Here is a 137904-nt window from a genome sequence, read left to right on the forward strand (position 1 = left end):
GCTCCACCTTACAATATTATCTATCTTACGTAAAGTATTATTTAAACAGTACCTTTCTTTATATTTATAGTTTATATTTTCTTAAATGTAGATATTCCTTTTATCATCCATATCTTTGCAATATACACTAAGCAAATCTGCGTTTTACAGCAGACTCGTATTTTGGAGGCAAACACCGAAAACCGGAAGTCTTCGAATCTCTAATGTTGCCAGCCAGCAAGACGCTAATCACAACATTCTATGGCCTATGGCTTGCCCACAGCCGAATGCTCCAGCTAGAAGCCTGACCTCAATTCAGACTCCTCCCATGTGTCTTCATGCCTCTTTTTTCATTGGCTGCGAGCTTGGGGTTTCCGTGGAAAAGGTTACGATTTACCTCAAAAGTATCTCATTGGTCGACAACACCATCAGTCTCTTTATATAAAATAGCCGGCCCCCTCACGTGGAATATCATGTTGTTTCGTGCAGGGGGATGAGAACCCTCAGCGTTTCTTCTGCTTAGAGAAAACCCAACATGTCCAAACAATCATTGGCAGTTGGTAAAGTTACATACAATTACATTTTAAAAATATTTTTCTGATATCCACAAATTATCGTTCTAAGCTGAAGTTACACACAGGAAACATCTAGTCTATATTTATAGATGTATTTAATTCCATTTTAAGTCACATTATACATGCTATATTATACAGAAAATGAATTATGTTTCATAATTCTAAGATATGTTTGATTGAGAAGTTCAAATCCTGGTCAAGTGTTCATCATTCCATCTCAATATTACAATATTATATTAGCTATGGATGACTTAGCCTAAAATGTCCACACTTTTAGGTTCAACTTTGTTAGGAATATGCACTATCAAGATGGGAGATGTCCCTAACCGCTCACAAGTAATGCGCTGTCAATAACCCCGGTTTCCTAAATCAGGTAACACGGTTTGACACAGGGTATGCACTCTGTGCAGGGCATACGATATTTTTTCAAAAAGTGCTGGATACATTTGGCAAATATCTCACAGACTGGAATGGGCAAGGCAGCAGCAGCATGACCCAGGCTGTAATGCAGCACACACAGCTCAAGAGGATTGGTGGGAAGCACTGTTAAAGTCATGATGGCATATGACATGGATTATAAACTGCACTGAAGTGTTCATTACACACTTGATGAAAAAACTGTTTTTCTTTTACTAATATTCAATTATGACTCAATCACAAAACTCAGAGGAACAGGTCACACTCGTCATAAAAAATAACATATACCTCGTGAAACAATGATGTAAGTTCAAGAGGATATTGTTTTAGTAACTAGCTACACAATAAGCTGGAGCAGCAACAGCTAGTATTGTGTGCATCTGATCAGGGGAGAAAGGAACAAGGGAAGAGATAGCAATCAAGTTGTCCCACGGTGGAAAGGTAAACTAATGTGTTGGTTGTTATTTATGTCTTGACTGCATCAAACAGAAAAAATATTTAAGCTGGGTAGATAATGCAAGGCCAATGGAGAAGATAACTTTAACTTTTGTTCATCTTCCCTTCCAAATCGACTAAATTGCAGTTATTCAATAACAATTAAATTTTTTAATATGGAAGTGTGTGGATGGAACTGTTGGATTTCACCTCTTTCCTTTTGCTGCATGAGGCTAAATACGTACAATGTCTCTCTCTGCTGGTCATTATTTAAAGTCATAAGCCAGCCATACATAAATGGGGAACTAAGGCCTATGGTGGAGACAAAATACATATATATTATAGTGTTAATGCAGTATTACCTATCAATTTTTTAAAATAAATGTCATGGTATCTTTTAATGGTCACAACTTGAGCTCATTGTGGTAACTGTCAGTTGGTTCCGGCAGGGATAGAAGTGTTTAATTTCTTTTACAGCTCAGAACCTGTCAAGCGTTGCATATATTTTTCTACAAGAATAATCATATAATTAAATAGATTGCATAGAGTATGGTTACTATTAATTTAGTAGCCTTTCATCTAAGTAGGCCTGGTAAAGAGATATTTCCTTACCAGTTTGTCTTATATTTTAAATATGTCAACAGTCAGACGAGTAAAATAATTAATTGCAATTATTAATTAATTGTACTTCAAAATAAAAGTGATAGTTCATCCTAGATTTATATGAAGTTGAAGTAACACTTACCTTGAGCTGTTCTTGAAGGCCCATGGAGTCATATTCACAACAAGCCATTATTCAACTCTGTCTCAAAGTGGAATTTACATTATAAGCATTGTCCAAATTCATGAAATGAAACTGTGCATCCCAAGCAACCCATCCTAACCCTAACCCATCCCAAGGTCAATGTTGTAAATCTAAACTGGTGATATTTATTATCCAAGTTAGCTGGCTTGGCTGAATGACGGGCTAGCCAGCTAACGTTTTAAAACCAATTGGCATAATTGAAAACATGTTTACATTTCTCAAAATAAAATAATTAGTACCCAGTCTAATATCAAAACTACACAAACCCAACTATATTGGACTGTGTAGACAATGGTCATAATTGTCTACATTTTTTGTAGGGACATTTATATTTAGCCTCCATCCATGAACCCACCAGTGTTGACTGCCAGTGTATTACATGGGTTTAATTATTATACAGCCTTTTGTGTCAACGTAGTGAATTATTGTGCAATATCAGCATACAGATGTGGGTATATTTTGTTGAACAGACGTGATTTATAGATGCATGCTGTTGTCGAAAGCATTTCTTAGTTATTCAGTCTGCATCTGCCGAATATGAAAAATAGATTTGAAATGCCTTGTATGCAAACGTGTGCACACTCCAAAACTTTGTGAAAACACATTTTCTCAGGATTAAAGAGAATTATCATTATCAACCTAGCACACCATGGGAATAAAATGTGTTTACATTATAAAAAATCTAACAGGGATGTTCAAAGACGAGACACAGAGAAAAGGGACAGGAAGGTATAGCATACTTTCCCATGAATCATAAACAGTCTCTTGTAATACACAGTTAGGTCAGGAAATATTTGGACACTGACACAATTTTCATAATTTTGGCTCTGAACGGCACCACAATGGATTTGAAATGAAACAGAGATAAAATTTAAGTGCAGATTTTCAGCGTTAATTCAATAGGTTGAACAAAAAGAATGCATGAAATGTTTAGGAATTGCAACCATTTTCACACACAGTCCCCAAATTTCAGGGGCTCAAATGTAGTTGGACAAATAAAATGTTCATTTTTAATACTTTGTCAAGAATCCTTTGGGTTACAGTACCTTCTTTGTGATGCTTTGCCAGGCCTTTACTGCAGCTGTCTTCAGTTGTGGGTCTTTCTACCTTAAAATTTGTCTTCAGCAAGTGAAATCCATGCTGGACCGGGATGAGATCAAGTGATTGACTCAGCCATTGCAGAATATTCCACATCTTTGCCTTAAGAAACACCTGGGTTGCTTTCGCAGTATATATTGGGTCATTGTCCATCTGTAAAGTAAAGCACTGTCCAATCAATTTCGTTGAATTTGTCTGAATCTGAGCAGACAGTATATCCCTATAGACTTCAGAATTCATCTGGCTGCTTCTGTCTTCTATCACATCATCCATAAACACTAGTGACCCAGTGCCATTGGAAGCCCATGCCATCACACTGCCACCACCGTGTTTTACAGATGTTGCGGTATGCTTCGGATCATTCACGTTCCAAGACTTCTCCAGCCTTCTCCAATTTTTCCTCCCATCATTCTGGTACAGGTTGATCTTAGTTTCTTCAGTCCAAAGAATGCTGTTCAAGAACTGGGCTGGATTTTTTAGATGTTTAGATTTTGGCAAAGTCTAATCTGGCCTTTCTATTCTTGAGATTTATGAATGGTTTGCACCATGTTGTGTTCTTCACTTGGCTGGATGTTGTGAAGGGGTTTTTCTTCACCATAGAAAGGATCCTATGATCATCCACCACTGTGGTTTTCCATGGACATCCACGCCTTTTTGTCTTGCAGAGCTCACCAGTCTGTTTTTTTTTCTCAGAATGTACCAAACTGTTGATTTGGCCACTCCTAATGTTCCTGCTATCTCTCTGATGGATCTTTTTTATCTGCTGCCTAAAGATGGCATGTTTCACTTGCATTCAGTGCTCCTTTGACCGCATGTTGTGGGTTCACAGCAACAGCTTCGAAATGCAAATGCCACACCTGGAATCCACTCCAGACCTTTTATCTGCTTAATTGATGAAGAAATAAAGAAGGAATAGTCCACACCTGTCCACGAAACAACCTTTGAGTCAATTGTCCTATTACTTTTGGTCCCCTGAAAAAGAAGTTGCTACATATTATAGCGCTGTAATTCCTAAACCCTTCCTTCAATTTGGATGTGAATACCCTCAAATTAAAGCTGGCTGAGAGACTACACTTTAAGCCCACAGTCATTATTTAACTGTAACTTGAATACATTTTTATGAACAGCCAAAATAACTAAACTTGTTTCAGTGTCCAGTTAATTTATTATTTATTATTTTCACCCTTTCTGTTATATAGATTTTGAGGCTCAATGTTCAGGAAGTACTTTCCAAGGAGATGCATTTGTGTCTCTTAATTATATTGTTTTTTATGTATTCATACTGCTGGCTTTACATACATTATTGCAACTATAAAGAATGTCCTTATTAATCTGTATTTATAGCTGAAGTTGACTTATTCTTAACTAATTGTCATTCTATTATTGCAATTATTTTATCCGATGTCAGTATTAATGGGGACTGTTAATAGTCACCATGGGTTTCTTGATTGGTTTTGCTACCATACACTCACCTAAAGGATTATTAGGAACACCATACTAATATTGGGTTTGACCCCCTTTCGCCTTCAGAACTGCCTTAATTCTACGTGGCACTGATTCAACAAGGTGCTGAAAGCATTCTTTAGAAATGTTGGCCCATATTGATAGGATAGCATCTGGCAGTTGATGGAGATTTGTGGGATGCACATCCAGGGCACGAAGCTCCCGTTCCACCACATCCCAAAGATGCTCTATTGGGTTGAGATCTGGTGACAGTGGGGGCCATTTCAGTATAGTGAACTCATTGTCATGTTCAAGAAACCAATTTGAAATGATTCGAGCTTTGTGACATGATGCATTATCCTGCTGGAAGTAGCCATCAGAGGATGGGTACATGGTGGTCATAAAAAGATGGACATGGTCAGAAACAATGCTCAGGTAGGTCATGGCATTTAAACAATGCCCAATTGGCACTAAGGGGCCTAAAGTGTGCCAAGAAAACATCCCCCACACCATTACACCACCACCACCAGCCTGCACAGTGGTAACAAGGCATGATGGATCTCATTCTGTTTACGCCAAATTCTGACTCTACCATTTGAATGTCTCAACAGAAATCAAGACTCATCAGACCAGGCAACATTCTTCCAGACTTCAACTGTCCAATTTTGGTGAGCTCGTGCAAATTGTAGCCTCTTTTTCCTATTTGTAGTGGAAATGAGTGGTACCCGGTGGGGTCTTGTGCTGTCGTAGCCCATCCACCTCAAGGTTGTGCGTGTTGTGGCTTCACAAATGCTTTGCTGCAAACCTCGGTTGTAACGAGTGGTTATTTCAATCAAAGTTGCTCTTCTATCAGCTTGAATCAGTCGGCCCATTCTCCTTTGACCTCTAGCATCAACAAGGCATTTTTGCCCACAGGACTGCCGCATACTGGATGTTTTTCCCTTTTCACACCATTCTTTGTAAACCCTAGAAATGGTTGTGCGTGAAAATCCCAGTAACTGAGCAGATTGTGAAATACTCAGACCGGCCCGTCTGGCACCAACAACCATGCCACGCTCAAAATTGCTTAAATCACCTTTCTTTCCCATTCTGACATTCAGTTTGGAGTTCAGGAGATTGTCTTGACCAGGACCACACCCCTAAATGCATTGAAGCAACTGCCATGTAATTGGTTGATTAGATAATTGCATTAATGGGAAATTGAACAGGTGTTCCTAATAATCCTTTAGGTGAGTGTATATACACCTTGTGTTTCACTTCCTAATTCCCGATTCCCAAATTGTTGCACTTAAAGAAAAGTGATGCCTTGTGGGATTCCACTTTACTCATGGTGGCTGCCTCACTGCACGTTCACTGGAAGAAGCCACTGGAGAGGTCTAATTAGCCCTACGACCTTGATCATTTTCACTCACACAGGTTTAGGACACTGATGCAAATGCAGAGCAGAGGGAAGAGGAATGAGTGGTCCATTTGGCATGCTCCCTAACTGAACAGAAACATTTTGCCTTGTGAAATGTCTCGCTCTGGAAGGTCCCACTTGGAAGTGTCCCAGATGAAAACAGGTACGGGCGTGTGAGTGTGCTGTCGCAGTTCCTCTACAGCAGGCATGGGCAACTAGCGCCCCCACCCAACTTTGTGCAGCCCTCAGATGAATTTAGAAAACACAAAAAAAAGTATATATATATATAAATATCATGTTTGACCTTTAAATTGGTGTAAAGTTATGCTGGAAACAAAACATGAAATACTTTTTTTTTGTGCATGTTTACATATTAAAAAGTAATTTCAGGGACTCAGAAAGATGTTGTGGTCTTTCTAAGTGTAGCTGTGAGTGTGCTGATGTTTGAGCCATAAAACACTTGATGGCTCAAGTCTTTGTACAAGCCAAAATATCAAAGTGAAAACAGCCAAAAAAACCTACAGCAATCAAAGGGTTAACACGTTTAAAAACATGTGAGCGAACGCGCTGAATCCCGGGAGAGGTGAGCAGAGCGGGAAAATAGCACATTGATCAATATTTTAAGATATACATTTGTTAATAATTACATACAATATTTGTGTGTTCCAAGTTAATTTTCGGACCGTTGATGACCAATACATACATTCTGTGACCCCCACCACATCCAATTTGCCCATCCCTGCTCTACAGTCACTAATGTCGCATGAAATCTGCAAATAATGAAAAATCCAGTTATAAACTATCACAGGGAAATGCCATCTCTAGATGGAGTCCAGATAGCTGTTGAACATGCACTGGCAGCCAATAGTTTAGACTAATGCACAGATTTAGCTGTTTCAGGAAAATGTTGGTACATTTATTCACCAAAGCGGCATTCAACTGATCAAAGTAAAGTCAGGACATTACTGATTTAAAGCACCATTGCTATTTGAAAATGATCTTTGATCAAATCTAGTTTAATTCTAATTATCTGCTCAAATCTAGATAGGCCCCATTTCCAGCAGCCATATCTCAACTCCAACACCTTAACCTTGAGTCATCATGCTAAATCGCTAATTTGGTACTAAAAAATCCCTTTGCATTATATCCAACACAGCTGAAAGCCATTTGGAAGTGTAACATTGTGCTTGTTTTTGAGTTGTCAAAGTATGCAACAGACGCATGTCATAAGGTCAATATTAGGTCAAAAATAGCAAAAAAGAAACAGGTTTCTGTAGAAACTCGTCGATTGTTGTTATGGGGAATGAAGGCTAAACAATGGTTGAAATTGGCAAAGAAACTGAAGTTTACATAAAGGTGTACTCTACAGTCTTAAAAGACTAAGACAACTAGCTCTAACAGGGACAGAAAGAGATGTGGAAGTACATCGGTCTCAAGTACATTAAGTGTTTCTGGGACCAGCTAGACTGTAAGGTGCATGAGAATTGCCTGACAAGGCAGTCACATCTATGGCAAGTGCGACAGGAAGCGTGGGGTGAAATGACAACGGAGTACCTGGACAAATTGACACCTAGAATGCCAAGGATCTGCATTGCTGCATGTGGAGGATTGTTTTGATGAGAACTCTTTGAAGTAGCTTAAGTTATATAGTTAACATTCTTAAAAAAAATTCTAAGTATAATAGTACTTTTCACATTATTTATGTCCTGACTATACATTGTGATCAGTTGAATGCCACTTTGGTGAATAAAAGTACTAATTTCTGTCCATAATAGAGAGATCTGTACATTATTCCTAACTTTTGGCCACCAGTGTATGTGACCCACGACCAAGTCTTAACAGGCACACTTGCATGCACACATAAAACAAACAAATACAACAGGAAGCTGTAGTTCAATGGAAAATAACTTTAATAAAACTCCTATGAAAACAAAAAAAAACTGTAAAACAATAAAAGCCTGTACATTTGACAATATTCAGTGTGTAAAAGACATGAGAAGGCTAGCAGTGAGAAATACAGCAGCATCACACTTAACCCACAGTGACAACCATTATAGGTCCAGCAATAGGGCCCAAGGGTTCATTTATTTAATATTATATATATATATATATATATATATATATATATATATATATATATAGACTTTACGGATATTGCACAAAATCAAAAACCTCATGACAAAACCAGGAAGTAGTATTAAATCGCAACATTTCCCCCTCTGCTGCCAAACCCCTCCCACAGATCCTAAACCCTGCCCACTTCTGCAGATATATACAGTATATATAAAAAAAAGATTTAAAAGAGCGGCACATTTTTCACACAAACATTCAATTTCTGAACAGATTAATACAAAACCTAGTAAAATAAACCTTAAAATGAAATGTTGGTCCTAAAAAGGCATTTTAGCTACATGCTGCAGTTATCTCCCAGCAAGTTGTTTCAGTGTAGCTACTATCATGTGGCCCAATAGGTTTGATGCTTTGAAAGACCATGTTTGGTATACATAGGCAAGTCCATGTATAGGGCTGCCTTCAAAAGCTTGTTGGAAATAAGAACTGGAAAGTGATCGATCCAACTTCAATAGTGTTCAAATGCTTTTGAAGTTGGAAACATTCTTCAACCAATAAAATGTGAACTATCATGATTAACTTACATTGCCAATAATAAAGATCTGACTTGCTCAATATTGGCAATTGTCTGACTTGTGTAATTATGCATGTTGGTAAGGTTGTAATTATCAAAAATTTATTGTTTTCATCTAGTGGCTGAAAAGAAACAAGATCATTGGTGAAACCTCACTAGTCAAACGCAGGTAACAACATTTCCAGTTTCCAACTTGTAATTCCATCATTCCAGTGAAATTTCCAACTGGGAACTTAGAACCTAAATGCGGCATGAGACAGAAACTCTGTTATAGTAATACTAAATCCTGGGGAAGGGTTGTGATCACCTTTTGTGTTTGCATTTTGTCTAACAACAACAAAAAATATGAAGTTGGGAACACAATGTTTACAGAAATGTTGACTCCTAAGTAGAAACATAAAAAAAAAACGTTTTAGAATAATTTTGAGCCCCCTCTCTCCCTCTTTTTTTAGAAATGGTTCCAGTGTTTGATGGTCCAATTCACAGCTGTTCTCAAAGGCTTAGTCTGCAAAGCTGAATCGGACAACCGTTTGGTCCAACTAAGACCACTCCCCCTCCAGACGCGTGTTGCCCAAAGGTAAACCATAGAATGGACAGGGGAATAATCTGGCATTAGTTAACTTGGCCAAAAGTTTTCCTCCAAGTAAAAACAAAAAAACAAATAACATCAATGACAAAAATATTGGATTTCAGCAGGATTGAGTCTATTTATTGGAGACACATGCTCGAAAACTCACAACACTGGGACAAAGAGTCCTTTACCCCAGGCTGCTGAGCACCGTTTTCCCAAAGTCCCAGTTAAGGTTACAATGAGGGAAGTAGCTAGCTAGCTACTAGGAGGGAAGTGTCAATGATTAAAGTTGGGAAGCCGTCACATGCACTTAAGGTTCAGCTGTTTAGGCATCGGTAGGAGTCGCCTAGATAATTCTACCACCCAGCCATTCAGTTTCTCAAAACCTTGGGCAATGGCTCAGGGCTTATCCCTTAAACACATTGGAAGTCCTCTCACACTGTCTCTCTTCAGCAGTAAAGTAGTCTGGCACATAAACATCTCAGATAAAATCTTAGTGGCAATAAAATAAAAAAGGACAATATTTTCTTTAGACAAATACAATCTTCCCACGGTTGTGAGGCACGCTTTCAAGATAAACTGGAGGCTTTACAACCCCCTGAGATCCAATAAGACGCATTTCCTCTGTCCATGTGCATGTTTTGGCGTCATTCTAAGACATTGGGGTGAGACATCTTGTCCTTTTTCTATACACCCACTCTTTACAAATTCTACTGTCTGCTGTGGGCAATGGAGTGGGTGTGTCCAACCCAGACCCCTCCCTTCAAGTCCAACACAAGGCAGATCAGAAGTCCTGATGATAGGTGGGTAATTGCCCCCGTTCCCTTCCCCATTGATTCAGTCCAGTCCTGGTTTCAAGGGGAAAGTCCATTCTCAAACAGTGGGGATGTAAAAACCATTCCTTGGGGCTGAGCTCATACTCCCACTGAGCATGTGCAAAACTTGCAACCATATTGCCCACAAATCCAAAGATTTGTCAGATAACCAGGAAGAGTCAGCTAGACTGTCTGGAGGCACACAGCAGCTTTAAGAGCCCAAAGGCAAAGCGAGGGGGGAATGCAAGCCTGTAAGAGCATGTTGGGTGTGTGTGTGTTTGTGACGGTACTCCAGCTTCCCTTCTGAGACCCCTGGCCCAGTTCTGGCCGGTCTTCACCCCTTAGCAACACCTTGGCTCCCCTCTTTCACCGTAGTCCCATCCCTGTACAGGCAGAATCAGAACCGCTCGACCCTTGGCCATTAACTCTTAACCATCCAGTTCCAGGGCGCGGCATCTGTCTGCTCTAGGAGCGGTTGTCTTTGACCACATTGTGGGCCATCCAGTTGACTTTGGTGGTCCAGCTCTCTCGTAGTGCCTCATCAAACTTCTGCCGGAACTGTTTCAGTGCCTCGTCGTCGGTCTTCCCCAGGGCCAGAGAGTCCTAAGGGGGCAAAGGCAAGGGACTGAACAAACACTCTTGTCACCGGAAAACGTTTTCATACGTGGCTTTGTAAGCCATGTGTTTCTGTGGGACTAGAGTAAACTATTGCCTAAGGGAGATGACTAACAACATACTGTGTGTGTGTGTGTGTGTTTACACATGGTCTTTGGGTCTTACCTTTAGGTACTGTATATCCTTCACTGAGGTGAGTTCAGGCAGTCCAGCAGTCAGCATAAGGGCAAACAGGGTGATGAAAAGGTTCCCGTTTCGCCTCAGAATCAGGTAGGCCTGCTCACAGTAATTACGGAAACTAGGGAGGACACATTCAGCAGAATTAAGTAACGACTCCTCAGGTTTACATTACGACATCTATGCAGCAGCTGGTTTTCCAAGCCCACGGCGGGAATGGGACGCTCACCTTCCAAACTTCTCAGTGTTGCCCGTTTTCCCCTGCTGGATGACGTGGATGAAGTCGTGGGTCAAAATGAAGGGAACACGCTCTCTCTTGATGCCAAACTTGGACTTGAAGTTCCCCAAGATATGCCCGAAGTCTATGTGAAAGAGCTGAGACACAAACATGCTGTAAGAACTTTAGCCGGTACTGCATCCTGCACTCCATTTGTGAAACCTAATTTGTGATGTCCTTCTATCCGGAAACACTGGCGGAAGACGCACCTGTCCGGTGCTGCGGACCATGATGTTGTCACTGTGGCGGTCACCTATACCCAGGACGTAGGTGGCCACGCAGTAGCCCGCACAGGACAGGGTGAACTCCTCGATCGCCTTCTCCAGAGCGTCGCTACACGCCGACCAGACGGAAATTTAAAAAACGGTCTTTGGTTTTTTACGTCAACAACTCATGGAAGCTGTCGCCTTTATTGTTGCATCTCCATGAAACACACGGAACTAAAAAGGGGTCAACATCCAGGAGATTTGGACAAACCGAAAAAAGCTATTGGCCAAAAACAGGTCAGCTGTTGTCTTACCCAGAGTTCTTCTCTTTGAGCCAGTTGAGTAGGGCATCCTTGTTGAAGGCTGCGGCTGCCGCTACATTGCTGCTGGTGAGCTGGATGTTGGCGATGGTATCCGCCGACGACACCACCTCAATCAGCCCTGAGCGGTCCCCCGTCGCTAGGCAGCCGTAAGGCACGATTCTGCACAGACAGATTGCGTGAGAACACATTTCTCCTTCAGTTAAACACCACTGAGATACTTCCGACGACAGTCTCCTTAATCTAAGTCCACCAGAGGGCACCACAGCGGCTAGGATGGTTTCAGCGTTACATGCAGACCAGAAACCTATTAGTTTGTGTGCGAACCAGAAACACAAAGTGCAAAGCTAGCAACACCCAGTGACAGTCTATGTCTGACACCACCTGAACGTACGAATCATTCCACTCTAAACATGAATCAAACGCCACATCAGTCGTGCCGTCATCATCCTCACCGCTCCTTCCCCCTGTAACCCAAGGCATGAACCTCAGCTCAACTGTCAAAACAACCCTCCCCGCACAGCTCCAGATGGGTCAGGCACAGACATGTCCGTGTGTGTTTCATTAGGAGGAGAAGCTGGGGAGTGTGTGCGGTTTTGGCGGTATGGATGTGGGGGGGTTCAAGAGGTTAGAGGTCAGGCTGGCAGGGGGTGATTTAGGGTCCCTCCCTCCTCTACATCACACAACACAGCTTCCCCTTCCCTACAGTGAGCAGGAACAAACAAGCTTGACTGACACAGAGTCCATCTGAAGGGACACGCACGCACGCATGCACGCACGACCCCCCCCCCCCCCACATACCTAAGATCCAGATTGGCCTCTTTCCATAAAAGGTCCATCAAACGCAAGATCTGCAGCGTCAACATGTCTTGTCTCAGGTCTGTTGAGAGAGAATGTAGAGGAACACGGAAAGTTTTTCATTAATAACTGGATAAAACACATCCCTCCATCTACCCCCACCCACCCAACTTTCTCTCTCCCTCACTCACCATCTCCATTCTTGAAGATGATTCCCAGGGTGTCCCCTCCCAGCAGCTTGTTATTGTAGACAATCCACAGAGGTTTCATCTTAGAGTCCATGTACCGGCACTTCTCCACACTGGGAGGTGGCGAGGGGGGGTAGAGAGGGAGCAGGAAGTCAAACGGAAAGAGACAGAAATGGGGGGGGGTTCATGTCAGAGAAATACTAAGATTTAAAAAAAATAAATAAACCGAAGTCATCCATATGAACTTCGACGTTCAGCTCAGGTCACACTGTCCTCCCTCTGACCTGCTCCTTTGACCTACTTGATTCCAGAGAGCAGGACGCTGGGGTTGAGGGGGGAGTGCAGGTCGGAGAGGGTCTCCGTGTAGCCACTCTGCCTCAGACATGTCATCATGGCCTCTTTCGTGAGCATGGCCTCCTTGGTCTTACTGCGGACGTTCTTTATGGTACCCAGTTTAATCAGCTCATTCACCGACTTCAGCTTGCTCAGAGCCTCCACCTAGAGCCGTGAACAGGATGTCATTGCAGTGTGGAAGCATCAGTGCAATGTAATAATACAATGATATCAGACGCATTTGCGATAGAAATAACGTAAGTGAGTGGCCTCCTAAATAAGACAGGGATGCTGTGTATGACAGAATGGCAGCATGGGCTTCCTGAAACAACCCACTGAGTGGTCGCTTTAATGCCATAACAGGACGTTGAGGGGGAGGGACATTGGTGGACAGGAAGCGTGAGGAAGCAGCCAATGGTGCTGCTGTCAGGGCTAATACAGTAGAGGTCAGAGGTCGGGAGTTAGAGGTCAGGCCGCTCTGTTGGCTTCCCTATAAATAATCCTGCTCTGAACAGTCAGAGGAAACTAAAGCATGAAAGGGAGTGACAGAATGTAGTGATTAGTTTGGGGTTAAAGGTTGTAGCTAGGGCACGTGTGTGTGTGTGTGTCATACCTGCTTCTTTAGGACCTCAATGTGAGGAATGCTGCCGCGACAGTAGGCCTCCAAGATGAGAGAGAACTGGACAGAGACAGCTGGCATATGCATCTCAGACCTGTAGGGGGCAGCACGGTCACTTGTAAAAGTCAAACCTAGCATTGGTTATCGTAGCCATCCCCTGATTTCTCACGTACACAGCATGCACGCGCGCACATGTACACGCACACTCAAAATCCCTCTCTCTTACCGGAGATGCCAGAAGAGGAAATGTCCTATGTTGCGATTGCCCTGGCCTCTGTCCAGTAGGAAGCGTGTGAGGGCACAGTCGTAGTAGGGTTCGTAGCGCAACACCTGGACCAGCTGGAGTAGGTACTGAGACAACTCCTCGTCACTACAAATGGGAGCGGAAGACCGTAAATTGGCACGTGGTTGTACTACTAGATACAGGAGCTCTACTAGTGAATGGTGTGTACACAATGTGTGTGTGTTACGTGCGTATTGTGTGTGACCTACCTCATATCTTTCAGGCAGCCCACGGCATACTCTCTGACGTACTGGTCTGGATAGTTAAAGTCCAGCAGCTCCAGAGCATCTCGAGGACTCAGCTTGGGCCAGATCTGTAGCAAGGCCTGGAGCTAGAAGACAGACAGACTGTTTTATAGCTACTACAGGAACACAGCAGCCTCTGGACGAGGAAAAGAGAGCGCCGTGAGAAGAGCTCAACTTAAAATCAGACTATTGAGGCATGTTTCAGCCTGGATAGAACATAATCGTTTGTCGCCCTTGAGAATGAATGTATAATTTTTTTAATGCAATCTCTGCAGAATGCAGCTACCTGGGCCATATCCTCGTGTTTGCTCCACTTGACAGAGAGAAGCAATTTGGGCAGGGACTGGGGGAAGTTCTCCATGCAGTCGTAACGTAGTGTCCAGATGAGGTCCTTCTCATTCTCGCACAGCTGGGACAGCGGGTCCCTCTCCATGATCTCCTTCAGCTCAATGTGGAACTTCTTACCTCCTCGGCCCTGAACACAGGAAGGGGGGGGGGGGCAGTGGCGGATAGTCAACACCAGGTGGCAGCGCAGGGCAAGAAAAACTTCCAATTTCCAGAATAGCGGGAAGCAGTGTGGAATGTAGAAGTTGCCATGAGGCACCAACCTAAGCTCAGTACACTTCATGCAACCAACCCCCCCTTCCATTACAAATAGACCTATAGTCCCCAGGAGCATGGAGCTGGAGACAGCAGAGGACATGTCTTGGCAAGCCCACTATATCACATGGTGTTGCATTACTATCTGTGTGCCCTGTCCCACAGGGTCTTGTCACTGTGTGTGCGCGCTTGTGTGTGTGTAAAAGCAGGCCTGATCAGTGGCTCAGATTTCCCAGGGAGATATTACGACAGTACACCCCCCCTGCCAACACTACCAAGGATTTGGATCCAAGACTGACTGGGTTACCCTGGAAACCAGTCTCAGCGATACCCTCCCACTGACGCACTTGGTACGGGCCCTTTATCTCCCCGAAATACTTGCAACATGCCTGGAGTCTCTCTCTCTCAGAGAAACTTGCAACATTTGTCTGGTGTCTGCCATTGCTCAGAAGCCAAGGGAGTGCTGTGTGTAATGGAAGGAGCGCATAGCGCTAAGGAGGTGTGTGTGTGTGTGTACATCTATGTGTGTGTATTTCAGTGGTTGGAACTCACGACAGTACCATGGGCGAGCAGTCGCTTGACCTGGCGATCTCTGCAGCTTTCTCCAAAATCTGCAGGAGTGGAAGGAACACACACACACACACATTGATTTACTTCATAATTACACGCACGTTTGAATATGAGTCAGCGTGCGCGTGTCAGCGTTCCCTCACCTTGTCGAAGGGGGGGAACACAATGGGGTGAGCGATGTAGTCGGGGAATTGGATGTGGAGGGCTGTAGCGTTCTCTGTGTACGGGTTGGTCTGGATGGTTCCTATGGGGTTCAGCATCTCTTCAAGTTCATCTGGGCAACACACGGGAGAAACATGCATGCATTTACATGCCACTGAACTAATTTGTATACGTGGGCACATTTCTGGGGAATCTGGTGGGAAGCGTGTTGTCAGGTTTCCTGTGAATTTACACTGATGTATGTCCATCAAGATATTTAATTTGACACGTGGGAGTTTCACTCATTCCAACACGTCTTGGACGCAGATACAAAAAAAATAAATGCTATCAGATGACTCAGTGGAGACAAGCGAGGCTGAATGCTCTAAGGACCTGGGAGGAGGGTTAGCGCTCGTCCCTCCTTTAAACCCCAACTGTAATCCCCTACCCTTACCTAAGCCCTTTTAAAATGTAAACCCCAATTAAATATATTGCTTCGTGTCTTGTTTAAATGATTATGCAAAGTGTTTGTCCCGATGCGTTGGCTCACCAGGGAAGGAAGACCAGCTGTGCAGGGTGATATCTCCAGTCTTCAGCTGTCCTTTATAGTCAAACACCATGGTGTTCACCCAGGCAATGGGGTAGTGCTGAGGGCAGCCAGGCGAGAGAACAGACAAAGATTAAAACGTGTACACGCGCCGCTGAGCGACTGAATCACGCCAGGGACGTGCGTGCTCTCCGTACCACTTTGCCGGCCTTGCGGATGGTCTGGTACTTGTTGATGTGGGAGTTGTTGGTGGACTTCCGCTTCTTGACCTTGTCCATGATGGCGTAGACGGCAAAGCAGAGGCGGGCCATGCGGGGCAGGTCGCTCACCTGGATGTCGAACTCCAGCATGCGGTTCCACACATGCTCCGAGCGTCCGCTGCTCTCGCTGCTTACCGCCGGCTTGCACAGCAGCTCGGTGCCATGGAACAAGCCCGCCCGGACCTGGACCTGGACACGGACAAGCAGGGTTCGGTTTAACCAAAACGGGAAAGCACTGACGGCTGACAAAACGCTCAACAACCTTCGGGATGTAACGGTGGCGCGGTTCAAACACTTGCGTAAATATTTCCGGCCGCTCCTATCGAGACCTGACGTCAGTGTTTACCTTGGCCGTCTCCTCTGCGTTCACCTTGCTGCCTTTGATCAGGAAGATCTTGAACGGGAGGGGCACTTCCCAGACACAGGTGTTGACCTGCTGGGAAGAGAGGAGGGAAAAGAGACATTCAAGAGCAAAGTATAGCAACATTACGTACTGTAAGAAACAGAACATGCACAAGGTTAGGCAAGTCAGACTAGTCGTCGAGCAGTGTAGATTTAATATGGTCAGCAGTTAGCAGGAAGAACCCTCTCCATCACATGATCGCCCTACAGCAACAACCCACAAACATGACTAACCGGCACACTTCCTGCTGCACACCCCACGTCTCAGTGTGTAAACGAAAGAATGTGTCCGTGTGTCTTGTGTATTCAAATGAGACCATGTTCCTGAATGTACAGTGTTCAACTGCACAGCCGTTTGTCTGAGATTTGGGATGAGCAGACGCTCTTCCCCGGAGCAACTTGTGCATGCGACTGAGGAATACGAATGAGTGTCTGTGAGAATAACGTCACACGTTTCCTGTAGGCTCCGCTACAACAGTCTGTCCTCTGGACAACCTATCCTGATTAGAGGGCTGGATCTCTGGGTCTTGAGGCATACACCTACAGCAAAGTCTCACTTCTCCTTCGGTCAACAGTCCCACTGACTAAAGACATAACTTTCAGACCGCTGTCTCTGTCTCAAATGTTCCACTCCGACCTCTTCTGCTTCAGTGCAGATCTTGTTGATGTTGACATTTAGTGGTGTTAGATTGACAGGTGTGTAATTTGCTCTCTGATGTCATCCGTCACAGTGGGACACAGTCGTCATGGTATCGGGCAGTTAAACCCTAACTAACGACCATCAATTAAACTGAATCTGACCTTTAGAACCAGACTATACATCACAGACTGATGTCATAGCGGACTGCTTAGAGTGGCTTGTAATGTCTGGCAATAATAAAGCATGTACACACACAGACACACACACACACACACACACACACACACACACACAGACACACACACACACACACACACACACACACACACACACAGACACACAGACACACACAGACAGACAGACACACACAGACAGACAGACACACACAGACAGACAGACAGACACACACAGACACACACAGAGACAGACAGACACACACAGACAGACACACACAGACAGACACACACAGACAGACACACACAGACAGACACACACAGACAGACAGACACACAGACAGACACACAGACAGACACACAGACAGACACACAGACAGACAGACACACAGACACACAGACACACAGACACACAGACAGACAGACACACAGACACACAGACACACAGACACACAGACAGACAGACAGACAGACAGACAGACACACAGACAGACAGACAGACACACAGACAGACAGACACACACACAGACAGACACACACACACAGACACACACACACACAGACACACACACACAGACACACACACACAGACACACACACACAGACACACACACACAGACACACACACACAGACACAAACTGACCGAGGGACCTCTTCTCTTGGGGGGCAGGGGTAAAGGAGGGTTGGAGCTCTTGCGGTTGACCACAGCTCCGATGGCTGAGATCTCCTTCTCAAACATGTCTTTGACAGAGCTGATCTGGACCAGAGTCAAGTGTGGACACTCTTTAGACTGGAGACATGCCTTGATATGCTGGGGACAGAAAAGGGTTGAATACAAAACACATTGTTGAATGACAGGCGCACACACCAGACATCACACCTGTCTCTGAGGATAGGGCAGAAGAATGGACAGGGTCAAACACATCCAGTTGAACGTTCTTTGTGAGAACTCAACAAAGAATTCCCATTAAAATATTTTTTCTAAAGCCAAACCAAACCCTAAATTGGTACTTTAACCCATATTTATAGCCAAAAATAGCATTTTTTCCCCCACTGGGACTGACAAAATTTTGCCTAAATGTACATTTCATATTGTTTTACTATCCTTGTGGGGATATTTGGCTCTGAAATGTACAGCAAACAAAAACAGACACACACCAACCCACACCCACACCCCCACCCACACACAAATGTACAGACAGTTCATGGTTCTAAACAGTTTTCAGAGAACAAGAGCAAATGTGGCCCATTTCAGCATGGCATCATTGTAGCAGATACTGGTTTCACAAACAGGTTCAATGACAAAAAACACACCTAAAGGGTGTACCTCAAGAGGTTCAATGACAAAAAACACACCTGAAGGGTGTACCTCAAGAGGTTCAATGACAAAAAACACACCTGAAGGGTGTACCTCAAAAGAGGTTCAATTACAAAAAAACACACCTGAAGGGTGTACCTCAAAAGAGGTTCAATTACAAAAAAACACACCTGAAGGATGTACCTCAAAAGTGGTTCAATGACTTGGACTAAAAAAAACTAATAACACTTTTCTGACTTAAAGATACAAATATGGATGTGCTTTTCAGTTGTGCAACCAATTTCAAGCTCATCATTACTTCGTAACATTTGGCCAAATGGCCAAGTAGACGGCATTGTAACCGAGACCCACCCATAAGCAACAGTGGTGTACTTCAGGAAGGCCGTGTTATTCAGGCGTTATGTTTCAGGATCACTGATTTACAGGAACACGAGCAGACATTCCTCAAACCTACACTAACCTTGGAACACCACTACGGAATCAACCGCAACGGTCCGGGAGAGGTTACCAATTATGACATTAATCATTAAGGAGGGTTCAAAAAACAAGGACGTTATCAGAGTGGGTTCTCCAGCTGGTTATGAGGTAAAACAGTCCACTAGGGGTAACAGCGAGAACTACTGGAGTTAAACCCACAGGTGGCTGGGCAAGGGGCGTCACGGTTGGGGACATGTGCGTCAATCCCATTGCTTGACAAACTAGTTACACCTTTGTTTAGTTTTTTACCAGTTGGTATGACTACTTCTCCTCAACCCTAACTAATTGTAAAGAACACCTGTCCCTTATCTAATGAGTTCAACCACCTAGGTTGCCATGTCATCCACCTACAGGTGAATATCAGCTGACAATGTCACCCATAGAAGTTAATCTTCCCCTCTGTTTCTAAACTGAATTTGTGACACACACGCACACACACACACACACACACACACAGGAAGGTCATGTTATTGATGAAGCGTAATGGAGACGCCCATAAGGTGATGGTCTCTGCACCACTGAGTCTGATTTACAGATAAACACAAGGAGACATTCCTCAACCATATTCCGACCTTGGAAGGCCAGACGGGAGCCGTAACGGTCTAGGGTAGGTCACCACTTCCGATGTTAATCATTACGAAAGTGTTGGGGTGGGACAAGGACATTTTTAGCGGAAAGTCGAGGCCGGGTTTTCCACACTCCTGTTATGGATCTGAGGTTCTGAGTTAAGGGGTCACCTTGTACTGGATGAGGGGGTGGTCTCCACAGAGGAACTCCAGCTTGTCGCTAACCCTAAGAATGTACTGTTGGGCCTGACGTCCCTCCTCTTCAGGGCCATGTGTGGTCAGCCATTTTCTTAACGCCTGTTCCATTAGTTCACTGGGAGTAGTGCTGGGGCATACCTTCAGACTGGCTGTGTCCTGGGAGGGAACGACAGAACATTAGAATTGCTAACATAGAGTGATGGAAAGAGGGAGCTCCTCATAACACACACAAACACACAGCAAGCCACCCTGGTCTACAGGGCAGAGCATTTCAGCCCACACGCAGTGCCATGACAACCACCTGCTACACATCACCATGGTGACACAGTCCAGAGTGGTCAAGTTCCAAACGTAACAACAAAAATGTATCCTTCAAGCAATATCATACTTTCATTACAGCTAAGACATTATTTACTTCCCTTTGTGTTCCTAAGTTACATGTGGCCTTAATGCCACTGCCCGCCGGGGGGGGGGGGGGGGGGGTTGGGGGGGGGGTTGGGGGGGGGGTACACACATAGATGGTTGGACTTTTAGGGCAGATACAGTCATGTGAAAATGATTATAATCCCAGGATGTAATTTCCACACTGTTGACAGATAAATGTAATCAAATTTAACAAATTACACTGAAAGATTATACTTTGCAAGCATTTATTAATATAAAAAAAAAAATACAGACAATTTATGGTGTGGGAAAAAAGTACACTGCTGGCTTCAACAGCTAGTGTTGCCCCCTTTGGCTGAAATAACTTCATGTTGCCATTTCTTTTAATTGTCTATCAGTCTCTTACATTGTCTGGGAGCGTACTTCGAAAAGATTGAGATCTGGATATTGATTTGGCCATTCCATAATCCTCTATTCCTCCCCTTTGAGCCATTCTGTTGTAGTTTTGCTTGTGTGTTTGGGATCACTGTCCCAAACACACAAGCAACATTCATTACAACTTCATCTTTTTGACAGATGGCATCATCCTCTTCTCAAGAATTCTCTGGTACAAATTCATGGTTGGTTCAACGATGGCCAACATGCAAAACAGCCCCAAACCATTATACCACCGCCTCCATGCTTTCCAGTTGGTATAAGTTCTGTTCACAAAAGATAGTGTTTTATTTTCACTGCATAACATCTGGAATTATGGCCAAACAAATCCACCTTAAACTAATCTGCCCATAGCACAGTGTTCCCGTTATTTTGGTCTAAACAAAGGCGTTCTCTGGGAAACGTCAAATCATGCATTGATATTTAGTTTTGAGAGCAGAGGCTTCTTCCAAGTTTGCGCAGCCTCTGTTGGACATCTGACTCATGCATGTCAACACTGATTGTGGAAAGAGAGGCCTGTAGTTCCCTGGATGTTACCCAGGGGTTTTTAGAGCCTTCTATGATCATCTTTTGGTCGGCTCATGGGCTGAATTAGGTGGGGCAACCTGTCCTATGCAAATTGCCAGGGGTCTGGCATTTTCTCTTCATATGGATGATCTGTCAGAGTGAAATTATTACTTCAAATTGCTTGGAAATGGCATCAATGTTTCATCTGTGGGCCCAAGAGAAATCTTTTTATCTTGACATGATGTGTTACTACCCACTGATATGTTTATAACCAAACCTTAGGACATTTTATTTTTATTGCATAAATGGTTTCAAAGTAAAACATTTTCTGTGTGAAGTATTAAATACGGTCATCTTTATCAATGAACACAAATGGAATTTAGCTCATATATCCATGCGGGGGGAAAAGCCATTCCAGATGGGGTGTACTTACTTGTTCACGTGACTGTAGCATGCAGTCAGCTAGCATGGGTTTCATGCGTGTCTTCTGAGAGGTCAATCTGAGCTGATCTGTTGACATGCCACAGTCTGTCTAACAACGTGCACAAATGTTTTTCAGAAAGAGCGTATTGTGCAAAGATTGATCATAAGATTACAGTATGCCTGCGTGTGTTTCGGCGTGTGAAAGGGAGAGAGGGACAGAGACTGAACGATACAGTCTCCTCGGATGTCCTCTTTTTCCATGTTTTTAATCAGTGGAGATGCTCATTTGGCAGGCGTGTGTGTCATGGGCTTCTGTGTCTCAGCGGATGGAAAAGTGATGGATGGTGGTGACCCATTTCGTTTAGTCAGTCTCCCAGAGAGTCAGGCTCAGTCACGTGACCTATAAACCAACAGCCGACTGACACATGACCAGGCCCTATTAGGTCTTAGTCTACTGCGGAGACGAGTGAAAGGGAGAACGTCTGGGTGAGCCAGAGTTTACTAGTGTAGCCTTCTGGAACAGTCTGCTGGAACAGTCTGTATATGATGAAACCTGCCTGACCACACTGGAGTTGGTCTGACCGCTACGGCCCTATCCACCCTATGGTTGAGTACAAGTTGCTGTCTGCGTGCTTGCGCGTGTGTAGGTGTATGAGGTTTACCATCTCACCCACATTTCTTTTTATGTACCATTTCAATTTTAACTTTAATTTCAACTTGCTTAGTAACGAAAAAACAAACGTCTGCCATACCAACAAAGCCTTTCAAATTTAGCACGAGAGCCGAAGGGAGCAAGGGAAAGAATGAGAGGAAGAAACAGAAAGCAAAAGAGAATTCATAACGGATTTAATAATGGGCATATCCAGTAACCTGGGACTGGTCGAAGTGTATGGTGACTTTGAGGCTCGTCTCGGCCTGCTTGTCGTTGACGCCATCCGTTCCGGCGGCGGCTCCCACCACTGGCTCCAGCTGCGGGCAGAAGCAGGCCTGCAGCCACTCACTCCAGTTCATCAGCTGTACCCGCTGCATCTTCTCCTCGCTGATGCGGAACATCTTACTGCGGAAGTCCTTCACCTCCTGGTCTGGCAGAGCGTCCAGCTCGTGGAGACCTGCAAGCAATGAGCATTCATAATGCCTTATAAGGACTGGGAATCTTCATAAACAATAGGATTCCTTAACAACTTGATAGAGACAGTTTCCTTTGGCAATGCCTTTAGCTAACACATTCCCTGCCAATAGAGCCAACTGAATTGAAAATGGAACTGACAGATGGAGAGATGTAGATGTACACACACACACACGTACATCATCGACATCACTTTCCGGCCCTTTTTTATTCCCTTCCAATTTCTTGACTTGACATTTGCGATTAGATTCACGCCATGGCAGCAACTCCCAGCCAGCGTCACGGTGTCCTCCAATGTCCCTCCCGCCAAGCTGCTCCGCTCTAATAACTCTGCTCCCTCAAGCAGGACTTTACTTGCCAAAACCTCAGCACCTGAAGCCACCATCCACAGCCGAGCTTCCTGGCGCCCGACTCAACACAGGTAGTTGCAAGAATGAAACGAGACGTCGCAACCCTGTACGACACCCCTCAATACTGAAAGATACTTAAAAAACGACCGGAAATAAAGCGCGTAAAAAAACTCTGGGTTTAAGGTGTTACAAAAATCCAACTTTTAATAGATAGGTGTGTATATCACATGAGCATCGCATTGCGGTTTAACTTCACATTTGATTCATCGTTTCCATTTAACGCCATATGTTTTACATGTGATATGTTAATTCCAACATAATGCCTAATAAGCAGTTGGGGACCCAGAAATGCTCTGCAGGAGTGGGTTTAACCCCCCCCCCCCTTACAAAGGGATTAGCAACCATCAATGTTTAATCCACCATCACTGTGACACCTGGAGCAGCAACAGGTGGTGATTCATGTTCATGAGGGATTACAGGACGACCATCCCATCTCGATAGGGTCAAACAGTAACCGGTCACTTGTGCTGGATTAAATAAAAACATGTTGCTTGTGTATGAATGCATGATGAGACTCAGTTCAACAGAGCTCAGTATTCCAGGGAAAACGCTTTGGCTAATGAAACCTACATGTTGACATTTAAAACCATTAAACATTCATATGATCTCAGGGGATTCCTTTGGTCTGCATTAGTGATGGTGTGTGTGTGTGTGTGTCTTTGAAACTGTCTGAGTGGCTGGCCAAAGCTCCCTTTGTGTGTGTGTGTGTGTGTGTGTGTCTGTGACCCTAGCCGGTGCCTTGTGGGCTCATTTTGAGCACCGCTAACTGACAAAAGCCTTTTAAAGACCACATCTGACAAAAGTGGAGTCAAAAGGGATAATATCAATACGAGATTAGTCTCCTTCGATTAGCATCACCGACGGGCTTCCACTGTGAACAGCCCTGCTTGGCCAGCTGCCTAGAGGATCTTCATAGACCCCCACTGAGTCCATCCTTAAACACACCCAGGCAACATGAGGCTGTGTGTGTGTGTGTGTGTGGCACCAAATGCATACGGACGCATGCATACTTAGGTTTGGGTGTGTATTAAATATCAACTGACTGACAGTTCCATCCAGGGGCTGGCTATTTAGTGGTGGTTTGTCCTGTCTCCTCCACTCACCACTGGGTCTTATCAGTACCACATATGATACCGACTGACGGATGAGGTCACGGACGTCAGAAGCCAGTCTGTTGTAACCGATTGTTTTTCGTCCGACTTTAGCCAATACTGGGTTTTGGCTGACCGGGTTTAAGACGTCGGGTGGTAGGCCTCAGATCTGACAAAGGTAAAGCAGATCTATACTGTGCAAACATCAGTGTGAGACGGCTGTGCGTGTGTGTGTGCGCGTGCGAGTGAGCCAGCGCTCGTCACCTTTCCCGATGAGCACGCCGATCTTGGAGTCGAGCAGGCGTTCGGCGCGGCCACAGTTGCGTGTGACCAGTTTGAGCATGGGCCAGAAGGGCCGGACATCACAGAGCCGCCGCGTCTCGTCCTCCAGCTCTTCGTGGACCGCTGCCTGATTCACGCACTCGAACATGTGGCCTTCCATCTCCCCCAGGGAGGGGAACAGGGGATATGTCTGGGCCTGCTTCCATAGGAGCTGTGTGGGGGAGGGGGGGGACAGTTATTGTAGACACCGCCGCAAAACAACTTGACTACCCAAAAAAGAAGTGGCCGCACAGAACAACAACACAGCGCTACTTCACGTAAACAAAAGCAACGACAAGTCCAACTCGCCAAAGTCATGACTCGCGTCTGTATAATCCACATATTAAAGTAAACAGCAATTTGAAGCCAACCGAATGAATAAAATGTTAAAAAATGGCAGAAAAACAACATCATATGATGTTGTGCGATTACAGGGGAACCAACGTGATGACACAGGTCCTAAAAAGACCAATCAGGACGTGAATCACACTCAGGACGTGAATCATGGCCAGTGGCGCAGTCAGAGTGGGTTAGTGTGTGAGTATGCTTGAGGCTAAAGGGGTCTACATAAATACAAACGGGCACAGAGTGGGAGTCATGCCATCTATCCTCCCTTCAGACAAACAACTTGTGCCTACAGAATCAGTCACTGCCTTGTGTCATGAGCAACTGACTAACCATTACATCAGATCATGTCCCCTCAACACATGCCCCCAATCAAAAAGTGCCAAAATAAAGAGCATACATATTTAGAGTCCCAAAAGCGTCTGTAGATGCATTTTAACTCAACATCTACTAACCCTAACCTTAGCATTCATCCTAACCTTAACCCTTACCCTAAAGCTTCTGCAAGCAGGGTGTTTTGTAAAAGCACTTTGTGACTACTGCTGATGTAAAAATGGCTTTATAAATACATTTGATGGATTGAAATTTGACTCTAAACCTAACCTTAGCAAGACGTTGCTTATCAATTGATTGTTTGTTGATCGTAATGCCATCTATAAATACAATCTATTTCTCACAATAATATATAACCCAAAGATTTCCCAATTTGGCATTCATTTTTTGTGGAATTATATACTGGATTCCTAATTTCCTATATCTACATTTGCATGGATGAATGCTGTTACGAAACTTATCAGTTGGCATTTTTCATTGTACGCATGACATCTTATTGGTGTCAAATTTCACCACTGCGCCAAAGATGTCACATTGTGACACAGATGTCACAAATTATTCTTCAGAATGCCACTCCCTCTTTGTAGCCTGCATATTAAAATAACCAGATAATAGTCTCAACATCCCATTTCCAAGAGGTGGCTTTTGAATATTTTTTTGTACATTTATGTTGGACTGCAAGATCTGAAACAAATGTATGAGAATAAAACCCTATGGTTCCAGAGCTGTTGGCTAGTAAAGGGGGAAATACCATCTCATATTTGTTTTATATTAAAGTGAAAGATGACGTATTCTAATGAAGGTGGAGGGGTGATGACCAACATTGTTAGCCACTGACAGGCCTTCCATCTGGATACTACTCATGTAACTAGCTTTAATTCAGGTAATAAAATCTATGAGCTGCAGCAACCACTTTTTGGTGTCTTTAGTTCACTGGATGATAGGATCTGCAGTCTCCCGTTCCATGCAAATGATCATTCTCTATGGTCTCTGTTCTACTCATAGAGAACAGGATACTCTGGTGAACTTAATAAAGCCAGATCAAAGCTCAATCATGTCTGCCAGATCACATAATGATCAAAGTACCCTACAGGCCTCACAGAAACGAATAAAACGGCACAGTTCAAAGTTACTGACAAAATGACCACATTCAAAAACAGCCTGAAAGAAGGTTCTAGAGGTGAAACATTCTTTGCGACAGCAGTCAGCATAGCATCTTGATTTCAACAGTTTCAATAAACGGGAATACAAATTTAAAATAGTAATAATAATGCACATGGAAAAGCTTTTTGTTGGGATATCCCAGTCCCCCAGAGACAATTAGTGGGGGTCATAACAAGGGGATCAATACTTCCTGATGACTGATCAATCCTTCCTGGCGTCATAATGGTCAAGGGCCTCACTCAACACAGAACACCCCACTGTTACCTTGTCAAGTCTGGGCTAAGGACTCGCAGTGTTTCGGTTAACGGCTTTAACCACTAGTGTAAAGGCTGCTATTTCCATCTCCCTGAATGAGGTGTTTCCTTTCCGAAGTGTCCCACAGGGTTGTTTAGAATGACGCATAGCAAAGACGTTTGAAACCAGAACGCGTTCAACCGCAGCGCAGATGTGTTCACCGTGGTCCGCACATGCACAGGAGGATACAACCTCACCGCGTTCGGCTTTGCCACCGAGGCTGTTTTCATGTCTTCAAGGCTTCCTCCACGTCTCCCTCTTTCCCAGGGAATCCCAGTTCCACTAAACAAGGAGTCAAGCTCCTCCCCGACGCACAAAAACAGGAATACGGACTGCGCTTAAGGCGTGGATTCTAAGACTCAACCAAGACAGATTATAAGTAATGGAGCTGGTTATTTCTGTATGCCAGACGGTTGAAAAACGCAGAGAGGCAAACAAACAGTTCTGCGAATCCCATTTGTTTGGCAACTCTTCATTACGTGCGGGACCACTGGAGCCAGGGGTGATTCAGGGAAATGGCAAAACACTACGCACCGCGTTGGGCACACTAAAAGAACAACTCCCGGCGCTTTTCAACAAAGCCTGTCTAAGGAAACTAAACGCTGTTTCATTTCATATCCGACTCCGCTCGGTGTGCGCATGCGCTTTGCGGAATCTATGAAGGCTGGAGTCCTGCACAGGCCTGACATTTAAGCCAGGGCTTTCCTCATGCCAGCAACGTTCAGGCCCTAGCCTCTGGCCTGATTCCGCCTGTCAAGACCCAGCCCCGCCTCAACCTAAAATCAAAAAGAACTTTCTCTGTCGGCCGCTAATCTGTCGGTGCCCTGCTCTGTCGCACTTCATCGGCTCCGTGGCTCTGCCCGTGTGTGAGTATCCATAGCAACGGCTCCGCTTGACTGTTCAGCGCTGGGGAGATGAGCGAGGTACACAGAGCCATTAGGTAGCTACTTCTTGTCTCTTTCAACTCTGACATAATTCCCGGGAAAATTAATGATCTTCTCTCTTACCAACTTGGAAAATGTTGTGGCCGTATACAAAAATACGACTGACAAATTCCTCGTTATCCACGGTCACGTCAGGGTCGGGAAGTTCTACAAGGCAGGAGAGCCAACAGCCCTTGGTCATAATTATCAACAGAGACATTTACACAAAGTTCAAAGCTAAAATCAGTAAAACATTAATAGTGACTCAAACGTGACACATTCCAAGGCAGTGACGACGACAGCCCGTCCTCACCTTTAACCAGCAGTTGGGTCAGGTGTGATGTCATAGGTTAAGTGACGGCTGCGGGTCTGGGACAAACATCGCCAGCCACAGGCTCTGTCATAACAGTCAGAGAGCATCGGTTTGCTGGCGACATGACATGCCTGCTGCCTGCTGGTTATTGTTCTTCTGATGGGTTGCTTTGATCCTTTACAATGGCTCAGAGACCGGTTTCTGCATAGGCTGTTCGGCCTTTTAAATGCACCAATTAGAATGCTGCCTGAAACTAGAACGCTAGCCCTCTCCTGTTAGGTGTAATGAAGAATCCAGCGACAAAACCCTTCATGTGTCATAGAATCACTATTAGAACATTTAATAAACACCCACCACAGAATCCACGGACACCTCCACACACCCACACGCATTTCCACAAACACACAGGCGAAGCCGCTTGCTTCCTCCTACCAGTTTGATGTGTTGTATGGTAGCCTCTCTGGGAACATCCATCTGAATGTAGATGCCGGTGGGCAGCAGGAAGTCCACAGAGACCAGGTTGTCTCCAGACACCTGGGAGTGGGCCGCCCACATGTCCATGAGGTCCGTCATGGCGGGAGGCATCGCAGGGACCGACGCCCAGCTCAACCATAAGGACCTGGAGGGAGATAACAAGAGTGGTCAGGAGACAAACCGAACACTGAACCCAGTTCACAAGTCTATGGTAACACAACCCTATTGTCCTACTGACATCAAACTGTAGTCTCTGAAAGTTTGACTGGGGCCTGACTGCGCAGATTGTCATTCCCCCTCTTGACCCCCAGGGGGAACACTGTGTAATACAGGCAGACTGGACACGTTTTGGATGAGCGCCAGACCGAGGAGGAATGCCCACTAAGCAAACAGAGGAACAAAAGGTCACCAATCCCTCCCCTCACTCTGACAGCCTGCTCCGATTACCTACCTACCCACCCCCCCCTGGACTTGAGGTCGTTGCCAAGGTAATTATCAAGTAACCAGGGAGCGGAGGTAAATTTAGCTGCTGTTGCTCAAATACTCTGATGAGCGTGACATAAAGGTAGGTTTGCGTGGGACTGGACAGGTTCGTTTAAGCCAACAACAACACCCCCCACCCAACTCAACTCATTCCTTAAGAGCAAGTGTTAAAGTGCTCCAGCAGCCCACTGTACAATCTCCTTCTTGGCACAATATCATCAGACCATTAACATCAGCAGCCCCTTCACTCTAATGGTTTTCTTCCCCTAAGTGCTTGGGTCAATTTTGACTCGGTAGTACAGCGCCACGGCCCATTTGAAACCACTATCCCGTCCACTTAATGTTATCAGCTATGTAGATGCACCTGCTATTTGACTGTCTGTCAACCTTTTCAACTACAAGTGGGCCTTGAAGGGACGGTAATTGTCAAAGACAAGGGTAAGTAAACACACAAACACAAAGTTTAAAACCTAGTGAAACGGCCAACCTGGTAGCAGCACACACACAGGTAGCATTTGAAAATGCTCAAAGTCACCAGTTGGGAGACCATAAAGTAGCCATTTCCCTAAAGCTGCAGGGGCGCCTGCTTCGGTGAAGCGACGACACCAACCCGGTGGTGGAATTAAGCACAATGGCAAATGAGCAGCTGAATGCCTTTCCCAGAAAACGACATTGGGAGCCAGAAGTTGACATAAGAGAGGATCCCAGTTCCACAGAGGAGACATCAACTCTAAGCACCCTTCTCCAGGGGAGCAGGGTTACCAGGTGCATGAGGAAAGACAGTCAGAGGTCTGATGCTGGGTCTGGTTTCACATAGACAGAGAGAAAGGGGGGTGGGTGCTGAACAGCACTGGCTGGATGCCCTTCATACTTCAACTATTTGCACATTGTTACAGCACTGGTACATAGCTGTTTCCCATGAGACGAGAGAGCGAGAGAACGAGAGAGAGAGAATAGATAAAAATGAAGCAGGGAAAAACGATAGAGGAAAAGTGAGAGAGAGAACCACAGAGAGACAGAGAGAGAAGGCTTGAGGGAGACTGCTAGTGTTCCACATAAGTACAACCTCAAGTCCTAACATACCCTCAATAAAATAATAAGTAGGTGATGACGGGCCATCCCCTGGGACAGAGGGTTAATGAGTGTGTGAGCGACATAGGATATGGATGTAATGTCCCGGGTACATCCTGGTCCATGTCAGTGACCAGCAGAATACTAAACATTCATGTAACTGGACAGTGTGGACAGAAAGACAGTAGTCATGGGAACACCCCATTGTTCTACTGAAAAGGTCTCAAAAAGCATTCATTCCTAATGCATTATGATCAGGTCAATTAACAAGTAAATCCTTGTGTTCCATCTAAACTGTCGCAGAGTGTCACTCGAGCCTACAGTCCGCAGTTTGTTTGGGGGTGTGTGTGTGTGTGTGTGCGCGTGTGCACGCATCTATGCAGCGATGAGGAGGTCAGTGACTAAAGATCCTGTGACACTTAAAAATACTTTTCACAAAGAGGACCTATACCCACCCCATTTCTAAATATAGACATAGTTGGAGTTCTCCCACTCCCATACAATACACACACTGTACTAGGACAGCCCGAATCAGCGTTTCCACCAGCTCACTAGCTGAGGAGGAGGGGCTTCGGGGGGATAAAAAGAAAAAAAAAACGGCCCTGACGGTGCCACAGTGTGTCCCCGCCCCCCAAACTAGTTCACTAACCTTTATAGACCTGAAAGAACTTGATATGTGAAGGCCCAGTGAAACCTCAGCCTATAGGCCTCTGGTAGGGCACGTTCTGGCAGGTGGGAGTGAATGGAGTGTGCATGGCCGGCAGGAAGTCTTATGATGACTCAGCAATTATTCAGCACAAGTGGTTATACTACCTGAATCACAGCAAGCCTGGTTCCATGGACCAAAAAGGTGTGAAAAAAGTGTTAAGAGTGCACGTGTTCACACACACACACACGAAAAAAAGAAAAGGTCTTGGAACCGCTACTGCTCAAACCAAACCATAGAATCAGTAGGCACACCTAGTGGTGGACAGTGAGTGACCATGAGCTTGACACAGGATATGGCAACAGCAGGATATGCAGGCGCTAAATATCCTTTACTCCACTATACATAAACAGCCCTGTTCTGGTCTGCACAGTCCATTAGCAACACACTGGACACAGAGAGGTAGTAAACGGGATGTGGTGGAGATAAAGTGGAAGGCTTTGTTTGCGCGCGCGCACACGCACGCACGCACACTTTTCCATCTGTTCTGTGTGTTCTTCCTATCTGGTTTTTGCCCATTACGAGGGAAAGTGGTCCAGATATGACAGAGTAGCACTAAGCTGTAAACCCCCTGAGCAGGAGATTAAATTTAGCGCTTTCTACAAACCTCTCCTCCTGTCCCTCGTCCCCCTTTGTCCATCGCTCTCAACCCTGTGCCCCTTATGCGACCAGAAAGAATTGTGGTAACCCAAAATGCACACAGTAACCCAAAATGCAACAATCGTCAAATCATAAATCACCTGTAGGGACATCATACATGCTTATACAGGCCTCCAAACAAACACCATAATGTATTCATTGTGATATAATAAAAGCCAGGGTGGTGTAAATGTCAACAGCTTCCGTTAATGCTGGGCAAGTCTCCCTCAGAGGGCATAGCTGCTCAATCTGGATGACAGCAGCTAATGGTAGAGGAGGCTGCGGATGACAGCGGCTAATGGTAGAGGAGGCTGCAGACGGTCTGAACGTTGTAGAAATGGTACTGTGGAGATGTACGTTTGTAGAGGGTGGATTTGGGACAGCACATCACACTGTACAAACTACACACACTCACACAGTAGCAGTGTTAATGAGGCTTCGGCCCAAGACGTTATGGGAGCGCTGTCAATTCCCGGGTACTAAACATTCCCCTGGTGTTCATCTCAGACTCTTCGAAATTGTCCTGAGACCACTGAGAGCACAGATGTGTCTAATGACAGCAGTCTGCATCACTAGAGCAGAGAGTTCGCTAATGAACTGCTAAGAGAAAGACATGCGCTAACAGACGCGGAAAAACAGTCGCCACACAGTCACACACCGAAACAGCAACGCAGAACTTGGGTGTAGGCGAAGACCTCACTCCTGCCAAACATTATGAAGTGAGTCAGAGTAATGGACTGAAATAAAGCACTGAGCGAGACAGTGTCATGCGCCCACAAATGACATATACAGCTAGAGATTGATGGATAGAGATGGAGTGAGAGCTATAAAGTATCGTGAGAGATGGAGATATATACAGCGAGCGAAGAATTGAGAAACCTGAGCAAGATGACAAGAGGCGTGAAATGTGCCTGTATTGATTCGCTGGACTGCAGTAAAAGACGAGCTACCCAGGAGGCTTCACCTTTTCACTGCTGTCATTCTAAGGAGCGATCCCACGCAGAATCCCTCTGATAAACAGAAGGCTATTTTAACACCGCCGCTGACAAACGTATGCACGTAAACACATCGTTCTACAGCACAGTATTACTGACCTCAACATGGGAAGGTGGAACGTGTAAATCCTGACACAGGGAAGTTCTGACATAAGTCACCTAGGATTGGCAAGACTCAACACAAAAAGAATGGCATTAAGACAAGCTACTCCTCCATTAGCTGCAATCATAGGTGCTTTAAGGGGCCAACGTTCTGGTAATTCGATATTTCCCCAGTCCCGTTTTCACTGACGCAGCTTTACATGCAGGGCTGGACTGATGACCAGAAAATGTGAAGCATGCAAATCCAAATGAAAAAAAAAACAAAGCATTATGGGTACCACTCCGTATCAACATCATGGAACATTCATACGGTTTCCAACATACAGAAAGGGAGCGGGAGCATATGTGGTGTGGGATAGACAGCCGCTGAGTCAGATGTGCCCGTGTGATGTTCCTGGATTCTGAATCACTTCACAGTGACAAGAGAAACGCACACCCACAAATACTGATACACTCCCACACAGGCATGGCTAGGAAAGGTCACAATAACAGCCAGCTCCGCTAACAAGAAGCTCTCCATTACAGTGTGTAAGACTTTGCCCCTCCCTCAGGGAGAAAGATAGACAGAGGGAGGGGGAGAGGGAGGGGGAGAGAGAGGGATAGATACAGAGGGGGAGAGAGAGAAAGAGAGGAAGTGAGAGGGAGAAAGAGGAGGGAGAGAAGGCAGAGAGAGGAAGTGAAAAGGGAGAAAGAAGAGAGATGGAGAATAATGGCTTTTAAATGCATTGTTCTCATTTCCACTGTCTGTTGAAATACAAGCAAATGTTCTTCGTGCCATTAAATCCCTTTAATTGAAAAGACATATAGAGAGAGACAGGAAAATGTGGAAAACACAGGAGGAGTGTAAACTATCAGAAGAACAAACAATATTATTTCAGGTTTAAATTGCACCAAACACAGGCAGCCAAGAGCAAAGGGGGATGAGGAGATCCGCTGGTTACGGATAGTCGAAGACGAGAGAGAAGATACAGTTAAAGGGATAGTGCCATCGTTGGGGTGGGGGGTGGCCAGAGAGAGATGGGATGCAGAGATACAATGTTTGCCTGTGGTGGGTGGGCTGGTCTGGGCTGGCTCTTTACAATAGTCCTCTGTCCCTAGTCAGCTCAACTGTCTGCCTGTGTGTGTGTGTGTGTCTTTCATAGGGTCAGTGAGGGCAGGCCAGTGTCCCACACAAACAGTGGCCTTGTGTCACCCCTGCCCCCAACGTTTGCGCCACCCCCCCCCCAACACACACACGTTTGGGGTCACTTGTATTCCATGAATATATATGAAATTAGTTTGAATAGGAAATATAGCAAAATTAATAGGAAAGTAATTGATAAGGTTACACATTATGATATCAGAAAAGATTTCACTCCATGCTTCCTGAAGCACCTCCGACAAGTTGGATTGGCACTTCTTACATACCACACCGTGAAGCAGCTTTCCACAACAGTGACTGTGCTGGCCACTCCATTATAGACAGTATACCAGCGGACTAATTCTTCTCTAAATAGTTCTTACATAGTTTGGATCCGTGCTTTTGGTCATGGTCCTGTTGTAGGAGGAAATTTATTCCAATCAAGTGCCATCCACATGGTATGGCATGGGGTTGCAAAATAGAGTAAGAGCCTTCCTTCATCAAAATTCCTTTAACCCTAATCTCCCACTTCACCACTACAAAAGCCCCAGACCATCACATTACCTCCACCATGCTTGACAGATGCTGTCAAGCACTCTGCATTTTTCATTTGACCTGCATCTGACCAATGTTCTTCTTTGTGATCAGAACACATTAAACTTTGTTATGGACAGATTTGTCTGTCCGTAACACTTCTTTCCAATAAAATGTGTTGTATGGTAGCCTAGAGAGGCAAAAGAAGAGACACTGAACAGGGGGACATCCTCTAGTGGGACATGTGCGTACAGCCCAGCACTGTGCAGTTCGATTGGAATTTCAACAGAAAACACCAGAATTAGCAGGTCTGCCATTGGCACCCCGTTCTCTTCACAGATGAGAGCAGACATACACTGAGCATGTGACAGACATGAAAGAATGTGAAGACGCCATGGTGAATGTTATGCTGCCTGCAAATTCATCCATCATGACCGGTTTGGCGGTGGGTCAGTGATGGTCTGGGGAGGCCTTTCCTTGAAAGCCTTGCCTGGCCTCATGTGGCCAGAGTGTGTAGGCAGTTTCTGGATGGCATTGACGTTCCCCAGACTTGAATCCAATTGAGAATCTCTGGGATGTTATGTATCGGTGTGTCCGACGCGGCCAAGTAGCACCACAGACTGTACAGGAGCTTACTGATGCCCTGATCCAGGTCTGGGAGAAGATCCCCCAGGAAACCATTTGCCGTCTCATCAGGAGCATGCCCAGACGTTGTTGGGAGTGGGGACCGTACGAATTACACAACGTACTCATTTGGGAAATATTTTTTGCTACATTGGTTACCCCGTTCATTTCCATTTTAGCTCAGAGAGAGAATGCAGGAACAATATATATAATAATACGAAAGAAAATGTCTCCATGAACCATGCTAGATAATCTCTAAATAGGCCCCAGGTTCCAAAAGTTAACTTTTTGTTTAACCCCCAATGCAACAGACTACTCGATACTGTACATGGAATTCATATTCCCTCATGGGTTCGTAGCTAGTGATTCTTATTAGGAGTCTGGAAGGCAATTCATGAACAGTTTTAGAGAAAGGTTAATTGAGAGTGAGTACTTCAGTTATTATTAGAGAATGATGTTAAGACAGTACAGTATTGTCAAATAATGCAAACAAAATAAAGACAAGCAAGAGAGACTGGTGTACAGGGAGGATGTTTTACCATTTCACGCATCAAGCCTTTTTTGTCGTTGATGCCGGCATCTCTGCTCGCAAACACCCCCCCCCCCCCCACTGTTGGGAAAACAAAGTAGGGGAAACGCTGCAGAGAGTAAGAGACAGATATATAGATCTAGATCCATTGTGTGCAGTCTGTTTAGACATGGAGCCGTCTGACAAACACCACTGCCTGCTTCCAAAAAATAGTCAGACTGGGGACACCAACCACAGAAACACCTTCAGAGACTCAGACATAACCACAGGGGTCAGACCGACTGCAGAACACACCAACACACTCGGGTTCCCAGACAGGTGGCTGAGCGGCGCACTGGTATGAGGTCTCTTTAGGATAACTCACTTCTATATTTTCTTCTAATGGAAAACACCTCTAGTTCCTCTAACAGACCTGCCCACTACATTCTCAGGTGAAGAGAGACGGAGATGTCGGAGTAAACTCTTGCTTTATCACAGTCAATGATCATTATTCAAAGCACATGTGTACATGCAAAGGTGCACGTACACACACACACACACACACACACACACACACACACACACACACACACACACACACACACACCAAGGAAAAACCACACACGCAAAGTAGTCATGCCCTATCAGATTCTACGAATCAGGGCTTGTAGAAAGTGAGAGAGAAAAAAGAAATTGGAGACACCACATTCCCATCTTTCTTTTCTTTCCTTCTTACAGAAACAGTTTCTTCCTCGAAGTGGAGCCACATCTTCTGAGTATTTGCTTCTTGTGGTTTTAAGCCACGCCCCAAAACCTGACTGTCAAATTAGCATCAAGAAGACCCAACGGCAGGAAGTGGTTGCAATGGCCCTTCCTGTTTCACTGTGGCCACAGTTGCTTATTCATGGCAGAACGTCAAGGGTTAAAACAGGTTCAGCTTAGTTCTCTCTGACACAACCATTTAACAAAAGCAAGTGTTGAGGAAGTATGCCTCTATGCGAATATGTGGAAACTATGACGACCGAAGAAGAATTATATGAGTGACGGAGCAATGAGGAGTCCAAGGCAGCATGGGAGGGTTTAAAGTTAGTGTGTCAATATTGGGCTGGACAACTAGTTTCAGCAGTGAGACATTTTCATTCAGAGTGGATTTTGAAGGACAAGCACATATTAATAATGGAAAACTTAAAGATATATATATATATATATATATATATATATATATATATATATATATATATATTTTTTTTTTAATAAAGATTACATTTGAAATTATACAAGATCACAATTTGGTGACCATTTTGGGTCCAGAGGCCATCTGTTGACTACCCATGATCTAAAGACATCATGTCAATCATATTCACTAACTTGATCGGGTCGGTGAGAGATACGATGTGTGCCTAACTGTCCAAAAATGTGCTGTGCTATTTATATATAGTAGGGATGTGCATGACAAATATTTTCACTATCGATAATTCCTCAACTTTTGTCATTGAACAGTTGACCCCACCCACTAAATTAACTAAATGAAAAATGTATGTAAATTGTAATATGTTATGCAATAAATTCAAAGTTTTATTTTAAAATATGGTTAACAATCTCAATACCGTTTTAGCATAAACAATTAGGTTAGATATACTGTTACTTGGGAGATATTCAGATTCAGAAATGCCATAACAGCAGCAAATAACCTAATGCATAGGCCTGTTAAGTCATTAGTATTTTATACTTTATTTCTAATTGTTACAAGCTTTTCCATTAATTACAATTGCAAATTAATTATTTCGAATACCAGGCAAACTCAACCAGCATGGCTACCACAACATTCTGCAGTGATATGCCCTCCCATCTGATTTGTGCTTAGTACCCCTGGTAGAGACCACTGCACCTTTTTCTTTCCTTTCCAAAAAAGTTAAAAAGGGTGCAGAGGTCTCTTAATGTTTTCTGGAGCTGTATAAGTACCAGGGATACTTAGCACAAATCAGATGGGAGGGCATATCACTGCAGAATGTTGTGGTAGCCATGCTGGTTGAGTTTGCCTGGTATTCGAAATAATTGAGCAAACAGTGTGACAGTCAAAGCACACCCACACCATCACACCTCCTCCGCCATGCTTCAAGGTGGGAACCAGACATGCAGAGATCATCCGTTCAACAGATAAGACATGGTGGTGGGAACCAAAAATCAAAAATTTCGACTCGTCAGACATAAGGACAGATTTACACTGGTCTAATGTCCATTTCTCATATATTTCTATGCCAAAACTAATCTCATGTTCTCATTGGCGTCATTCAGTAGTGGTTTCTTGGTAGCGTCGACCATGAAGGCCTGATTCACACAGCCTCCTCTGAACAGCTGATCGGAGGAATCTGAGGTACAGCAAACGGACGATTTCTGAGCCTGGCAACTTATCCTCGGCAGCAGAGGAAACTCCGGGTCTCCCTTTCCTGTAGTGGTCCACATGAGCGACAGTCATCATAAGGCTTGATGGTTTTTGCAGAATCTTCCAAAGTTCTTATAATTTTACAGAATGATTGACCTTCAGGTCTTAAAATAAGGATTGACTGTTTTGTCTTTGCATATTTAAGCTGTTCATGACATAGAATGGACTACCACAGAGCAGACAATGATGGCGTTCTGTAAACCCATCCTCCCTTGTCACCACCAGTATACCTAGGCTTAAGTATTAAGGAAAGACATTTCACAAATTCAATTTTAATTGAAATGCATTCCAGTTGACTACCTCAACAAGCTGGTTGGGGGAACGCAAAGAGTATGCAAAGCTGTCACCAAGACAAAGTGTGGCAAGGGTCTACAATATTACATTTATTTTGATCTGTTAAACCCTTTTTGGTTGCTACATGATACCTTGTCTTATTTCATAGTTTTGATATCACACTTACACACAAACACATACATAGGTAGACAAACGCACAGGTTAGGCAGGAACAGGGAAGTTGAGGTATCCTGTTTCAAAGCAAGATTGTGATCAATAATGAAGTATTGTCATGTCACAGTCAAAGCACAAGGCTAGGAGTTTTTCCAGACCTGTTGGTCATTCCAATGTGTACGAAAGGAACTCCCAAACTGTCTCAATTCCTTATGATAACGCTCAGAGTGAAACAGTAGAGTAAGAGAAAACAAGCAACAAACATAAAAACAACACCAAGCTGTCTTGAATGTAATATGAAGTTACACCACACACTGAGTGTCCCAGACATCCAGACAACAGACACACACCAGAGTCTCTCCACAGGAGACCATTGCTAGATACACGGTTCTTTCCATGCTAGTAAGCAATACGTCAGTGCCCTTCTGTAAAATAGAAATACTTTTTTTTTTTTATTCAGCTGTTATTTAAACAGACAAGAACATTTAGTCTGTCTCATGTCCAGCAATTAGATAACAATATTCAATGGAGTACAATAAGATATCAGTGGTACATTTCCATAGTATCACAATACACAGTGTAGGATAGTATCTGCTCTTTGAATTTGGCACGTTTTTTTTAATCATTTGAATTTTTTACCAGCCTGGCGTACAGTAGGAAAAACATTATGAATGGGTTGTGGCAGGCATGAGCGTATGTTGTCTTTCGTTTTTTTGGAACTCAGTCAACCTACTATTAGGGGTAAGAATAGAACAATACCATTGTTGAAAAGTGGTTATACATTAGCAGGTTTAAGTCAGTCCCTTGATTAGTCAACAGTTAGGAAACCGGTAGGACAACAACCCAGAATAAAAAACGTTTGCAGGTGACCAAAAATGTGTGATCAAATATTAATGAATTCACTTCACACAAGAAAATGTGTAGAAAGCGAAAAGGTCTGTATACTTTCCGAAAACACCATATACAAAAGGCAGGAGTGGCCCAGGTTACTGAACACACTGTTAGTGTTAATACCACCAAAAGAGTATTTGGAATGGGCACGAGGGCAGGGTTTCCTAGGATTGTATACAACTGGGTTCAGGGTGGCACGCCATTTCAAATCACCCAACGGCATCACAATAAAAATAACCTCAAAACACAAAGATATAACTATTCGTGAGAGAAAACTCAATTTCTGGGAACGGCAACAGCAATTCCACTTTAGCGCTCAGATGGTCAAGATGTTTCTACCAGTCTAAGGGAGTCCATTTATTTTATGTCTAGGTGGTGTGATCACTTCTTGATTATTGATCCAGCTTCACTCACTGTAATATCCACTTCAGTGTTATTTTATACCCTATTTGGTCAGAATTTTTCTTCAGATTCACAGCTTGAGCATTACTTTTGCAATTATGTTTTTATTTTCCTTACAAATATCCTCCAAAATAATACCAACAACTAATAGTTTACACTAACTGATTTTAAGTGTCAGGGTTTGAAAAAATAAATGCCAAAGTACCTGTAATTCAATATAATGACAGAACTGGTCAGGGGGCTGAATACTTGCATGGCACAGTATATGGAGGAAAGGTAGCAGCAGTATGTGATGAGTCTAAAAGTGTGTGTGGTCCAGAGTGTGGACATGAAGTCAGAACAAGAGTTACCACAAAAATAAAACTGCGTGTATAGACCCGACGAGGTAATAACCTGGCAGTCACTTTTAACAGACTTGATTTAATACACTGGTACCTATCGCAGTGCCTGCCATGCAGAGTGTGAAACTTTTATAATGTGAACGAGGGCCCAGCTAAAAAACATTTGGGACCCCCTGGATAAGAGAACATTCTACATAGTGGGTGGCAGGAGTCTTGACTATTTAAGGGACCTTCCTCTGGGGTCACCTGGGTGGACCTGGTGATGACCAGTGGTGATTAGAACCCATCTGAAGTACCAAGCAGCTCAAGATGATTTATATGGCAAGGCTGTAGTCTGAGGATCTGAGGTCCAATGTCAGATCTCTTTATCCATCTGAAGGGTGAAGAGGCACCCATTAGTGTGCACACAGGAACCTGAAGCTCATCGAAAACAACAGATGCCTTCATGCATGGTTCAATGTTACTTGCCTTGAAGCGAGCATAGTCCTTATGTAGGCTTGCGTTGCTGGGTGGTTACCGTTTTGTGATTATTATTATTTTTTTTAAGTTGGTGATGGTTTGCGAGCCTTGCCACATCCAATCAGCAGATGTATCTTTTTTTATTTATTTGGTTTGTTCGATTAGCTTTTTGGAAACTGACAGTTTGACTGCCTGTCAGAGGTCATAATGGGATTTATTGTGTGTGCATTTGTGTCCTGCTCCTTGAAAGCACCAACCCAGGCCATCAGTGCAGTGCTGTTGTTGCAAGTAATCCAAGACTTCAGGTTCTGGTATGATCCTGGTCTGGTCCTGTGGGCACCATATCGTTGCCACCTTTATGGTATGGATGACTGTTGCCGGACAAATCCCCAAACATTATCCGGCCAGAATCAGTCCAGTAGCTTAGCAACCACTACGATGTCTGATCACATACGGACCATGTCGCTGCTACCTTCTGTTTGACTTCTCTTTTATGCAGGAAGCAAATGAGTGGAGTTACAGTCTGATTTGCAACTAAGGGGGGGGGGGGGGGGGGCAAGGGAAATCAACCTTCCTTCTGCTCTTGGGTGACAGCCAAGAGAGGTGGGAAGAGCAACGAGATCAAAATGACAGGCTGAACCAGAGGTAATTGGATCAAGGTGTTTTTCCACATTATTCTGAGTGGAAACAGAAAAGGAGATTGCTGCCAGAGACAGACAGAGGGAGCACAGGTGCATGAAAGCCTTTATATTGACAGCTACTATTGATTGATAACAGGCCAGGAGGTTGCCATGCCGACAGATGTACAGTACCTGTCTATAATAGACTAAATACATGTCCAAGAAAATAGAAATGCTGACTTTTTCAGCTCCATATAAAATGCTTCTCTCTCACACACACCTACCTACACCTCTGACTAAGTTTGTTAGTCTTTTTCAACACTGAAAACAACTTTGCTGTGTACACAAACATCTGAATGTACACTGTACACAAGGACAGCCATTAGCACACCACATAACCAGGATGAGACATCTATACCCCCATTGTCGGACACTCGGTCAACAGGCTCATGTTCGTACAGCAGAGCCTGCGTGTGTAACTCTTCCATCCATACATCCATCCAGGACTGGCGGATTGACAAAACAAACACAGGAACACACCCGGTGTGTCCCCGGCAAAACACAACAACGGTCGGGGGAACAGCAGTGGCACACAACCTAAAGCAGTGACGTAGGCCAACACCAATGGGTCACACAACAAAGCAAAGCCCCCTTACTGGTTGTGTCTAGGCTCCGCAGCTTTTACCCAGTGGCTTTCCAAATTATGCTGACTGACTTCCAACATGCCCCACCTGTCAGGACACTTACCCTCCCAGATACCAGAGGACTTAGTGCACCACACACCGACACCACACACCGCACACCGACACCACACACCGACACCACACACCGACACCACACACCACACACCGACACCACACACCGACACCACACACCGACACCACACACCACACACCGACACCACACACCACACACCGACACCACACACCGACACCACACACCGACACCACACACCGACACCACACACACCGTTCATAATTTTGTGTCGTTCCTTTAACCAAAAAATAGGTGTTGAAATCACCTAACTTGCTAAACATTTTGTCCAGGATCAATTGGTGCTGTCCATAAAGACACAAACACAAGCAGGTCTTACTTGCTGTCTCTCTTGGAGGATCTTTATTTCCTGTGTCTCTGCTTCATGCTGCGAGTGTCTGGGGAGGTGGAGGAACACTGCATCTGGGGGCAGAGATGGAACAAAATCAGTCCATGCGCGGGTGTATATCTTTATGCGTTTGTGAGCGAGCAAGCGCTGGAGATCAGGTACAGAGAGTCAAGAGGACAGTCGGAGGACCGAGGTGTGCGAGGCACTTGTGTGTGGGACCATACAGCCAAGTTGCTTTCCACACAATGGCTCCTCCTTCCTCCCCATTAAAGATAAGATAGCGGATATTGCAAGAACTACTACTCAGATACACGCCTCTACAGCTCTCTCCCTCCCTCCCTCCCTCCCTCCCTCCCTCCCCAGCCTCTCAGAGTGGGTTGAACTTCATATATATATACCAACATAACTTAGCAGCCAGATTTTTCCACCGAGGACACAGCGCACTCATAGTAAGAGAGGCCGGCATACCAGAATATTACCCTGATGATGTTGTCACAGAAGCCTTTATCGCATCTCCGTCACTTCAAGGGCCTACAGACACTCAATGATGCCAGGGCAAACGTAACCTCTTCAGGATGGTAAATAAACATGATACCAGAGCTTACACAGACGCAGTCCCACTCCAAACATACACACTGAACAGAGACACGTAGAACACACTCAAGGAGGGTTACTGACTTCCTGCATTTTCCCCAAAGGCAACAATTGCCAATCTCGTTAAGGAGGGCGTGACCATATATGCAGCTGGCGATATGTTTTGCAATGCGTGCGGCTGCTGTTTACTATGACATGTTGACACTGAACGGACAACATCAGACACCTGCAGGCATCCACCTAACAACAGAGAAGGCACGCACACTCTGGAGTTTCTCCGGAATAGGTCATGTAAATGAACAGCTAAACAGGTCGCATTAACACACACACACACACACACACACACAAACACACACACACAAACACACACACACAAATTCAAGTGCCAGACTCGTGATTATTCCAGGAACTGTGCGGCTGTCGCAGTACTGATAGGATCTCGGAGTCTGGATAGTCAATGTTTAACTGACTGGATGGATTCATAGGAAGCTGTGCCTATCAAAACTCAAGAGTATCACATGACTCAACACATCTGTGAGCTGTCGGCATTGGCGTCGGCCTTGGCCTGTACGTCCCGGTCGACATATACTGTTCTTCATAGTCTGTCCCGCTAACCAACACTCCAAACCCATAGCAACACAGACTGCAGGGTCAGTTATCGATCCAATGTGAAACAGGACACCGCTCCATGTGAAAAGACCTCCATCAGAACCGAACCCCAGCCGCGTCTCCCTAAGCCACCTGGAACCCCAGTAAAAGAGGCCTTGTTTTTCAAAGCGTGTTGTGCAGGCTAACATAACACTGGGCTCTTCACCGAATCAATGGCGCACTAGCCGGCGGGCTCGTGGCGCTAGCCGAACAATGCTTGCGAGACGTGGCGGATGACGCAGGCCTGGGCGCTGCGTGGTGGCTCAGAGCGCCGATGCTTACGCAGACAGGGAGCCTTGGAGCAGACGCTCATATCATGTCGGGAACGGCAAACTCCTCCCTGTCTGGGGAACACAGCGCTTATCTCTGGGACACGATCTGGAGACCCATCGGCCAAAGGGGCGGGCCCACACCGGACGCCTGGCTCTGTGGCTCGCCCCCCCTCCTCCCGCTACCTTTCCCATGGCACACACCCTTTCCTCTCCCCCACCGCCTCTCTGTGGAATGCAAGGAATGTTGATTCTGGGGAGTACATTTAGTCACCCCCACCCAACCCAAATTAGCCCCCTTATCCATAAACTCCCTGCTACTGCCCCCTCATGACACAGCCCACACTGCCCGTCTGTGTACTGGAACCACCGCCCTCATAAAAAAGTGTACCCCCTTCTGAGAGGGGGGTGGGGGGGGGGCATTCTATTCATAGAATTACATAGTCAAAACTTCATCCCCTGGGGGGGGGGGGGCTATCTTCATCTAGACACTGTAGCATTGTATTGAACCTGCCTTACCCTCAGCAAAAGACAAGGCCTGACCAAAAAGCACAGAGTAAATACAAAGCATGAGTGTCTCCTAGTCCTTCCAATCAAGAGGGAGTCAGAGTCCCTCTTCTATTACTCTAGCTAAGCTCATTTGTCCAAACGCCAGGCGACTGCACATCTAGCCACGTCCCCGTTGAGCCATCAGTCCAAGGTCGGGCATCATCTGTGTCAAGAGATCTGGCCCTGCTGGTTTTACTCTTCACATTCCCTCAGCCACTGCACAGTGAGGGCTTTAGACACAAACAAACAGATCTCAGCGAGAGAGTTCACACACCAACACAGAGTAACACAGAAACGCACGAATACGACCCAGCGTCATCACGGAGAGGTCGCAAACAAAAGGACCTCTGTCTGTCCATCACAAACACAATACATCCAATAATAGGAGACTTCCACACCCACACACAAAACAACCCAGTCGTCCTCAAATGACCCACCCAAGTCAAGACGGTTGCCAAGAGAAGTGCGATGTGGAGGGGCTAACTAGGTTTTTGTGTGAGTGCCTGTATACCAGTGTGCGTTTTGCGTATTTGAACACTTCCCTGTTGCGTGAAACAACCAATGGCTTTGACCAGTTCTCTCTACCAATTTTTAGGGCCTACTGTAATGTATCTGTGCATGCGTGTGTGTGGGTGGGGGGGGATAGGCACCTGGATGCTGTAAATCAGTTACCTTCTGCCTGCCTGACTGAACAAAGGTCTGTACCAGCCACTATATGGCTCTCACACACACAGCAATGACAGAGGGTGATTGGAGGTAGTAGAGTACAAGAAATATCCATCTACTCAGATCACCATTTTACACACACACACACACACGTTTAACCAGAAGCGATGAAGGCCCGTGGGAACAATTTTTTCAAACTCTGCCTACCCTCGCCGCAATTACACAATAATACTTAGTGACCAAAATATCTAATAGACATTTCCCGCAACAACTTCCCAAAGTGTCTTGGGCACCAAAGCACCAACATTGCAACAGTTGTTAATTCACAAAAATCTGTTCACCGTGACAAAATAAATGTTAAATAATGACACTAGCAGGCTAACTAGTAAGCTATCTTAAAAAACAAGGGGTGCATTATAGTTGGTTAGTTTAAATGTAGTTTCCTACAGTGTTCAGACTCAGGGTGCTTACTATTATTGGGAGGTAGTCAGCATGTTTCATTATAACCCCCTGCTCCAGTTAATGTCCGTGCACACAGCCCTATGTGAACTTGTTGGCTACATTTAAAGTAGTGCATACTGTAACTACGTAAACGTATGTAATCGTAGCAGCATCCAGGCTTTAGGTAGCATAGTTGTCATGGTGAGGAGAGGAAGTGTGGCTTCCTTTCTGGTTACAGAGTCTAGACCTCCAGGCTACTCCCTACACTTTCTTTACCTCAGTTCAGCCCTTGTCTACTTTCTGTCCATCAATTACATTTTCTCACCATCAAACACTTTAATGTGAGGTGAAAAACGATTGGGTTTGTTTTTAAATCTTTAAGGCTACTATAAAGAAGCTGCCAACATATTTAGAGTACTAAATCACATTATGTATCATTTAGAACACATTGCAGGTGGACCCATTATTTCATAGTAGATTTTTATTTCAACTTGCTCCACTCCAGCTCTTAGGTTGTGTATTACAACGTATGCGGTTTTGCCCAGGGCGCGCACACAAAAAATAAATATCTGCTTGTGATCTCCGGTTAAATAACAGAACATTATAGGCTAATTCTAATGTCTTTGGTTCTATTGACCGGTCTCATTTTTTTCCCATTACAATAGCTCCCCTTCCATCCTCTACTCCTGCATAGCTGAGACTCCCCAGTCACTCTTTCACCTTGTTTAGCGCTCCTCCTCCCTGTCTCAATGCTCCCCTCTCTGCTCTGCGAATTCCTTGGCAGGTCGCAGCTTGTTGGGCAGGAAAGGAGAGCGCGGTGAGGCTGCGGTTCTCTCCGGCTAGTACAGTCACCATACACACAGTGGCACATGTCTGCATGTCCAGTCTAATCGGAGGAATAGAGGACGTGGGTGTGTATCTGAAGTACAGACCTGTATGTTAACACATCTGAAGGTGCCTTGTATGCTAGTGGTTTGTGCACATGCCAAGGTAGTCGGCACGGGGCATACAACTGTTTGACGCCCCCCACCCACCCACAAAACCAAAGGACCACATCTGCTCCAACCACCCCTCCACCTTTCCCACCATCACATTTCAGAGAGGATATTGCACAAGCCATCAACGGCTGAGAGGGGTGATTACATTTCACTGTGACAGCAGGAAGTGTTTGTGTGTGTGTGTGTGTGTGTGTGTGTGTGTGTGTGGTGGGGGGGGGGGGGTTGAGCACAGTTGAAGAGGGAGGTGGGTGGTTGGCAGCAGAAATAAGAAAATGCAGGTGTTTCTTTCATTCAAACAGCGGCACTGACTACTGTCCAAACACACCTGGCCACCACTAGCAGGTGGGTAGTGTAGAGCTGGGCCAAATGCTGCCTGTTGTTTTGATGCCACAACAATAGACCGATAACTTTAACCTTCATGGGCACCACCGGTTTGACTGTTGTAGCCAATAAGTGTCCCATTGTCAATGAGGCACTGAACTTATATGCATTTTCAAACATCACATATCACTAGTATTGGCAAACGCAAACATATTTATCAGAAATGAAATGGCACAGGATAAGTGGTTGGGGTTGATAATTTCTCTTTACATCTGAAGGTGTAACAATAGGAACCAGCCCTCCCAGCTACCAGATGTTCTCTTGTTCACCAATAGAAGGTCAAACTTCTTTTAATATCACTGGCTTTTTCATATGACCAAGATCCATTAAAATGTTTACTCCGTCGCTGAGTTTCCTGGGCGTGGCCTGGAGTAAATATCAGGTTGTGTAAAGCGCTACATTGTCATGGAGACTGAGGACCGGACAATGACGTCAGCAGTGTTATCAGTGTTCCCCCCCCACTACCTTGGAGGCAGCTTGAGAACAGCCCCACCCTAATCGGGGCAGCCTAGTACGATGCCTGATAATAAAATAAAAAATAAATCCTCGGTTGCGCACAGAGTTAACACATTAATTCAAAAATAATACATTCTTTAAGAGATTTTTATTTATTTGATTACTATTATTTGTTTTAGTGAGCAGCTGCAGCGAATGGCAAATATGAATGGGATAATGGTCTCAAATTGGACAACCGGCATTCCACATGTCAACTTAATCATGTTTCATGTTTAATTGGAGCAGTAATCATGTATGATTCATGGTGAAAAGTTGTCTGTTTTTGCACAACAGATAACAGTGCAATCACTTCCACACATAGACACACTAAATATCTACTACCAACACAAGAAAAAGACACTGTCATTCTGGACAATTTCTTCCGAGAAGTGCATTAACGTTATGAATGATAATTCATTCTGCAATCATGGCCAGACACCCAGACAAACTCTCGACACACACACAGTGTGTGTGTATGCGTGTCTCCGGCACGGCTATTGTGGCGTACACTTTAGCCCATGCAAGACTGCCACATACCCATACGTGTGGTTTCTACGGTTGATAAGTGTGTATGTAAGTCAAGTGTGCATATTAAGTGTATATGCAAACCAATGGTCCTCCCAGAGGCACTGGGAGCTTTCTCTCACATGACTGAGAGAATTGCTTCATTCATGGCTCCAGTCACTGCCAGCTCTACCCCAGACCCCGTGTGTTAGTGCTCCAGGGGGCTGTGTGTGTTTGTGTGATAATTGGCTCTCATAGCCACAGATACACTGTAGTAGACACAAACACCCACCCACTCACTCACTCACTCTCTCTGTTTGTGCCCCTGCCGGTCCCCTGACCTGTGACATCATGCCTCCCTTGTCTTGCTGGCCAGCCCCACTTGAATTACTGTCACATGGTGCTGGTTCCAGTCCCTCATTCTCACACACATCCACAGTTGTTATTTAGGGGGAGAAATAGAGCCATAGGGACTGTAATAAAGAGGAACTGAGAAGCTTTACTGAGTTTCAACAAGTGTTGTTTTCTTCAGCAGCTAATTTTATCTAATACAGGTTTCGTAATGTTTAGGTTGTTACAAGCATACTGATAGAAGCAGGACAAGTGACATACTGGCAACTTCGAGAACAAAAATAGATACATTTGAGTTGTCCCTGCTGAAATTGGAGACGGTCTGTACACATTCATGAGCGCCACATAACATCCCATTCTTCACTGAATGCTGGCCATTATCAACAACACCTCATTAACTATTTAGACCCTCATTAAATATTCAATGAAAGTATTAAAATAATAACAAATTGTATTAAATTAAGTATATCAAAGAACTTGACAGCTAAGGGATCACATTTGAAGACAACCATGCCCTTTGTTTTGGCAGTGACTTCACCGTCTCGAAATTACATAACGCACCTCTCTTTCCATTGTCTTAACTTGGATGGGGAGGAAAGAGTGAAACCCAACATTAGTTTGTGTGGACCAAAAATGGCCACAATCGGAGTCATATAGTGAAGATCACTGTGTGTTCACATCAACTACTAATACAGTGAAGTAGTAAGACCTGACCTGATTCCTAAATAGAATACGATTGCTCGAGAGAAATAATGAATACCAAACATGCTTCAACTTGTACTAGTTTTAGGGTTTAGGAAATATTAGTGAAACCGGATCTAAAATGATGCCACTAAATTCACAAATGGGGACAGGTAGGCCTACACAGTGACATCACAGTTAGGCAATAACGGTCAACGTCTAAAACCACTGGACATTAAAAACATAGCGTTATGTTGCGGGTTGTGGACATATGTGTTTCGTCACCAACAATGGTTAGACTACTCCGAGATGGCCTATCCAAATGTAGCCTACAAGACGACATGTGCAGGGTTGACAAAAAACGCAGAGATTAAACGTGAACCTGCCTTCTGTCTCATATACTAAAATCATCCATTAATTAATGTTAGGTAAAAGGCGGACAGGCTACGACGATGTTTACTGACAGGCAGTATCCGCAGTAGGCTACTGGCAAAATGCACTATACCCACCGCTAACTGCAAAACATATTCTACCAATTATGTTGTGGACTTGTCCGTTTATTATTAAACATAGCCTAACGTTTGAATCTAACATATACAACTACCGCGAGGGAAACGTTAATGAGACGTGACCGGACAACATTTCAGTACGACTTCAGCGTCGGCAGCCGCGGCGGGACTACCTTCAGTTTGAGAACACGAACACAGAAAAATATATTCACATAACTAATAGGCCGCGAAGAACACCAATGAGAGCAAGTGGCTTACCCAAAACATGTAGCCTACTTATTATGTCATACGTAGCCTAAAGTAAACGGTGTTAGTGTAGGCAATGATGAGACCGAAGCGACAGGAGAACTATTTGGCCTAGGATTATTCTAGACCAGGAGGGGTAACAACCGAATTAATAGCAAGTCACCGAACTAACATTACGACACCGAACATTGCCTACCCGACCCTGTACGATCATAAACCATTCAACTAGTAGCCGAATTTTGGGATCCAAGCGTATCCCATAACTACAATCAGAGCGAGTATCTTTGGCATAGCCTATCAATCTTGAAACGCGTTAAGAAACGTTGGCCATTGCTTGAAAAAAAGAAACACGTCAAAAGTTAAAAAATACCACTTAAATTAACCATCTTAGGGCTGTAATGTGTAAATTGTCGCTTCAAGCCCACCCGGTCTACGGACGCGCATATTATCATGATCATTTGATAGCTGGAATTGTTCTTGGGTCTTACCTTGATTTACTCCTGTTGTTTGGAACAGGAAAGTGTCGACCATACAAATGTTGTAATAGTTGTTTTGTTCTCTAGGTTGAATCCACGAGACAGATTAGCAAAAACAAGCATTTACGTGGCAAGGAGAGCAGTGAAAGCCCGCTGTCTTCTCCCCGCAAGACAATGCGGCGCAGGTGGGCAGATCGATGTTGGCTTCCTGTTTTTCCGAAGGTAAACCACGCACAACTCAGCTGCTGTTGTTTTTTTTCTTCATCTATCCCTCCCGTTTCCTCTCACGGCTCCTTCAGTAGCCTACTGTTCATGCATCGTCCAGTGGCCAGCCGGCTTCGCTTCCCCTATCTTCATACCCCAACATGAAATGAAGTTAGTGGTCGAGATTTCACCCGGAAACACAAAGTTCTGAAACCTTTTCTGCGTATTAAGTGGTAAATAAAATAAACGCGAGTGGAATTTGGCAATTGAAAAATTCTGAAGTTGCCGAAGTCATGTCGATTATCCCGGGTACATTCTTTTAAATATTAGCTTTCTGTACTAGCCTGTATCGGGTTGTAGTGGTGACTTAAAAATACATTTCTGCTACACAACGCCTTATTCTGTGTAGCGTAAATGGGAATGCAGATGTGTTATTGCGCAAGTCTTATTTAAATACTGAAAAGCTTGAACAGCGCTTCAGCCCCTTCGTGCGCATGATTCATCATCATTTTGACCGAATACGTAAAATTAAGTAGCCTAATAACGAACGAAACAGTTTTATTAATTTAACATTAATGACTGCAACATGCAACCCAAAGCGGTTGTCTCATCGTAGATTTAAAGTTCAACAAGTTAACCACACTGACTTTTCGTAAAACACTAAAACGAAGGAAATATAGTTATTTTTGGTGTTTCAGGCATAAGGCTGAGTCCAATGACGACTCAAGAAGAGAACTTTGTCGCCTCCTGGTGATGTAAGGACATTAGGCCAGATGTGTAGGCTGTTCCTCCAAAGGGAACTTAATTTGTGAAAACTAAAATGATTGGACATTTAATGAATTTTCTAAAACTGTATGTAATACATTTAAAAATATTCCGCACTGTATTTACAATGCATTCAAAAATGTATAACATAATATATTTTAAACACACCTCAACATTTATTTTTAATACATTGCAAATACCTTGAATAATGTATCCACTAATATGTTTGTATTTATATATTTGATTAATGCACTGTCAAATGTTTTTGGAAAGCTTAGGCAAAAATATTCTAGCATAAATGTAGATGTTTATTTATTACTCAATGTATGGAAAATACAAAATCATATTTTTGTAAAATATCATTATATCCATGTTTTTGTTACAAAAAATGTAGGTACTTTTTATTTATTTACATGATATATCATCAAATTGCAATTAGGCCAAAGTGCAAGATACTTGATAATATATTAAACAGATACTTTTCATGCATAATTATGTATGTAAGGGGCTGGGGACGGAAAAGGCACCGATTCGGTGGAATGGCCCACTTGGTTTAGGCGTACTGGAATGGCCCACTTGGTTTAGGCGTACTGGAATGGCCCACTTGGTTTAGGCGTACTGGAATGGCCCACTTGGTTTAGGCATAATGGAATGGCCCACTTGGTTTAGGCGTACTGTATTATACTTTCTTGATATTTCACCCCAACCGTTTGATTGTAACCGATTAGGCCAACAATGTCAGATTTGTGTTAACTATGGTAAAGTTCGATGAAGGTTAATTTAGCCTTTTCCTTCAAACTGATCAGGCTACATTACTGTACATTGTGCTGACACTGATACATCTGTAGTTCGCAAAAAAAAAGAAAAGAGATGCTTGTGGCCTACAAATGGCCATTCCCATGAGTATAGAAACTGATTAATAGAGGGCGCTATTAAAGTTGGCCTCAGGTCAAGCCACCTGTGCATGATCTTCTTGATAAATCCATGTTTAAGCAAAACGTGGCCCTCTGGGACACTGGAGCACTTGAACAAATGCTAAGAAAAGAAAAATAAGCAAAAGGAGCAGATTTTTTTACATCAAGTTCCTCTCATTTCCCTTTTTTTAAACGGACTCTCCGCGCGCATGGAATCTCTGATAAGAGCAGAGCGGCGCTCCCGCATCAGTTTGGGATATGGAAACAAGGGTGAGTGCCACAGTTTAACAACCTTATTAGCGAAAGGCGTTAAAACTTAGTATTTTTTAAGTTGATTTTGGTTTAATAATAAGTATATAATTATAAGTATATAATTATGCTAACGTGAGAGCTGAGTGGTTAATACTTTTGTGAGTGTTCTATTTTGTATTATTTTGGGCAGTTGAGTCAGCCTCTGAGAGAAGCTATTTTGTATCGGTTAGTGAAGCTCTGATAAAAAGTAGTAAATTTGCGGTGGTTAGTGTGACATATGTATCCTTTTATTTTGTAGCTCTCAGGTTATGGTTCCATTACTGTTATGTTCAATTTCATGTTTTTAGGAAAGTTTAAAATATAGACCTTATCGTTGCTAAATGTGAAAAAAAAAACTTTATTTTGAACAAGCTGTTGGTGGAGTCTCGTGCCAGTGGCAGGAGTTTCTTTTGAAGTTAAAGACCGGGGGCTGAATATTTTTCAGATAAGGGTTTAGTGCACAGCAAATTGTGTCTTTCTTTTATAGTTATGAATGTTACATTGTTTAAATGAAAGCACGGGTATTAGTTATAGCCAAGAGTAATGCTGATGATATCTAACCTAATTGTTTATTGAGTTAGTTTAATGCTGTAAATAGCCCAGTGGGAATTGATTTTCTGTTACCATGGATGAATATGTGTGTTTGTTATATAGAATTTACAGCAGGTAACAATGTTAATGTATTTCCATATATTTAAGTATGTGATCCAGTGTGGATTGTTTTGTTTTTCTAATACAAGACAAGTCAAGAATATTTTGAAATTATTAAGTGACTTGACTGATTTGCAATAAAAACAGCTCTGTCATTTACAATTTTTTTAAATTTTTCCTTTCTGACTTTTTACACAGAAAAATGGAATTCCACTCTGGGACAATGTCCAATAAGTAAGACATATCCTGTGCCTTTGATGATGATGTAGTGGACTGTTGCATATATTGAAGCTCTTTTGCTGATTAAAATCAACAAAGTCTTTCCATTTGTTTACACAGTTTTCTGTTTTTGGTTCTTAGCGTGACTGACTTGTCTAAATGGACTGTCAAAGATGTCATACATTGGCTTGAGATTAATGGATTGGAGGATCACCGATCAACATTCCAAGGTTTTTAGAAGAAATCATGGAAACTTCATTTAACTGTCCTAAGTGCAACAAAAACTTTTTTCGCTGAAAAAACAAATTAGCCACATTGGGCTGTATCACCAAAATGAGCCACATTTATTAACATGTGGTTTAAATGGATGTATGAAATCCTGCCTTTGCTTTGCCTCATATTGAACCCATATATATAGAAGGCACAGAGACTTAGTGTTAGGTGCCAATCCATCTGACTCTGAATGCTTCATGGATTGTACTGAAGAGGATGGTACAGCTGATCCTGCCGGACATGTTGTTCATGAGCTGCCTAAACACAATGTTGTACAATCTTTGATCCACAAAACCGAGGACCTTGTCAGTGGCCTAACATGTAATCTCTGCCTTTTCATTCTTAAAGTTAGAGAGAGGCACTGTGTTCCTGCTGTTGTGCATACAAGCATAGCAGAGGACCTCTGGACAATTTTTGACTCCTTTTTGTCTCACGATAGTGAAGCAGTAAAGTTTCACCTCCAGAAGAACAACATCAGGGTTGATGATGAAGATGATGATTTGAATGAATTTTTAAACCAAACAAAGGTTTTTGAGGAATGTATTAGAACCATAAATACTGAGTGGACACAATATTGCTGTCATGAACTTGGGATGGTGAAGCCAACTGAGATACATTTAAAAAGTGAAGATCAAACTAGCAGGGCCACATTTCAATGCATCCCGCTTCTTAACATTTTACAGAGAGTTGCTAAAAATGAAGGTGTCCTGGGCAGTGTTAAACAGAGATGTTGACCCTAGCAATGATGATGTACTTCGAGACTTCACTGATGGTGATATCTTCAAGAGTAACCCTTTGCTTTGTCAAAAAACATGCTACAACTTAAATTTTACGTGGATGAGTTTGAGGTGGTAAAAATCCCCTGGGGTCAAAGAAGGGAAAACACAAACTGACAGCAGTGTATTTCAAAATTGGAAACTGGGATAGCAAGTTTTTATCAGAGCTACAAAACACATACCTCTCTATTCTTGTTCAACACAAGTCCATTCAAACAGGGTTTACTGATTATGATGAGGTTTTTCAACCTCTACTGTCTGATGTTGAGATTCTGGAAACACAGGGAGTGTCTTTGAAGTGTGGTTGAGAGGAAAGGATCTTTCATGGTACCATAGCTACTGTCTCAGCAGACAACTTGTCAGCACATGCAGTTGCTAGACTGACTAAAACATTCAGCTCAGGAAGAATCTGTCATTTCTGTAACACCGCCAGGCAGCACATTTCCAAGAAATTCACTGAAGATGAATTAATTATGCAAAACTCTGTGAATTATAGCTACAAATTAGAGGCAGCGGAAGCAAATCCAGAGAATGCTGTCATTTGTGGAATTAGGAATGCATGCTGCTTCTCAAAGTTGAAGTTTGTGTTTCTCCAATTCTTTATTTGTTTCCACCAGATCTAAACCATGATTGAAGGCATTATCCCAGCCATTCTCATTTTAGTGTTAAAACAGCTGGTGAAGGAGAAACAAATCAAATTGGCCCATCTCAACTACGAGCTCCAACATTTCCATTATTGAGTGAATGACAGAGCCTCAAAACCCCCACCCATACCTGAGCATGCATAGAGACCCAGTGGACGTTTTCCAGGCACTGCGACAGAGAAGTGGAACCTCTTTAGGTTACTGCCACCAGATTCATGGATGTGGTGCATGGGATGTTTATCTATTTCTGAGAGAGATTGGTGATCATCATGGCCCCCACTGTGAGAAAATGCTGGTTACCATACTAGGAGGAGAGGATCACAGTTTTCCTTGTCCTTGTTGAAGAGGTATTTCCAGAGAAACATACTCCTAAATTGTACTTCTTGATGCACTACCCGAGACTTTTGATGGCATATGGACCACTGATCCTTGTCTCTTGCTTATGGTTTGAGGCCAAGCATCAATATTTCAAAACTACAGGTGCTGGTCATATAATTAGAATATCATCAAAAAGTGGATTTATTTCAGTAATTCCATTCAGAAAGTGAAACTTGTATAATGTATACATTCATTCCACACAGACTGATATATTTCAAGTGTTTTTTCTTTTAATTAAGTTATGTTCTCTGATGAAAGTAAATTTTGCATTTCCTTTGGAAATCAAGGTCCCAGAGTCTGGAGGAAGAGAGGAGAGGCACATAATCCACTTTGCTTGAAGTCCAGTGTAAAGTTTCCACAGTCAGTGATGGTTTGGGTGCCATGTCATCTGCTGGTGTTGGTCCACTGTGTTTTCTGTGGTCCAAGGTCAACGCAGCCATCTACCAGGAAGTTTTAGAGCACTTCATGCTTCCTGCTGCTGACCAACTTTATGGAGATGTAGATTTCATTTTCCGACAGGACCTGGCACCAGCACACAGTGCCAAAGCTACCAGTACCTGGTTTAAGGACCATGGTATCCCTGTCCTTAATTGGCCAGAAAACACGCCTGACCTTAACCCTATAGAAAATATATGGGGTATTGTGAAGAGGAAGATGAGATACGCCAGACCCAACAATGCAGAAGAGCTGAAGGCCACTATCAGAGCAACCTGGGCTCTCATAACACCTGAGCAGTGCCACAGACTGATCGACTCCATGCCACGCCACATTGCTGCAGTAATTCAGGCAAAAAGAGTTCTGTACATGCTCATCATTTTCAATGATCATACTTTTCAGTTGGCCAACATTTCTAAAAATCCTTTTTTGTATTGGTCTTAAAGGAACCGTATGTAAGAAATCTATTTCAATTAATCATTAAATGGCCCTGATGTGTCACTAGACATTAAGAAATCATGTTCATTTCAAATAATTATATCAATGACAACAGTATTCTGGCCAGGATATTGTCATTTAAAAGTGAGAGTTGCAGCCCTCAACTGATGTTGATGTTGTCATGTTGTGTTTTGGCCTGATGCTCCACCCTCCACCTATCTACCTATCACGAAGTCAGTAGTGTTTCAGGATCCGGGTTGCCAGCTCTGCTCTAACCTACCCTAACTCTAGTCGGATAAATAATGTCCAACGTTACGAAATCTAAAAGGCCTTGTTATAATTCCGAAATACGTTGTGACAAAGTCCGAAATAAAACAAGAATTTGTATAGGAGATGCCTTTGAGAGATGGAGACGGCTGAAAATGGAGAAGAATTTGAAGACAGACGCCAACGTTGCTAATTTTCTCCTGGACAGGTAAGATTCATCTATGTTTGACTAACTTGTACTTGATGTCAATGGACATTTCATATATTCATGACAGTCGAACAAAGTTATGCATGTTCGTGCAAAGTAACGTTACGTTAGCTCATATGGACGTATGCTAACATTAGCAATGCATTATCAGAGCCCGTTTCTCTGTCCTTATGCTGAAACGCTGAGGAAAACAACATTAGCCCGCCCATTATGGCAATTTGAAACGTAATTGAGACAGAAGCCTAACTCAAAATAAACATTCTCTACCTTTTAGGCTATGCACTATGTTAGTGTTGGTTTGGAAGCACTAGGCGCAATTCCAAGGTAAAATAACTTTTTCTAATGTCCATAACACTAATGAAAAGCACAGTGTAGCCTATGACGTTAAAAAAAGTTGGCCCACCTGGAACGTTTTGTAGCCTACTTTTCATGCAAGTTCTACAGCCAAAAATAGTAGAATGTCATGTAATCTTTCACATCACATATTTTAGCGTTATGGACGTGTGCTGCGGGGTAAGTAAAATAATACAGCTGGCCGCTTTCACTTCTAGCGTCAGCTAAATGAATAGCTGTATCTTTGATATCAGTTACACATAGTGACATAGGCTTGTGCTTGTACTTACGTTAATGACAGATACCTAACGTTACAAGTTAGACTAACAGCTACTGTTCTAACAATGTACTGTCACATACGAGCATACATCTTTACGATTATATTTGACTAATGACAATTATTAAATTAGTAAATACTTCGCAAAATATCTCTTTCTGTTAATTAAGCATAAACATAATTAACAGAAAAAAAACGTACTGCGTACGACTCGCCGTCACTTGCCATTGGAAGCTCGTAGAAGCAGCCTACGTTTCTGCCCAATCCTGCAGCTTGTCTGGCAACCTCGAGTCAGGGGGGAGGGGGAGGGGATACACCGCTCTACAGTATTTTTAAAGTGATTGCAGTACCAGTTTTGGCCACAATCCTACATACGGTTCCTTTAAGTACGGCCCCTTCTAACCAGGACCTTCAGCATGCGCTGGGACGGTTTGCAGCCGAGTGTGAAGCGGTGGGGATGAAAATCAGTACCTCCAAATCCGAGGCCATGGTCCTCAGTCGGAAAAGGGTGGCTTGCCCGCTTCAGGTTGGTGGAGAGTGCCTGCCTCAAGTGGAGGAGTTTAAGTATCTAGGGGTCTTGTTCACGAGTGAGGGAAGGATGGAACGGGAGATTGACAGACGGATCGGTGCAGCTTCTGCAGTAATGCAGTCGATGTATCGGTCTGTCGTGGTGAAGAAAGAGCTGAGCCGCAAGGCGAAGCTCTCGATTTACCAGTCAATCTACGTTCCTACTCTCACCTATGGTCATGAGCTTTGGGTCATGACCGAAAGGACAAGATCCCGGATACAGGCGGCCGAAATGAGCTTTCTCCGCAGGGTGGCCGGGCGATCCCTTAGAGATAGGGTGAGAAGCTCGGTCACCCGGGAGGAGCTCAGAGTAGAGCCCCTGCTCCTCCACATCGAGAGGGGTCAGCTGAGGTGGCTTGGGCATCTTTTTCGGATGCCTCCGGAACGCCTTCCTGGGAGGAGACCCCGGGGAAGACCTAGGACTCGCTGGAGGGACTATGTCTCCCGGCTGGCCTGGGAACGCCTCGGTGTCCCCCCGGAAGAGCTAGAGGAAGTGTCTGGGGAGAGGGAAGTCTGGGCATCCCTGCTTAGACTGCTGCCCCCGCGACCCGGCCCCGGATAAGCGGAAGAAGATGGTATGGTATGGTATGGTATGGTTCCTTTAAGTAATATTCTAATTTTCTGAGATACTGAATTCAGTTATAATCATCAAAAATAAAATAAAAAACACTTGAAATATATCAGTCTGTGGGGAATGAATGTATATATTACACAAGTTTCACTTTTTGAATGGAATTACTGAAATAAATAAACTTTTTGATGATATTCTAATTATATGACCAGCACCTGTATAGCACGGGCGAGCCGCAACTTTAAGAATATTGCCAAAACACTTGCCAGGAGACATCAGATGCAACAGTGTTGGGAACAGGCAAACAGTAGCTGCTTAGGGAAAAAGTTCATGCTTGCTGCTGATACCGAGATGTACCCATACATGCCCTTCCAGGGTCCCTCACCCGAGCTCTGCAGTGTAAACTTGGGGAAAATGTAACACTTGGCCATGTCATTAAAACCAAGTCCATTACTGTGGATAATGTGGCATACAAGATGGGCAGCTGTCTTGTTATTGAAACTGCACATGCAGATGATATTCCAGTGTTTATGAAGATCTACCACATTTTTTTAGTCTTGGGCAGCTGGTATCTATGTGGAACAATCTTAAGACCCTCCACTTTTAACGGCCATCTACACTGCTACATGGTTGAGGAAGACACACACTGGATAGTTGTGTTGCCTGGTGAAGAACAAGCTTTCAATGGTCTGGATAGTTACTTCAATTCAGATGGCAGACTCACTGTTTCTCTTCGACACTGCATATAAAGGTTATTCAAATGATTAATTATTATGTTAATGTTACCGGCGTTTACAAACAGAACCCATTAAGCCTAAATGCAGAAATCATAAAGTAAGCCTATTGCATGTTTTAAGGTATTGCTTTCTGTCATTTGCAGAGCACCTAATCAATGGTGAGACACTCCTTTCCCTGAGTGAGAAGATGATTGATAAATTATACCCCATCATCAAGACACAAGTAAAATTCACCAAATTACTTGCTAATTTAAAAGGAAAAGATCTCCCTAAATTCACTGGAAGGTGAATGTTTTATTACAATTATAATGGCATATTTTACTCAAATATAATGTTAATTCCACAGAAACTTGGTGCATTTAGTTGTGAAGTTAGATGAATCATTCATAATGTTTCAGCTCTCCTCCTCAGGAAGCAACTCCATCAGCATGGCCTAATTCCTTTCAGCTACCTGAGTTTCCAACTGTCCTGAAACGCAAACTCATGGAGGAGAGTTTGAACTTTCATAACCCTGCCTAAAGATCATTTCCCAGATCATTCAAGTCCTGTTTGACACAATTTGTATGTACACATGGTAAGTTTAGCCTGAGGCAATGTTTTTGTAATGACGCTGGGTTTCTTTTGCATTCATTCAGTCATGGGGTGCCACCATGGCAAAATCATTAGCACTACAGCTGAAAAAAATGGAGAACTAAACAAAACTGCATATTTAAGGTCAGTGTATATCAAAAGCATGTGCAAGCCCTGGACACACATTGATTCCAACGTTGATCATGATCAAGTATCCAAATAAGAACAGTTTTGCTAAACATTTACAAAGCAACACTGTGAAATTATTTAATCAGTCCTTTAAATGATAAGCTCTGTGTTTCTTTTCAAAGGTACCCAACTAGTAGGCAGTACCATGATGTTTGTGCTACTCTTGTATCTAAACGTCCTTTATTCCGGGATCGCACAGGACAAGGATATGTAAGTAAATTATTAAAGGTCCAGTGTATAGGATCTGCAAGACCGAAGCATTTTGCTTTGAATTTCCTTTTATTCTCCTTGTCCTACCTTTCATGGTTGGGAATGCTTAAAAATAAGTTTAAAAAGGAGCGAAACCCACTTGTCAATCCTGAGGTAGAGTATCACAGAGAAAAGCATGGCAAAAGGAGGCTGTCAGTGTCTTCAGCAGAATGGAGGCACAACAACCAGCTAAGAAAGCCATTGTGAGTGTTGATTATTCCACAAGCAAGTCAGTGGCTTATTCTCTTCACAAGTGGAAATTTAAATAATGAATATACTGTGATGAAATTAAATGCATAGTTTGCTTTGCCTGATTTTCACAAGCAGTAGCTCACAGGATGACATTGTTATGATGTCCATCCTAACCCTTTACAGTTTAGTTCATCTGATTTTTTTTCTCAACCACAGATGTCTGCTGGCGAGGAAGCTGTAATTCAAGGCCACACCTTTGCAACCTCTACTATCAAGGTAGTAACCACCATAAAGCCTGCTGCACACTACAAGCTTCTTACAAGAGGTGTGTTCGAGAATCGCATACTGGACGCTATATACTGCATAATGCAAACATATATACTGTTTGCATTATGTACTACATAATCTATTGTCTATTCATAAATAGAAAATAGGCCGGCAGGAAAAATATTTAAATGTTTTAACTAATAGTATTAATCGGTCAAAATTCTTATTGATGGTGAAACGGTTCATTATTAACGTCCCTGGTTCTAATTTAATGATCACATTTTTTCTGTCTGACTAGACATCTGCTGGCAAGGATGGAGATGCTCTTGGCCATGATGCTACAGTGGGGAGAACAAGTATTTAATACACTGCAGGTTTTCCCACTTACAAAGCATGTAGAAGTCTGCAATTTTTATCATATGTACTCTTCAACTGTGAGTGACGGAATCTAAAGCAAAAATCCAGAAAATCACCCTTCAGGTTTCGGGGCTGTCGCTGGGCAATACGGACTTTCAGCTCCCTCCAAAGATTTTCTATTGGGTTCAGGTCTGGAGACTGGCTAGGCCACTCCAGGACCATGAGATGCTTCTTACAGAGTCCCTCATTAGTTGCCCTGGCTGTGTGTTTCATGCACTGGCTTGAGCAGGGTGACCTTGCGTGCGCTGCAGGACTTTAAACCATTATGGCGTAGTGTGTTACTAATTGTTATCTTTGAGACTGTGGTCCCAGCTCTCTTCAGGTCATTGACCAGGTCCTGTCGTGTAGTTCTGGGCTGATCCCTCACCTTCCTCATCATCATTGATGCCCCACGAGGTGAGATCTTGCATGGAGCCCCAGACCGAGGGAGACTGACCGTCATCTTGAACTTCTTCCATTTTCTAATAATCGCGCCAACAGTTGTTGCCTTCTCACCAAGCTGCTTGCCTATTGTCCTGTAGCCCATCCCAGCCTTGTGCAGGTCTACAATTTTATCCCTGATGTCATTACATAGCTCTCTGGTCTTAGCCATTGTGGAGAGGTTGGAGTCTGTTTGATTGAATGTGTGGACTGGTGTCTTTTATACAGGTAACGAGTTCAAACAGGTGCAGTGAACAGGAGGACTTCTTAAAGAAAAACTAACAGGTCTGTGAGAGACTGAATTCTTACAGGTTGGTAGGTGATCAAATACTTATATCATGCAATAAAATGCAAATTAATTACTTAAAAATCATACAATGTGATCTTTTGGATTTTTGTCTCTCACAGTTGAAGTGTACCTATGATAAAAATTACAGACCTCTACATGCTTTGTAAGTAGGAAAACCTGCAAAATCGGCAGGTTATCAAATAGTTGTTCTCCCCACTGTATCTCCTTCAACTCCAGTGTAAGTTTTCAAATTATGTATAATCAAATTAAACAAATCCTACCATCATCATCTCATCATCATCATCTTCCGCTTATCTGGGGCCGGGTCGCGGGGGCAGCAGTCTAAGCAGAGATGCCCAGACATCCCTCTCCCTAGACACTTCCTCCAGCTCTTCCGGGGGGTGTGAGCTGAGACACACAACGGTATTTAGAACTTTATTTGATGTTCTTCAAATACATTATGCCATAATTGCTATAAAAACTGATCAAGTTGTGTTTTTCCTTTTAGGGGACACCGTCTGTGCTGCAATACTCTTGATCTCTTACCTGTTCCATGAAAATCCAGACAGGCTCTATGTAATTGACAAGGTATGAGCATCACCAGCCATTCATAGGTAGGGCTCTTATATGCCTGTCGTGTTTTGTTTGTTTTAATGGAAATCTGGAGTGTATTACTCCTTTGGTGTGGTTCATATTAGGTGAGTACAGAAATGCATTGGTCCCATCATGCCTAGTGGATTTTGTGGGATTTTCTTTTGCTTAAAAGTCTTGCAAATAAATTATTTCTCATAGTATAAGAGAAGTATTGCATATAATTGGGTGAATAATATAATTTATGTTCAGATAACTTTCCAGTCAGATGCACTGACTAATTATTTTATTCAGTTCAATAAAACAGAGAGTGCTTGAAAACCACAATGTAAATGTAATGTATTCATGTAAGATACTGTATTTGTAGTGTGCTTTTCATTGATGACAAAGGCTCCTACCCCTGTGGTGCTGGTGAGTGGGAACCCCTTCAGTGCTGAATGTGAAATTTGTCTTCACATAGTTGGAAAGGACATTGCGAAGGTCAAGGACATCTCAATGGGAGTTGATGCCCTACTGGGGATCTATTTAATCTTTGGAGTTAAATACTCAGAGAATGTAAAGAAGATTCAAATGTTTATGCAGTGCATGGTTGGTATCAAGTAAAAGTACCAATAGGGGTAATTAAAATGTCAAATGTTTTGCTTTAAATGTATAATGTAATATTTTGTATTAATTGAGATTTCTATTAATTTATTTTTGCAAATTAGAAATGATCAACCCGGAATCATTATTGTATACTTTTCAAAAGTCTGATATGTAAATAAAACTTTGCTTAAAAACATCTGCTGTTTCACCATTATTATTATTATTATTAATGTTACTACTATTACACAACTTCTATAAATGTTCCTCACAGAGCTTCAAAAGGTTCCTCAAGTAACCTTATGAAGGGGTTCTTCTAAGAACCTTTTATTGAAGGTTCCTCAGCACCATAAGAGGTTACTCCGCAGTTTCAAATTGAGGAACCTCCAAAGGTTCCTCAAGGATCTTTTTGTTTTAACAGTATACAGTACAATAACTCCGGTATGCTGACTGAAATACTAAAAACAAACGTCCCCCTATTATCGGTGTAAATCCTCGAAGCTCAAAATGTAAATGCACTGGAAAACAACGGTAGGCCTACGCTTTACTAATAATCTTTCAGCTAGCCCAACACCAAATGTATGCAGGTTAAATTATTTATTTTGTGATTTAAAAAATGTTAGGCTATGTATGAAAACGTATATCATGTAAAATGTAATATCAAACTGAATCCTTTTTTTTCTCTAGCAGAGGGCCAGGTAACGACAACGTTCTAATAAACACTTTTGAGTCATTTTTAACAAAAATGAAAAGGAAATATGAAGTAATTTAACAAAATAGGCGTCAGATAGGTTGGTTTCCGATAAGAAAAAAGGCTTGTATTTGTTAGCTACGTCGCTAATCTACTAGCTGAAGACAACATTTCCATTGGGGTTCTACGCTATAGATTATTCACGTTTCTTACCTGTAATCAGGGACGTGGCTAGGCCTATTTTAGCCATATAGGAACGCCCACATGGCGGACAAAACAAACTCCTTCCATTGCCCTCCATCGACAACTTCACAACCCTTACTAGCTATACTTGAAACTGACGGATAGTTGCAGTTTCATTGAAGGCGCTGACCACATATTTATTGTATTTGCAAACATATTTACATGTAATCATTGTGATGAATGACATGGTCTGTTTTCGTCTGCACCGATGCAACCAACTCAAATGGCCTAGCTAACGTTAGTGAGGTTAGCTAAACCTCTATTGTTGAATATTTAGCATTGGCTAAGTTAATAACAAAGTTAATACAGGAGAAAACAGCACCAATTAAACCTTCTCCACAGCAACCCAGGCTCTCAAGGGTGGGTTAATAAACAGTAGTCACGACCGACAAGGTATGTAGCTAGAGCTTGTATGGAAACTTGTGTGCGTGAGCTATTCAGATAAACCTCCCACAGGACTTCGTTGTTAAAAAGGGTAAACATTTTTTTTAATTAATAATTTATTCCACGTAGTTTGTATATACAAAATTCCTACTTTTTAATTTGCTCTTATCAACGGAAGTTAGTCTTAAATCAACGCACTATGGTAAGAAAACCATATCGCTCCCAAGCGAAGACCTTACCAGTAACCTGCAGTGGCAAAAACCCAATTTAAGACAATAACGGTGGCACGAGACCTATTTTCTTAAAGTGCCAGTTCCCTATTTACCATTTAAATACATAATCATCCTAATGGAGTTTAACCGTGCACAGTAATCTAAGGACTAACGCTAAATTATTACCAATCATCAAATAACAATATACACCAAAATGCCGTAAACAAATATGCAATACATATACTGCCGTGTATGTGTGTTAAGCTTATATATATATTACTAAAAACACACACCTACAGTATATACTATGGCAGAATGAAGCTTAACATATACACGGCAGTATATGCTATGGTAGAATGAAGCTTGGCTACTACATACCGGGCCCCAATTGTCCTCCTAACGAGAGACCATTACATAACAAAACTGTGAGGAGTTATAATACTAAACACCAATATCTAGCAGTCTTATGCTTTGACAGCGTCTTTGAAAAACGCTATATACATTTAATGTATTATAGATGACCTAACCCAATTACTTGAGGCCAGAGGTTGCTAGTACTTAGCACTCTGTAGGAGGACAAATGTTTTTGGAGGTCCCTCACCCAATCGAACCACTGACGAGCAAGATGATCGGGAATAGCATCATCCCAACCAAGGTTCTGTCTGCAAAGTTCTTGTAATAACATATTCGCTGGCAAAATCACAGGCGTTGTAGATAGAACTCACGGTAGAGACGATACCCCTTCTGGTGGGTGGCTTATCCTGTATGATGATATAAAACTTGAAAATGCACCACTGAACTCCCAAAGCTTGCTCGACAGGGAGTAAGTCTTGGGTCCAAGTCCAGGTCCTTTACCTCTTTTACCATCTCCTCTTCGGGGATTGCAGACAGCACTGGTCTGTTGTTGCTCACCCATGTTCTGAGTCAGAACCCTCCTGATCCACATATGGCTCTTAAGTCATGATACAAAGACACAGCTTCTTCTTCTGAACCGACCGAATTGAGACAGTTATCCACATAAAAATGTTGCCGCACAGTGTCGACCCCACATGTGCTGAATTTGCCCCGGCTGTCTTCTACACATTTCCTTAGGGCGAAGCTGGTGAAGAGGTAGCACCGAATAAGTGTACTACCATCCTGTATTCTACCATTTCTTGACTGCTTTTGCCACAGGGCCACCAGAGAAACCGAAGAAGGTCTGAGCCTTCATCTGGCACCCTTACTTGGTGGAACATAGCTTCCACGTCAGCCATGGTCACAACTGTTTCTTGTCTGAATCTGGTGATGACACCCAGGAGGGTGCTGGTGAGATTCAGCCCCTGCAGCAGCTGGTTTAAAGTAGAGCCTTGGTACGATGCTCCACAATCAAATACAACTCTGATCTTCTTCTTTTTGGGATGGTATACTCCAGCGGTCGGGAACCTATGGCTCGCAAGCCATATATGGCTCTTCCGGTGACGGCATATGGCTCCCAGACAATTTTGAGTGGAAAAAATTTCAGTTTGGAACTGATTTTAAAATACTTGTGATATATCTTAATAATACTGTGTCATGTTAAAGTAAACAGAAATTAGTTTTGAAGATAAATTTCACGGGTCACCCGTGGGTCGAGTAGGGAACCAATGGCTCGCGAGCATGTGCAGGTCATTGTAAACGTGAAGAAATAAATTTTATCAGATAGCCAACTAGTTTATCCGCTTCAACCCTTGTAATGGAAAAGATGGCGAAAAGAAAAAAAGACGATGATTACCATGCATTCCAGGCTGTGTAAACAGAGGAATTTGCATTTGTGGACAGAGCAGGATCTGCGGTATGCCTAATATGCAATGATAAAACGGTCAAATATAAAGAGGCACTTCGATACGCACCATGCTTCATTTGCATAAAAATATCCAGCGGGGGACAGCAGGAAAAGGGCATGCGAGGAGCTACAGCGGAGGGTGCAGACGAGTCAGCAGCAACTACGTGTGTGGACCAGGCAAGGTGACGGGAATTCTGCTAGCTTTGCGGGTGCTTTGGCAATAGTAAAGAATGGAAAGCCATTCACAGATGGCGAATATGCCAAAACATTCATGCTTGATGTGGCCAATGAACTGTTTGATGACTTCCCAAATAAAGACAAGATAATCAAACGAATAAAAGACATGCCCCTGTCAGCAAGAACTGTGCACGATCGTAGCATCATGATGGAAAATCAAGTTGAGGAAACACAAATTAAGGACATAAACGCCAAGACATAATTTTCTCTCGCGTTAGATGAGTCAACAGACGTTAGCCATCTATCTAAGTGCAGTATAATTGCCAGGTATGCTGCAGGTTACACACTGCATGAGGAAAGCTTAGCTGTTTTGACAATGAAAGGGACAACAAGAGGAGAGGATTTATTCACGTCTTTCGTGGAGTTTACTAAAGAAAACAAACTACTGATGGATAAACTTATTTCTGTCTGTACTGATGGTGCACCCTGTATGTTGGGGAAGAACAAAGGATTTGTAGCGCTTCTCCGTGAACATGAAAAGAGAGCCATCCTAAGTTTTCATTGCATCCTGCACCAGGAGGCGCTTTGCTCTCTGACGTGTGACCAGGAGCTTGGTGAGGTGATGTCGCTGGTCATTCGAGTGTTCAACTTTATTGTTGCCCGAGCTTTAAATGATCGCCAGTTTAAAGCTCTGTTAGAAGAAGTTGGGAATCATTATCCCGGTCTGCTTTTACACAGCAACGTGCGTTGGTTGTCAAGGGGGAAGGTGCTCAGACGTTTTGCAGCTTGCCTGAGTGAAATCCGGACTTTTCTTGAAATGAAAGGCGTCAAGCATCCTGAGCTAGACAACACTGACTGGCTCCTGCAGTTTCACTATCTCGTGTACATAACTGGCCATCTGATCCAGCTCAATGTGAAAATGCAAGGTATTGGAAATACAATCTCATCCCTTCAACAAGCAGTGTTTGCATTTGAAAGCAAGCTGGAAGTCTTTCTCTGGGACATTGAAACAGGTCGTCTTCTGCACTTTGAAAGACTGCAACAATTTAGAGATGCATGCTTAGCAAGTGACTCCACTCAACATCTGGATCTCCAGCAGCTAGCTGGCTTTACGTCCAATCTCCTGCAGTCATTCAAAGCAGGTTTTGGAGAATTTCGTGCGCGCACTGGTCTTTTCAAGTTCATCACTCAAAATCGACCTGACATGCATCCCCGGGGACTTTGAGCTGAAAGTTGCTGACCTGAAGGCATCAGACATGTGGATGAGTAAGTTCAAGTCACTTAATGGAGAGTTGGAAAGTCTTGCGCAACAGCGAGCAGAGCTGGGGAGGGAAAAATCTTCAACCTGAAGACCAGCTGATTCTTAAAACTTGGAACGAGCTTCCTGTGACATACCACACAATGCAGCGTGTGAGTATTGCCGTATTGACCATGTTTGGCTCTACATATGCATGTGAGCAGTCATTCTCGCATATGAGGAACATTAAGACCAACCTACGCTCACGTTTAACTGATGGAAGCCTCAACGCTTACATGAAGCTCAACCTCACCACGTATAAACCAGACTAAAAGCCATCAGCAAAACCATGCAGCACCAGAAGTCGCATTAAAAGTAAGACATATTTCATTTATTATACATTAAAAATACTATATGGCTCTCAATGAAATATATTTAGAACTATTTGTCCTTTATGGCTCTCCCAGTCAAAAAGGTTCCCGACCCCTGGTATACTCCATGGTGTGGTAGTTATCAAACCTTCCTGTCGCTGCGACTGAGCTCCTCACTGAGAACCTTCACTGCATACCCCTTGGAAATTATGTTTCCCATGAAAACAGAGTAGTTGTCTTGAAACAAAGAGCTTGCTGTTCAGCTACTCTACGGTTGTTCGGTATCTTGATGGCCTTGTTTACAGACAAATGCTGTAATATCCATCAATGAGTCTAGCAGACCACTAGACCATTTCCAGAAATTGGTGGTCTTCCTTTGACATCTCTGGCTTTTCATGATTGCACTTGAGGAAGTCGTTTCTGAACTGTTGATTCCACAGCTCATCCAACCTGGCTACTGATATACGGTTTGCTGTAACCTGAATCAGTCCACTGGTTGTTCCGTCATCCATAGCTTCCCGGGGGGAATACATTCATGATCCAACCGAGCCTAGTCTTCACAGCGTGGGGTCCGTCGTTCACTCTGGCAATGACTTGCCAGGGTTCCATAGCCTTGGGTATGTTGGTCCAGAGGAGATCTTCAATGAACAAAATTATAAACGCAACACTTTTGTTTTTGCCCCCATTTATCATGAGCTGAACTCAAAGATCTAAGACTTTCTCTATGTACACGAAACGCACATTTCTCTCAAATATTGTTCACAAATCTGTCTAAATCTGTGTTAGTGAGCACTTCTCCTTTGCATAGATAATCAATCCACCTCACAGGTGTGGCATATCAAGATGCTGATTAGACAGCATGATTATTGCACAGGTGTGCCTTAGGCTGGCCACAATAAAAGGCCACTCTAAAATGTGCAGTTCCATCACACAGCACAATGCCACAGATGTCGCAAGTTTTGAGGGAGCGTGCAATTGGCATGCTGACTGCAGGAATGTCCAGCTGCTGCAACAATTGGCCCATGGTGGCATTGGGGTTATGGTATGGGTAGGCGTGTGTTATGGACAACAAACACAGGTGCATTTTATTGATGGCATTTTGAATGCACAGAGATACCGTGACAAGATCCAGAGGCCCATTGTTGTGCCATTCATCCATGACCATCACCTCATGTTGCAGCATGATAATGCACGGCCCCATGTTGCAAGGATCTGTACACAAAAGTGTTGCATTTATAATTTGGTTCAGTGTATTTGGGAGACACACCTGTTCAAGTTGAAATTCAACACTACTGTTGTTTGCTCCTTGGGGTTTAAGGCTGGGTGTCTCTGTAAAGCACTTTGTGACAACTGCTGTTGTAAAAAGGGCTTTATAAATACATTTTATTGATTGATTGATTGATTGATTCAAGGTAAGGCCACTTGTCCACATATTTTTGTCGGGGAATGTTCCCTTTGATAGCTGGGATCTTTGTCTGTGAAAAGACATCGGGCAGCACCAAGAAGTTGTTTTCCTCCAGACTGCTCACTTCAAGGCTGGACACTGAGTAACTACTCACAATCCTCTCCTCCCCCATGGTCTTCAACAGAATGCTTGCACGTCTGCCAGTGAGGTTGAGCTGCTTCATTAGCTTTTCCGTGCAGAAGGTGGCCGTACTGCCTGGGTCAAGGAAGGCATAGGTTGTCACTACCATGTTGCCCTTCTTGGCCTTGACCTGAACCGGAACGATTGCCAGAATGCTTTCTGTGCCATCAGCCCTCGTGGCTCCACATGTCTGCATCTCAGTGTTGATTAACTCTGACGACTGACTGGGTTTTGGCGTTGTCCAATGGTTTCCCATCTGGCTTCTCTTCCTTGTATGTAGCTTTGTCCTTGGCCTTCATGTGTAACACTGTGGGATGTGACAGCGAACAGGCTTCGCATTTCAGCCTTTCCTTACAAGCTTTACTCGTATGCCCCTGTTTCAGGCAGCCAAAACACAAAATCTTGCCTCTCAAGAAGTCTATTTTCACTTTGTGAAGAGACTTCTTCATCTTATTGCTATGTTCCATGGCATGTTGTTCACCTTGGCAGAAGAGGCAAGTCCTGGAGAAGGCACAAACTTGACCACTAGAGACTTTCTTCCCTTGCCTAATCTTAAAGCCTTCTGCTTGATTGCTGACCGACATTGCAGCCGTGGTGAAACCTCTTTTGGTACCACTCTTCCTATGTGGCCTGACCTTTTGGTGGCTTCATCCTAAATGCTGCCAAACAATGGATGCATAGCTTCCTTGGCTTGTTTGTTGATGAAGTCCACAAGGTCTTTGAACTTGGCTCTGCTATCCTGCCTGTCTTGAATACCACAGGCCACACCTCTCCACCATTCCCTCAGTTTATACGGAAGCTTGGCAAGGATGGCGCACTTGTTTGCTGCCTTGTCAAGATCCTACATGTACCCCACGGCCGTCAAAGCATTACAACACCCTGTTATAGGACATATGAGTGAAGAGCCTCTCCATCTTCGTTCTTGATGTTAGGCCAGTTCAGCGCCGTGTCTATATATGCTATGGAAATCTTTAATTAATTCCTGTAATGCTACTTTAGAAGCTTCTTCACTTCACAATAACCAAGAATCCCTTTAACGTCCTCTTCTGCTTGAGTAGCTCTGGCGGGTGCTCTGTGTATACTATGGCTAGCATGTTCGCTCTTCACAGCATGGCTCGGGCCGTGGGAGAAAAAAACGTTGCCTGTCCACGCACTTGCAGATCTAAAGCCTTAGATGACTCCGAGTAGGAGTTCATGCCGTTATGACTAGATGGTCTAGATGATACTTGAAGACCCTTAAAGTCTTCTAACACCTTAATTTTAGCATTTGAAGCAGCCAGAGCAGTTTATAAATCCAGCTCAACCCTCTGTGCCTTAAGCTGAGCTTCCTCTCTGTCTAAAGCTTGCCTATGCTTCTGAGCAGCTGCTTAGGCTAGCAGAGTTGCCTTTTCAATTTCCGCCTTTAATCGAGCAGATGAGGTGGTTGAAACGCAAGTAGAATGCCTGGAACCAGACCTTGACTTCACGTTTTCCTGTGGCTGAATTCACAGATGATACACTGTCTGAAGGCTGAACCTCTTTGTTGCATCTTCTGGCTTCTTACATACAGAGGTGGACTTCTTCCATCCATGCGTCAGTGCTTTCCCCAAAATCTCTTAAAGTTTTAGCCTTGGGCTCAAACCATTTAAACTGGTCTTCATTCATTTCCTCTTCTGAAATCTGGTGAAACATCCATTTAACTTAGACATTCAACTCACAGAACTCATTAAACAGCATTTTGAATTCTACCATCAACTTCATCTGAATGATGGACAAGCTAAGATCGTTACCATCCTCAATCAACTGACGCATTCTATTCATTTTGCCTGTCAGCTTGCCCAACTTAGATCTCAGTGAACTGACAGCACAATGCAACTTTTATTCCATAGCTTAGCAACGTAGCACAATCATCACCTCCCCCCATGTTTTTTTGAGAACTAGCTAACCTGATCAGTAAAAGGGGCTTTTGCAACAGCTTGCACCCGGCCCGGCGTCACCACGCTACGCCAGTGGTCCTGATTATATTCCAATGATATTGTTCTAATTTACAAATAAGTCCATATTATTATAAAACTTTATAGTTAATATGATTCAGTATTAGTGTAAAATAAGAGTTTTGAACTCCAAGATCGATGGCTTTATATAAAAACAGAGAGAATCTGGTCACAGGGCATAGAAGCCTGCCGGATTCAACCGCACCTCCTGCACCCGGAGTCATTTGACTCGTGTCCACATCTGTGTTAGTGACAATTGAGGCTTTACTCAAAAGTTCTTGTTGCTGCTGGCAGAGAAATTGCATTGAGCTAATTGAATAGCTGACTAAAATATTAGCAAATATTTTATTTACTATTTAACCGCTCAGTTCCCAAGAGTCTGGGTTTGTTTTTGGTGTGACTTTCTTTTTCTACAACAGATGCAAAACGTCATTTTGTCTGGTAACTCTGTCTGCAGTTTTTTTGGGCCTGAGATTTGTATTAAAATCTCTGAATGGCCTGAGAAAATTTGTTTATGCGGTTGGGTGGAGTTTGTAGGGTTGAGTAGTAAATGTATGCAGTGCTTACAAGAAAAAGGTACGCAGGTTAACTTGAGGCACACACTCAACCTGTGGTGAGTCCGAGTTAGAATTTAGATAAATAGTATGAACGTTCTTAGCGCAGAACTACACTGATCCAAAAGTGGGTAAATTATATGCTTATTAGGCTGGCTAAATGAAAAGGCGAGACGCAATTTCACAAATAAAAATTGAAGGGACGGCGTTTATGTGCGTTTACCCGCAACTACACCCCATCATTACATAGACTCAGACTAAATATATACCTACTGAAAAGTTTCCGGGCTCGGCAAAGCAAATGTCCAGTTAACAAAGGCCTATGTATGCATAATCTGTTTTTTATGTCTTAGTCTGTGACAAGCCAATTGGCACATAAATCGACAAGCCGGTGTGAATTACCGGCTTCAGCCTCAGCGTGGCCAATTTGTTCCATCCCACTCTATTCACATTTCTGTTACTAATGTTACTAATAGGTAATGTGTCCTTATTTCGTCCTGTTCGTATGACAAATGAAACTTGAATTCTGAAACAAGAGAAGACCACATGATTGTTAGTGTAACAATAGTATTGTTTATTGTGGATACCATTCATACCGCAAGAGGGCAGTATACACCAACCTATAATTATACTGTAATACCCTTCATCTGTATGCCAATTATGTCGGATCCATCAGCAATTAACTCATATTCTACAGCCCTAACGTCAGATTCCTTACAGCCTAACGTCAGAGTATTTTGTCTTAATTTAAGGTTAGAGATAGGCGTGAGCTTAAAAGTGTGGTGAAGGTTAGGGTTATATTAAAGATATTGTACTTTTATGATCAGTCTGGTACTTTTATGAATAACAAAATCTGATTTATACCTCCAATTTGTGGCTGGATGTTTGTTTTTGTTTATATGGGCATAATCTATGAATAGAATCACTATAGTAACTCTGTAAGCCATGATGTTTCTCAAGTTTGAAAGTGAGTGATTTTATTGACATTGGTACATACATAACATAGTACAACAACACTTTTACAACCAGTGGCCAAAAATCTGCATATTTAATAATATATATTTATTAATCTACTCAGATTGTAGAACTTTTTTTTGTTTAGGGATTATTGCATGGCCAGTAGTAGGCTAGTGTATGCCTTGTTCTAATTCAGTAAACTGAAAGCTTCCCTCACTGACTGAGATATAAATTAAAGAGACCCTTACTCATTACTGCATTTGTAAGAAAGTAATCTTATAAACATAGTGTATTTACATACATTTGGTTCACACCACCACTTAGTGTCTATATAACCTACACAATACTCTCTTAACCATTGCCAGCCCCTGAGCTGAGATAGAATTATGATGAATTCAATATATTATGTTTCTGCTACGATATTTGGGCCAGAGCCAGAGACACTGTGTCATATGGCCTAGATGGACAGACAGGGGTGTGGGGCAGTCATTCCTAGCCCCCTCATAATATTGTCATTGCCAAAAAATGTGCTTACCATAAGCCAGGCTCAAAGGTAATGGCTAAAGCCCTGTATGGTGGAGTCCAGGATGCTTTTATTACAGAGTTACTCTCCTTTTATTCTATTAAATGTACCCTAACTCAATTCAACCCTGCTTGCTGCATAATCTCATAACACAAGATAAGCATGTAATAAAAAGCACATTGGACTTGAAAGGAGACCTTATGTGAATGCGTATAATTATGGGTATGAAAATACAATCATTCGTTTAATTGTGAGCCCCTGCCAAGGGGTATGTCATTGTTTTAAAGGAATACATTGTTTCTGGGACTGAAATTGGATTGTACTGTGATGCGGTCTGGGATGTGACGAGGCTACGCTTGATTGGAGAGGAGGAGACCCAGGGTCAGGCCCATGGCAAACTTCCTGTTTTGTATCCAGACACAAACCAATGAAAAGAGGGACTGAGGGGAGAGCTCTACATCCCTCCTGGGGGTGCAGCCAACACATAAATAAAGGAATGAACTTACAACAACCTTTCATTCCATGCAAACCATCTAGTAATTAACTGCCCTAATAACCATTATTTAAATTTTTTCTTATCCTATTTGTGCCACATCTTGTGCCACATCTCTACATCCTAATCCCTGGCAGCCTCTGGTTTTAATCAGCATGTCCTTTTTTCAAAAAAATTCCTGTATGAGATGTAATGAAGCATTTAATGAACACAGAATGAACCACGAAACATATAATTGTTTACAGGGATATGCCCCTAGAGAAAACATGTGTCTGTAAACTGGCATGAGCGAACAAACTTTACCAGGGGTGTTGATGGAGTGAATTGGAAAAACTGTTCACAAACATCCAACAAAGCTTACAGAAATGTCAACATAGGTCATTTTCGCCCAAATGCAACAATCATTGCAAAATATCAACTTCATTGTTATTAAAACATAATTCTAAATTATCAAAATTTCTTTATAGTGTTTTGTTTATGAATACATAGTTACAATTATAAATAATGTATATCTAAAATAAAAAAGAAACAAAGCAGACTTATTTTCCATATTATTTGGGCCGTATGTAAATGTTTTATGGTCTCAGTACTTAGAGTTTGAAAACGTGTGACAGCATTGCAACAATTGGAATTCTTTCAGCTAATCTCTCTCTTTCATCCCCGCATCCCATTCATTTTCCCCATAGGGATTTTGTGCTTTGACAAACAATGTCCAGGTTTCCAGTCATTTGCTCTCATACATAATTGAAAACCCTAACCCTCGACGCGTTTTCAGAAAGCTCAGGTCAACAGAAGACTTGGACCTCTTGGATGCATGTATGGGATATAGATGTATATACTGTTACAGGGAGACACACAGGGAACAGACACATTGCAAGTGTTCAGTGCCTTGGAGCTTGTTTTATTAGGGTAAATGGGAGGCAAATCAAGAGAAAAATCTATATCAAATGACAAACCACTCATCTGGGAGGGATGCGTCCTTTTGGCGGTTGTTTGGGTGGAATGGGTGGTCGAAACCCGAGTGGCCTCTGCACCCTCTGTCTCCCGGCGGTCTTTTTCTCTTGTGTCCCGAGTCACTGGGGCAGTGCGACATAAAGGGCAGCAGGGAACAACGTTGCATATAGGACCTTCTTAGACTGTCCATATCCTCAATCTTTTTCTTCTTAGGCTTTTGCTCCAAGCTGCTCTGCAGGGGCCTTAATATATCTCCCCTGATGAGGTCCCGATGGGAGGCAGCTGTGCAGGATGGGATTAGCCCTGCTGGCTGCCTCCGGAATGTTCTGCCAGCTTTCGCCCTCGGGGGCATTGGCACGACTCTGATCAAGAAGCCGAAGGCATGTTTGCCCCTGAATATATTCTTACAGCTTCTGTCCTCCTATCTCAGACGCTCGGCACGTTGTACACAAATTTGTTGACTACATGTTGTCTATGTATAGGATCACCTTTTAGACAGGTAAAATTCTAAAAACATATGTGAACATATAGGTTTGTAAGGTACCTTTGACACAGAATTATATGTAGTGGGGAAAGGAAATTTTAGGTTTGTACATTTGGTGATATACTACATGTATTTACATAATTGTGTATACCCCAAAAATATATGTTCAGCTTCAAAGTGATGTAAAGTACGCAGCCATGATCTTATCACACCAACCTATCATAGCAGGAGTCAAAGAAACGCCTGACAATTGATCCTCCACAAACTGATCCTGACAAGAAGGGAACAAATGGTTGGCTAAGGGTATCTTCTCCACTGTTTAACAAACACAGTAAACGTGGAAGAGGATTTTAGATGGAGTGTAGCCTTGTTAATCTACAAAAGCAGTAGTTATGTTACACATTCTTTTCCACTAAAAACCCTAACTTCCAATCTTTGCAACCACAGAGGGTGATATCGCACTCTTTGAGGATATGTTTAACTTAAAATTAAGGCTTCAGAGATATCTGAATATAAAAAGACATTTTAAAGAGACAGCTCACCGATAGTTGAATATGTTATTTCTAGGGAGGTCATAGTTTCATATCAGATCAAAGAAGTCTGTTATAAATATACAAAGCCTTCGAAACTATTTAGACCCCTTCGCTTTCTCTATGTAGTGCCCCATCATGTACATTTCATCATTAATACTATGGTCCTAGGAGTCTACTCAAGTACCCCCTACAGTCTGGCCAGGTATCCTCAGGGGTCCTAGAACCCCTGGTTGAGAACCACAGAGCTAGACTAAAAAGAGTGTCATTGAGAAAATATATTTTCAAACCAGTAGTAAAATACTGTTTTGGAAACCTAGTCGGCCTACCAATTTTTTTATTATTATTTGTTTATTGTCACAAATGAATTAATTGACAATATTATCCAGTTGTTCATGAAAGGAGTTGGGTATGCAGTATACTGAACCATACTATTCTGTACTGTGTTGTATTGAAGTCTGTACTCTATTTACAATAGGCTCCTGTCCAGACCAGTGAGTCACTCTTCTCCCTGCGCTGGGATTCACATAGGTTGTGCCAGCCAGGCTATGAATGAAGAGCCGGGGATGACCTTTAGAAGTCAGTGCTTGTTTATAGTGCCACCATTTGATAAGATTTAAGCCATCTATAACCATGTTATTCAAGTATTGTCTTACACCATTCCATCGGCTTGGTCTCTGCAGGTCTTACTATTTAAGAGGAATGCTAACAATCAACATAGGGTTCCAGCATTGACCCATAATAATAATGAATAATGCGGTGAGGTTGGGAATTTAACCGGGACACTGGAGCGTCTGCAAACCCATTTAACATCCAGTCCTAAATGACGTCCCTGCCGATGACGTTCTTCTACTGCCCCTCCAAACACACTGCCTTACCCCTATTGGCCCTACAACACCACAACCCTTCAACACCTCTGCCTTTTCCCTATTGTCCCTCCAACACTACTGCCTTTTCTCTATTGGCCCTCCAACACTACTGCCTTTTCCCTATTGTCCGTCCAACACTACTGCCTTTTCCCTATTGGCCCTCCAACACTACTGCCTTTTCCCTATTGGCCCTCCAACACTACTGCCTTTTCTCTATTGTCCCTCTAACACTACTGCCTTTTCTCTATTATCCCTCCAACACTACTGCCTTTTCCCTATTGGCCCGCCAACACCTCTGCCTTTTCCCTATTGGCCCTATAACACTACTGCCTTTTCCCTATTGGCCCTCCAACACTGCTGCCTTTTCCCTATTGGCCCTCCAACACCTCTGCCTTTTCCCTATTGGCCCTCCAACACTACTGCCTTTTCCCTGTTGGCCCCTCCAACACTACTGCCTTTTCCCTGTTGGCCCCTCCAACACTACTGCCTTTTCCCTATAGGCCCTCCAACACTACTGCATTTCCTCTGTTGATCCTCCAACAATACTGCCTCTCCCCTATTGGCCCTCCAACACAACGGCTTCAGGTCTCAAACCCACCATTCAGAGGCATGCCAGCAGTGGGAAGCAAGGTTGTATGCTGCTGTATTAGTCTGGGTAGGCCTACCAGTCTTTTCCCTCCTTGTTATATACTGTTTTAGTTCAAGGATTGGAATGTTAGACATGCTACAAAAGTATGGCAATTCTGATTCACAATTACTTGCATTTGTGTACAGTCAATATTACTCCATGTTTGTACAGAAACACTGACATATCATTTGGATTTATTAAGAACAAGTTGATTTAACATAACTGAAAGTAAAAGAAAGAAAAAATCATCTGACAACCCAAAATGGGTTCATTAAAATATAGTTCTAAGCATTTGCCCAGTATAAAGGATATCAACGATAGACATTTTCCAGGAAAACACTTCTAGCTCCATTCAATTGAAAGTTAAAGGTCCAGTAAACCTTCCACTAACCAATGCAGAGAATCAATTTCTGTAATTTTTCTAGGCGGGATCATAACATACCTGTATATGTAGAGTGGTGTTGCTCACCAATGACACCATTTTGCCCATTGAATTCAACCAATGCAAATTATCTTGTGTATCATATTGCAAATTAAGTTCACATCCATTTTACCCACACTGGCATTGTCACCAAATTATGTTGACATATGTTTTACAGACACTGCCATAGTCATGTCTGGCATGAAGCCAATAGCAATGCATCTATATTCAGTTTCCCAAAAACCCAGGAGTCAGGTAGAAAAAGATTACATTTGTAGAAAGCCCTGGCAAAGATACAAAAGATGTTGGCTGCAATGAGTCCTTTCCTGGCAGTTTTACAAATTGATGTTAGTCAGTTTAACACAAATTTACATTAGTCAGTTTAACACAATGCTTTAAGGTTTCTAGCGAAATATTCAAACTTCTAATGTCGAGATGCTACTCCAACACTAGGTAAATGTATAGCACTGCGGCGTAGTGGCTAAAAACACCCATTTGCGTTGGAGACCTGGGTTTGAATCCAGTGAAAGCAGCATTATCTGTCACCTTTAATTGGGGTCGGGTTGAACTAGGCTTTTCTGGTTTTACGTTTTTGTTGGATCGCACATTTGACGATGGCAGCAAAGTCATGTGTTCGCTAACAAATGTACTTTATTTTAGGGATGAGGAAAAAGTGTCTGTCGGGGTGAAAGTCATTATAAATCAGGGCATATGGAGCAATGTAGTCTTTTCGAGGGTCAACATATTGGTTTTGTCAGGGCCAGTATGAGAGATAAAACATACAAAGGGTTGGTGTGTTTAGCCGTAGAATACTAGGTTGCAATTCCAGTTAAATCTACAGATGTTTCAACTTCTTTTAGCTAGGTTCAACACTGGTTGTATGTAATACGTAATACAAAAATCTCATTTTGTTTCAACTGCATTCAAGAATTCTACTTAAACAATTTGGATATGTAATGTATTGCAATGCTTGCAATGTATCATTTTTTACAGTTTTATCTTCGTTGTTGGGAAACCAGTAGAAAGTTTTGCCATTACTCACTTCGTAGCTATGATTACAACCTGGCAAACACTGAACCATGGTTGTGTATTTTGTGTATATTATAAGTACTCATCACAGTATAATACTGAGTCAATTAAGTTTCAGGGATATTCATCTGTCTATTTAGGAAGCATAAGCAATTTTGAATCACTGTCACCTGGTTTGGGGCAAATGAAAGTGACCACAGGTGCACTGGAGAGGCTGAGCCTGACTGATTCTACTCTAGTATTGCGTTTTGGTAATGTCCTAGTCACTACTGGTTGCATCGAGGCGGTACCTGCTGCCCATTCAGGTTGCACAGGTAGTCCAGCTCCTCCAGGATGGCACGTCCATACATGCTCAAGAGCATCAAAGAGATACCAGGAGATGGGCTGTTACACAAGGAGAGCTGGACAGGGCTGTAGAAGGGAATCTACCAGCAGCAGGACCGGTATCTGCTCTTTGTGCGAGGAGGAACAGGAGGAGCACTGCCAGAGCCCTACAAAATTACCTCCAGCGGGCTACTGGTGTGCATGTTTCTGACAAAACTGTTAAAAACGGACTCCATAAGGGTTGCATGAGGGCCCGACATCCTCTAGTGGGACCTGTGCCCACAGCCCAGCACCGTGCATCTCGATTGGCAAGAGAACACCAGAATTGGCAGGTCTGCCATTGGTGCCCCGTTCTATTCACAGATGAGAACAGATTCACACTGAGCACATGTGACAGACGTGAAAGATTCCGGAGATGCTGTGGTGAACGTTATGCTGCCTGCAACATCATCCAGCATGACCGATTTGGCGGTGGGTCAGTGATGGTCTGAGGAGGCCTTTCCTTGGAGGGTTGCACATACATCACACCCTTCTTCAGAACTTACACTGGTGCAGTGGGCCCTGGGTTCCTCCTTGTGCAGGACAATGCCCGGCCTCATGTGGCCAGAGTGTGTAGACAGTTCCTGGATGACAAAGGCATTGATGCCATTGACTGGCCCTGATGTGGTACTCCCTGATGCCCTTATCCATGTCTGGGAGGAGATTCCCCCGGGACACAATCCGCCGTCTCATCAGGAGCATGTTCAGACGTTGTCAGGAGTGCATACAGGCATGTGGGGGCCACGCATGAAATTCACGCTAGTTGGAACAGCCTGTGATTTCGATCGTTTACTTTAATTTGTGGTGTGAGTTTGAATCCAGCCCTCAATTGGTTGGTGATTTTGGATTCCATTGACAGTTGTTACATCATTTTGTTCTTAACGAATTACACAAAGTAGTGTAAAGATTTTGAACTTTAATATATTTTGTTCATCAAGACCCGATGTGTAATTTAAGTGTTCCTTTAATTTTTTTGAGCAGTGTATATAGCTAGTTATCAAACAAAGTTATGCTAGCCACGACTTAAGTGTTTGCACACCAAATCTACACCCATCAGCCATAACATTATGACCACCTGCCTAATATTGTGTAGGTCCCCCTTTTGCCACCAAAACAGCCATGACCCATTGAGGCATGGACACTACTACATCACTGAAGGTGAGCTGTGGTATCTGGCACCAAGACATCAGCAGCAGATCCTTTAAGTCCTGTAAGTTGCAGTGTGGGGCCTCCATGGATCTGACTTGTTTGTCCAGCCCATCCCACAGATGCTCAATTGGATTGAGATCTGGGAAATTTGGAGGCCAAATCAACACATTGAACTCATTGTGTTCCTTAAACCATTCCTGAACCATTTTGGCTTTGTGGCAGGGTGTATTATTCTTCTGAAAGAGGCCAATGCCATCAGGGAATACAGTTGTCATGAAAGGGTACACATGGTCTGCAACAATGCTTAGGTAGGTGGTACATGTCAAATTTACATCCACATGAATGGCAGGACCCGAGGTTTCCCAGCAAAACATTGCCCAAAGCATCACAATGCCTCCGCCGGCTTGCCCCCTTCCAATAGTATATCCTGGTGCCATGTGTATCCTGGTGCCATCAGAGCAGGCTGCCTTCTTCCATTGCTCTGTTGTCCAGTTCTGATGCTCACGTGTCCATTGTAGGCGCTTTTGGCAGTGAACAGGGGACAGCATTGACACCCTGACTGGTCTGCAGCTATGCAGCCCCATATGCAACAAACTGCAATGCACTGTGTGTTCTGACACCTTTCTATCAGTAACAGCATTAACCTTTTCAGCAATTTGATCTAAAGTAGCTCATCTGTTGGATCGGACCACACGGACCACACCAGCCTTTGCTACCCACGTGCATCAATGAGCCTTGGGCCGGTTGACTTGTATTTCGTTGGTAGACACTAGATTGCAATGTTTGATGGGATAAGGGAATACATTTTTCCCCTTACTCTCTCAAAGTTACATAGGTTTGTATCCTTGACTTTTTTCCAATATATCAACCTTTTGCAATAGTGATTTCCGAGCTTTGAAATCGTTCCCTTGATAGCTTTACGGACTGATTGATCATTGCATACGTCCATAACCAGTCCCTTTTTGAAGGCGGTGCATTTATGATATTTGATGTTGATTCATAAGAGTGGGGTCAAGTTTATCACTTCACTCAATATGCAAACCTGGAAGTGTTTTATTCAATTTTTGGGGGCAAAACACAATTGTTAGCCAATACCCAATAGTCTATTAACTAGACCAAACCAGTTCCTTTGCCTCCACAGTAATGGATATCAGAAACTGGCTTTGCCAAACTACCCACACAAAGGAGTGCAACGAGCAGCTGCAGCACCATTGAACCACCATGGTGGAGGCCAGAGCTAGGGGCACCAGCGATTATGTTGCCCACAAACTGTATCCACTTTTCTACAAACATTGCTAGGATAATGGCTCCACAGCTCCCCCAACTTCCGGATGTTCCTGATAATACTGAAGCCAGAGTCAGCCCAGGTACCCCATAAAGTTAGCCTATAATCCTATCCCAGTCGCAGTTTTTCTGTCCAAACACGTTAATCTGACAGCAACTGATTCAAATAATTTATTCTTTAGCTAGTTTGAATTTGATTCACAGAAGTGTACTGTGCCATATCATCGCAACTTGCTGTAACAACTATGTGTAATGAAGACAAAGTCGGAAGGTAGGATCTGTGCAGTAGCGCTGTGTTTATTAAGCCAAAGCACCGATCAATTAGCAGGAGTCGTAATCGTAGAGTCAGAAACACAGGTAATCAGTCATCAGAGAGGTAAAGTAACAAAGGGAGCAGGCAGGTGACAACATAGTCAAACAGATAGATTATGTGGTTATGAACTTTAGCCTAACACTGAAAAATACTTAAACACTCAGTAGGCAGAAAACACTGGCAATATCTCACAATCTATCTGAACTGAAATATAGAGGGCGCTGCATAGGAATGGGAGTGCGTGCACAAGTGTTTGGAATTCAGGTTATTGTGACCTAAGCTGCGTTCAGGTGATTTAGGGAGTGTGCTGCATTCGGGTTATCTATGTAGTGTGTTGCGTTCAGGTGATCTAGGGAGTGTGCTGCGTTCGGGTGATCTAGGGTGTGTGCTGCGTTTGGGTGATCTAGGGAGTGTGCAGCATTCGGGTGATCTAGGGAGTGTGCTGCGTTTGGGTGATCTAGGGAGTGTGCAGCATTCGGGTGATCTAGGGAGTGTGCTGCGTTTGTCTGATCTAGGGAGTGTGCAGCGTTCGGGTGATTGGCGTCAGGGCTGAGGGCGAGCTGACAGCAGACCTCACACTATGAGTGGAATGATTTTGCATATTTGAAGTGGGCCTATTTTCCAGCTGTTCAGTGCTGCATACCCATTGATATAGAATAGTGAATAATATATTATACATTTTCAGAGCACCACAGAATGTGCCGTTTTGTTTGAATGCATAAGGCACACTAGAGCAAACTTATGCCATGCAGTGGAATGGCAGGGCTGTATCGCCATGTCTTTGCTATGCTATGAGGGAACATAATGCATGCCTTCCAAGTTTCACAATCCATACCAGGGCCCCTAGGCTTCACCTTAATCCATACCAGGGCCCCTAGGCTTTACCTCAACTCTTACCAGGACTACTCCTCAAACCACTAAGGCCTCCACAACCCATACCAGGGTCCCTCCACAACCTATAACTCTATATAGCCTCTAACTACGAGTGTGTTAGATATTACATCAATGTAATATTATGTTTTTAATATTACTGTATATAAGGTATATTTATATTTGATATCTCCATGAATGACAAAAATTATAATAATAATAATTTTAGTTAAGTTATTTTGTGGGTGGGGGGCCTCCACAGACAGTTGTGCCCAGGGGCCTCATAGAATGTAGATCCATCCTTGATTTGTCAGGGTTGTTCTGTTCAATTCTCATTCTTCAGTATGAACTGCTATTTAGTTGTTTTGTTTGCATGAATATATGCCACTTTCAGCATTTACTTAAATTATTATTTTGATTAAACAACTGTCCCAGCTGCATTGACATTGTTTTGATTAAATTAATACACTGTCTATCTAGTATATTCTCAGCAATGTCATATTAGTATGTTCGCTGTCTATGGTGCATAACTGAGGCAGACTTTACGCCAACTTGTGAAAATCCCTCAATGGTCTCAATATTTGAACTTTGTTTCTTCTGGTCGGGTGACAATAATTCAGGACAATTTCTGTGCTAGAACTGAAAAGATTAGCCCCTTTGCTTATTTAATCGGCTGCCTTCAGTTTATCCTTCAGCCGGGCCTGCTAACTCATCCTTTATCGTTGGTCGGGTATAGGTTTGTGCGGTGTAAACAAAATGTTTGCACTTTCTGGGGTTACATATTGTTAAGGGACATTTTTACAAAACATTTTAAGTAACGTTATATATTTTGCTGTGACATTCAAGGGGCCCATCAGATTTCAGATGGGGCAAGGGCCCACCCCCTAGATCCACCAGTGCCTCAAAGCGTCCAAGGCTAAAGGACTAATCAGTGTAGATGTGGAAATAAGAAATGGCTTACCCTTGCCAACTCACAGGACATTTAATTGAAACACAAGGAGGGGAAGAAGTTAAAAATAGCCTCCATCAATGGGCACCATGGGAAAACGACTCCCATTTAAAAACCAACAAAGCAATTTAGAGCTCATAATCAAGACTAGGGGAAGTGCTTACATGGACTTTATCGCATTTCCCCTTTCAGAAGCAGACAGAGGTAAACCAACTTACCACGTTGTGTTTCAAACAGGTTATTATAAAAGATGTATTGTAAAAGAATACTAACGAATAGCAGTAGTAAAATACATATATTTGTGGTTGCTGCTTGTTCCATTCTCTGTTAGGCGACATGGCCTATTGTTAATTGAGATCTGACTTGGGGACGACGTGTTTGCAATAATCTAATTTATAAAGCGTTTATAATAATTGTTAACTAATACATGCAGCTATCAATAGAAAGCTTTTGAAAGTAAGACATGCTAATTATTTTAGTAACGGAAACACGTTGACACGTCTATTTATCAATTGTATTCCGTTACATTACACTGTCACACCAAATTTCAGGAGCCCCAGATTTTTTTGGGAGAAGCGCGCGACGAGCCATAGTTTAGAAACAATCCACTGTCGCTTGGCAGTGGACCCGAAGTGACATTTTGGTGGCCCCATTGTGGCGGGGGCAGGAAGAGGTCGGTGGGCGATGTTACCCTAGGCACAATGTTCAGCCATTCTTCCTGAGTGGAGGACAACTCATCCAGCATATTTATAGACAAGTATTTTTAGAGGTTTTATGTAATTCTGTCATCTTTGTGCCGGGGTCCTGTCAACAAAGCCGTGTGTGTGTTTCCTATTTATAAACTATTGTGGTGTATTAAAACACATTGTCATTAATATTATCGTTTATTAAGGGATGATTTCACGTTTCTATTGTTTCTCGGGGTTGTCATTAAGATAAAAATCTACTGTAACTGAAAACATCACGTAGATCAGTGTGACAACTAGATTACTTTGGAGATAACCAATGGATGTTCAGGAGGGGGGGAAACGGTTTGCAGTGTCATACAAACAGGACAGAGCTTTTCGACCGAATTAACTGTTCGTATTTCGGCTGGAAGAGAGGGGGAGGGAAACTCACGCTGATCCTAACAATTGCCGGATTTTGTGCGAATCAAATCATTGCATATTTTCCTGTTTCGAGCTGGTGTATACCAAACAGTGGTGACCCCACTCGCCTTTTCAATGGGTTTGGGGTGATCTGCGCTAAGTCCAAATGGAAACGGTTACGCTTAAATCTCAAACATTCGCAAGAATGCCAGGAATTCAATTGTGTGAGAGCATTGGGAAACCAGCAACCTGTGTGTGACTCGGGCGCCTGGGTCACCTCACTGCTGCCCTAGCGTGCGCAACTGCTGTACTTGCCTGTCAACTCACGAGCCAGGGATGGAAGCACACACGCGTTCCCAGAATGAGTTCAGGTATTCCTGACGAATAAAGAGATTGGGGTGGGAGGAGGGACGTACAAGAGGGTCAGTTGTGTTTTTTGATAATTCTTTGACCTCATACGTTTTGTTGATTATAATCAGTCATCTCCGAAAGCGCAACAAAGGATACAATCACGGTTATTCACCGTGGGCTCAAAGGAAAGACACGCAAAAAAAACACTTAGTGCGAAACCTTTTCACCTCATCAAGAAATATTTTTTTTTTTTACAGAAACAACCCTCATCGCACACTGACACACTTGAGAGTGCCTTGAGAATGACACTGTTGATCAACTAATATAATAATATAAGGCATGTTATTTTGTGGTAAAAGAGTTGTGATTTCAATGTATATCATACTTAGAAGTGCACGCTCTATATAATTGTTATGCTGAAAATTTAACTTAAGAAGGTAATTAACATTACATTCAAATATGTCATATGATTCATAAATATTGGTGCATTAGGTTAATAAAAGACGTTATTGATCTTCGTTGATATTAATGCGATCGAATTTTATTTTATATAATGAACGGTAACGAAGTGATTTAAACAACACATCCAAGGTCTTTACATGTAGATTAATATTGTTTTAGGACCGGGACGTTCTTTCATATAATGGCTTGCTGTACTGAGTGGGGTCGTTTGGGCAAAAGGCATAACAGAATATTATTTTAATGTGGAATCTGTATATCGAGACTATAGTAGAAACGAGATGGCGAAAATCGGCAATCAAATTAAATGTTTTATTGCTTTGACCGTATTGTTTTTAGAAGCCCGACTGATGCTGATTTATACAGCATTTATACGGGAAAACATTATTGTTTACTTGACTTTAGTCCATTTTGTCCTATCCTGACTTGATGTCATATTTACCTAATACTGCAGTCGAAGATTGAGACGTAGATCCTCCATTGCTCAACTCGTCCAAAACACTGCTTGCTCAACCAAGCAGTATTCTCTCTTATGGGCTTGAAAGAGAGCACCACAACCAGAGTTAAGCTTGCAGTCTTCCGACATACCACAAGGAGTTGCCAAAGTGCAACAAGAAAAGCCCCTTCCAGCATCTCAGAAACTATAAGTAAACTTCGGAATTTCCTAACTATTTTGATTTCTGCGCCATACGGTGTTGGGGGAGAATCAATGGGTTTTAATATGGTGATGGGCAGAGATCTGGCAATAAAAAGTATAAATCTCAAATTATGTTCCATTCTGAATTCATACGGTTCAACAGGGCAGGTGGACGAGATTACTCATAAATTGTCTGAATACTGTACCTGAGATATGGACCAAAACCTGTCTTTGTTTATGATTCGTATAGGTAGCTAAGTGTGAAGACAGGAATATCTGTAAAAATTTGGATATCCTCTTGTAAGAAGTGGGTTAATTATTACTCTTTGCTGGAATATACACCGTATTATGATTCTTTGGTTATGTAGTATGCAACCCTTATGAATAATAGTATTGCAACCCTTATGAATGTGCAAACAATTCACCACATCATTAGGCCTAAAGGCCATTCATGCCTCCGTGTTAGATAATGTCGGATTTTTTGGTTGGAGCTTGTCTGTTTCGGCAATGAGAAGACCATATTGGGTAAATAAAGGTGTTTAAGGCATACCAGGAAATTATGTACTCTATTAAATGAATTATTGTTGGTGACTAAAACTTTATTTAAAAACAGATTTAAGTTATTAAGGTAATTTGAGAAATATTTTGGTAATGACAAACGTCCACAGTGCTTTTACAGAGTACATGCTATATGTCTGTTCAAAAGTAATTGTCTATGATGAAATTGGGACTTTGTAAAGGAAATGTGTATTTAATGCAAGGATGCATTTAGGCAAGAGAGTTTCGGGTAAAAAAAATGCTAAACGTATTTAAAATCAGACACTAGGCCAAAAGTTAGACATGGTCTTCGGAATGATAATTTGTTAAGTAGATGTTTAAAACTGGTTTATATGAGAACTGTCCATTTGAGGAAACAATAATTGGTCTGTCAGTGTATATGCAGTCATGACTGTCCAGTGGTTGCTCCAGTTGATATGCAGTACATCACTCTCCAGAACGGTGATGCGAGCCTTACTGCTATAGTTTTCACATTCTGCAACAATAACTTGGCAAATGTGTCATACATACATACATTCATATTTCACGCTTCTATAATTTGCAATAGTGATTGTATGTTAATAAATAGATGAGAGAGAGACTTGCATTTAAAATGTGCTGCATGCTTTGAGATGACAACTGACCAGGGTTCGTGCTTGTTCTTACCCTAAAGACCTAAACCTAACCTTAAACCCATAAACTAACTTAACTTTCACCTTTACCATTACCTGTAAACCTTTAAATGTTAAGGTTGCCTATTATGACCCGGCGTCGAAAGGGGGACGTAAGCTCCGCCCTCACCAATCACATTAATGCTAGGCTTTTGAATGGGGCTGCTGATTACTAACCAGTGTGCTATATGACGAATTTCGCCTATTTCAGAGAAGGTGGCTAGACATTTCTGATTTGAGCTCTTCTTATCTCCCGCAGCCCCGGGGCATCCTGCAGGCTGTGTTGTTGAACCTACCCTGCATGCAGGAACATTGTTCCATAGCGCCCAACTCAGCTCGGTTGAACTGGCAACCTTTCTGCTCAAATGCACACCTGCCGCACCCCCACAGTGAACAAAGACATGCTTGGGCCCTATGCAGCAAAAAACTGTGATTTTTTTCTGTGAAAGTAAGATAACATAGTTCTGACCAACTCAACTAATGATATATATCTTACAAGTAGCCTAATGAATGGGAATCAGCATTAATGTGTCTGTGCAATTGTAACAATTAAGAAAAACAATCCAGTGTGTCGAATACTAAAAATAGCGATGATGATAATGGTCTAAAAGTACTAATATTAACTACTAATGCTGCGGTTATTATTAATGATTATGATATTACTAATAGTCCTACTAATATTGCTACTACTAATAATATAAGTAATTGCTTACAAGGTCATAATATACGAATGTTATAATGGCATGCTAATTAGCCTTATAGTCTACAAAATGCACATCCATCGTCCCCTTAAGGTCATCTCCCAAGATGGTTATAATCTCTCTGAAAACTAGATATTTCTTGTGAAACATTAGTATTTATTATTTTTAAAACGTTGTTTAGAATACACTGGCCTTTCAAACGCGCGGTTATCTCCCCATTGTTTACAAAACATTATTGTGAGGAAGTAGAAAATACCCAGCTACGTTTCAACCTTCCATTGTCCCTCCCTCTGCGCGCGCGGACGATAGAGATGTCTGTCCAAAAATTGTCTGAAAGGTGAATGCATTACCTGCATGCATCATTCGTTGCTCAGTCCAGCGGGGATGTAAGCCTAACGTTTGATACATTATTCACGGTTTCAGTTTCAGGAGTACTTTCATTTAGGCTATTAACCAATGAAGAACTAGGCTAAGTAGTTTATGCTAGATTATAGTCTATGCTAAAAAAGGATTTGCGTCCGTTCTTTTCATTCCACTGGGCACATACAATTTATTTAAATTTGGGTAATACTTTGTCGATGCTATGATAGCATAAATTATATTTCCAGATGTATGAATCCACCTAAAAATATCAGTAATATGTTAAATTCCCAATGTATTATTATTTATAACCATCTGAAAGCGTAAATTATAGCAATTGATTTTTCTTTGTAATTTAGCAGATAAATGTCTTGCTCAGTTACCTAGTTTTTACATCCTGTCTCGGTATTGCATTCAGCAACCTTTCATTTACTGGTTAGGTGCTCTACTAAACTATCAGCCGCCACATCTCCTGTAAAGCCCCTTTATAACCGTTGCATGCTTATTTTGAAAATGCTTTCTATGATTAGCCTACATAAAACATTTTAAATTGTGGCCATTTGTATGTCTTTCTCATTTCAAACTTACATTGTACGTTAATTTTTGCAATAAACTCAAAGGTTTTATTGCAAAATTAATTATACTTTTGGTTTGGTTGTCCAATCCACCAAATATCAACAATTAAAAGACGCATAGGTGAGTTAATGCTGAGTGTATTCTGATTATTCCCAATTTTTTACTTATTATTATTATTTTTGTTTTCAGTTGAGGAAGTGAATCCAATATGATGTTTTGTTAACTTATTTCGACACGTTAATAAGCTATTTATATGGTTAATACACTATTTTATATTACTTCCAATCAACATTGGAAGTATTATGCTATTTTGCTTTACTAACTGCTTTAATGACAGTTTTCGTGGAAATTAATCATATGGTTAATGACGGATTTATCCTTCATCTGAACCTAAAGTTAAATTTGTGGAAAAAATTAAATCCAGTCTTTTTATAGTGGATGTAGAGTTTTTTTGTTTTTAATGGAGTCTTCATTTTTGGTTAAGATGGCTTTTATATTCCTAAATATTATTATTTGTATTTCACGTTTAATGTATGGTTACATTTCATTTGTTTGGACGAAACCTATCTTTACCCTACTCCAAAGGCAGAAGTGGATTATTTTTTGTCTCCCAATGATCATTCTCATGATAGCACATTGGTAGAAGTAACCAGTGGCGACAATAAGTTAAGGCTAGGTTAGGATGGTTAATGGATAACTCTAGATCAACTCTCCAGCAGGAGGTGCTGGCTACCCAGTCTGTAATTTTTTTGTGATCGTGAATTGAGTGTTTTAGATATGACGTTGTTTCAAATGTACAAATTCCACATATTTTATACTAGTTTCTTCTTTGTTGACAATTGTCAAAGTGTTTGTCTAAAAGAGTTTCAAACATACATTTAAATAAGTTTATTGTATTGACCAGTTTGTGGCCAGATTGAATCCATATCACTATCATAATTGATCCTGCGTTGTAGGCCATGGCCTATCACAAACAATGTTTGTCGGTCCTCCGGGACAGGAGTTCAATAATCCTGATCTAGACTTTCCAGTTTCTGTTGAGCTATAGATTATCCTGTCTATTTACTCATGCACATGAGAATGAAAAGATAGACAAATGCATAACACAGAACATGTCAGCCAGAACCCTTTAACTGCTTAAGAAATGCAAAGGTACACAAGACCTTTTGATGCACCTGACACTGTTATTGGAGGAATCTGCTCTAAAATCCAATACACTGTTGACCAACAGTTGTTTCTATACGTAGACCCTGGAAAATGTAACCAGAGAAAACACTACATAGGTCAATCGGTCATGCATTTCATATTTTCATAATAATCATCTTCCCTTTTAAAAGCCTTAGACTACAAACGACAAGGATCTGTGGACTCAAGATGCCCAGACAATGAGTAATGATGAGACATTTTCGGAAAACATGTGCACGCCAAGCGTATAAAACAAACAAATAGGCCTATTTGATTATAATGTAGGCTAAAACCTGCCACTGACATTAGCTTGTATGGAAATTGAACAAACCACATATTTTTTGCAACTATTATCAAGCAAGTTATTTTGACTCAATCCACACACTAAATAAATGATAAGCGCACGAAACCCGGATTTATCTCAATTCCTTAACAACAATTTGATAGTCCTACATAGAAACACGCATGGTGTCAAACGCATGCGGTAAACTACGGCTGCGATGAGGCCAAGGAAGTTGTTTGAGTTTTTTTAATGGAAATCCAACACACTAAAAGTGGACATCAAATTCACGACCAAGCCTGTCCCCCTAATTTATGGAAGGTGGATAAATCACGAATGGGTAAGGTATAGTGTGCGATCAGCCTATTGAAAACCCCGAAGTAGTTGCTCATTTGTCGTGTGTTGCAAAGTCGTTCGGAAACAAACCATGTCGCACGGGAAGTATTAAACTATAGGCTACCAATTAAGCTGTACGAAATACATTGTGTTATTAATTAAATGTATAATATTCAGAACAATTAAAACGCGATAGGGAAATAATTAACCTAATTTTGAGTATATTTATTGTACGTAAAAACGTAAAGACGTTGAAACCATACAAATCGACAGTCATCCGATAGCTCATGAGCGGGAGCCTAATAGCCTACTATGAAAGTGATAATAGGAGGAAGAGGGTTGACAATAGACGGTGTATTGAAAGCGTATCACTCATCACCACATCTCTCTTTTCAAGTACGTTACTGCCCCCGGGGACAGTACGGCGAAGGACTCACTAGTAAGTGCACGTACTTCCAATTCAGCGTTTTTAGACAAAAACTATGTAGGCACGAAATAGGTAAAAAAAAAAAATTAATTGTTTTATCCTGTGATGAACTGGCCGTAGGTCTTTCAAGCTAAGTTAATGATATTGTTGTGTTATGTGTCAATGGCCAAAGCTTCGGCTTAATTGAAGGGTAAAACAATAAGTACACGAAACAACGTGTTGTTACTATTTGCTGTTACCATAGATTCTGAAACTAGCAAGATATGCCTGAACATGTCCGCTATAATGCATGTCCAGCTGCGTCTACTGTCACTTTTGTCAGATACGAAATTTTCTTAAAACGAATAGGTTAAGGCCACACAAATGATCTATGGATAGCCTATATTTATTTCATATAGTGCAGGTAAGCCTGCTGGCGTAAACGTATTGATGTAGAGAATATTTAACCATAGAAAAGCATGTGGATACCTTATTCAAAGCACAGTAATAATAATACTAATAATTATTGGTATTATTAACTAATAATTAGATGCAAAACTTCAAAGTTTTGAGATTATTATTTTTTTTAGCTCAAGCAGCTATTATCGTATAACGTGCGTTTGCCGACATCATATGGAGATAATGATTTAATGGAATGACTGCAACCCTTCACTTCTGCAGCATCTGTTTCTCCTAAGCACTCGCGACTGCCAAACGCCTAACTACTGTCAAATGCATCTATACAATTTTTCCAACATTCACCTAAACATGCATAGCCTTTTCTTTCATTTGCTCTTCAATTGTTTCTCTCTGCTGACAGATGAGATGCCGTAGACATATTTCGTAACTCCTTTAAATAGCTATTCAAATGAGTCAGAAGTGTACTGCTTTACTCTTCCCAATAGTCGGTTGTAACACATGCTAGTCCCGTTGAAAGGCCACACTGTATTTTAATCGGTTATGCAAAGGGCTGGCAAGGGAATCAAATTAAGGTAGCATAGCTTAACAGTTAAAGTTAATAATGCATTCTTGAAAACGATTTGTGAAAAGAATAATACCTATATTAATATAAGAATAAATTCACAGTAAACTAAACGTTAGTTAAAGTGCATAGGGCCTACTAATAATACATGGTAGCCAGAGATTTTGGAGACAAGTTATACAATAAATGTTACATACCCTACAAACAATTTAAAATAACTGGAATTTAAAATGTACATTGTAAAAAGATCTGGATCAGACCTAGGCTGAGTGAAACGTTTTCACGGCCAATATTACAGTTTATTTAATCTGCAAAATACAGCCAATTTCTTTCGCTATAGACCAAATATTCATAATAATGATGATGAGAATAATATGCCTGACAGTAAGCATACTAATTAATATTGTCGTTGATCTGTGTTGACATTTGTGGTCAATATAGTTCTAACACATGTTTGTGCTAATCAAGATTAATTAATGACCAATGTATTACTTTGGAAGAAATACAAGTTTATTGAGAAATTCACAAAACTAGAAAAAGAGGAAAAAGTGCTAATTTAACATGGTCCCAACATGTATGAGACAAAATAATTGCGTTTATAAAAAATAAAAATAAATCAAGAAAGGTTAAAAAATTATGGGACTGAGCTGAATGAAATTTAAAACTGAACCACCTCTGACCCCTGAAGTAACAGATATTTGGTATTTCTCCCTCTGACGGTGCTTGCTCCCCTCCTACACCCCAACTAAGGACGGTGACACGTAAAAACACAAAAACAAAAAAACAGGCCAAATAATCAACATTTCACCTGGGTCTTGCTGGATTCCACTCAGTGCACTTCATTTGTTCACATACGTAGATGTTTTAATTCAATCATCAGGTGGCTTTTTGAATTCCACGGTTGGGAGTGGGGTGGGGGGTGGGGGGGTCATGTTTTAACTGACAGTAAGACCTGTGAGGATTTATGAAAAGTTTGTTGAATCTGTATCCCCGTGAATAGGGGACATTGTCGGATTTTACAAATGTTTATACAAAAACACGGCCTTCTGCCCAAAGCAACATTGGACAAAAGAAATTGCGTCCAACAGTTCTGTTGCCTCTTAATTTCCAATTTTCCAGTTTTTAAAACAGTTATTTATCTGCATCCCCACTTGTATTTTTTTTCCAGATGGCTTTTCAGGACATTATTTGTATCAAAATAGCCCGTCATAGTATTGTCTCTTCAAAAATAATTTGTTTCTGGTTTAAAAACACATGAATATACTTATTTTCGTTCTCTCACAAAAGTTCGTTTTACAAGTGGCCCTCTGGTAAAAATCTAAATGTCTATCCTCGTGTGTAACGCGGAGTGTTTGCTCTCGTGGTCCCAATACGAACAGTGCATCATGGAGAGCTCGGTGGGTTGACGGGAGCAAGCGAACTGCAGGCCCGCTCCATTGCCGGAGGAGACCGGGGACTGTGCCGCCGTTGCCGGACTCAGCTGCTGGGCATGGTGAGCGTGCGGGTGGTGATGACTCATACCGTTATAAGAGTTCACCATGCTGGGGAGACCCATGCTTTGCACACGGGAGTATGGGTTGTATGAGGAGGGGGCAGACAGTCCTTTCATATTAACGGGACTCACGTTGCCGCTGGCCATCTGACAGGAGGTGTAGGACATCGGGGTGGGAGGCTGGCCCAGCGACCACGAATTGTTCATGAAGCTGGACTGCAGGTACTTTGGAGGGGACAGGTAGCCGTACCCATCCCCGCCGAATAGTGATTTCCCGGGTTGGAAATGGGTCGGTGGAGGTCTGAAGGGACGTTTCATTCTACGCCTTCTCCGGTAGTTTCCCTTCTCGAACATGTCCTCGCACGCCGGGTCGAGGGTCCAGTAATTCCCCTTTCTCTCGCCACCTCCCTCACGAGGAACTTTTATGAAACATTCATTCAGACTTAAGTTGTGCCGGATACTGTTTTGCCAGCCTTTCTTGTTTTTCTCATAGAACGGGAACTTGGTGATGATGTACTGATAAATACCAGACAGCGTGAGGCGCTTTTCTGTGCTCTCCCGGATAGCCATGGCAATGAGAGCCACATACGAATAGGGTGGTTTCTGAGACGGGTCCGTTTTCTCCGAACTCTTTTCCTGGACCGGTTCCTCTTTAGTTCGCTCCTTCTCCTTCGCGGTGTTGGTATCATGGACCATCAGTGCCATTGCGTCATCCTCGGGGTTTTGGTAAGTGGCCATCATTGCGCACGCCCAAACAAAAACAAATCCAGCGCAAATACTGAACCAAAAAAAATTCGATTAACTACACTTGCAGTACAACATCGACGGGTAGGAAATAATTTCACTCGTAGCACCTGAAAATGCACTGCCTCCTTGTCGTTTACCCGCAGACAAATCCTTTTTTTTTGCCACAGTGGGTTACTTGATAGATATAAGACTCTCCTCTAGAACAGACTTTCTTCTAAACTGGTTTGTGATCGAGGCGCAGCCCAGGTTGTGGTTTGATTCCCCTTTAAGCCCAGCCCTTTTCCCACAGACAGACCGAATTGCTCCGATCTCCAATGCGTCCTGCGACGTACTTGTCTGTGATTTGTGCGCGTTGGACCAGTTCCGCCTCTGTTGCTTTACATCTGCGTGGTGCGGAATCTCCCGTCTACTTCTCATGATCAACATCATTTTCCTCAACACAGGGTTGCAAAAAGAACATGTATTAATGAATAAGTTTCAGAAAAAATATGGTTAATTGCAAGTAAACAGGAAAAGTCTGGGTCTAAAAGAAATCATGATATGGAAGAGCACCAAGGTAGACCCACTTCAATTCATCAGAATACGATTAAACACGTGGAAAATGTTGCAAGGGTTTTAAATTACATAGATAGTTGTTTTGCCCTGTTAGCCTGTCGTTGCTGTGATAACAGAGCACACATAATGGTAAAGTGTCCGCTATTCATGACAATAGGTATATACATTTCCATGAACAATTTGATATAAACATGCCAATTTCTCCATCAACAAATAGCATTGGATGTTAACATCTGATTATATCAATATTATTTTCAACTATGTTGTCAGGAAATAGTTTTGACTTATACCCTCAGCTTTACCTCAAACTTTTTTTCTATTGCTTTCGACTGACGGCTTGTTGAAGCCTCATTAGTTACTGACCGCTTGTCCACAGCCATAGAAAAACTCGATTGATAGTGCGGCTTAATTAGCAGGCATTGCGAGGGAGGTGTATGGCGGTGGTATACATTTCGCAGGCCACCCATGAGGGTCCCGTCGGCTTTCTCCGGGATGGTATATCCGTGCTATAAGAGCAAATGCAGGTGGAACAGCATTGGCATGTGTGTCAACGCCCGCAACCAACCCACAGTTTGCGACCCGGCCGGCGGTTGGAGGGATGCCCGGGTTTGCCTAGCCGGGGAAGAGCTGAACGACTAAAGCCGTGCGCACAATTATTACAAGACAGCGCTAAGAAAAATATTTTTCTCAGATTCCCGATTACCTTTTTCACACGACTTCTATAGCCTACATTTTCTGAAAATATAGACTATGAATAGTAGTTCATTCTCTGGTTATTTTTAGTGTTGAATTACTTGCGAATAAGGAATTTTGGAATGTGTGTCTATGTATACTACAACTAGTAGGCCTACTGATATAAATACAAATATTGAAGTGTAGATCAAGATAGGATTTTGCTATCAAATATGAATTATGTGCCCGAGTGCTTCCAAGGTAAACAAATGTAGGTGAATTAGGAACAAATCCTGGTAAGTGATAACTTATAGTTTGTGATTTTATGTTGAGTACAACATCGAGGTGGATATATTCTTATTAATTGACCTGCAAAAAAACGTCAAAGATGTGGTGAAGTGGGTTTCACACAATTGAACTCGAGCCCTTTGTTGGGTAGTGCCGACAATGCGTGTGTGTTTAGTAATTCCTCGTGATTTGCAGAGTTGTTTAGACTTCTTTATTGTTCCGGAGAAAGTCTGTGGTCTCTTCATGTTCCTAACACGCGCCCAACTCCACGAGGACACGATGATAGAACACCAATAGATAGAATGAGTTGCTGAACTATCAATAATCATATATAATATTATACAAATATTTTGTCATTTTAATACAGTTATCAAACAATCAATATAGTAATGTGCGAAATGCACGATATGGTCTAAATTATCCTAACATAATTCAAATACCAATTTGCTGTCATATATATGTCTCGAAAGTTTGAATAAAATAAAGTTAATCTTAAAAAACGTTTTGGAAGAACGTGGAAGTGTTTCAAAAGAAAAGTCTACAATCTCAAACTCAATTGCAGAGATGGTTCACCATTAGCCTACGTTTTAATACATTCAGTTGTTACAACTATATTATTACCAGAAGTTATTAAGCAGTTCGGTGAAAACAAAGCACTGGTACGGTTTAGCACGTTTTATTATTTTGAGGAATCGCTTGGCAAAATAGGTTGCATTGTATTGCAACCAATTGTTTGCCTATGCATTAGTTACTAATGACAGTTGCTAATATGTTTGATAATTTCCACAAACATTATCTGAATCCCAGAACTTTATTTGTTATCCTTAAAATATAGGTCTTCATTGACACATTGAAATATCGTAGGGTTTTTACAAATTGAATAATGCTGCGGAACTAAAATATTATTTGCTATATTTTGTGCTGTGTAATTGAGATGTGTATAATTAAAGTAAACGTATATAAATATATAGCCTCACTTCAAATGACTGCAGGATAGGTTGAGTTTCCACAGTTACACCTCAATCACCTGCGGGCGGCATCTGTCCTGGGCTACTGCAGTCACACGTGTCACGTCACAACAAGCTGTAAATAAACATGTTAATAATATGTAAACACCTCTAGAGCCACTGCAAAGTGTAACCTGAACTATAGCTTGTCTTTAGAGCACCCGGAGGAATGTTAATTCGATTCGAACACTTGTTTGCTTTGTATCACGTTTGGAATTGTACGAAAACGAACGAAGGAATTTCGTTTGTTGACGAATTACATTGAATGATACTCAGTTAAATATTTTTTTAAATGAACATTGTGCATGCTACGACCTGTTTTAAGTGCACTGACTCGTTGCTAAGTCTCAGTGAACGAAAACTGCCATTTCTGCATGCATAGAAATATTCATAAAATGGGTGTAGGAGACACGATAGTTTCGCATAAAACTTCTGAAAATTATAATGGATCTATACTAAACAACAAGCCTATTCCAATGTTCAAATTATCATTTTGGCGAGGGATTAGCTGAGTATACTGAACTCAGTGTAGTCGTTCCATCTTCAGTTGACGAATAATCAGTGTTAATGGGATTTGCCAGCAACATTATAGTTACCAGAAGTCATACTTTAACACAAGTGACTCTGAAGACGCAGTTACTCTGAGTGACTTCTGTTCAAAGCAGCTCCATCCCGAAATACCAATTTCCCTATGAAATTTACAGAGAAGGTTGTGTGAGAATTCAGATTACACAGGTATATTGGACAGGCTTAGTGGACCAATAAAACAAGGAAAGCTCTGGTTGTATTTTTTATGAAGCTATGAAAAGTATGAACTGGGCGCCACTTAATAAGATTTGAGGTTCTGTTGGACAAATAAAAGTACAGGTAAGCGTTTTACGAATTTACGTAGGCCTGCTTTAAAGTGTCGTCTGGGGGTCACGCAATGCTTGCAAACCTTGCTAATATGAATCATTCTGCGACTTTTAGATCAAGCGAGAACGAGTTGAATATACAGCAATTCAATGACATGCATTTTGTCACATGGATATGATTAATGAACTAGGCCTACCAAAGGTTTAGGAATAATTAGAAATAAATTGCTATAATTAACGAATTCTTAATCTGTCTGGACATAAAAAGAAGACGAATGCCTACACCAATATAGACCTACCGGCTAAGGCCTGCCTATCACTGACGTCTCACTGACAGTACAGGAGAGAGCGCGAGATAGATGTGGGTAGCCTATGTTTTGTTCTTAGATAAATACACACCCTCTACAAATCCCTCTCAAATTCACGCTTGATCCCCAACAATAATCGGCGAATAAACGCTTACTGCAATGAAAAGATACAACGTAAAACAATTTCACAGCTGACAGGGTTCTGTTACGCCTTGGCATACAACTAATTACAGTAATGAACTATCATCTCTAAATTTATTGTGGTTGTTTTATGTATATTGAACTCAAAGTAAAAACATGATAAAAAATAATAAACTATCCAATTATTAGTGGCAATTGCGCAATGATACTGAGAAATAACAATAATACCAACAATGAACAGAGCGTGCGAATGCGCCATGTGTGGTGTGTAAGTGTTGAATGTGTGCGGTGGTGGCGCAAAGCCAGAGTAGTCCTTTTTTTGGTATAATAAACCAAACAAGGGTAGCACCATCTCTCTAGCTCAGCTTTAATGCACTTTGAAAGAGTGAAATTCCTGTCCTCGCGCACTTCCTGCCCTCTGTCTAAGGCGAGGATGTTTATGATTGTGCGTGCGGGAGGAATGCGGAGGACGAGATCCGCTGGTCAGGCCGGGGACCAGGCCAGGGCGAACCCACCAAGTCAAAGCCTGCGGAGTGAAGCCATGCACTGGAAGAAGTACGTTAAAAAACAGTCCAGAAATTAGGGATAGGGGTCGCATAAAATAGCCTACCTAATATTTTTACATAATGTTCTGTAACTATAGTAAAACTAAGTAAATTTTAATTGTAAGGAGGTTAATGATAAGACTGAAGTTATTAACAACGATACTGCTACTAGCTACTAATATCATAATGATTACGTTATTATTTTCTATTATTTTTCTTGTTATGCATTTTTGTTGTCTATTGGTCATCGCGTTCAATCACTGCCATGCAATATGCTAGCCCTTATATCAAACATATAAGGACTTTAATAATAACTATCAAACATTATTACCCGCACTGCTTCGTATTTAATCTCAACTGCAAATATTATCATGTAAGCCATTTTTGAGCTTCTAAAGAATCAATGTTTATTTTAAGTTATGTATTGGCCTTTTCTTTTTTTAAGTTAGTCTTGTGTTTTAAAACTCTAACACTCTGATGGGTTGAAAGAAACGTCACACAAATCGCCCTTTTCCCACTGATAGCGTTTTATGTGCTCACGGTGTTGACACGCTAGTGGCTGCCTGATCCATTAGCCATGTACAAGAAGAGATGGACCGTCCTAAGAGGAGGATGTTCTCTATGGGTTTCCCTGAGTGATACTGACCTGAAATAAATACGACTCGTTCAAATTATTTCTGCTATTCATGTATTACAATCCAGATATTATCTCTAGATCTGTCTTGGTAAATTATCCCGTTCTTAGCTGAACATATATGCCGAAATAACTGGAGAGATAGTGTTGTGTCAAATGAAACAAACCTTGACAACTTACAAAACAGTTAGGCTACTCTTTGTTAAGGGTTATTGTTTACAAGATGTTATCTCCAAATGTTTTGTTATACTTCTAATCCAGAGTGGTAAATACAGGTGAAGGGTTGGCCACTTCAGGTCAGTGGTCCTTGAGTGTGCTCTGTGGTTTATCCAATCAGGCCTTGTTATAGTCTCTGGATGAATCTGTTCCAAAACACACCCTGCCCACCAACTCACATAACCATATTTCACAGTATTAGTTGACTGTTAAGCAAAGGAGCGTGTGTATTTCAGAGTGCTTGTGTGTAAAGGTATGTTTGTGCTTGCACATGTGTCGGTGTATGCAGTCAATCTAACATGAAAGGAATGAGCGCTGAACAGAAATGACTTAATGAAACCTGTTCCATCAGCTCCTCTGGGGTTGGGAACAGGGTCACCCAGCCATCCTGGTGTCCGTACCTCTGCCCTGCAGGGGACAGGAGTGTTGGTGCGGTGACGAAAAGGATGTACCAGCAGCCCCCATGCAGTGCCTCAAATGTGGTCTGGTTCCACCCCAGAAAGAAGAGAGAGGATAGAGCAAATAAACAAGGGAGCTCCCCATTATATTCCTTTAACCCCCTCTCTTACCCACATGGATTAACATTTGAGAGGTTGAAAGGGAGGGTGGACATGAGCGGAGTAAACACACACATACACACACACGCACACACATATTGTGTACACATCTAGCACCCACAGAGACACCCGCACGCACACACACACGGTATCAATCTCAAATAACTAGTTTGTAATTTAAGAGCGAAAATGTCTTAAGAAACAAGGTGGCAGACGATTTTCTAAAATGGTAAAGAGCCTCCTCCTGCCAGCCTTTCCCAAACTCCTCTACCCCTTTTCCTTTGCCTGCTGCAAAAAGTTGATTGTGGTGTTTTGGTGTTTTGGGTTTTTTCTTCCTTATCTACCAGAGGAAGCCATTGAGATGCACTAAGCCCTTCACCCTACTCTACTATCTCTGTACTATCACCTTTGACACACTTATTAACTATTACTACAAGTATTACTACTCTGCCTAGTACCACTAATCATAATAAAAATATATATCCTACAATAATATTGCACTAATAATTTCAAAGTACTTGAAGAGAAAAATTAACAATAATACAAAAAAAAAAAGATTAAACTAGGGGCTATTCATTGATTATCACTAAGATACAAAGCACTAGTCTTTTTTGCAGTAACGTTCATTACAGTACCACCACCATGGAACAGCTGCTCAGAGTCTGGGGCCTAGTGATGCAGATAGGCAGACCCGTATCCGTTTATGCTTAAGTCTATGAACTGCAGTCATATCCCTCTGCTGTGTAGAACAACAGATGATCTAACCATTGTGATGGACGAGAGAAGAGGGGAGAGCAGAAGAGAGGGACAATGTGTTCCTGCTAACCTCAGATGAGAGGTGAAGCGCTGGAATCTCCTGCCAACAAGAGTCTCTTTGAGGTTTTTTTGAACCAGGGCCAGGACCTAAATGACTCACAGGAGCAAGCGTGTGTGTGTGTGTGTGTGTGTGTGCGTGTGTGTTTGTGTGTGTGTGTGTGTGAGAGAGAGAGAAACGGAGGGAGAGTAAAATAAGGTTATGCTTGAGAAAGTTTGTGTGTGTGTTCAGGACAGAACCAGTCTCGCCTTACATAAAAAGAGAGAAAAAGAGCTCCTTGCAATTTTTGCATACAACTACACCTTTCACAAGGTTTACCTTTCAAAAATACCCAGCCTGTCTAATCTTCACTACCCAACGAGAGTGGAAAAAAAGAAAATGACTTTTCGACATCTTATCAGATAGGATTAGATTTCACACAAAATCAAAACAAGTCACTTCGTTAGAGGTAATTACAGAGGTAGCACTACTTCTCTGACCAAACAAACATGGCTGTCGACTGACACCCTGAAGACAGATCAAAGCTGCTGTTTGACAGGAATCAGTGGATGGAACTCAAACAACCACCATTTTACAACCCATACAACTCACTCCTCTCTCTGGCTAAGTGTCAATAACAACTTCAACTGACCACACTGTTCAGACATCTCAATGCGTCTCAACTGAAATCAAATGTAAATGTGTTGACCTTCACAGTTGAGATGTGGGTGAAGAGTTGAATGTTAATGGTGCAGAACTAGATAGATACACTCAGGTGGGTAAAACTGGGTTCATTCTGCATTGGTGGTCTGTCTGTCTCTGGCTGCAGTTAATGAGAATATTGGGATCTGGCTGCCCTCTACCTTGTAAAATCAGTACCTCACCACCCATTTATACCCACTATCTTTCCCCCTCCTTTTCTCATAGCATTGTCAACAGTTACAACAGTATATTAATCTGTGCTCTCTGCTTCTTCTCTTTCTCTCTTTTCTCTTGCCACTTCTTTCTGTCCCTGTGTTCCAGTGTGTATCTCTTTTCCTCACTCTCTCTCTGTCAGTGTAAAAGGCTTTATTGGCGTGGAAAACATTGTTCAATTAGGGGAAAATAGATAAGATAAAATAAAAATAAAAAATGTAACATAATTAGCAATGTATTAATTATAACAATGTGCAAATAATTTAACTATGGATGACAGGAGAAAATATATAAAGAGATAAATTTCTATTTATATTGTGCTCCACTGGTTGGGAAAAGTAAGGGGAGCAGTAAAATGTGCACATGAAACCTATGTTGATGTGCTCTTGCTAACAATTTATCTTCCTTCACAGTTTGCCTGTCGCGCATCTGTGTGTGAAGAGATCCTCTGCTTTGCAACACACTTGACCATCCTCTGTGTCAGTGTTACAATCATTTGAGATAAACGCACCAATTGGATATACCCATTAACTACATTTTAAGCTAGCTGTGGGGTCAGTTTACATGCAATCAGCAGCATGGAGATTAGCTCTACACACTCTCATTCTGAGATATTTTCTACTCCTTATCACTCTGAGTGGAAAGTTGTTTGCCTTTCTAGCAGGCTTTCAGAACATTATTTCCAACTTTAGTTTCAACTTTCCTACCCACTATAGCATTGTGTGATTACCCTGATGGGTGGTGTTGCAGAAGTTTTTCAGGTAGCATTTCCTCCCTTGATCTTTCTGTCTGGTTAGCTGCCAGCAATGAGAAAGTCAAGCTGAAATTAGTCGACAAAGCTTCCATGCCAGTTTTGAGTTTCAGACCACTTCCTATGTCATGTGAATTCAAACCTGGTGTGTTTTGCTTGCATCATGCTTGCGCTGCCCTTGTCCCCTTATCAATTAATGGAATTACTGTGTTCAACTGCACCCTGTTAATCTTGCGAGGCAGACTGTATTCCTATTAATGCATTAATGCCACTGCTACCCCTGTGCCTAAAGCTTTGCCCATGCTGGTGGTTACAAAAGTGGGGTAAAAAGCCAACGGTCCCTTCAGATTGAGTTGTCTCAGCCCAGGCTGTGCGTGTGGAGGGCCTATCTCTGATTCCTGTTGGCCCAAGAAACTATGGTTTGTAGATATTACTCTGTGATATAAATCTGTGGCAGCTGACCTGGCTGGTGTTTGTTGACCCCGGGTGCCCTGGCAGGTTGGACATCCCTGGGTGGAAGGTTGGAACCTATGGGCTTGGTTCCTCAGAGGTCCAATCTGTCCTCTAGAATGCTTTAAACATGGAAGTGGCAGGCATTTGATTAACGGAGACTTTGAAATAGTTAACTATTGAAATTGTTGACTTTTGCGGAGCTTGGACATAGACATTCTAAACTCTTCAAGCTGGATCATTCTCCACTGTGGAATACTTGATAAACTTCCCTTAAAATGTAGCTTTTCCGGTAGAATATAATGGGGCAAACGTCTCTGGCGGTGTGGTTTTTGGCATCACCTCAGGCTGTTTATCTATTGGGACTCCCTTTGAACAATTAGAATGTGTGCATCTTAGGGCTGTATGCTACAAATACAAGATGCTCATGGCTCACATCTTGGCTAAGCACGTTGGAGATATCAACATGTAATTGGTGCACTCATCTTGTATGGAATACTCTGTTGGGAATCCAAAGTGACTGCACCTCAATGCAGCCTTCACGTCGAAGCCATGTTCATGTCCTAGAGGAGCGTACATTTCAATCTGTTTCCATTTTCAGTCCCCCTGTTCTTGTCCGAGAAGCACTGGAGGTCACATGCCTTGTGGCCTGTGTAAGCATTATGCACATACATGGAACAGACCAGAGGCTTCCATTTATGTGATCAACTCTGTGCTTTGCCAAACTAGCTAAGGTAGAGCGCTATCTATCAGCAGCTACATATCTGGGTTTATTGAGTTATCTCAAGGGCATGTGACAGCAATTGTTGCTTAAGACCGTTTGTTCTTTTTGCTGTAAAGTTGTCGTTATTTAAATGGTTGACTGTGGCAGATATTCATGCTAATGCTGATGGATTACTTTAATTTATTTTTTTTGCTTTGACATCCACCCCAAAAATTTATATTTATGACAAATTCCCTCCACCCACATCTTTTCAGCCAAATGCAATTTTCATTTAGGAAGGGTTGGGCAACGGCTGAAATGAACTAGAGAGCTTTGAGCTCAACATGTGAGAACAGCCATTTCAAATGTGATTTTCACATGCTTTTCTTTGCAAGGACGCACACAAAAAAAACAGGGTTGCCAGAGTAACCAAACTTTATTTCCTGTCTTTCCAGCACGCTACCCTGACACTGTACAATAGCTCAGAGTGCATGTGGGTGGCTGTGAATAAGGTAAGAGATGCTATCTCTCCGCTCCACTGAAAGAGACCAATGAGAAGCACAGCCTGTATAAGTCCTGGCTGGGTCCACCAGCTGTCCCAGTGTTTCCAGCCTACTCTTCTGTCTCTCCCTCTCTGTTTTCAGTCTCCCTCTCTCTCATTTTATCGCACTCTTTCATTCCTCATCCATCGTTCATTATCTCAGTTGTCTCTCCTACTCTCTCAGGTTGACAGGTTATTCATTTCATCCATCTTTCATTATTCATCATCCTGGAGAATAGAGAGAATGCTACGCTACTCTTCTAATGATGGCTGTCTTGATTGACACACTCTGTTAGATAAGTTAGCATCAGCTGCCAGTATATAAAATAAGGAGGTGTCTGATGCAGAAAGTGAAAAACAGAAATTAAGAAGGAAAAAGTACGCCACAGTAATATAGAATCTAGTGGCAGGTTCACCATTTTTTGTGTGACATTATTTTCACATTTCGGTGCTTACAATGAGTGCTTACATCCATACTTTTTTGTTATACAGTTTGGTCATCACATTTTGATGAGTCATCATTTTCCATTGACTAAAATGGGTTAGGAAAATAATTACTGTGCAGTTACCCTAACAAACATACTTGTGGTCTGTGAAGTGTGCACCCTAACAAACATACTTGTGGTCTGTGAAGTGTGCACCCTAACAAACATACTTGTGGTCAGTGAAGTGTGCACCCTAACAAACATACTTGTGGTCTGTGAAGTGTGCACCCTAACAAACATACTTGTGGTCTGTGAAGTGGGCACCCTAACAAACATACTTGTGGTCTGTGAAGTGTGCACCCTAACACACATACTTGTGGTCTGTGAAGTGTGCACCCTAACAAACATACTTGTGGTCTGTGAAGTGGGCACCCTAACAAACATACTTGTGGTCTGTGAAGTGGGCACCCTAACAAACATACTTGTGGTCTGTGAAGTGTGCACCCTAACAAACATACTTGTGGTCTGTGAAGTGTGCACCCTAACAAACATACTTGTGGTCTGTGAAGTGTGCACCCTAACAAACATACTTGTGGTCTGAGAAGTGTGCACCCTAACAAACTGTATAAGGTCTGTTGTTACCCAACACTAAAAACGAAGCAAGACGGATAAAACCATGAGACCAGAGGCAAGTATAAAACTTGACCATGTATTAAAGGAAGCGGTTCTTTTCTTTACTCTTTCCCAGACGGGCACAATCCAAAACCAAAAACAATGCTTAGCAGTACAGGGAAAACTTATGAAAACAAAAACGTCCTGTGCTGCACTGTGTTACAAACAAATAATGTCAAGTTACGAGTGACTATTTAGAGGCCACCGCACTTTGAATTTACACAGGGGAGATTGAAGTATGCTATTTTTAGTGCTAACAAAATGAAAGCACTACTCCAACAAACCGGTTTTAGTTGGCATTTTTGTCATAATGGTGAGCATCTCTTCCAGTCTCTCCCATCGCTGCTCCAAAGGGCATGAGACCCCAGCCTGAGGTTGACTATGTAAAGCAGATGCATAACAGTCATTAACAAAGACAGGTGAATCAAATTATCTGTCCCCTAGTCACTCCTAAAGCTGTGTTCCCTCTGGGACCTCGAGTCCCCAGGATGCTGTTTCCTCACAATACACACATGCATGAATGGCATGTGTGCTCAACCACAGGATGTATGAGAGGCTGCAGTCTATGGAGGAGAGGAGGGTTTTGGATCACCCAGAATGCAGCTTGAGCAGCCCGAACTCCGGTATGTTGTCCACCACTATGTCTTGGCCCAATAATTTAGCCTACAGTATTAAAAAGTCCGCTCAGTGGAGAATCTGGACCAGATGGGAAAGTAGGAAATCATTAAACCATATATGATATCAATCAACTTTCACATCTGAGGATGTAGTGAGAGAGAGAGAGAGAGGTGGTTAGAAACGCGGTAGGATCTGTAGAAGTGGGAGAGACAGAATGAAGGACTGAAAGAGAACTTCTTCATAAGCATTACTGGAGGGCAGAGAGGACTGGGGTTTGTCTCCTTTTCAGCAGATCCTAAGATGTCCTGTTTTTCTTGTCTCCTGCCTCCCTTCCTGCAGGAAGCAACACCAAACTGGGCATCCATCCCCACAGGGATCTGCTCTCATTGTGGGATATTCAGGATGCCAGCTATACATTCGCTGACATACTGTAAATTCACTGATTCATATACAGGATGTCATTCAATAATTTCAACATTATTAAGACCGCATCACATGTACAGAGACATCTGACAGTTCACATCTGACAGAGGCATGGGGCAAGTCTCACAGTGTGTTTCACTCATATCTGTTCACACGGCTGTAATTCACAGTGACATCACCAACACTGATCACTGAGTTTCAGGGTGGGGGTCTCTACAGACCCTTCATTCTTCCCTCTCTTCTCCCGTTCGTTAAACCTTTCTCTGCATCCGTTCCTTATACGATGTCCCTCAGTCTTTCACCACTCCCTTGTTGTTCTCCTCCCTGTGTCACTCTCTGTATTTTTGTTTCTCATCCTCTCTCTGTCTCTCTGATCTCAATCACCCTCTCTCACTCTCCCTCTCACTCTCTGTCTCTCGATCTCTCTCACTTTCTCTCTCCCTCTCTCTTTTCTCCCTCATTAATGATTTATTTCATTTGTTAATGCAGTGGCGTCTAGGTATTGGGACAATGAATAATTGTATTCCTTGTCTTTGAACTATAATCCAAATGTTAGATTCTCATAATTTATTTGAAAGTTTTAGTGTACACATTTCTGTTCAAATTGAAAAACAATCACTGCATTGTGTATATACAGTGTGAAAAGCTGTCATCAAGGCAAGGGATGGCTACTTTGAAGAATCTAAAATAGAAATGTATTTTAACTTGTGGTTATTACATGATTCCTTATGTGTTATTTCATAGTTTGATGTCTTCACTATTATTTTATAATTATTTTAATGTAGAAAATAATAAAAATAAATACATAGACCAGAATGAGTAGGTGCACACACACTTTTGACTGGTAACATATACATATGTGTGTATATATATATATACATATATACATATATATATACTGTCTCACTGTACAACTGGATTGCTCTATTACCTACTATGATATCTTACATAACAATAGGTTTAATTTCATTATAATCTTCTAAATGTTTCAAATGTTAAGTATTTAGTTAAAACGTATGATATCATACAACATTTAGTTTGAAAACATTTTTGTCACTGCAATTCCCCTAGTTTCCATGTGAAGAATTCTACACTGTGACCCTTTTAAAGGGGTAGTCCACTCCCATCCACACATAATTACATTTGGGGAAAGCCTATGGTCTACTAATCAGTAAAATGTTGTTTAACCATGATTAAGCTTCAATCTTCTCCGTCTATAAAACGTGAAAATGATGGCATAACGCGTGATCACGTTTAGTTCCTGGGAGTAGAGATGGTTGGAAACACACTATTACATTTCATAAGTTTTAAAACAATCCACTCATCCTTATTACAGAGCGATCCAAGTTTTCTACTTACATTTTGGTTTAGAATACAAATAACTTTTTCACTTTTCAATGTTAAGCACAACATCAGGCACAGCAACTCTGAAACAACCTCATTTGCAGAACGGGAACAACGTGAACAAGCATAACTGGATGTGCAGTAGGTGCAAAGAAATGATGTTGCATGTAAACAAACACCTTATTCAATGTGATGGAACACACCTGACCAACCAGAAACATCTGCCAGGCCCAATACCCTAAAACAACAGGGGAACTTTGTGTAAAGCCATTTCTACATTGTTACACCAATATGAACATACAGGCCCAGCAAAAAAAGATGACAATCTTTACTTTTGTAAAGAGAAAAAACTATTCACTGTCCCAATTCATACACAGGGTGCTGCATTTGTTCAACACCAAAGGTCTATGTTGGTCTACAGAGTAGACCTCTCTATGAAATCACATCTGCATCAGATAAGATCAGAAGGGCTGTCACTAACCTTCAGTGGATATCTGTCTAAACACATTACATCATGTTCAGCTAGTATGGTTTGGATGGTTTTAGGCCAATGGTCTAGTAGGGAAAACATGGCTAAATATACAGTATGTACATGCCATGAGGGTGGGGTTCCTATGATTTTATACATTATTTCCTCTTTTCTCGTTTTTTCTACACCACTCTCACTCCAAATATTTCCCCCCTCTCTTCCTCCGCCCTTTTTTGCCGGACCGCGTAAGCGGAGCCGGCCTAGAACAGTGAATGTCTCTTACTGAGTCCGTCCGTCCCTGACTGACTGACTGAGTGACTGCACAACTTCCCCTTGTTAAATAGAGTAGTGGTTAGAAACGCAGGCTACGAAACAACAGTTCCGCGTTCGACTCCTGTAGCAGTCAACACACATGATGCCTGAGGTTCAGGACAGACAAAAACATTTCTGGCTATAACCTTATGTAGCTATGTAATAGGAAGCGTAAAATAAAACTGTTGGATTTAAGAACTGGTAGATATAAGAATTTGTTCAAGAAAGACAGAGACTTCACTGCCTACACCATTCTCTCGTCTTTTCACTTGACAAAAAGGTCAGTAATAAATATATTGTCACCTATATTGATAGATACTCAATGTAATTCACAAATGGCTGATTAGCTGTTAAAACAGCCAGTGGTAAAAGAGGAATTGTTCAGAATAGACAACAAGAAACCAGGCAAGACTCGTAGAGCCGGCCCGCAATAGAACGTGTTACCAGCACGAGATTCGAACCCGGGTTGTCCACGTAAAAGGCTGTGTCGTTAACTACTACACCACAGAGCTTTACGTTTGCTGGGTGTCAGAATAGCCTCTTAGTCTCTATCCTGAACAAATCCACTGGCCGTTTAAATCTTTAATTGGCCATTCTTGAATGAAATTGATACAGTTAAACATTTCTTACTAGTTTACCTCCACCACAAATAGCGGCTATGTATTGCGTTTTAATAGCGTCTTAGCCAGTAATAAGCTTTACCGGTATCTACTAACTTACTGGAGTAGTCATAAGAATTGAACAATTTCTAGCGAGTCTGCCAAAGGTATTTCATTTCATAGCATAAGAACGTATTTCTTTCTTTCATGGCAAAACAACATACTTTTTTCTTTCAACCGTGAATGACATTTATACAATAACTATCAATAAAGGCGACGATAACTAACTTTTTCATCAAGTGAAAAGACAAAAGAATCGTGGAATCTACCAGAACTAATTGATGAATGTCGTTTGGTCTGTAGATTCAAATTGAGGTCTTCCACATGAGAGGCACTGTCTTTAACCACTACGCCACGGCATTACAGCAGTCGTTAGACTCCATTGATGATAGTGTTAAACTGACTAACTATTCTGATTAAGTTTACCTCCACCACAAATAACGTCTATGAACTGTATTGCTTTTGCCACTGGCTGTTTTAACAGCTTATTAGCCAGTAATAGGCTTACTGGTATCTACTAACTTCCTAGGAATAATCATAAGAATTGAGCAATTTCTAGCGAGACTGAAGATGAACTATGCCATGCCTGAAACAGTTGCAATATAACCTTATACAGTTTCAGCCAGTGAAGTTTTCATCAACACAGAATAATTCACAATGCGTACTTCGCTTCGCCTGCGAGGACCTATAGTTCACAAGTCCGCTTCTCTAACCACTACACTATTTAACAAGGGGTAATCACTCAGTCAGTCACTCACTCAGTCAGTAAGAGACTTGCGCTCTTCTTAGCCAGCTCCGTTTATGCGGTCCGGCAAAAGCTTCGCTGGCTACAAACTTCTGTAGCTATGGGAAGCCTAAAATGAAACTGTTTACTGTAGTGATGCCCAAATGAGGCTTCGTTAGCGTTGTTTTAGCAGCAGGATATTATGCTGGCAGCGCTAAGATTTTCATTATTACAGTAAAAGCCATCATTGACATTTAGAAGACCATATTGTTAACAATCTAGTATGTAAAAAAAGAACAGACAAGAACAACACTGGAACGGATATTAAACATAAAATGACAGACTAGATTGACAGACTAGATTGACAGACTAGATTGACAGACTAGATTGTTAACTATATCACCTTATATAATTAAATGGCAAATAAGCTGTTAAAACGGCCAGTGGAAAAGCCATACAGTTAATAGATGCTATTTGTGGTGGAGGTAAACTTTATAAGAAACATTACTAAGTTTAACACAATGCATAATGGTGTCTAGTGACATATTACTGGCTAATAAGCTTTTAAAAAAGCCAGTGGCAAAGGTCATACGTTTAATAGATACTATTTGTGGTGGAGGGAAACTTAATAAGAAACGTTACTCAGTTTAACACAATGCATAATGGTGTCTAGTGACATATTACTGGCTAATAAGCTTTTAAAAAAGCCAGTGGCAAAGGTCATACGTTTAATAGATACTATTTGTGGTGGAGGGAAACTTAATAAGAAACGTTACTCAGTTTAATACGATTGTTAATGGTGTCTAACAAAATATTCAAACCTGAGGTGATGTTAATGCTTGACAACATTATATAATGTCAATATGTTATACTGACACCTGGCAAATGGTCAGCTCTGTGGTGTTGTGGTTAAAGAAACAGCCTTTCTTGTGGGCAACCTAGGTTAGAATCTTGAGAGGGCAGCCATGATCAATACCTTCTTTTGCGGGCCGGCTGAACTAGGCTTGGCTGGTTTCTTGTTTCTTTTCTTAATTTTCACAAATTTCTACATCCTCTCTTCCTATCCCCTCTCTCCCCAAACCTTTTCTACATCCCTCTCACTAAAGGTAATGATCGGAGGAGTCCGATTTTAAAAGCACTTTAAAGTGGTCATGTTGCCTCCCAGGTAGCGCAGTGGCCATTCTTTCATAGCATTCAGATGACCACCAGTCTACCCTTCAAGTCTTGACGGTGCTGCAAGTTGACAATTGGCTGGGAAGCCTCACGGGTGACACGGATTGACCCCCGTTGCTAGGTGAGGGGGTGGCATTGTCAGCAGGGGTTTCCTGTTCTCCCTCTAATGAGGTTGTTAGGTGAGTGAACACGCCCTCACACGGGTTGACCCACATTGCTTCCTGGTTGCTGTGGTTAAAAGCCTAGGCCGCGACCTTCAACTTCACAATCCGTTGCTAGTTGTTGCTATTGCGACAGGACTGTGGATACAAGTGAAAATGACAAAATTGGGGAAGGGTAAAGATCTGATTACACAATCAGTCCTAGTGATCGAGAAGGTACAGTGTTGCCAATGCAAAAGCCACACTAGGCATATTTCTACATGAGGATGGAGAGTGTGTTATTTACAGTTATGGTTCTGTGTGACTAGTGTTTGTGTGTTATTGCCCTGCAGGGAGGGGTAGGACGGAGCATCAGTCTGGGTTACCCCCCGAAGGAGGCAGCTCGGGGTCATCCCTTGGCGGGACACCTCTTGAGCAACCTCGTGGCCCCCAGAGCGGATGGGACTTCTGAGGGGAGGAGAGGAAGGGAAGACCCCCAGAGTACTGGACCCCTGGTCCGACCTTCAAATCCGCCCCCCCCCCCCCCCTCCACGGCCTGGTTTAGCTAGACCCGACACAATGTGTTCCTAATCAGGGGAAACACAAACAACACTTTTATTAGAGAGAGACAGGGCGCACACACACACACACACACAGGCACAGTCATACTCAAATACTGTTAAACAATAAAAGCTGTGAATTACCACTGAGAAATAACCGCATTACCATCCTCTCTAAGTCCCAAATAAAAGCCCCCTATCTATCGTCCTCCCATCTCCCTCCATCTCTCCATCCCTCTCTCCAGCAAAACAAACAGAGGGATTAGGGATTGGTGGAGGGCTAATGGGAGACAGGTGAGGACTGTTGACTGTAGAGGTGCTGCAGATTAAGCGGGCAAGCCTCACTCCCTCACACCCCTTCCTAGAAGCAGCTAATGTTTCTTTTGAAGAAATAATCCAGTTTGGCTGCTTAATGCCACTCTCCAATTAAAGGCCTTTACTGAGACTTGTCCGGTATTACCTCAGACAGCTACCTCTGAGGGAGAGGGTCAACAGCTTGTTGAGTGACAGTATGGTTCATAGTCACTGTCCTCTACAGATATTTGAAATATATGACAGTCTGCAATGGCATTGACTCCGCATGACAAGGTAGCTAATCCATTCACTTGGAATGATACACAGTAATAAAGAGAATGGTACTTCCATAACAAACATTTCTTGGCAAGGCAAGTTCATGTGTATAGCACATTTCATATACAGGGGCAATTCAAAGTGTCTAACTAACCACACTATACACAAAGTTCCCTCTGGTAAAAAGAAAGGGCCACCATGGTCATATTAAGTGACCTGGTTGAATTAACTTGCATTCAGTCTTGGGGACTGTATAAAACCCTACTACTACCAGGGTCGACCCCTAGCTGGTATTGTTCTGAAATAAAGTGTGAGCCCACAGGATGAATATGGTAAATAAAGACACTGGGTAAACATTGGTGTGGTAAGTTTCAATCAGCCATAGTCTTCACGGGTCTCCAACATGTTGCCCCATTTTTGTTCTGTTTTCTTTCAGACCTTAAACAATGTGTCTTTTGATGTGAAAAATATATTTTACACAGACTAAGAACATCAAATTACTGTATTTCTCTAGGGAAAAACATAATTTGGAGAACATAAACAGAAAAATTACAGTCAATAATTTTTAATATGTATAAAATAATTTAGTTGTTTATAACATTTTAGGTGTTCTGAAAGAAAATGCAGTGCAGTACTTTGTATTGTACAGGAAAGTAGAACAACTAAACTAAAAGCAAAATACAGGAAAGTAGAACAACTAAACTAAAATAAATAAAATATACAAATAAAGAGTAGCTTGCAACTTGTTTTATTATTTTGAAGTGGCTCTCTGGTTGGTGAACCCTGGACAGAAGACTGAGTCCCAACCCCACAGCCTCTGAACAGGGCACTTTGTTGCCACCAGTCTATTTCCTCCATACATACCGCCCCCTGGTGGTAATGATGATAAACAGCGATTCCCTTGCATCAGTGACTGACAGAGATCACAGCCTGATAACACGTGGGCTGTTTGGTTTGTAGGTCTTTTGTTATTCAAAACATCTGCTGTTTGGTCAGATAGATACCTAAACACACACAGAACTGGAGCAAGCAGAGATGCTCCTCGATATGATTCCAAATAGGAACGACTAAGTACATGTCTGTCCTTGTGGTTTTGATGTGGTGATAAATTAGGTAGTTGAGAGTATGGGATTGTAAAAAGGGGGCAGGTAAACCTGTTTATCCCTCCTAAAGAACTACTAGTCTCCTCATACAGAATTCATACAAGTCATACATACAGTGGTACACCAACAGATTGCACCTGAAACTCACCCATCCCCATTACAGTGGGAGCAATACTTATCCCATAGTTAATACAAACCTTTACAGACCAAAGGACACCTGCCTATCACTCTATTTACCCTCCCTCTCTGTTCCTCCACATGTATGTGTGTGTGTGTAAGCCAGATGAACAGGAAGAATCAACCCCCATCTCGTAGTGAGTTGAATGAGGAGTCAAACGCTTTATTTCACCTCTGCATCTCTCTCTGTGAGACATAAGCACACCCATGTGAACGCCCACACACACACACACACACACACACGCATACACATACAGTCACGCTCTCTCCGAAACGGTGGCATTCTGGCTCTCAACTCAACCGTTGCAACCACCAGACAAAAGAGGGGAGGGGGCCGCTGTGCACCTCTCACCTCCGACTGAAGCAAAATGTCGTTATCTTGTTCTTCTCTTTCCCTCCCTCTCTGTATGTTCGGACGTTTCGCCTTCTCTGGAAAACTCACCCGTCACATCAGTGGATCTCAGACGAAAAGATATGAACGTAAATAGCTCCACTCCCATCTGAAAAGGAGAGATTCACATCCGTCTAGACATATCTTAACAAAAGACAGTTGTGTGGAGCATCAGAAAAAACGGCTAGGCATTAGCTGTTGGCCCATGGCTCTGTGTCTGGCGCTATACCCATAGTATGGTTGGAGAGTAGTCGTTAGCCATGCCTAACTCCAACCTGGGAGGTCAAAGATGTTGCTGCAGTACTTTAAACAATTTATATTTCAACTTTTTCAGCGGGATCCAGTTTGTGCTACCAAATTTCCTTGGGTTGCAAATGTTTTGATGGCAGAATGTCCAGTGCTCCCATCCCACCCTAAGTCTTCTTAGTCCTACTGGAAAATGTAGATTTGCACATCAACATTATAACCTCAAATGTATCATATTTAGGTGCAGTTCCCCTGAATAACGAATACTACTGATTTTAATCAAAGTTTAGACATTAATTGCTTAAATGCTGACCTCTGAAGGATATTAGTCTCACACCAAATCCAGCTCGAAGATTTACTAAGAATAACCTGGGCCTTCAACACCTACTGTAAAAAGCCTATTAGTGACCAAACAGCAAATAAACACTCCCCTCCACCTTGGCGTTCTTGCTCTCTTTCCAATCTACATGCTTACTCACAGGCGCGGATCATTTCATAATAGGCCCGGAGAGGCGTGCGTTTGTATGAACACATCAAAGCCCTGCATGCGCACACGGAGGAACACGCCCGAAATAAAAGGGCTGTGAGAAAATAAACACATCTCTTTGTTCTTGTAGTGGAGGCCCTTCTCTACCCTGATTAGAGAAGGAGAGAAGGAAATAGAAAGAGAGGGAGAGAGAGGAGGCTCAGATCTAAAGGATCCCCACTCTGTTGTTCCACTCTTGGACCCCCATCACAACCGCTCCGGAAACAGGAGTTCTTTCAGAAGGGTTCGGGATGCTGAAAGAAGCGGAAAGTGTCCGCCATCGCCCCTCAGACAAGCGGGAATCGGCTCGGTGGTGGGGTAAAGGACGCTGGCACGACAGGGCTGATCACTGATTAGAAGTTCCAGGATACAGTAATGGAGCATGCCCTCGTTGTGTGCCTTCTTATTGGTTAAACCAAAGCATTGTCATCCATATTTAAAAAAGCAACACATCCACTCTGAGAAACTCACCAGCCTGTCTGGATCCCACTGACTTTGTTGTGTCAACTAAGAGCTACGGTGAAAAGATACAGTGGCAGGTATCGGTTAAAGAAAGTCTGATCTACAGTCACTATGTGGGTTTGAAAACAAACATGGCAGAACTGCAACTGCCCCTGGAATTGAGGACATACTAGAGTCTTCCAACTGGCTTTGAAACACTTTTTCTAAGGTCAGCATTTCAAGTGATATGCCTTTTTTTTTTTTTACTGCCTTTAACCTTGAACCTCTTCACCCCTCCCTGCTCTTAAGCACCATGAAAACTACCTGTGTGGATCTCAGGAAGCATGTTCTGATTAGACATGTTCTGCCATAAAGCAACTTACTAATAATAATGAATGCAAGAGTATAATGTTTGTACTGTGTGCATGTACTGCATAGGAATGTACAGATAGTAGCACACCCCAGAATTCTCATTGGTTGAACAGCTTCCTGCTCCTGTCCTAGACCGCACCCGAAACTCTTCTTCACATCTGCCGCAAAGTGCCCACACCTCCATCCCAATGCACTTGAACAGACAGTGTTACCCTATTTATCCCAGTCTGAATGTGTGTGTGGATGTGATAAAAGAACAGTATCTTGGTGTGGTGCGTGAGATGATATCCGACTGCAGTAAATCAGACACAGGTGGGTCTCCTTCCTGCTGCCCGACTGCCTCCGAGCTAACCCCGCTGGCCACGTAGACTCCCCGCCCCCCCCGCCTCACTTTCTGTCCCCCCGCAACTTTCCTCTCTCTTTCTGGTGTTGCACCCCTACCTACTAACCGCCATTAGGATTAAGACGCTACAACAGAAATGGCGTAATGAGGCAGAGAGTCAACACGATGACAAGGCTATAGGTTGTCTTCAGGCATTACGAATTTCTCGGGGTCCTTCTACACACATTCAGATACCAAACAGAACTTTGGTAGTCCCTGGGTTAGGGTTATGGCATGACTGCTCCCCACTTCTCAGAATGTCAAGTGATGGAAATGTGTGTGTGTGTGTGTGTAAGTGTGTGCGAGCGTGTGAGTGTGTGCGAGCGTGTGAGTGTGTGCGAGCGTGTGTGTGTGTCTGCAGACGTGTGATCAGAGAGAGGAACCTCTGTTCCCAGTATGTTTTCTCAAGGCTGAAGCCTTGGTCTGCCACGTAGCTGTCATCATGGGATTTCTCCAACCTAAAACTAGCGGGCTGGAGACGAGTGTTTAAACCATTGGGATCTGTTAGTGGCATGTATTTATAACCCTGCAGACTATGTGCCATAGTGTTTTGTGACGGCAATATTTTGACAGTGCTGTGCACACATTATGACAGGTAAAGGGGTATTTAAAGATAGCAGCAGTTCACTGGCTTTCCTAGAATGGCTGGAGAAAACACATCTGCAGGGCCATGCTCTGAGAATGAAATTCATATCAGAACAACAAACTGCTGGGCTGTAGGAGCAACTGTTATGAAAACAACCATGAGACCCTAAGTGGACGGAGCACGGCGGTACGCACGGACTGACCCACACACACAGACACACACTTTCCCCTGTGCCCCAGGGTCTTAGGTTATGACTAAGGAGAAGAACACCTGTATCTCTGTCTCTATCGGTCCTCTGTTACAGTCTGACCTCTATCTATCTGGACAGAAGTATTGACACACAGCATGTTCCTCGTATCTGGGAACAACCTACACCCCCTACTGTTCCTCCAGCCTGGCCACCCCTCCTCCATCGCCATTACCCCAGCCCGAGGCCATAGCCCTCCTGGGAACCAAGCATCTTCAACCAGCGCCCTATCAGATTGTTGACATACAGAGATACACTTGCAATGAAAATATTTTCTTTCTCCAAACACTGACATCGGCCTCCATACTCTCTTCCCTTTGGGAGAGCTTCTGTGTGTGTGTGGGTGTCTGTTTGTGTGTGTTTGTGCATGCGTGTGCGTGTGTGAATGCGTGTCTCACCATCCTAGGAAACTGTCTACTAACAGGTGCACTAAATGTCCTCTTCATCACTATGAGAGATTTTGTCAAGGAGAGGGTCAGACACAGATCATATGAAGGTCAGACACAGATCATATGAGGGTCAGACACAGATCATATGAGGGTCAGACACAGATCATATGAGGGTCAGACACAGATCATATGAAGGTCAGACACAGATCATATGAGGGTCAGACACAGATCATATGAGGGTCAGACACAGATCATATGAGGGTCAGACACAGATCATATGAAGGTCAGACACAGATCATATGAGGGTCAGACACAGATCATATGAGGGTCAGACACAGATCATATGAAGGTCAGACACAGATCATATGAGGGTCAGACACAGATCATATGAGGGTCAGACACAGATCATATGAGGGTCAGACACAGATCATATGAAGGTCAGACACAGATCCTATGAAGGTCAGACACAGATCACATGAAGGTCAGACACAGATCATATGAGGGTCAGACACAGATCATATGAAGGTCAGACACAGATCATATGAAGGTCAGACACAGATCATATGAAGGTCAGACACAGATCATATGAGGGTCAGACACAGATCATATGAGGGTCAGACACAGATCATATGAAGGTCAGACACAGATCATATGAGGGTCAGACACAGATCATATGAGGGTCAGACACATATCATATGAAGGTCAGACACAGGGTCAACTTAGTGTCAGGCACAGGATCAACTGAGGGTCAGACAGAGGGTTAGTTGAGGGTCAGACACTGGGTCAACAGAGGGTCAGACTCAGGGTCAACTGAGGGTCAGACTCAGGGTCAATTGAGGGTTAGACAGAGGGTTAGTTGAGGGTCAGACTCAGGGTCAATTGAGGGTTAGACAGAGGGTTAGTTGAGGGTCAGACTCAGGGTCAGACACTGGGTCAACTGAGGGTCAGACTCAGGGTCAATTGAGGGTCAGACCCAGGGTCAGTTGAGGTTCAGACACTGGGTCAACTGAGGGTCAGACTCAACCAGCACTTAAATAAGACTGCCTGTCACCTATTGGTGTTGTGATGGTGAAGTGATGCGCCTGCTGCTGCAGCACGACTGATGACTCCACACACGTCTTCATTCTTGGCTAACATAAAAGTCTAAGACCTGTTTAAGACCTGTCCATCACGGTGGATCCCAGTGTCTCCTCCAATGTCTACCTGCTTCTTCCACACACACACACACACACACACACACACCACTGGCTGTCAGTGGAAGCTCACTTCAACAAGAAATAACATATTGCATACTAACTGAGCAGCAAGTGGAACTGCCCCGCCTACCTTCAGGCAATGCCCAAACCCTACATTAGTGGTCTTTCTGGCATCCCAGTACTGTAGGAGGGAAGCTCCTGCACAGCCCAGTCAAATTGTCCATCAGTGACGGACAGTAAACATCGGTGGCTCATTGTGGTCGAAGACAGTGTGGACTGCAGCCCCATGCTGAAGCAAGGCAGCAGTGGGCATTTACTATACAATGGATGTTTAAAAAAATTCACCATTCAGGACCACGTGAATCATTCTGTACAGCACAGTTGGGAAGACCAACTGAGCTAATAAGGTTATGGGTTTGAATCCCACGGGTATCCAGTACAAATATGTATGCACTCACTGCTGAAAGTTGCTCTGAATGTTGAAACACTCTCCATTTGTGCTAACAAATAGGGAAAGAGCTAGCGTAATAGGGGTGATATAAATACACTAGTAATCTTATGCATCTTGCTCTCTGTGAATTGATGCTGGATGTCTTTGTGCACACTTAACAACTGCTGTAAAAAGGGCTTTAGAAAAAAATAAATAATATGACAACAGTAAATCCCATTTGCTGTGAAATAGTCCGGTAGATAGGCTTCAAGGTTGTTTAGGGCTATTTCTGCTTGATGAGTGAGATAATGCTCTGAATGTTTTACTGTCAGCAAAGATGTCAGACTGGCTGGCCATAGAAACCTGCTTCAAATGGACAATGCTAATCAAATACACAATCAGTTGGTTTGAATGATAACAATGCAAATCGAGTCAAGACGATTTGAATGATGACAATGCAAATCGATTGAACAACAAGGCAACTATCTGTTCAGGGATATTATCTAGTAGAAAGAACAAATAATAAGAACATATTAATAGTTGTAAGTATTTATTTCAATACGTTGTTAACATTTTCTTAAAAGTGATAATAATGGCATGAACTCTGTCTTGAACCTAATAACAACTTGCCAAATATGCTTGAAACTGCAGTTTCTCTGGAATTATCACTTGAATAAATACCTCTAATTTATAAGACGGTTCATGCCATGCCCTAGATCAGGCCTGGGCAAGATAAGGCCCCCGGGCCGGATCCGGCCCGTTGAGTCAAAATAATAAAAAATACCTGACCAGGTCCACAGTTTACATTACTTTATTTACTGTTGCATATTTATTTATCTTCAAATTAAAAGTCCCGTGGCACGCCCAGTAATAAGTACAGCAGTATCATACTGTCGGTTTAAAATTAATTTAAACAAGGTATTTGCGTTGCTATGATACGTAGGGACCAGCACAACAATCCACGCGCGGAAGTTATCATTTGTACATACTATACGCAACTGATGGATAGAGATCTCTGGAAATGAGCCTAAGAAAAGTTGATAACGAAATCAGGGTATTTAAAAAAACCATTGAGAGGAAAATATTTATTTGCAGATGTTGCAGGTAAAGCAACTTGCTTAATATGTTAAGATAACGACACAGTTTTTAAAGAGTACAATTTGCAGAGGCACTTCCATAGCTACCCTAAAAGTTGATTTCTTGGGTCTGGGCTGCTGGAATCGCTGCCGTTAAAAGCACGTAGTATAAAACATATACTGTATGAAGTTAGATGACGGCAATTATACCAACATTTGCTTTGAGTGAAAATCTTCAGATGTGATTTCATAGACTTATGTCTGCCCTAAGAACTATTATACCTATATAACTGTTATACACTATACGTTATGTAATGTAGCTTACTCTGTTGAGTTGAAAGTTAAGTTAAAAGGAAAATATGTGTTGCAACATTTCTGTTGAGTAATAAACCTAAAAAGGGTTATGGCATTTGCCTGCCATAATAACAGTTGTTAACAGAAAATAATTAAAAAAAACATTGTTCAATAAAATTAAGTTCAATTATGAAAACGGTGTGGCATGGAAAATAAATATCCATAAATATAATATACATGTTAACAGAGTTAGTTATATTGAGTGTTTTTTAGGCATGTTGGTTAAAAAAGTAATCTGGCCCACGATGCTCTCTGGCATTTTCAGTGTGGCCCCCCAGTGAAAGATATTAGATTTAGATGTGTTAGCTACCTGGTAAACTTCGTGTTCTAGAAAGCTATATTTTTATGTATTTTTTTAATTGACCGAAGTTTGATTTCCATAGGAGAATATGACTGTTTACTGACTGTTTATTACCAATCAAGTGGTTTCCTAAATTATTGAGGAAAATATTGAAAATATGTTTAGTTGGTGGCAATTGTTTCATGCTGGCTTAGCCTAAAGTTTTTATTTGTATTTTTCTGGCATGTTAATGCTTAGTTGAACCAGAAAGATGATAGAGGAGACAAATGTTGCTGAACGAACAGTCGGCTGGATTTGAACCCACACAGCAGCTCTACTTCTTCACCAGATGCAGCTGGTTCAACCCAAGGTTGTAGACCCTTGGAAAAGTTGGCAACATGATGGTGAACACCTGCATTAAAGGTATTTGTTTGTGACCAAAGTCCACATGGTATGCCGACAGTTAACCTCCATTAGTACTGTTCTGTAATGTGGCTCTGTTTACTCCGTGGTCTGTCACTATGTCTTGGGCCTGCCTCATGGAGTGCAACCAACAGCCTGGGACAGAATCTGTAGGAACAGAAAACATGCATTAAAATGATAATATGTGTAATGCCAGCGGAATTGTGCTAAAACAAAGATTTCAGGTTAAAATCTGTTTTACTTCCCTAACACTACCCCAGAAAAACCAAATGAAACCAATCGCTTACTGAGGACCCCAAAGACCCCAGTGGACATATGCATCTGTGGAACTGCCTGATTATTTTTTACCCAACACAGGAAGGACCCCTCTGATAATAAACGGGTGCAGGGTGATGACAGATCTCGTTAACCCTTTTACCAATGAGACGAGTGCGGGAACCAAGCGATGGGGGTGCTGGGGCTTGAGGTGAACGTGTGCTTAGACGACTCCCCTACGTTTGGCCCTGACCTTTAAAAACCCAGTGGAGATCACACACACACACCTAAACATACATACTGCATAGACCACCCTCACAAGAAGACTGTCAAAATACATTTCTAAACCAGAATCTTTGAATTGACTCATTCAAAACATGTATATATTGCAGTGTAACACCATGGATTCCAGTATGTGTTGAATACAATGTGGGTAATAATAATCCTAGACTTAAATTTGTGTTGGAAAAACCAGCAAACGACAGTGCCAAAGTGTCATAGGGGACCTAAACCACAGCGTCTTGGAAGAAAAGCCCTTTGGGTCGTCTAAAGTCTACCTTCAATTACTTAGACAGCTACATCAACACTGATGATGACCACAGACAGATGTTAGCTTTCTGACGAAAGCCAATGATAATCAACTCAGGGAATGACAGACTGGTCTGTAGTAGTCTGACTGTGTTGCCTGAGACAGAATGAGGGACATATCAAATCTTCTGGCCACCTACAACATGGCGGCTGCCACCCTGCAGTGCACAAGAACCACCTTTGGCTCCCATGTCAGGCTGAAGGGCTCAATGAAGGCTCAAAGAATGCACAGGTCAGGCAAACATGTTTACATGCTATAAACTAGTTCATAGAATTAAACAGGTGAGGGGATAGGGAGAAAGAAATTGATACATCAAGCAGTACAGGAATGAAATGAAAATAGATACAGGATGATAAGAAAGGGGCAAGAAAAAGTAAATGGTTAACAAGACCAAATCACTGACTGTAATGAAGTAAAGAGTAAATAAGAAACAAAGAAAAAATAAACCTACATGGCATAGTTACTGTAACATCCCAGGCATCTCATTGGTTGTTGGTCTGTAGCCAGCATACTAATGAGTCTCCACGTAGGAAATGGACTGATTCTCTCTTCCATGCTTTAAACCAACTTCCTGTTAAGCCTAACTCCTTTGAAGTGTGCTACTAGGTCGCCGAGGTGACGGGACGGACCGGCAACAAAAACAGGAAGTAGGGCGTGAGGCAGTGCTCTGACTGGATCAACTACTCGCGTGCATGCCTTCAGATAAGTGGCTAAAAGTTGTCAATGAAAGCCCCTCCCCTTTCCTGTCTTTTATTTGACATGTTTCTCTTAATGGGACTTTGTCACTTAAACTTGAATGTGACTGGCGTCTACATATTTACCAGGTCTCTAGTTATACGCTTAAAGTGATACTTTGAAGCCACTACACAGATACCACGCTGGTTAAGATTTACTCCCGTTTACCCACAATGTGAAAGATGCAATCATTTCACAGTCACACAATTAACTTAGTGAGATGCTATTTTAAAATATCCCATATCTCTCTGGTGATTCAGGAATAGCAAAGCCAGAAGGAAAGACCTTGGGATTTACAGTTGTGGCCAAAATTATTGGCACTCTAGTGTTCCTATAGACATGGATGAGCTTCCAGAACCTCTGTACTGCCAGTTTGGCCAACTGTTCTGGAGTAAACTGCTTCAGTTGTCCCAGATTTGAAGGATGCGTCTCAACTGCTATTTTTAGATCTCTCCAGAGGTTCAATGGATTTTGGACTGGACTCATTGCTGCCCACTTCAGAACAATCCAGCATTTTGTCTTGCTTTTTGAAGTATGTTTCTGGTCATTCTGCTTGAAAACTCATTACATTGGACAGAGATCCAGCTTTCTGACACTGGCTTTGACATTTCTTCCGGAGGAATCAGAGCTAGTGGCATCAAAAAAACACTAAAACATCACTGAACCTTCTCCAGGTGTTCTTTTCTTTGAAGGCTTCCTGTTGTTTTCTGTAAACATAGAGATGGTGTCCTTTACCAAAATGCTGTAATTTGGTTTCATCTGCCCACAGGATATTGTTCCAGGAGGATTGTTGCATGTTCACATGTTTTGGCAAATTGCAGTCTAGCTTACTTTAGTTTTTCTCTCTCTACAGTGGGTCTCCTACTATACAACCCCCTTTCATTGAGTTGGTGACGGATGGTGCGAGTTGAAACGGTTGTACCTTGTGTCTGAAGGTCAGTTTGTGTCTGTGTGGCAGTTGATCATTATTCTCCACTATTCCACCAAGCTTTTGCTGTAATATTTGCGGCAATTTTTGTATGCTTCCATCATGTTTTCTGTTGTAGCCACATCCAGGGAGGTTGGCTACATTGGCAGGATTGATTAGACTTTATAACACATTTTTATCCTTTTTTGTTCCTGGGTAGTGTTTATTTTCTAATTTCTTATGCCTCAACAGTATAGAAAATTGCTATTATTCCCCACAAACTTTGCTTTTGTTATCAGGACAGTGATATTTTTAATTGTACCTATTTTCCAGAACATTCCAGATAGATTCAGTGCTGAGTAAACTTGGAGTAACTTCTAGAACTTTCCAATAATATTAACAGTAATATAAATACAGGATTACAACAGCATCAAGACTTTGCTGGATGCCTTGAAGTATGATGAGTACAGCTGTGAGGTCATAGGAGACTTCAAAATGGTGGCATTTCTGATGGGTCTCCAAGGAGAAAGCAGCTTGGAACAGCTTTGTCACAGTGGTTCGGGGCTTCCTGTGTAATCACATGGCCAAAAACAATGAAGAACTGGTTGAGACCCTGGTGAAGAACTACGGCACAATGGGCTGTAGATGTCCCTCAAAGTCTATATCCTTGATGTTCATCTAAAATTTAAGAAGAATTTAAGATGAACATGTTCTTCATCAGTAAATGTAAGAAGAACATGGGAGCGTACTCAGAGTAGCAAGGCAAGCACTTCCACCAGCATATACTGGACTTTGAAAGCAGCTACTGAGGACAGTATAACGAGAACATGATGGGAGACTACATTTGTGGGCTGATTCGTGAAAGTGATTTACAGTATAATCGTTAATCTCGAAAAGCTTCTCACTTCTAAATCTTTTGTAGTCATTTTTGTACTACTTTAGTATAAATGTTAATTCATATGTTTTTTTTTCTGACTTTATGTGAATGAAATGATACATGTTCCTGTTTTCTCATTGGATATGGATATATTTCAAAATATCACTGTCTTGGTCTCAAAAGAAAAAATTGTGGGGAAAAATAGCAATTTTCTATTGAATGGAGTGGATTTTAATTTCTTTACTTGGATAGAATTTATGTCATTAGTTCAGTGTCTAACACAAACTATGAGACAAGAATACTTTTGGCCAATGTTGACCAAAAATTACCTTATTTTGATAAATTTTACACCCATAGTTACTCTAAAAAAAAGGATGAAAATATGTTTAGGGGAGTATGCCCAGACCCCCCAAACCGAGGCTTAGCCCCCCATTCATTAATTTCTAGTGATATCCCTGGTATTTTCATCCATATTGAATAAACTGTTTTGAAATTACAATGATTTTGTACATAGACCACCATTTTAATATAAGCTCAGCTTACATTACCTTACCATTACCTGTTTGAATTGTGTGCCTTTCGAACAATAGCCTTTGTTTCCCCTACATCAGATCTTTTTTAGAACTGGTCTGGTGGGTGACAGGATTGATGAGGAACGATAAGGGTTGGGCTGTCTGTGTAGGTGCAGAAGTAGTCATTTAGGAGTCCTAAACAGCTAGTATCTAGGCTACTTACATTCATATTATGCAGTGGATGCAGTTAAGATGCAGCTTTTCATTGCTGTCAATGACTTGTGTCCAAATAATATATAGGCTGTTGCAGCACATTGTTATTATTTTAGGACCTTAGAAAAAGAAAAGTACTCGTTAAACACTCCGAAGTATCTGGGTATATGTGGCTCACATTCTACGCATGTACTCTCTATGAGCTCTTTTAGGGTCAAATGCATTGGCATGTGATACAGATCCACCACCATGTCCAGTCATCTGAGTTTGACTGTGGAATATTTGGCATGTCGTAGCCAAGTAAAAGAACACAAATTTCAATGGCCGGCCTTAGGCCAGGCAGTTTATATTTGGAATGTTTGTTCAAATAGCGGCAGGGATTTTTTATGTCGGGCTTTAATCTCAGCAAAATAACGCAGAGATGTGGGCCACACTATCAGGCCGATCAAATCAGAGCAGTGTGCAAGAAATTCAGATGGAGGAATTCAGAAGCAGATAAGTAAGAAAAGTTAGGGGGGACGAGTTGCAACTAGCCTACTGCGTAAAGAGTGCAGAGAGAATAAATATATGCAGAATGTGATCCGAGTTAATTCTCTGTAGGTCAGAGGAAAGACCAGCTGCAGCCAAACTAAATAAACTTGCACAAATTACAATTTATGTAATAAGACACACAGGTTTAGAAACGCGCAGGCACGCGCGCAAACACACACACGCACACAGCTGGGCCATACTGTGTATCTAGCATCATGAAACCTGGTTGGCATATTTGTCTCCCTCAGTTCCACAGCCACACCAACACAAGGGCAGGGTAACTTCCAGAGCCGCACACTTATCACTGTCTTTATCTGCTTCATTCTCTCCCTCGGGTCTGCCTGTCCTTGGGCTCCACATCAGACAAAACACTCACCCTTTTTAGCTTAAGGTTCAATAAACCTAACCAACCTGGGGACTACTATCACTACAATATGCAGGAGGGCACACAGAGTTACTGTGTGTGTGTGTGCATGTGTGTGTGTGTGTGTCTTTGTATTCGCACAACACTGTAGAGAGAGATGTGGGGCCTGAGAGTTCGTCACAACACCGGAGTCTGCTCTCACATGTCCCCAGACAAAGACCCCAACACCTGGAGGTCTAGAGGTCAGGGGTTAGTGTGGGAAGGGGGATAATGTGAGTCTGTAGGTGTGTATGTGTGTGTGTGTGTGTGTGTGTGTGTGTGTGTGTAAGGCGGGGATCACAAAGACCTTTCTTTAGGCATGACTCAAGAAGAAGATGAATGGGTTGGTGTGTGTCGGTGCATGTGTGTTTGTGCATGTACCTGAGAGTGTGGGTGTTTGTGTCTGTGTGTATGTATGTGTGTAATATGCATGAGTAGAGGGGGACATGAATGGGACATATGTGTGTGTGTGTGTCTCTCTCCACGTCAGTGCCTCTCCATAAAACACAGGTGTGCATTGGGGCTATTGTGATATCCACCGGACTTATCGTCCCCCACTTCTACCTGTCAGCTACCTGAGCTTTGAAGTCTACCAAGCCCTTAACACTCTCCCTATGTGTGTGTGTGTGTGTGTGTGTGTGTGGTGGGGGGATCAACATTCCGTTGGCTCAGAAGGAGAGATGGGAAGGGAGGGAGGGAGAGAGAGAGAGGAGGCTCAGATCTAACGGATCCCCACTCTGTTGTTGCACTCTTGGACCCCCATCACAACCGCTCCGGAAACAGGAGTTCTTTCAGAAGGGTTTGGGATCCGAAATAGAGTGAAATAGAGTACATGTAAACACTTGTCCTATATCAAAGAAATAAGCTCCCAACTGCAGCACCTCCGTACAATGGCACAGAATTAGTTCATTTCACATACATATATCACTATTAAATCATTTTCTGTACGTGCCTCACATTACTTCATTTCTAGTGAAATTACACTATTCATTTGATGTTAGAGTATTCATTTGTATTACTTAATGTAAAGTATACTTTCACCTCTCTCCATCTGCTTTTTCTTCTCAAACAACCTATTCATCCCTGGTGAAAATAAGTTTGGCTTACTTTGATGAGCTAGTCCTTAATTATTTCGATTATTTTCTAAGGTACTGTAAATATGGAATAAACAGTAGATTTGTCCTTCTTGTCTATCTGCGGTATCATGTAGTAATTCGTTCTCTCTGGGTGTCTTTAATTCATTCTCAGGCTGATGGACTCATTTGTTGATAGATGACAGTCAGCCATGGACCTCTGGTCACACAAGCACACCTTAACCGTGCTTTCACTTTCTTTTCGAGGAAAATGTATTTGTGTGGCAAGGTTCATGTGAGGAAAAGATAAAGATCCATTCCGGATCTCATATATCCAGTGAATGTGGGATGGACATGTGGGCTGGGATTCAGGTGTTTACCTCTTAAAACCGACTCCTAACATTTTAGTGGCAGCATCATTATGGCTTTGAAAATATTTTTTATGACATTCTCTGTGTAACACAGCCGTTTTGATCACCATACCACCTTTGGTTCTAAACTATATGTAATCACACATTTCATACCACTGTTGGATTGAAACATTGAAAAGCATAGGGCAAAGGTAGGCTGCCTTTTCTCCAAGTTGCTTTTTGTATTTCACTGTTGCACTTGGACGGGTGGTTTTACATTTCAGGTTAATTGGTGTGGAGATATGTGTGTACTGAGCCAGTGTCCGTGTATCCCAGGTGTGCTGTGGTACTCCATCCCAGGCAGATACTGGGGAATGGCAGGAATTTCTCCCAGCCGGTCCGGTCACAGTGCCCCAGTCTCACACCCACTCTCACTCCACACCCCTGCTTCAACATCACTGACAGACAGCTCCCCAAAGAGCAGCCACCTGGCCAATCTCCCTCACACACACACATGCGCGCACGCACGCACACACACACACACACAAACACACATGCAAGAGCGTTCATCCATTCGCTCATATGCGCACCAGCAGGACACACACATACTGAGAAACATGCACACAGATGCTTAGAAAGACACACACACAATCACAAAAAGACTCAAGACACTCAAATTATACGGAGGTATACCATAATGTGAATACACACACACACACACACACACAGTCGGCCCTTGGGAGCAGTGGGGAAACCCAGGGATCAGCAGAAACACTCTAGAGAAACAAGAGATGAGAGAATCTACCAGATGGAAGATGGAACTCAACAGCAGTCATAAGTGAGAGGGAGTAAGAGAGAGAGGAGGGGGAGTAAAGGATGGAGATATGGAGAGAGAGAGAGAGAGAGAAGAGAGAGATAGAGGAGGGAGAGAGATAGAAGAAGGAGAGAGATAGAGGAGGGAGAGAGAGGAGGGAGAGAAAGAAAGAAATCGAGTGAGCGAGAGGAATGGGAGGGATGAATAGAAAGTTAGACAGCTGACATGAGGAATATGAATTGATAAGACTAGAGTCAACAGTGAGTAAGGGAGTACGTTTTGCTGCGTTGTTGGGAGCTAAAGGGTTTCAGCAGAGTGGAGCTAACCTGCCGTTCAGGTGTTAACACCACCTGAGTGTTTCTGTTAACCCTCACTTCCTCTGCTCACCGCTCCCTGTCAATCACACAGCCCCACAGACACCTCACTTACAATGCATTGTGTGTGTGTGTGCGCGCGCGTGCGCGTACCTCATATAAATAATATTTACCAAATATAATGTGTTTACTCAACCTACGCGTGTCAGTGGAACATATATATGATTTCTTAATTTTTTTGGAACTACTTTTCTGATTAAGCGATTTAATGTCCCTTTACCTCAACAAAAAAAATCTACTTAAAGATAGAGATGAGAAATTTGGCTTGAAGACAATTCCTCCACCTCTAACCCGCCTCCCTACACTACCTCCCACCCCAACCGCCACGGGGCAAAGCTTTCCCCTCTCCACCTCTGTTTCTACACCTCGCCAGCCAAGACAAACAAGATATCTGTGATAGGCTTTCCCCGCCCTGGTCTCCTGACTCCAACCCCTCACCTGGTGTACGTAGTGTCAGCTCATTTTAGGGGGGAAGAGCTTCCTGAACACAGACGGTCTGACTGGTTTCCCTGTTTCATAGAAAATGTTGTTGCTCACAAGTTGTTTTTGGTGTAAGCATGCTAAGTACAAGATACAAAGAAGGCAATAAATACCTATAATAAAAACCTATTAAATAATAATATGACTTGATGGCTTATAGGTTGACAAATGTATCTTGCTAGATACAGCTAGCTAATGTTTCTAGGTTTAATGAAGAATGATCGGTGGTAACTTAGCTGGATTGCTCTGTCATTTGACAAAAAGCATTATGAATAATTTGAGTTCTGCTAGTAAAAAGCCTCTAGCATCATGTTTGCAACACACTAATTGGTTGACCTAAGTGATTGTCCTGTGTCAAGCCCTCAAAGTCCTAGTGCATAAGAAATGGAGAAAGAAAACCAGCCTTTAAATCCATCAGCATCATCTCCTCAAGCTCTATACACACTAAACTGAGCATTCAATATTCATTTTGAGTAAATTTGACATTTCAAAATCGCAAGCATTTGAACAATGTCAATTGTTTTTATTATTATTTTTAAATATATTAGTTCCAAACATAGCATGTTCATGATGATAGTATCATGGATTACCCTAAAAAGCTTTAAGTTCATGGGTCACTGTGAGCTGGACAACAGATTTAAATTGACAGGTAAAATCTGGTATCGTGATTTATCAAAAAAATCCAATGTTTCCTTATTGCTAGACTTAGTAGGTTTTGGTCCCTGGGGCTACATGCTAAATGTGGTGTGATTTGGATTTGTGGTTATTGAGTGAACTCCTTCTAAAGGTGGAAAAATTACCAAGATGGAAGAAACTCTAACCAGGCGAACTTCATGGGTCGTTGAAGCAGATTTGTTCAGCATGAGAAGAGAACTACTTACAAAGTTTCAAGTCTCTTGGTCTGGGCATCAGTATCACAAATCATTTAAATTGCCACAGTTAATATACTCACACAGAGGGAGGTATCAGAAATTAAACATGAAAAGGAAAGTGACGTCACTTCCTTTCCGCTAGCTCTTCGATAGCTTTTACATGAGGCCAAGTTTTTTTTCTACATTTACAAATGTTCAAGAAAAGCTAGCATTGAAACCAGACTTTGTGTTGGTGCAAAAGAGCTAGCTACGCAAGACAAACTGGGCAGCAGATTTATGAGGGTTAAGTGAGAGTGCTTATAACAGTGCTACATAAAGGCCATGGTAAACCATTCTAGGTGTCCAAGTTACTCAAGGCCCCTGCTTTTTGAGTGCCAAACAAATAAAGAGTTACTAGTCTTGCTTGAGGTATTTGACAATGTCAAGTAAAGCAAAATAATCCAAGAATAGCTGCTTCCCAGGCTTTGTCTGTGGACCATAATTATACAAGGCATACATCTTAAATTGTAAGATATTAATGACATTAACAAAGCATTCTATTGAGGAACAGACAAATGGTGAGTGTGAATAATCATAACCTGTGAGGCAATGCCAAAATCTTGGAAAGATCAAAGATCTTGGAAAGAGACAAGGAAACAAGAAAGAACAATTAATCTGGGATCGTTTTATAAACATCCGAGCTGTTTGGATTTCAAATCTTAGCTATTAACCAGAAACATTACTGTAATGTTAACTTTCAGCTAGCAGACCCATACTGAATATGACCACCGCAAATCCTCTACCCACAGAAGTGTGACAATGGGGGTTTGGGCGATGGTGGTTGTCCAGAACACAAAATAATCCTTTCATACAGTTGATAAGAGCCATGGGGGTTTGGTCTGCCCCTACACGACCACAGCAGCGAGCAGCGAGCAACAAAAGGCAGCACCAGGAGAACATTAAGAAAGGAGAGAGCCTCTTTAAGTGCATATGCACACAGCTGTGGCGTGTCTCAGTCACTCCGTTGATCTCTGTTTCACTGAGAATGCCACTGTGGTCCTCTAATAGGCTGGTGAGGCCTCTGACTGCACACACTGACCTACTATTGGTTCCCAAAGGGCCATGGACCCCCCCACACACACACACACTCACAGACAGACAGCATACACGCTGGCCCTGTCTCAGTCACCCTGCCCCTTTTGTAAATGTGAATGTGAATTTGTGTGTGTAATATCTCTACTTAACACCTGTCCACTATTGTCAGAGAATGTGTGGCCAGTAGTTAATTTTAGAATATTATTCAAAAGCAAGATAAAACTACAGATGTTGGCGATGTTTTCAATTTCATTTCATTATGTGAACAAAACAATGTTGAGAACGAGAGAACGTGTGAGAGAGTTAGAGATGAAGAAAGACGCAGACAATTAGAGTGAACAGGGACATGGAACAGAAATAGAATAGACAGAAAACAGAGGGTGACTGGAGAGAAAGAGAACAAACAAGACCATAACTGGGGGGGGGGGGTGGGGGGGGGTTGAGGGGATGAAACGAGACATGGGGTGGCGGTACTTTCACCTCTCTGGTCTACATGACTGGACCAGATGTTGAATATGGCTGCAGGGCTGAGACTGGGGGATCATGGTCTGTGTGGCCCTCTGGCCTGGTGTGTGTGCGTGTGTGTATCAACAGGGTGGGGGGGGGGGTTCTATCATTGAGATCACCACTGGCAGGGCTCTGACAAGCCCTCTCAAAACAATTGTCGGGGGCGGGAACAGCGAGAGAGGGTGAAAGAGACCGAAAGACAAAAGACAGGAGGAATAAACAGTGAGAAAGAGAAGAAAGAAGGAGCAAGTGAGACGGAGGGAAATAACTACATTAGATGCAGTTTGAGAGTAGAGCAAGGAGAAAATGACTGCAGATTATCCATTCTCTCCTAATCCAGTGAACAGACAGGGAGAAAGGGAGTTGTGAGGAGCAGTGAGGAATACACTCCTCCTCCGCTCCACAAGATGTTAGCTATCTCTCCATCACTGTCATGTCAACACCCAATTAAAAGGTTATGCCATGTTTATTCTTTCAATTACTCAGCTTTGGAAAACATCAACAAGCACTTATTACACACAGCCTCCAGGCAGGCTACTAATTGTACGTATGTGTGCATGTGTATATGTGTGTGTGTGTGCATCTCATTGAGAGTATGATAGAGTTACTGTGTAGAAGTCAGAGTTTGACTTGTAATACCAATACATTTTGTGTACGTGATTTTGTGCATCAATCATGTTTTATAAAGACATATTTACATCAGAGGTTGTCAAAGAATGCTTGTACAGATAACCAGCCTAAAACCACAGAGAGCAATGAATACAGTAATATAGCACAGAAGCGAGGAATACTTAGAAAACAGGAAGACACCTAGAGAGGAGCCAGGCACCTGAGAATGGCCAGTGCTCTTTTCATGGTGGAGATTATATGAGAACATTTAAGACAAACCATTCAGCTGAATATTTAAACACAAAAATACCTACTCTTTAAATGTAAACATACTGATTTTCATATCTCGCTGTTCCCCAAAAGAATCACAGTGTTTGTAGACCGCAAAAAAGCAGATCCTTTAGAGGAAAATTGAGCGTCAGTTTGCTTCTTATTGGTGATTGTTATGACGTCGAGATAAACATAGCGACGTGACCAAGTGAGAAATGGACAGCGATAGCAAGGGTCCTCAGGCAGAATCTGGATGGTCAAAACCAGCCAGTGGAGAGACACGCATGTGAGGGTAAAAGACAGCGACTGGTTCCTCTGCTTGGTTGCCACCAGTAGCTTGTTTGTTGTCCTGTACACATGTGTGTGGGAGGAGCCAGGAGACAGCCTGTGAGAGATAAGCAGGTACACTGAGAAGTCGGAGATAAAACACCTTGGCTTGTCTGAGCTAATCCGACCCCCTTCCCTTCTTCTCTCAGTTTTCCCTGGGTTATCTCCCCCTCTCCTTCCCATCTCCCGTCTGTCTGCGGTCATCCTGGAGGACCCAGATAGGCATCTCCTTCCGCATCTCAGACAGAACCCACACCAGCACAGCACATTACAGTACCACAGTGAGTGTGCCTAGTTTAAACTGCCCATGCGCTGGTAAAACTGTATGGGTGTGTGAATGCAATTGTGTGGAGGAAAAGCATGTTCTATGCGTGCGTGAATCCATTTGCGTGTGTGTATGTGTGTAGAGCCAAATGCGTGCTTCTCTGTGTGATGCTGGCGATAAGGGTGGTGGTGGTGATGTGTGTGTAAGTGTGTCTGATTGTGTGTGTGTGTCTGTGGGGGTGTGTCTGTGGGGGGGGGGGGTGTGACGGGGTTCAGTGACAGGACACCATCGTGCATGCTGGTATTCGTGAGAGGCTCCCAAATACCAGTGTGCGGTGGGGGTGAGAGGGCGGCCAAGGTGGGGAGGGGGGGTGAGGGGGTGGGGAGGGTGCGGGCCCAAGAGACAGGCTAACAACCTGCAGTCCAGTCGTTCGTTCCGCCGTGGTAACAGCACGCTAAACATTACCCTGAGACCGGGGGGTGCCCAGGGCAGGACGCCTCCGTCTGGGACAGTTCAGGCAGATTAGTCAGATATCCATAAACACTTATCGTTGCGTTACCTAACTTCTGTCAGAACTCTGCCTGTGTCAACAGACAGACGGCAGAACGGTCCCGCAGCTGACATGGGGGTGTCATAATGGCATCAGCGCAGTCTTCGTTAAAGAAGGAGTCACAGACTGGGAATGATGTCTGGAGCTCTTGTCTTCATTAAAGAAGGAGTCACAGACTGGGAATGATGTCTGGAGCACTTGTCTTCGTTAAAGAAGGAGTGTCTGACTGGGAATGATGACTGGAGCGCTTGTCTTCGTTAAAGAAGGAGTCACAGACTGAGAATGATGTCTGGAGCACTTGTCTTCATTAAAGAAGGAGTCTCTGACTGGGAATGATGTCTGGAGCGCTTGTCTTCGTTAAAGAAGGAGTCACAGACTGGGAATGATGTCTGGAGCACTTGTCTTCGTTAAAGGAGTCACAGACTGGGAATGATGTCTGGAGCACTTGTCTTCGTTAAAGAAGGAGTCACTGACTGGGAATGATGTCTGGAGCACTTGTCTTCGTTAAAGAAGGGGTCTCTGACTGGGAATGATGTCTGGAGCACTTGTCTTCGTTAAAGAAGGAGTCTCTGACTGGGAATGATGTCTGGAGCACTTGTCTTCGTTAAAGAAGGAGTCTCTGACTGGGAATGATGTCTGGAGCACTTGTCTTCGTTAAAGAAGGAGTCACAGACTGGGAATGATGTCTGGAGCACTTGTCTTCGTTAAAGAAGGAGTCACAGACTGGGAATGATGTCTGGAGCACTTGTCTTCGTTAAAGAAGGAGTCACAGACTGGGAATGATGTCTGGAGCACTTGTCTTCGTTAAAGAAGGAGTCTCTGACTGGGAATGATGTCTGGAGCACTTGTCTTCGTTAAAGAAGGATTCACAGACTGGGAATGATGTCTGGAGCACTTGTCTTCATTAAAGGAGTCACAGACTGGGAATGATGTCTGGAGCACTTGTCTTCGTTAAAGAAGGAGTGTCTGACTGGGAATGATGTCTGGAGCGCTTGTCTTCTTTAAAGAAGGAGTCACAGACTGGGAATGATGTCTGGAGCACTTGTCTTCGTTAAAGAAGAAGTCACAGACTGGGAATGATGTCTGGAGCACTTGTCTTCGTTAAAGAAGGAGTGTCTGACTGGGAATGATGTCTGGAGCGCTTGTCTTCGTTAAAGAAGGAGTCTCTGACTGGGAATGATGTCTGGAGCGCTTGTCTTCTTTAAAGAAGGAGTCACAGACTGGGAATGATGTCTGGAGCACTTGTCTTCGTTAAAGAAGAAGTCACAGACTGGGAATGATGTCTGGAGCACTTGTCTTCGTTAAAGAAGGAGTGTCTGACTGGGAATGATGTCTGGAGCGCTTGTCTTCGTTAAAGAAGGAGTCTCTGACTGGGAATGATGTCTGGAGCACTTGTCTTCGTTAAAGAAGGGGTCTCTGACTGGGAATGATGTCTGGAGCACTTGTCTTCGTTAAAGAAGGAGTCTCTGACTGGGAATGATGTCTGGAGCACTTGTCTTCGTTAAAGAAGGAGTCTCTGACTGGGAATGATGTCTGGAGCACTTGTCTGCATTAAAGAAGGAGTGTCTGACTGGGAATGATGTCTGGAGCACTTGTCTTCGTTAAAGAAGGAGTCACAGACTGGGAAAGATGTCTGGAGCACTTGTCTTCGTTAAAGAAGGAGTCTCTGACTGGGAATGATGTCTGGAGCACTTGTCTTCGTTAAAGAAGGATTCACAGACTGGGAATGATGTCTGGAGCACTTGTCTTCGTTAAAGAAGGAGTCTCTGACTGGGAATGATGTCTGGAGCACTTGTCTTCGTTAAAGAAGGAGTCACAGACTGGGAATGATGTCTGGAGCACTTGTCTTCGTTAAAGAAGGAGTGTCTGACTGGGAATGATGTCTGGAGCGCTTGTCTTCTTTAAAGAAGGAGTCACAGACTGGGAATGATGTCTGGAGCACTTGTCTTCGTTAAAGAAGAAGTCACAGACTGGGAATGATGTCTGGAGCACTTGTCTTCGTTAAAGAAGGAGTGTTTGACTGGGAATGATGTCTGGAGCGCTTGTCTTCGTTAAAGAAGGAGTCACAGATTGGGAATGATGTCTGGAGCGCTTGTCTTCGTTAAAGAAGGAGTCACAGACTGGGAATGATGTCTGGAGCGCTTGTCTTCGTTAAAGGAGTCTCTGACTGGGAATGATGTCTGGAGCGCTTGTCTTCGTTAAAGAAGGAGTCACAGACTGGGAATGATGTCTGGAGCACTTGTCTTCGTTAAAGAAGAAGTCACAGACTGGGAATGATGTCTGGAGGACTTGTCTTCGTTAAAGAAGGAGTGTCTGACTGGGAATGATGTCTGGAGCGCTTGTCTTCGTTAAAGAAGGAGTCACAGACTGGGAATGATGTCTGGAGCGCTTGTCTTCGTTAAAGATGGAGTCACAGACTGGGAATGATGTCTGGAGCGCTTGTCTTCGTTAAAGAAGGAGTCTCTGACTGGGAATGATGTCTGGAGCGCTTGTCTTCTTAAAGAAGGAGTCACACACTGGGAATGATGTCTGGAGCACTTGTCTTCGTTAAAGAAGGAGTCACAGACTGGGAATGATGTCTGGAGCACTTGTCTTCGTTAAAGGAGTCACAGACTAGGAATGATGTCTGGAGCACTTGTCTTCGTTAAAGAAGGAGTGTCTGACTGGGAATGATGTCTGGAGCGCTTGTCTTCGTTAAAGAAGGAGTCTGACTGGGAATGATGTCTGGAGCGCTTGTCTTCGTTAAAGAAGGATTCACAGACTGGGAATGATGTCTGGAGCGCTTGTCTTCGTTAAAGAAGGAGTTACAGACTGGGAATGATGTCTGGAGCACTTTTTTCGTTAAAGAAGGAGTCTCTGACTGGGAATGATGTCTGGAGCACTTGTCTTCGTTAAAGAAGGAGTCACAGACTGGGAATGATGTCTGGAGCACTTGTCTTCGTTAAAGAAGGAGTCACAGACTGGGAATGATGTCTGGAGCACTTGTCTTCGTTAAAGAAGGAGTGTCTGACTGGGAATGATGTCTGGAGCGCTTGTCTTCGTTAAAGAAGGAGTCACAGATTGGGAATGATGTCTGGAGCGCTTGTCTTCGTTAAAGAAGGAGTCACAGACTGGGAATGATGTCTGGAGCGCTTGTCTTCGTTAAAGGAGTCTCTGACTGGGAATGATGTCTGGAGCGCTTGTCTTCTTTAAAGAAGGAGTCACAGACTGGGAATGATGTCTGGAGCACTTGTCTTCGTTAAAGAAGAAGTCACAGACTGGGAATGATGTCTGGAGGACTTGTCTTCGTTAAAGAAGGAGTGTCTGACTGGGAATGATGTCTGGAGCGCTTGTCTTCGTTAAAGAAGGAGTCACAGACTGGGAATGATGTCTGGAGCGCTTGTCTTCGTTAAAGATGGAGTCACAGACTGGGAATGATGTCTGGAGCGCTTGTCTTCGTTAAAGAAGGAGTCTCTGACTGGGAATGATGTCTGGAGCGCTTGTCTTCTTAAAGAAGGAGTCACACACTGGGAATGATGTCTGGAGCACTTGTCTTCGTTAAAGAAGGAGTCACAGACTGGGAATGATGTCTGGAGCACTTGTCTTCGTTAAAGAAGGAGTCACAGACTGGGAATGATGTCTGGAGCACTTGTCTTCGTTAAAGAAGGAGTGTCTGACTGGGAATGATGTCTGGAGCGCTTGTCTTCGTTAAAGAAGGAGTCTCTGACTGGGAATGATGTCTGGAGCGCTTGTCTTCGTTAAAGAAGGAGTCTCTGACTGGGAATGATGTCTGGAGCGCTTGTCTTCGTTAAAGAAGGAGTTACAGACTGGGAATGATGTCTGGAGCACTTGTCTTCGTTAAAGAAGGAGTCTCTGACTGGGAATGATGTCTGGAGCACTTGTCTTCGTTAAAGAAGGAGTCTCTGACTGGGAATGATGTCTGGAGCACTTGTCTTCGTTAAAGAAGGAGTCTCTGACTGGGAATGATGTCCGGAGCACTTGTCCTCGTTAAAGAAGGAGTGTCTGACTGGGAATGATGTCTGGACCACTTGTCTTTGTTAAAGAAGGAGTCACAGACTGGGAATGATGTCTGGAGCACTTGTCTTTGTTAAAGAAGGAGTCTCTGACTGGGAATGATGTCTGGAGCACTTGTCTTCGTTA

The 137904-nt window shown here is 42.6% G+C and overlaps 2 protein-coding genes and 2 long non-coding RNA genes across 8 annotated transcripts; 2 read left to right on the forward strand and 2 right to left on the reverse strand.

Annotated features, from left to right (window-relative positions):
* Positions 1-8419: 8419 nt before the first annotated feature.
* Positions 8420-50591, reverse strand: pik3cb (phosphatidylinositol-4,5-bisphosphate 3-kinase, catalytic subunit beta). Of its 4 annotated transcripts, none has more exons than XM_029119177.2 (24): positions 49986-50591; positions 42157-42239; positions 28637-28823; positions 24776-25004; positions 22755-22993; positions 20109-20291; positions 18220-18387; positions 16707-16796; positions 16298-16549; positions 16104-16200; positions 15556-15686; positions 15403-15453; positions 14529-14717; positions 14207-14328; positions 13941-14084; positions 13709-13808; positions 13064-13260; positions 12766-12875; positions 12578-12656; positions 11771-11938; positions 11460-11583; positions 11203-11348; positions 10962-11094; positions 8420-10784 (listed from the first exon to the last, which is right to left on the reverse strand). In XM_029119177.2, the coding sequence occupies exons 3-24, from the start codon at positions 28787-28789 to the stop codon at positions 10647-10649; spliced, it is 3243 nt and encodes a 1080-aa protein (XP_028975010.1). In that variant the 5' UTR covers positions 28790-28823; positions 42157-42239; positions 49986-50591; the 3' UTR covers positions 8420-10646. The 4 variants fall into 4 exon arrangements, with proteins under 4 accessions (XP_028975010.1, XP_028975013.1, XP_028975012.1 ...); XM_029119180.2 differs by having other exon boundaries at positions 16707-16793; positions 49986-50590; XM_029119179.2 differs by lacking the exon at positions 42157-42239.
* Positions 50592-58408: 7817 nt separating this feature from the next.
* LOC109615729 lies at positions 58409-60769 on the forward strand. Of its 2 annotated transcripts, XR_004575599.1 has the most exons (6): positions 58409-58935; positions 59065-59206; positions 59333-59635; positions 59803-60132; positions 60338-60446; positions 60687-60769. It is a non-coding gene; the product is annotated as an uncharacterized LOC109615729 (long non-coding RNA). The 2 variants fall into 2 exon arrangements; XR_002196708.2 differs by having other exon boundaries at positions 58409-59206.
* A 1081-nt stretch (positions 60770-61850) lies between these two features.
* LOC109615730 lies at positions 61851-62736 on the forward strand. Its single transcript, XR_002196709.2, has 3 exons — positions 61851-61937; positions 62023-62102; positions 62473-62736. It is a non-coding gene; the product is annotated as an uncharacterized LOC109615730 (long non-coding RNA).
* Positions 62737-93473: 30737 nt separating this feature from the next.
* Positions 93474-94782, reverse strand: foxl2a (forkhead box L2a). Its single transcript, XM_010902295.3, has one exon. The coding sequence runs from the start codon at positions 94531-94533 to the stop codon at positions 93619-93621; it is 915 nt and encodes a 304-aa protein (XP_010900597.1). The 5' UTR covers positions 94534-94782; the 3' UTR covers positions 93474-93618.
* Positions 94783-137904: the final 43122 nt, after the last annotated feature.

Source organism: Esox lucius, chromosome 1 (genome assembly GCF_011004845.1).
Source record: "Esox lucius isolate fEsoLuc1 chromosome 1, fEsoLuc1.pri, whole genome shotgun sequence".
In the NCBI taxonomy this organism is placed as follows: domain Eukaryota; kingdom Metazoa; phylum Chordata; class Actinopteri; order Esociformes; family Esocidae; genus Esox; species Esox lucius.

Bases quoted from the DNA above. Each gene is read 5' to 3' on its own strand.
- pik3cb (XM_029119179.2), bottom strand. From the start codon at position 28,789: ATGCCTCCCGCCATGACGGACCTCATGGACATGTGGGCGGCCCACTCC. The intron at 25,005-28,636 runs GTAGGAGGAAGC...TCCCCCACACAG, and splicing joins CCATACAACACATCAAACTG to CTCCTATGGAAGCAGGCCCA. The intron at 20,292-22,754 runs GTTACTGGATAT...GTTCCCTCCCAG, and splicing joins TACACTTCGACCAGTCCCAG to GACACAGCCAGTCTGAAGGT.
- foxl2a (XM_010902295.3), bottom strand. From the start codon at position 94,533: ATGATGGCCACTTACCAAAACCCCGAGGATGACGCAATGGCACTGATG.